Source organism: Lutra lutra, chromosome 1 (genome assembly GCF_902655055.1).
Source record: "Lutra lutra chromosome 1, mLutLut1.2, whole genome shotgun sequence".
Taxonomy (NCBI): domain Eukaryota; kingdom Metazoa; phylum Chordata; class Mammalia; order Carnivora; family Mustelidae; genus Lutra; species Lutra lutra.
Window position 1 is genome coordinate 144,409,035 of NC_062278.1, and position 144,179 is coordinate 144,553,213.

Below are 144,179 nucleotides of genomic sequence, written 5' to 3' on the forward strand. Positions count from 1 at the left end.
TGGGTTGGGTCTCTGCCTTCGGCTCGGGTCATGATCTCAGGGTCCTGGGATCGAGCCCCGCGTCGGGCTCTCTGCTCGGCGGGGAGCCTGCTTCCCCCTCTCTCTCTGCCTGCCTCTCTGTCTACTTGTGATTTCTGTCAAATAAATAAATAAAATCTTAAAAAAAAATGCCCATCTTTGCATATATCCTGTGTGAAAGAAATATGTATACTGATGTTTACTGCACAGTGTTTGAAATAACAAAAAAGAGAAAAACTTAAATATCTGTAAATAAGGGACTAGATAAAGGAATATTGAGAGGCAGTTACAAAGAATGTGGCAGATTTATTGCCAACCATGGAAAGACTTCTTTAGACACATTGTTAAGAAAACAAGCAGAAAAAAAAATACACTTCCATTTACATAAAAAGACAAAAACCAAATACATGGAAACTGATTTTGTGTGCACGTGTACATGGATGAATATAAGAATTTCTAGGAAATCTCTGGAAAAACACATGTAAACATTTTGGCAGTTACTTCTGTAAACAGGTGTAGTGTGGGGAGCACTTTTACTTTATTGTCGAGTTTGAATTTTTTAATAAAAATGGTTTTAACAATTTAAACATTTAAAATCAGTAAATAATTTTGATTTTGAGAGACTACCCAATATGTACTCTCATAATAAAGAATATGGGCTTTAGTGGTTAGACTTCATTATATTTGTTTTAGCTCTTCTGAGGCCCTCTCTGGCTTACTTACAGATTTCTAGTTGTTGCTACAGTTGTGTTGATCTCAGAGCAAGTCTTTAGCAAATTAGAGGAGAAAGGTCTGAACTTCTGAGTCTGTATTTACTTGTGGTGTTGCAGTGACAGGGAATGGCAATGAAATACTGCTGGCTCCTCTTAGCCTCTCAGTTTCAAAATACATACAAGGTCACTATGATCGAATGAGACACTGAAGTCATTGACATTCATTAGACACTACAAAGGTGACCATTATTAGCTTAGGTCCATTCTAAATCTTTTATTAGAAATAAAGCACTGTTTTGGTCCCTACAAAGATGTGACTGTAATACAGGCTAAGTGGGGTAAAACCAATCATGACTTGTGTTGCTTTATTCTTGTTCTTTTTCCCCCAGGAGTGTTTAAGGAAGGAATGCCACCTGAGTCAGTTACTAGCTTAGAAGAGTGTATTCACTTGGACTATAAAATCAACATACAATTTATTGTTACAGAGGAAAAAAAGTCTTTTAAAAATTATTACACAAACACCAAAGCAACCACATCTAGACAATCCATCATAAAAGTACAATAAATTTGTTCTCCAGGAAAGTTTACCTATAGGTAGAAAAATCACTGATTCTAGTATCAATTTTAACACCTCAACTTGAACATTCCTGTAGAAGTATCTATATTCATGAAACACTCACTAAAACAGCAACTCCTTGTTTAGACAGGTCATTTAACTTCTCTGGGTTTGAGTTTCCTCAGTGAAAAGTGAGGATTCCGGGTGAAATGATCACCAACAACGCTTCCAAAAGTCCATGATAAATGGTTCTCTAACCGTCCTTCAACATGAGGCACTTTTCCTTGCAAACTGATAAAATTCACAATTTTATCAGTTGTAGCTTCTTGTTCATCTTGAGAATGTGAATTCCAGCACAAGTACTTTTTTAAACCACCCTCTACCCAAACTCACTGTAACAGAAAGCAGGCTGTAAAACTACCATGATGGGACCGGAACTGAAGCCAGAGTAAACAGCCTTTTTAAACAATGAGCAATGGCAGTAGAAAGCTCCTCAACCAGACAGAGCCTGTTTCCAGAAGGTGGTGCAGTTAAGCCCGCCCTGCCCTGGCAGTCACTCTCAGCACAGCACACCACGTACGCCTCTAAGCGAGAGGATCCTAAAGGACGGCTACATAAACTGTGCTCTGATACTAGTGTCGGTCTGAGGCGGGCTCTCCTATCAGCCCTTCCTTGCCTATTCCTTTGGCCTTACCAGTTTACCAGCACTTAGCTTTATACGTTACGGAGAATTGCTTTGCTCCGTGATTTCTGTACTACTGCCAACATTTTCTGTGTAATAAAAAAATCTATTATTATGTATTGGGTACCCTTGGGGTTGAGACTCTCATGGAATACACTTAAGAAAAGCGTGCAACCACTTTTCCTTTTCAACATTTCACGTCTATAAAAATAAGACATTTGAACTCTAATCATTTTTCTGCTTACTGCCACAGTAAAAATTAGAATGTACTCTTTTCACAGATGAGGTACATTCAGTTGAGATTGACATTTTTCTTACATCTTTATGCTTGCCAATCTCTAGGTTTTCTCATGAGGTTAGGAAGGTTGGGCCACCTGCTCAATCATAATACTCCTGTGCCAATACCAGACACCTCAAGACAGGTAGAGTCAAGGCTCTCCAATTTTATGTATTTGGCCACTATATGAAGCTATGATTAGCGCAGGAGAATTCCAGAAACCTTTTTAATATTAAGACGCATACCTTTAGATGCAGGAAAATTTTTTTGAAATGTAACTTTTTAGCAAGAAACTGATCGACAGTTTGATTACAATTAAAAAGCAAATATAAGAATTTTGTTCAGCATCTTAGTGCATCTTTTTTTTTTTTTTTTTAAATGCACATGAATATCCTATGGAGTTGCACAGGGTAAGAATCTCTGAGAACGTACTTTTTTTGTATGAAGAGTTAAGAACTCACTTTGTAGAACCTCACAAAGAGTGAGAGTACAGAACTGTGTCCTTCTAACCTTTGCCTCCTTTGGTGCTATCACAATGCTTGAACACAAATACTTAAATGTTCACTAAATTCAACTGGGGAGGTTATATGGACACACCAAAAACTCTTGATTAGCATATACTACAGAATCTAGTTACATAGTTTCAAAGACAGGAACAGATCTTTATTCAGTGAGGTAGATAGAAATACTCAAAAGTAAACTCAAAAGTAAAGCATATTCTGAAATGTCCACACATGGATTTATAATGTATTTCTGAATATACACAGTCAATGTTAAATGTTTTCCTAACATTCGTCTATTCCAACAGTCTTCAATATTTAGCATACCTTTATTAAAGATTCTTATTTAGCCAAAGTAAACACTAAAATGATATAAGGCAAAATAATTCATTTTATTTCTTAAATACCTATGTATGTACAATCATAAAAATGTTCATGCATTATAACTCATGAGATACTATACTTTCACATTTATTAAAAATTAAAAATCTTTGGAAATCTAATTACTTATGAAGAAATTAATAGCTGATCAAAAAACATATTACTATTATTAGCTTAAGATTATATCATAATCAAGAATAGCATTTCATCATGAATACCTTCATTTTACTTTTAAAATTATACTTACAGTTTTAGATTAAAATCTCATATTGAGGCAGTAAGACTTTACTTCAAATTACAGTCACATATGGAAGGGAGCTTTTGATTCAAGGTTTCATTATGGTCCATAGTATAAAGATATATTTTCATGAGGGGTACATGATGGATAGCCAGCAAAAGAAATATGCTAGCAGAGGGTAGTAAATTGCCAACTAAGCATGCACTGAACCAACAGACTACTTTAGAACATGGTAAGTCCTTGATTATTGCCAGCTTTTCTATAATGTTCAGGTTCTCAAAGGTCACTGAATTTTATAATTATCTCCAAACAATTTTCTTCATGGTCATTTAAGCTTTGTCTAAACAGCTGGGTATGTTGCCAAGCAACAACACCATCTCCTCTGCTTAATTCTGCTTCCAAAATAACTTCAGTGGCACCAGAAAAATCATGATAGGAGCGAAGAGTTTTGTCTGTGGGAGGAAAAAAAATAATTAACACTTCGCTTTTAGTAACTTAAAGAATATAAAGAGATAGTTTTGGAATACGTATTTTATACCTAACCTGTAGGTAAAATCAACTCTTAAAAAAATAAATACAAATTATTCCTTACAGAGGAAATATGTCTTTTGAAACAAAGAAATGACTTTTCTTCATCCATTTGTGTTTCACAATAAAAACAAACAGTTCTATTAGAATGAGGTTATAGAGATTTTAATTTTAATTTTTTTTTCTGCAGTTATATGAATGACTCTTGGGTATGAAAGGCTCAAATAAGTACCATTATTCTTCAGAGTATTAAATATACTCATCATGATTAATTCTCCATTCAAATGCTTACCGCCTGACAGTTCTACTTGGGCTGCTTCAGATCGCAATTTCCACTGTATTGTTCCAGTCTGAAAGGTTTGACTACTTGTTCTAATGGAAATGCTATCTACTTTTAGGCCAACTGACCCACACTCCAACTTCCAGGAAATATAAGCATAAGATGATCCTTCCCTTCGGGCTAAATACACCTACAAAGGAGGAGGAGAACAAAGAACTGTCATGAAGAATAAAATAGTGTAGAAAACACATATAGTCAGTCCTACTGTCATGATTATTAAAAACCTAATTTCTTCCCCACTGAGGAGATTTTCACTGTTAACATTTTGCATTTTATCAGCAATTTTCCCTACAGTGTATTTTGCTCTGGAAGAAAGATACTTGGGATACAGGTGCTCCGATAAGTATAGCCCTAAGGGGTAGATGTTAACCAAATTTTAGTAAATCTTATTTTCTTTTCAATTAGATAAGTCCAGCTATTAGATATGAACTTGATGATGAGCCCTGCTGAAAATGAAGAATCCTTTTAAATGCAATTATTCTTTATCTTCTTTTCTAAGTCTGGATTTTCAGATAAGCTTTCCCAGAGCGGGATGGGCTATCCAAGTCAAGAAGGCAACTGAGTCATTCTTAGGTAATGGCTTAAAATGTAGTATTCATGCTGCCTCTCTACAAAGTATGCTCCCATTCCTTCACTATCAGAGACCCTTATCACTTTAAATGTATACTGTTTAAGGCATCCAAGTTTATTGGCTGCTTCCGGCTCATCTTCGCTCATAGTTTCATCCACATTCTAGAAAATGTGCACGTGAACACTGACATCACAGCCTTGGTCTTGCACAGGTAACTTCATTCACCCAGGCTCAAACCCCTAAGAATCTGACTCTTTATTCACTTATCCCTCATGCTCAAACTCACACAGTAACTCATGCATTTCTTTGAAGTAAGTCTCAAAAAAGACCTGTCCTCATTTATACCATACTTACCACTATAGTCATGACTTAATGCTCATCTCTCTCCAACTGCCTAATTAACATTTTTAAAAACCCACTTCCTTCCTACATTTGCATAGTTTAGAATGTACAGTAAGCAACTGGCTCCAGCTTTAAATCCAAACTCTCAGCTTTCAGTCCTTCACAGAATTTCACCCCACTGTGAACTGCCAATAATTCTCCACCCAAATGTAACTTATATCAGATGAACTTAGTATGATCTTAACCAAATCACACATTTTCTGGGGGCACAGGCTCGGGATTCGTATGGATTTAATAAATAGTATTTAAGTATTAAAAGTCTGCATACACAACCTATTCTTTTAGAAACCTCTAACTTAAATCTCAGGACAAACACAAGTACCATATGACACATCTGCCATGGAAATGTCCTACTACCTGTTTTTAGTCATCAAGTAAAAAAAATCAATCACTGCTAGTATTCTACTGATATTCTATTCCACTTCACAACCTATTGTTCTTCTTCCAGGTTAAATATGTCAGCTAATTTAATTGGAAAGTTTTTAGAATCAGTGAGCCAGAGGTTATCAACAATTAAAAACAATCACTCCCCAAGGAAAATGATTTAAACTCTTTAGATTGTACGGGATGGCACACCTAGATGTATGGAAGTGTCGACTGCTCCACTCAAGTTCAGGGCAACCTCACTGTAACCTCCTCTAATGTCCATACATTCCTATTGCAGTGCTCCTCCTACACCTGTCTGTGAGGAGAACCTGGGGCTATTGACCAGTGCTCCTTGGGAGTCACTGGTTCCATCTATCCTAAACTACTGGCCATCTATGGATTACCTATAATTACTACTTCAAAGGTGTGGATAGTAAAAGGGATTAACTGTAAAAGATGAGCCAAATAGTAGGGTTATTGGAAGAAAGGTGGTTGAAAAAAACAAAGACTGGGGAAAAGAAATCTTAAGACAATTACACTTAGATTTATGTCTCAGTATATGCTTTTTTATGTCTTGTGTCTTTTTTAAGAGCTCAGTGGTTTCAAATGATCCCCTCCCCCACAAAAGTGGGCGTATAAAATACGACAGATTCAAGTCAGGTTAATTCAAATTCCTAGCTTACCCTCAGAATTGTCTTAGTTATACCACATGGGTCTAGGCCACAACTGTGGTTTTAACTGTCATAACAAGGTTTATAATAGCTGTTGAACATGTCTGAGAGAGTTGCTTATTCTAAAACATACATTTTTCAGTCATAAAGGCATCAGCTTTTAAGACACTAAAAAACTAAAGGATAGGATAGAATTCACCACAGAATTCTTAAATGCTTAAATAAACATTCAAACACATTGCGAGCAAATAAAAGGCCTCTCAGGCTAAAGAAACAGTATATGGAAATAAAACAGACTCTACTGATACTGAAAATTCCTGTCATCTTTTTCTTACAATATTTATTCCGTCTGTACCATTTTAACCAACTAATTTTAACCTAGCATTTTTAGAGGTGGAAGTTATCAAGAACATGTATACTCAGTCTGGTAACTCAAATGTACCCAAACAGTAAGATTTTTATAAACACCAATTATAGTCCTATGTGTAATAGCAACAGAACCGGTAATTATAATTCATTTAGGAGAAAAAATATTTTACAAGCTTTTAAATATTCAATTGTTTGGTCTTGAGAAAAAAAAAAACTTTTTTTTTTACTATTAGGTGTTCCTCATTTTCTTGAGTTATCTTAGACAAATTTTTGCCTGTCAGCTTTTTAATTCATTGGTATCATTTACTGTGTGCAGCTCTACATGTTTGGTTTTTCAGTTCTGGGGACTACCAAGAGCTACCTTACTTTAGCAGCAGGAAGAGTAAAATCAGAAGTCATGGACTTTACCCCTACAGACCTAAAATCTATACGGTATGCCACCCCCTCCCTCTAGTGACCCATCCTTGCCCGTTTTTTGGCAAGTGTAAGGCATACAGTACAGGCAGATCACAACGTGTGGGTGAGAATAAGACCAGTCTGTGTACGGCTTAAGGTCTCAGCTATGCCACTAACAAGGGACACAACAGAAACTTATCCTTTGTGTTATGGCTGTGACCACTATTTTCAAAACTGAGAACAATTTGCATGTGAGCTTCTTTATGCTCTATGTTTTTCACAGTCTATAGAAGATCCTCACTTAAAGATTTTCTGATCACTCTATGCCAGGCTCTTCTGTCCACTGCTATGGTTTTCTGGAAGTTTGGTTTGTACTGCACTGTTGAAGCTGTTCTTTGCTCTGCTCTTAAAATGACTTTTCTGCTTAGCCTGTTAAGATTAACTCTAGTTAAAAAACAAAAAAAAAATTAGCTTAATTAAGTTTACTGTGCAGCAGACACTCTGCACATATTCCTACACATATCTAATGAAACAAGTTGCATTTCAATTGATTTTAATTTAATGCTGGTAAACTGGTATTGCTCATGATTCTTATTTTTGGTTATTCCATTTTATCACTGCAATCAAACATTACTCACTGTCCCCACTGTATTTACATCTTCCTGTACTATGCATATTTTTTCTATCTGCAGCCTCTGTAATTATCTCTGGATCATTAGTGTGAGCATGTCCTTCTCTTGCCTGAAATCTTTCATGGTTTCCTGTTACATAACTGCAAGGTAATCAAAGTCCTTGGGACCTGACCACTGTTCACCTCTCTAGTCTCACTTCCCATTCTTCTTCCCCATATTCCTTACAACTTACTCTTCCCTGAATATACTAGGTGTTTCTCACCCCAGTGCTTTTGCACATGCTACATCTCCTGCTCCCTTTTTCTATATTCTGTCTTTACACTGAGAAACTCTGCCTTTGCCTCCTTCTCCAAAAGCCTACTCAGGTATTACTTCCTCTGCAAGGTCATCATCTCTGACTCAAGAAGGCACAGTGGCTCTTCCTTCTGTCTTCTTTCCCTTAGAGTCACAAACAAACCCATATTCTTCTAGGACTTATCTCACTAATCTAAACAACGGGCCCACATGTCTTTCTCCTTCACTAGTCTATGCTCACCTTGAGGCCTGACTCCTAATTTATCATTACAATCTAAGTGCCAAACACAATGTCTGACAATGCACGTTTACTGAATGACTAAATGAATCGATTCTTGACATAATGCCATGCACCAAAAAGTGCTAAAGTGACTCTAGTGACAAAGATGATACTTTACAAAAATGCAAAGTACTTAAGAACATGCCAAGGGATCGTCTGAATGAAGACAGAGCATCTTTGACAGTCTACACAGTCTTACACAGTCTGAGGGTGGTGTAGAATTTATGCCATATGCATTCAAACATTTTTCTTACATTTAGTAATCTTTACTAAACATTTATCAGGCACTATGCTAGATATATGCATAGTGAAAGTACAAGTGAGTAGAAAAAGACAAAGCCTTTTCTTTGAGAATGTTTACAATTCTGGAAGGACAGAGACAAATAATCTATTCTTACACAAATTTGTTAAATAAATGTCATGAAGGAGAGGTACATGAACAGTGGATAAATAAAGGGGGAAATGGATCCAGTTAGCTGGGACTAGAGGGAGTGAGGCTTACACTCAGTTCCAAACAAAGGAATAAGTGAATCTAACACAAAGGAAAGTAAAAGGGGCTCTGTGCAGAAGGCAGAAGGGCAGTCCAACTGCAACGTAGAGCAAGCGGATAGCATGGTGCAAGGCAAGGCCAGAGAAGAAAGCAGAGGCCAGACTCAGAAGAGACTTGAGCTCTTTCTTACTCTATGAGCACTTAGTAATGACTGGGGTTTGGGAAATGCTTTTCTGGCTTAACAGCATGGAAAAAAAACTGTGAGATCCAGGAAGACTAATTAGGAAGCTATTAACACTTTTATCAAGGTGTTATCATTTGCCTCCTAAAAGATATAGTGGTCTTTTTGATTCAGCTTTTTATACTCCTTCCAAACTAGACGTCACTGAACTGTGTATCTGCCAAATAGTAACACTTAGTAAGTCTCCACAATCCTGGAAGGCTAACTCTGAGACAGTAAGAATCTGTTCTTTTTTTTTTTTTTTTTTAAAGATTTTATTTATTTATTTGACAGACAGAGATCACAAGTAGGCAGAGAGGCAGGCAGAGAGAGAGAGGGAAGAGGCTCCCTGCTGAGCAGAGAGCCCGATGCGGGACTCGATCCCAGGACCCTGAGATCATGACCTGAGCCGAAGGCAGAGGCTTAACCCACTGAGCCACCCAGGCGCCCTAGAATCTGTTCTAAATATCTGAGGGTAGGGGCACCTGGGTGGCTCAGTGGGTTGGGCTGCTGCCTTCGGCTCAGGTCATGATCTCGGGGTCCTGGGATCGAGTCCCACATCGGGCTCTCTGCTCAGCAAGAAGCCTGCTTCCCTCTCTCTCTCTCTCTGCCTGCCTCTCCGTCTACTTGTGATCTCTCTCTGTCAAATAAATAAATAAAATCTTTAAAAAAAAATAAATATCTGAGGGTAAGCTGCATGATATCTGTCAGGATTCCACGCTGGAGGTTACTGAGGAAAGGTGTGGTGGGAAATAGGCTTCTTCTATTTAGTGGAGCTAGAGAATCTCTAATTGGGAACATGCTAATATAAAACTAAAAATACTGACCTAGGTAGAAAATTCAATGTTTCAATGGCAATATATTACTTCTAAGTTATCAGACTCTGGAAGTGTAATGAAGATTCTCATATTTTCTTCATATTATAACTTGAAACAGATTCACTCAAATTTTAAAAGTGATGTCCTCTGTATAGGTACATCAAGGCATAAGCTTTAATTGAGTGGGAGTCTGTTTTTTATTTAATGGCCTCCGCATCTCATTTACAATATTTAAATCTTACTTATAAATACACCCTCTGGCTACAATGGTCTATTTAGAGAACTCCAAAACATGCCATGTACTCCATGCCTTTCCTCTGCTGTTCTCTTGCTCCATGAACACCTACTCATCCTTCAGCGTCCAGCTCAAATGTCGCTTGCTCTGTGGAGCTTTCCCCAACTCCCACAGCCAGAGCTAATTACTCCCTCCTCAGTGTTTCCATAGCAATGTGCTGATATCCTTATTATAGCACTCTGCATCATGGGTAAGATGGCTGTTTATGCTTCGGCTTCCCCTGTTAGACTGTGAGGGTAGACACTGTATCTTTATCTTTTTATCCATGTAGCTGAAACAATGCCTGATATTAACAGACATTCAATAAATGTTTGCTGATGAACAAATGAGTAAGACAGAGAAGAAATATTACATAGAATCGACCTGTTTCTCATCACACCAAATTTTCTGCAGAAAGTCATTATTTTCTCCATTAACTTTCTCCATTAACACTGCTGGTGAGGGAGAAGGGCATACTTTTTCATTAGTTTCAGAAGGGTAGCTTTGTCCTTGGATACATGGCTATGCTATCCTGCTTTCTGTTCAGAACAATCTTTGGGATAAGGATAGTCTTCCTGAGAAGTTCGTCCGCTCTCATCAACTATATTGTCAATTACAGATACAGACATCTTAAAATTTTCAATTTGATCTTCTTCTATTTTTTATGTTCTTCAACTCAAGAAGAAAAGTCCTAAACCTACAATTATAATAATGTTGTAAACCATTCTTAGTTTAATACAAAAAGATCACCAAAATAAGCACCAAGGTAAATTGTAGAACAAAAACATGACTGGAAAAAAAAGCAGGGATCCTGTCTCTGTATGTCTTCTGTATTCAATGCCTAGAACAGTGATAAGCATAAACACTAACAGCTGTTAACCCATGACTCACTTTTTAAATCTAGCAAATGTGTCTTACAAATGAGAAACTTCCCTTCCTACTCAAAAATCTTGGGAAGTCAACTTTAAAAGCTCCCTATAAGTTAATGAACTCCTATGAAAATCTATCAATAATATGGTTCGATGTACTGAGGTCATGTGCATAATTTTGTGTTCATTTTTGGTGTGTATCTAAGGGGAGGGCAGTTTAAAGGCAAAGCTTCTACTTGTAACAGATAGCCTGTGACGACAATGCAGGTTGATATAAGTAAACTACTAGTCCTAACATCTGTATCTTTATTCTTTAGGGCATGGAGAAGAAATAACCAATGTTGCTGCTCAATCATCTGCATTCTTATTAAATGAAAGTGTGTTAAATAGTTAACTCTTGGGACTTCAGATTAAATGTTAGAGTCCCCAGTAGCCTGCTTTAGTAGGTAATCAATAAGTACCTATCAAGGAATTAAATAACACTATATTTTATACACTCATGCAAAAATTAGTCATGAGTTGGCCATACATTTATTTTTCCCCACGAATGAATTAATTTCAGCCTCTTTAATGAAAATGGATGCTTCCTTGATACAAATGCACAAATTTCTTAGGGACTTTTGATTAAACGTTGGGAGGATTTTCTTTTACAGGTTTGAGTATTAGTAAAATTTTGATAGATCAGTTTTCACTTTACAGACATAGTTTTTTTGATAGATCAGTTTTCACTTTACACACACAGTTTTCACTGAAACAATCTACATTTGTTTAAACAATGACAAAGTTTTTAAATAGTCTCATGCATGAAATTACCATGTTCCAGTCTGTTTCAACTTTTCTGAATATGGATTCCATTTTCCACACACCATTCTCCCATCCAGAAATGGTTTGATTATTATTTGAAACTCGGACATAACAATCTTTCACAATATTATAACAAAGGTGGAGTTGTTTCGAAATCTTCTCATTTTCAGAGGGAATGAACAGAGTTTCTTTTCTCTTAAAAAAAGAAAGCAGAATTACTTTTCAAAATAATGGAAGACTCCACATAGTAATGAAAGTGATTTCCTAGAAATTGGGGTAAATTAGATATGTCACCTTCTTGCTTAACTCACTCCAACAACTTCTACTGTACTTAAACTCCAAACCTTTATACTAGTACTCTAAATGCTCTATTCCCTACTTACTCCTCCAATCAATCTCAAGTTACTCTTCCATTAGCTCCTCAAAAAGGTCCATCCAGGTACTTCCAGCTCAGGTCCCTGACACATACTCTTCTTTCTACTTTCCATATACTTGGTTCTTTCTCATCCTTCTGGCCTCAACTTAAAGCAACATTGGGTGCTAGGTATTAAACAATAAGAAAACTTCAAATGTACAAGAATCAATAAGCAGAATATCAAACATCTTAGAAACAAAAGAAGTGTGTGTGTGTGTGTATACATCACTGTCAGCATTATTAAAATAGTAACATTAAATGTATGAAAAAGATAATTCCCCAGTGGAAACTGTGATATTACTTGATATTACTGTCAAACAGGTAAAGAAAAAAAGCAGCTTATTTTTAGAAAATGGTTTATAATCATGAATGACCAAGTGTGTAACAAAACTTCCCAGTTCTTTTCCTCTTTATCAAATATATTCTAGGGTACTGGGGCACCTGGGTGGCTCAGTCAGTTGGATGGCTGCCTTCGGCTCAGGTCATGATCCCAATGTGGGATCAAGTCCCGCATCGGGCTCCCTTCTTGGTGGAGAGCCTGCTTCTCCCTCTCCCTCTGCCTGCCACTCCGCCTACTCGTGCTATCTTTCTGTCAGGTAAATAAATAAAACCTTAATAAATGTATTTTACGGTATCGACATAAACCAAATGGAAATAAAATTTAAAAGTAGCATTATCTACTCAATAAAAAGGATAACTAGTTACCAAAGGGAAAAGATAGATATTTATGCTACTGAACATAATCATATATGCAACTGAATAATCTGGAGTAAGAACAACATTAATATTTCGCAAAATCTTCTGTTTTTTTAAAGATTTTATTTTTTTATTTTTTATTTTTTTTTAAAGATTTTGTTTATTTATTTGACAGAGATCACAAGTAGGCAGAGAGGCAGGCAGAGAGAGAGGAGGAAGCAGGCTCCCTGCTGAGCAGAGAGCCTGATGTGGGGCTCGATCCCAGGACCCTGGGATCATGATCTGAGCCAAAGGCAGAGGCTTTAACCCACTGAGCCACCCAGGCGCCCCGATTTTATTTTTTTATTAGAGAGAGCAAGTAGGTGGTGGGAGGAGCAGAGGGAGAGGGACAAACAAACTCTGCACTGAGGCAGAGCCTGATGTGGAGCTTGATCTCACAACCCTGAGTTCATGGCCTGAACAGAAATCAAGAGTTGGATGCTCAACTGACACAGCCAGCCAGGTAGCCCTCATAAAATCTTTTAAATCTAAGATTAAGATAAAACTTTTCTCTCCAGAAATAATATCACCGTTTCCCTCTTTTTCCAAATGATTTCAAGGTACAGTTTCATCATTTTTTAAGACTAAAATTTTTTATTATTCAATTTACTCTTAAAGTGTTGGTGGTATAGTGGTGAGCATAGCTGTCTTTCAATTTACTTTTAAAATAAATATCTACTTCTAAAGAGGAAAATGATTTTTTAAATCCATGTCTGTAATGGTCTCCAGTAACTGGGAAATTTAAAAAGAAATTTCAAAAGGGAAGACAATCTGGGCATATGACCCAATTCATATTTTTAAAGTTTAATCAACTTACATGCCATACAAGAGGAAGCATATCCGTCCATAAAAAGAAAAAAGAATGAAGACCTAATATCGATGTTTTATTTAAACTGAACACAGCTGTGAATTAAATTAGCTCTTTTAAACTGGCTTCATTTAGATTTAAACTTGTAACTTGCACTGCATCAGCAGTGATTTGAATTATCTGTTGAATTTAGATCTTGTAATTCTGTGGCTGAACCAACTCTTTCAACTGTCTCTTAAAGATGATGAAATAAATTAAAAAGCAAACATAAAGTTTACTGGGGATAATTCACCCATTTTGGACATATTCTTTTATTGGAGAAATGAGCGGCAATAATGGCAAATTTAGAAAAAGTAGATATAAAACTCTAATTTATTTGGAATTCTGATATGATACAGTGATGGGTCTTCCATCTAAGCATTTTTCATTACATATCTTCTTAGACATTTATATAAAATACTCAGTAGTGATCGACTTTGAATTCCCTAAGGGCAAGGGACAGGTCTACTGTACTTCCTTAATATCCATTACAGAGCACATTGTTTTTCACCTAGCCCCTAATAAAGGCATATTTCCTCTGTTCATTATTTAATTTTGGGTCATTAATCAAGACATAATGTCTTAATATAAATTTGACAATAGTAATCACACCAGAGATGATAATTTCTAGCTAATATGAGATGTATATAATAAGTATATAAGAAATAAACACTTTCATCCACTAAATTACCCAGAGTCTATTATTTTTCTCACGGTACTGTGTGTGTGTGTGTGTGTGTGTGTGTGTGTGTGTGTGTATATATATATATATATATATATATATATATATATATATATGAAAACAGGTAAGCAAGTTCCTCTAAAACGTATAAAATCTTATTTTGAAAAACTTGAACAGGCATTTCCCAAAAGAGGATATCCAAAATTTAAGGAACAGACATTCAACTTCATTAGTCATCACCAAAATGCAAAGTAAAATCATAATGTAATACTACTACATACATAATGTAATACTACTACTACATACTACCAACTGCTAAAATGAAAAAGACAATACCAACTACAGGTAAAGATGTGGAAAATTCTCATAAACTGCTGGTGAGAGTGTAAACTGGCAAAACCACTGGGGAAAGCTGCTTGGCAGTATTCACCAAGGCTGAACACACTCCTAGCTCCTACTCGACCACCTAGCAATTCCACTCCTAGGTATATACCTAACTCAAACGGATAAATACATTCACCTAAAATGTGTATAAATTGTCTACAGCAGTATGATTTTTAACAGTCAAAACCCAGAAACAGCCCAAATATCCACCAAAGGTGGCATGGATAAATTACATTTATACAATGGAATATTATAGAGCAATGAGAATAAACATGCCATAAAAAAGCAGTAACAAAAAAAACAAAACAAAACTGCAGCATCAATTTTGAATTTCATAAAATAATGTTGAGAAAAAAGTATTCACATGAGTATGTATGGTACAATTCCAGTTACATAAAGCACAATAACAGGCAATACTAATCTATGATGTTAGAAGCCACAATAATGGTTATTCTTAGTGGTGGCAGAAGTGACTGTAAGGGAACGGATGGTTATTCCTTGGATTCTGGTGGCCTATTCCTCAGGCTGGTTGGTGGTTATGTGGGTGCTCAATATGGAAATCTGGTAAGCTCTACATTTATAATTTGTGAATTTTTCTGTACGTACTTCAGTAACAGTTACACTCTACTGAAAACATAGAAAAATGTTATTTTAAAATGCCTTGCTAACTACTGCATGTGGATATACTATGCCAATCAATTACTGGTTCTTTCAAATGTTTGTGTTTTTCAATAATTACTCTAAAAAGTTCATTGGAAGGTCATGGCCTGGGGCACCTGGGTGGCTCAGCAGCTTAAGTGTCTGCCTTTGGCTCAGGTCATGATCCCAGGGTCCTAGGATAGAGCCCTGCCTTAGGTTCCCTGCTCAGCAGAGAGCCTGCTTCTCCCTCTCCCTCTGCCTGCAGCTCCCCTTGCTTGTGCTCTACAAAATGAATAAATAAAATCTTTAAAAAAAAAAAAAAAAAGGTCATGCCCAATGCATTTTTCTATAAGCAAAGAGCACAGTACTGGAAGCAATAGAGAAGATTAGAATTAAATACCTCTAGACCCATTTCACCGCGGGCTACTCTCCAAGCCACTGACCCAGATATTCTTCCACCAAGTTCTCCAGGTTTAGGGGTTTTGGGAGATATAAATTCAACAAGCTCCACAATAATCCTCTGGAGAAGTTCTTTTCTTCTGTTTTCTGACAGAGATATTTGCCTCTGTAATTCATATTTTAAAAGAAGTCATTAAGATTAGGGAAATGTAGAGGTCCGCCTCTAAGAAAGAATATACATAAAACATTTGTATTTTAATGGGATCTTGAAAGACATAACCAACTTTTTGTTCACATGTAGTTATTTGGAATGTAAGACAATGTGGAAAACTTAAAATAATTTTACAAATTTTGTGTAAAGAAATAGTTTGACATCCATAGCCAACTCTTTATGACCTTTATTGTCCTAGATTTTAAAATGGAGGTAGCAACTTCTGCTTCCAGCTATGATAGACTAGCTGTGTCAGACCAACTATCCTACCAAAGAAAGGTAGCAAAAGCTGGGCAAAACATTATATGCAGGCACACATGTACAAACACCTGTTTAAATACAACAGAAAGCTACCAAGGTAACCAGAGCTAAACAAGCTAAGATCCCAAAGAAAGAAATGAATTGTGGTCAACTGAACATACTCCACTTCCTTCCCTTCCAGGCATTTGCCAATTATTAACTGGTCTGAGCCAAAGAGGGTGAGAAAGAAACCATGAAATGATATTTTACGTGCTGAAAAACACAGCAAAATTTTTACATTATCACAGTACGGCGGACTAAATCAGCTGGAGTTCAAAGCCTCTCAAGGTGAGAGGCTCAAGGGCCGTATATTAGAAGGTGAAATTCCAAACAGACCCAAAGACACTTCACCTTGAAACTCAATCACTGGGTTAAGGGGATCTGCCCTATCCTAACTGCTTGCCAGAAGCAAAATTAGTGGTTTGGCTTTTAAATCATAAAAAACTCCACACATGTATAATAGTAAAAAATTTCAATACTACCAAAGGGATATTAAATAAAAACCGAATCTTCCTTTTTGAACCTCTAGTGCCTTTTTCCAGAAGAGTCACTATTAACAATTTCCTGTGCCTTATTTCAAAAATTTCCATTCTTGGAGAAATGTTATAATTATATTCAAGACACAATTTCTTTGAAAAATAAAAACATACTTTTTATGTCTAGTATTACATACACTGAAATTTTGTTTCACTAAACTTTGGAAAGAGATGTTACGATAACTGAATACACAAAAAAGCCATGGTATTTAAAATAAGACCTCAAAGTTTTCAATGAACAAAAAACCATTTAACATATTAGAATAATTTTGCTTGCAAAATAATGCTGCTACTCTCAGAGTTTCAATGGGTTAAAAACTGGCCATTCCTGATTCTATAAAAACTTTAAATGTCCTCTCAAAAATGCCAAGTGCTCATACCTGTTTATTAAGTCCATTAATAGTTTCTCGAAGTAATTCTTCTTTAACCTCAGTTCTTCGGGAGATTACCTCATCATGTTTACAAGAATATCGCCAAGTGACATCAACCACCTCAAATTACAGAATACAGCATTTAACAAGAATACAACCATCAACCTTAATTTGCTAACTACCTAGAATGTATATAATTCTTAAATAGTTTTTTTAAATGCTATCCTTTGTTTAAATTTTAAAACCTATTAAAAAAAAGAATATGCTTTTTATTTATTTTCCTAAGAGGTACACTTTCAGGAAAGCCTGTGATAAAATGAGATTTCCAGAACATTTAGTTTTTTAAAACTTATTTACAAAGTTGATTTCATAAAATTAAACAAATAAAACCTTGTTCCATTTTTATTGTATTAAATTTACATTAAAGAACTAATTTGTGACAAAGGTACAAAGACAATTTAATGGAAAAAAGAGAACATTTTCAACAAATGATGCTAGGGCAACTTGTTATTCTAAAGGAAAACAATGAACTTTAACCCACACAGTGGACTATATACAAAAATTAACTCAAAATGGATGACAGACCCAAATGTAAAACCGAAAATATAAAACTTTCAAAAGAAAACACAGGATAAAATCATTGTGGCTTGGGCTACGCAAAAATTTCTTAGATACGTCAAAAAGCACAACCCATCATTTCACCATCTATACGAATACTGAATCATTATGTTGTACACATGCAACTATATGTCTGTTATACCCCATTTAAAAAAGAAAAAAAGCACAATCCCTGAAAGAACAAATTAACTGAACATTATCAATTATGTCTCTTCAATAGTCACTGACAGAATGAAAAGACACACCAACAACAAGGAGAAAATCTTTGCAAAGCATCTATCTGGAAAATGACTTGTATGCAGAATATATGAAGAATTCTCAAAATTCAACAATAAGGAAATGAACAATCCAATTTTTAAAAAATGGGCAAAGAAGACTATGCATGGCAAATTAGCACATAAGAAGATACTCAGTAATATGTCATTAGGGAAATGCAAATGAAAACCACAATGAGATATCACCTCACATCTACTAAGAAGGCTAAAATTAAAACAACAACAACAACAAAAGCGACAACAACAACAAAAAACAAAACCAGATGACCATACTAAGGATATAGAAGTTAGCAAGCATATAGAGAAACTGGGAACTCTCACATACTGCTGGTGAGAATATGAAATGGCATATGACTTTGGAAAAGAGTTTAGCAGTTTCTTTTTCCTTCTTTCTTTCTTTTTTTTTAAGTTTAGCAGTTTCTTAAAAAGTTAAACATACACCTACCATATGATCCAGTCATTCTACTTCTAGGCATTTACCAAAGAGAAAAGACAGCATATGGTGCTATAAAGACTTGTGCATAAATATTTACAGTAACTTTATTTGAAATAGAAATAATAAAAAACTGGAAATTACCCAAATGCCCATCAACAGGTGAATGGATAAACAAACTATGGTATATGCATACAATGGAATATTCAGTATTAAAAACAATTTTTTTTATGACTTTAAAAATTTATTTTGAAAGACAGGGAGTGGAGGGAGCAAGAGAGAACATGAGTTAGGGAGGTGAAGGGGAGTGAGAAGGGGAGAAGCAGGCTCCCCACTGAGCAGGGAGCTGGACACGGGGCTCCAACCCTGGACCCTCAGATTATGACTTGACTCAAAAGCAGATGCTTAACTGACTGAACCACCCAGGTGCCCCCAAATAATTATTGATACATAAGAATAACATGGATGAATCTCAAAATTATTATGCCGAGTAAAAGAAACCAGACCACGCTCACCAAAAAGAACATACACTGTATGATTTCATTTTATATAAAACTCTGGATATGCAGATTCATATATGTGAAAGAAAGCAGATGCATGGTTGCCTAGAGAGGGGTAAGGAGGGATAACAAAGGAGATAAGAAAACTTACAGGGATAGTGAGCAAGTTCACTATCTTTTTTTTTTTTTTTTTAAGATTTTATTTATTTGACACCGAGAGAGAGATCACAAGTAAGCAGAGAGGCAGGCAGAGAGAGAGGGGGAAGCAGGTTCCCCGCCAAGCAGGGAGCTGATGCGGGGCTAGATCCCAGGACCCTGAGATCATGACCTGAGCTGAAGGCAGAGGCCTAACCCGCTGAGCCACCCAGGCGCCCCGTAAGTTCACTATCTTGACTATAAAGGTAATTTCATGGGTGTACACAAATGACAAAATTTATTAAATTATTTATTTTCAATATAAGCTGGTTCTTATATGTCAATTATACCTTCAAAAGCTGTCTGAAAGAAATATTTCATTCTCAGAATATAACTTTTGCACTTATGCCTTACCTCATCCTTAGAAAATGCAATGACATAGGAAAGCTTCTTGCCCCACCCAATTTCATAAAGGAGTGGCTTATCACAGACATCTTCACAGGCGTCACAGTGCAGCCACCGCTGCTGAGAAGGAGAATAGACTTCTGTCCAGACATGGTCTACTCAAGACACAAGAGAGCAACAGAAAGAAAGGAAATAAAAGTTAAGTTTATAAAAACAGAATTATTTCCAACAACTATCCACAAACTCTAAAGATAAGGATCACAGAAGAATTTGTAAGGGTCTAAATTTTAGTTAATAGGTCAGAGCATTTTGTGGCACACAAGACTCTTAGCATACTTGTTTAAATTTTTTTTGTCTCTTTGAAATCCTTAAAAATGTTTTTGGACTATGTCCTTTAATGCGGTCAGTTTTAAGCTTAATTAAAAATAATGTGAGCTCTAACTCTAAAAAGGTGAATATATTGAACAACGGCATCAAAAATATCAGGCTGTCTTTGCTAATATGAAGGAGCTAATGACACTTTTGAAACTGCAGTCTCTTTTGCCCTGTAAGACCCAAACCAGTAGGAGGTCTAACAAAGGATCTCTGGTTACTGATGTTCTATATTTGATTGTAAGAGAACAGTAATTCTTAAGTGAAGGTTTCATTTTATCTTAAAAAACAATAGAAACACAAGTAAAATTCTGACAAGGGAAACAACTTTTAAATATGTAGATGAGAAGAGTCATTTCTTTTTTTTTTTTTTTAAGATTTTTTTTTTTTTTTTAAATTTGTCAGAGAGAGAGGGAGAGAGAGTGAGCGCAGGCAGACAGAATGGCAGGCAGAGGCAGAGGGAGAAGCTGGCTCCCTGCCGAGCAAGGAGCCCGATGCGGGACTCGATCCCAGGACGCTGGGATCATGACCTGAGCCGAAGGCAGCTGCTTAACCAACTGAGCCACCCAGGTGTCCCGAGAAGAGTCATTTCTAAATAAGGACAATAAAAATTTCACATGGTTTTTATTACCCTTTTTGTATACTGAGATTTAAGCTTACTACACCTTTTACGCTATCAAAACAAAGATTTCTAGAGCATATTACATGTTATTATTCATACAGAAAAAGCATCATTTAAAGTGTCATGGTAAACTGTTTATAAAAGAATGTTTATATTGTCATGTTTAAAGTGCCCAGCAAAATGTAAGTGTACTACAAAAATCTAGAGATTTCCCATAAAAAACTCGAGGTTGATATTCTTATTTTACAGAAGGCAAATGGAAACTCAGAATGACAAGGCCAGAGAGTAACAGACAGAAAATGATGAGCCCAGACTGTAAACCCAATATTAAAGTCTGCACAGCCCTATTGCTCTGATCACACCATGTTCTGTACCTGTGTAATCCCAAACATAGCGAGCTTCAAACCCTAAGGCTCGGCAGCACAGTGTAAAACAATTGGCCCACTCGCCACACCGTCCACATCTTGTTTCCAAAAGTTTCTCAGGGTTATTATATCTGTTTTAAAATAATCATAAAAAAGCTTTGATTCATTAACAAAATAAAGAATTTTAAACATTTTTTATTACCTCTGTGCTAAACAGTAATATTTCTTATTTTATATTTTTAAAAATTATTTTAAATTGAAATATATTTGACATACAATATTATATTAGCTTCATTTCACATTCTTAGACAGTGATTATAGAGCCAAGAATATATTATTATTAACAGAAGCTTTTTGGTTACTTTTGTTAATTTTTTGTTACTTTTGTTAATTATGTTAATTTAATTAATATTGTTAATAGAAGCTTTAATGAAAATGATTAAACAGTGGTACAGCCTTCAAGGAGTTTACAGGCCTTAGAGGAAGAAGAAATTAACACAAAAACTAATACATGGCAGAATGTGACAAAACCATACATTAGGTCAGATTGAGAGTGGTTGGGAGGACAGCTTGTATTTAAACTGGGCCTTGAAGGGCAGATTAGATTTGGATAGGAAGAGATTCTCTAGAAAATCTGCTTAAAGCATTGATATTATTCTAATAAGTGGTATAATTAGCTCATGCATCTAAAAGGTAAACAACTTAATAAAAATTTTAAAAACTAAGTTGAACTCAATTCTACTTAAAATACTACTTTTCTGTCTAATGATTTTTTTTTTAAGACTTTGTCAGAGAGAGAGAAAGCAAGCGAGTGAGCACACAAGCAGAGGGAGCAGCAGGCAGAGGGAGAAGCAGGCTCCCTGCTAGGGAAGGAGCCCAGTTCAGGATGTGATCCCAGGACTCTGGGATCATGACTTGAGCCAAAGGCAGACACTTAAACCAACTGAGCCACCTAGGCATCCTTCTAATGATATTTTTGATTGATTTTTTTTTCCCTTCTTAACTCCTTAAAGGTGCTTGCTAATTTGGAAGTTGTTTTTTGAAAGATGTTTGCAACAATGTTTTAAAAAGGTACTCCAATTATCAAATTATCATAAATTGGAGAACACCAAACTTTGCATACTGTGTTGAGGAGGATCTTGGTTGATAAAGCTAAACAAGAAATGGGCCCTAGCTGAGTAGAGATGCTGGCTGTGAGCTTGTGGAAGGAAGCCATTACGTGAATAAACTGGCTCGACAATGACAAGTTTGTCTTAAGTAGACGCTGTTGTTTAAACTAGCTAAATTAAATGAATTTAAAATTAAGTAGTTAAGTAATTGAAAAAAGATGTAAATTTATATGAAGTAATAACCACAGAATTAGAGCATCCTATGCCTCTTCTATATACTATTTGTATCAGTTGAATGATCAACTTAGCCTATAATTAATAGTGTTCATCATCCCAACTCTATACATAGTTAAACAAGTTAACATTAACAAATTAACAGTTAACAAGCAAACAAGTAGAAAGGAAAACAGTAAATATCTTTGTTAGCCTGTGCCCCCTCCACACTGCATTATCAGTTTATATCTAATGGCCTAGAAAGTTTATGAGGAAAGATATTTAATTATTATTTTTTACCTTCCAATCTTTGCAAAGTGCCTGTGGCAAATGTATGCTGACTGAAGAAATAACCTGAATTAATTCTATGTCATTCATAGATACAAGATTCTGTATATTCCACAGGGCTGGTTCCTAGTTAGGACACAACTGAGTCCTTTTTTTTTTTTTTTAAAAGATTTTATTTATTTATTTGACAGAGAGAAATCACAAGTAAGCAGAGAGGCAGGCAGAGAGAGAGGAGGAAGCAGGCTCCCTGGTGAGCAGAGAACCCGATGTGGGGCTCGTACCCAGGACCTGGGATCATGACCTGAGCCGAAGGCAGCGGCTTAACCCACTGAGCCACCCAGGCGCCCCACAACTGAGTCCTTAAGCTCCAAAAATTAGGGATTTCAAATACTTGGTATCTTTTCCTGGCCAGTGATACAATCAACATTTGTAAGTATTGTCAATTTAAAAAAATACTGGTAAGAGGCTTGTGAATTAAAGGATGAAAAAAGTTAACTGAAAAGTTCAAACTTTTTTAGTTTAAAATTTAGGTAATGAGGATATGTTAGGTTGAGCAGGGGAGGCACCTGATTAAAACAAAATTCTGTTGTTAAAAAGAAAACAGCAAGATGGTATTATACTTCTACCTTCCATATTACCATCTGATGATTATTTTAAGTACAGCATTGTCTTTAGTGACACAATTTATCAGTATTATTATTAATGTTGCTAGTGTTATTTTTATGTGCTATCAATCATTATTAAAGTTATCAGAAAGTTAAAGTTATATAAATAAAGATTAATACAAAAGTTACATTAAAAGTGCTAAGACTATACTCAATTTATATTCCAGAGCAAGAATAAACATATGTTTCCTATAAAAAGGCAGTAATTACTTTAGACTTTGCAGGCCATATGGCCTCTGCTGCCAGTATTCAACCCTGCCACTGGAATGTAAAGAGTTATAGATCATAAATACATAAATCAGCATAAATGTGTTCCAATAAAACTTTATTTACAAAAATAGGATGTAGGCTGGGTTTAGCCTGTCAGCCACAGCTTGCTGACCTCTGTCCTAGAGGAATGTATTTCTAATAATTGAAGAGTTCATCCAACAAAAATTCTTTTCTAACCATTCCATTAAGGAATAATGGAATCTAACTTTACTGTCCCGTGGACACCCACCTTGGGAATCGATTGCTGAACTGGCATGCACTGCAGTAATGATCTTCTACTCTGTTTGCACCCCACTTCATCTCATCATCATTGGGGAATAGTGATTCACCTCTAGACTTAGTCTGGCCTCCACATTTGCTGCACAAAATGTCATTCACCCATTGAAAAAATTCTTCCTTAAACCAGTGTAAAAGCTCCAGCAGAAGAAAATCCTCATCACTTACATTAGTACCTGAGAAGTTAAAACAGAGCCAAGTAAGATCTAAAGCTGATGAAAACTAAAAATACACATACATACTTTATTCTCGAATATGGAGCCAAAATAAATGAAAATATAAGATCTAAAAGGTTTTCTCAAATCTGATGCAAGAAAAGAACTGTCAGCATATTGTGAACCAAATACACTGTACATTTACAGGGGCAGGACATTTACCACTCTGTAACCTCTAATCAACATCATCCACTAACAAGTGAACTGAACACAGCAACCTCTCAGGGAACTGTGGTCAATATGTAGTTGATCTTGAAACACAGGGAGGTTAAGAAATCAGTTTAATTTTAAGACATTTAAAAAGGACTACATTCAACTTTTTATCAGGTATATATACAAGTAAACAAGAAACAATAACAAAATCACTAGCAGAAAGCACAGAATTCCAAACACTTTAAAAATTCAACCTATCAGCTTCTCTATCAGTGTTTCAACTATACAGTATAATCCATCTGTGAATACTTACCATAAATCACCAGAAACACAACAATGTCCACACAGTATACAACAACCCTGGCAAGTAAGTATAGCCTATATTATATAAAATTGTACCTATTTGTCAAAATAAAAAGATGTCTCTTAACCATATTCAAGACTGTGGTATCTTGGGTAAGAAGAGAAGGAGAGGAGAAAAGAATATATAGGAGACACATACAGGAGTTCTCATCTCTTTCAAGTTTTATTATTAAGAAGTGATCATAAAACATACATATGAAGGTACTATATGGCATAATGTGAACATCTAGTAAAGTTTAATGCTGGTCACAGGTGTTTGATACATTATACTCTATTTCTATAGCTATACTCCATTTGATATTGTTCAAAATGAGAAAACTGTATTAGGAAAAAAACTAGAGAATATAATTCTTTGCAATTCTTTTTTTTTTTTTTTAAGATTTTATTTATTTATTTGACAGACAGAGATCACAAGTAGGCAGAGAGGCAGGCAGAGGGAGAGGGGGAAGCAGGCTCCCCGCTGAACAGAGAGCCCAATGCGGGGCTCAATCCTAGGACCCTAAGACCATGACCTCAGCCGAAAGCAGAGGCTTAACCCACTGAACCACCCATGCACCCCATACTTTGCAGTTCTTAATCTTCTCTTCTTCTCAGAGCTATGAGGGAATCTTTTCTTCACCAAGAAAACCTGGTAGGAATGTTGGAAGGAAAACCCACAAAAGTGTAAGGAACCCCTCCTAAGATTGTGTTTCTTACTAAAGCTTGTCCATATTCAGACTCCAGCAGTTTGTCAAAATTATCATTTAAGTATTTCTACCAATTAATGGCTCCAGTGGCTTCTGTTCCGTATAGTAGATGGCTGGTTGTGATTCCATGTATTTGGCTGAGATTCTCTGTATTTGTCTGTCTCTCCAGATTTTAGGGTGACAGTTTGCCCTGTGAACTCTAAGGAGCTCAAGAAAAGTCATTGATTTTGGTTTGTTCAGTTTTTTGTTGTCGTAATGATGGGAATGACAACTCTAAGCTCTTTACATGTCAGAGCTAAAACCGGAAGTCTCTCTGAGGGATTAACTATGAGTCTCTTTTCCATTTTTTAATCATTTAATCACTCCTCACATATCTTATTTAGGTATTTTGCTGCCTATTGTATTTTGGTAGTTTTGTTTTTATTATATTATACTATGTCATTTTCTTGTATTTGAAAACCATTCTGGGCCTGAGACTTAATTCAGCAACATTGTTGTGAGACCTTGAGACAATTCTTCATATTCTTGAATTAACAGTTTTTTTTATAATTTATGAAGTAAGAATGCTTATTAATATGTGATCACAAAGACCCTGTCCACATTAAAGTACTGTGCTCCTTTAGATAATCCCTGACATAAATGCCTATTTAACAGGTACTTACCAGAGCATGGTTTATGTGTGACTCATTTGGCTGAGCCCCACAGAGGAGACACAACAGTGTCCCTCTCAACATTTGCCTGCATTTTTTCCCTGTAATTATAAAGATAATACATGGCTTTGTTGTAGAAAATTTAGAAAATGGGGGTAAGATAAGCCATCTATAATTTCACATCAGAGTGTGACTTATGAGATTTGTCTATATATTCTTTCACACTTAAAATTTAAGAGCACTATAATGGAGCTTTAAGTAGGAAAGAAAGAATATATCAGGTTGGTAGAATGGTATTGTGAAAATCAGTAGAAGATTGAGTTTTGGGTTTTTTTTTTAAAGTTATAAAGGATAAGTTGGAATAATAACCTGAGATGCCACAGGAATTACTAAGGCAGAGATCAGGGGTATTGTTCCAAATGTAGTGAACAGTATGTATGGAGGCAGAAAAGTTATATTCTATGTGGGGAACAATGAGTAATAAAATCTGGCTATGTGTAGTGTAAGGAGTGGGTAAAAGAGTAGTGAGAGATCAGGTAGGCTGAGATCATATTTTGGTTGACATTGAATTTCAGGCAGAGAAATATATACTGAATTTATCTTACATTTTTAATCTTTCCTAAAAGAACCAGAGATAAAATGGAACAAAGAATACTTTCGACAAAGTTTTGAAACAGAAAATAAGGACCAAAGAAATAAGGAGGATGTACATGTCTTAGTGGTAAAGCTAACATTACAATGTTAGTATGATTGAACATGAAGCAAAAAGGTTATGTAGTCTGTTCATTAGCAAGGAGGAAATAAAGCCATTGCTCAGGGAAGTCAAGTATTCTTGATTACTTAATTCAGCTGCATTAACCATCGAAGCTTTAAGCATGTGAGTGACCTCAGAGGTGTGCTTAATTGATCTAGCTATAACTTGTAAGATGAACAAGAATAACAGAGTGCAAGGAGAGAAGAGTGGAAACACAGTAGTCATAGAATTTCCAAAAGAGGAATTAGGGTGAACAGGGTATTGTGACAGCAGGGGAGAAAATGGGTGTGAGTTACTGGGGTGATAGAATACATTGTTGTTTGCAGTTGCTGAGTACATTTGATGTGACAAGGCATTGTGTAAGCTTAAGAAAAATGTCAAGGAGGACTGTCCAGTTTTGAATTCAGGCAACCGGAAGATTAGAGGAGTCAATAGGAACAGTCTTTGAAGGGAAATGCTTTAAAGTACCTGCTGGCCATTATCTGGACCAGGTGAAAATGTAGGCCTGGAGTACACCTTCGGGTGATAGGTAAATCTCTGCAAGTAAAGGAGATTTCCCAGAATGAAAAGACAAGGGGGAAAGGAGCGATTGCAAAGATTCTAGAAAACAGGGCAGTACTAGCCACATAGAGGTATTTATATTTAAATTAAGCTTTAAAAAATCAAAAGTCCAGTTCTTTAGCTATAGTCAACACATTTTTTTTAAAAGATTTTATTTATTTGACAGAGATCACAAGTAGGCAGAGAGGCAGGCAGAGAGAGAGGAGGAAGCAAGCTCCCCGCTGAGCAGAGAGCCCGACGCGGGGCTCAATCCCAGGACCCTGAGATCATGACCTGAGCCGAAGGCAGAGGCTTTAACCCACTGAGCCACCCAGGCGCCCCGGTATAGTCAACACATTTTAAGTACACATTAACCACAAGTGACTATTGGCCTTCATTTTTAAAAAGATTACTCTGCTTTAGGCACTTGATGGAGAAGAAGGGTGGCAGTGCTGTATTTCTAAAGTTCATTTGTAATCTAATACAAACTTTCATATTATATGAGAAAAGCTAAACTCTCCCTGCCAGTCAGTCCTACACCTCTTCTGTAGGTAACAAGTATTACCGTGTGATATGTTCCTTTTCATACCTTCTCCTATGTATTTACACGCATAGTTACCTGCAAAAATAGTTTCAGTTGTGTGGGTTTACATAAAATTTATCATCCCATGTATCTTCAGTTTCTTGGTGTTTTTCATTTATTAACTTGTCTTAGAAACCTTCTGAACCCTCCATAGCGTTCTATAGTATGGATATACTAATGTTTATACAGTTCCCTGTTGCTAGATATTGAGACTGTTTACCATTTTTCTCTATTTTGAATGCTCCTGCAGTGAGAATTCTTGTAAAGCATGCCTTGTGGTGTATATGTACAAGTGTTTCTCTGAGATAAATATAAAAGTATCAGGGGTATGTGACTTAACACTGTAAAGGATCCTGTCAAACAAATTATCTTTCAGTTTACATCAGAAGTACCGAGAGTACTTATTTCTACCTAATGAAATTATTGGACTTCTTTTATAGACTTTGAACTTTTCTAATGGGTTTGCTAATATTCTTACCAATTTATAGAAGTTCTTTATATATTCTGGATACTTTGTTAGATATATTACATTTTTTTTCTCCCAGTGTTGTTTTCTGTTGTTTTTTTTTTTTTAAGATTTTATTTATTTATTTGACAGAGAGACACAACGAGAGAGGGAACACAAGCAGGGGGCAGTGGCAGAGGGAGAAGCAGGCTCCCTGCTGAGCAGAGAGCCTGATGCTGAGCTTGATCCCAGGACTCTGGGATCATGACCTGAGCTGAAGGTAGATGCCCCTTTACCAATGTTCTTTAATTTCATTTAGTGTATCTTTTGAAATTCATAAGCTATAACTTTTAATTTAAGAAAGCTTATTCTTGGGGCGCCTGGGTGGCTCAGTGGGTTAAGCCGCTGCCTTCGGCTCAGGTCATGATCTCAGGGTCCTGGGATCGAGCCCCGCATCGGGCTCTCTGCTCAGCGGGGAGCCTGCTTCCTCCTCTCTCTCTGCCTGCCTCTCTGCCTGCTTGTGATCTCTCTCTGTCAAATAAATGAATAAAATCTTAAAAAAAAAAAAAAAAAAGACAACCTATTCTTTCCCATTACTGATTTCACAGTCTACATCTTGCTTAAGAAGGCCCTTCCCTACCACAGTCATTAACATATTCTGTGACTTCTGTTACATTTATAGTATTCCTTCTCTCAATATAGAATTTATATATTGTCCCCAAATCATTTATTGAACAGTCCATCTTCTTAGAACTACTTTGAAAGGCTAACTTTATTAGATATCATGTATCACTTAGAAATCTTTTAGGAATCAGGGCATCTCCGTGACTCAGTGGGTTAAGCCTCTGCCTTCGGCTGAGGTCATGTTCTCAGGGTCCTGGTATCAAGACCTGCATCAGGCTCTCTGCTTAGCAGGGAGCCTGCTTCCCCCTCTCTCTCTGCCTGCCTCTCTGTCTACTTGTCATCTCTGTCTGTCAAATAAATAAATAAAATCTTAAAAAAAAAAAAAAAAAAAAGAATTGCAAAGTATGCCCAGAGCCTTCTTTACAATTAAGACTTACTCTTCTGGGAAAAAGATTTTACTAGAGCCTTTGCTGAAGTGGGGAAAGGGAACTTCCCTGACCCTAGCCACCTCTAGCCTTCCTATCTCATCTATGGGAGGAAAAAGTTAAGAAAGACTTGGCAAGGTCACAGGTCTGAGGATACAGGCCCACTAAAGCACTGAGATTTAAATCATCAGATTACAGAGGGCTTCTACTCCCCCTTACCTTACCACTACACCAAAAAGGCTCTGGTGTAACAACAATGGAATCTACTAAAAGATGCAGACTATATCTAAGGAGGAGTCTTTTAGAAACAACAGGGGAGACAAGAATACCAGAGGAAGTCCGAAGTTTTTGACACCTACTGCTAACATTAAACATAACCCACTCCTTGATGTAAGACCTTATATAAAGGGCTTATTCATCTCAGCTCCTACTACCCAATACATCATGTCTAACTTACAACAAACAAATACAAGATGTATTAAAAAGCAAGAAAAATCAGTCTAAAGTGATAAAGCAAGTATCAGAACCACCCAGATTTTGGAATTAACAAACAAAGAATTTAAAATAACTATATATTAGGTGTTCTCACGAAAAAAGTAAACAACATGTAGGAATAGATGGATAATGTAAATAGATTTTTTTTTTTTTGGTCTGTTTAGAAACTTCAAAAATATTTAGAGGAAATGCTAGAAATCAAAAACACTGTAACAGAATGCCTTTCGTGGGCTCGTCAGTAGATGGGACACAGCCAAGGACAGAGTCAGTGAGCTTGAAGGTAGGTTAACAGAAACTTCCCAAACTGAAAATCAAAGACCAAAAAAAAAAAAAAATGGACCAGAACATCTAAGAACTGTGGGAAACTGAGGCAGAGACAGATAAAAGTAAAATAGGATACCTTCATTTTGGAATACCAGAAGGAAAAGAGAGAAAGAAACAAAAGAAATATTTGAAGCAATAATGGCCACGAATTTTCCAAAATTAGTAAGATTCCAAACCACAGACCTCGGATGCTTAGAAAACACCAACCAAGAAACTACACCTAGACACGTCATATTCAAACTGTAGAAAACCAAAGATAGAGAAAATCTTGAATAAAGCTGGGGATGGGAGTGAGCTGGGGGAAATGGGGAAAACCTTACCTAGACACGAATAAGGACGAGGATTATAACAGACTTCTTGTCATAAACAATGGAGGCAAGAGGACCGGAGGGTAAAACATTTAAAGTATTGTTGAAAGAAAACCTCACCAAACTAGAATTCTATATCCCAGTGATATTTCCTTCAAAAGTGAAGAAAAAATTAAGGGTTTCTCAGGCAATGAAAAATTGAGGAAATTCATCTCTAGCAGATCTGCTCTGAAAGAAATATTAAAAGAAATTCTTTAGGAAGAGGGAAAATGATATAGATCAGAAATTTGGATCTATGAAAAAGAAGTGTCAGAAAAGGAATATATGAAGGTAAAAGAGAATCTTTTATTTTCTTATTCTTGGCCTAAAAAGTAACTTCTTTAAATCATAACAAGAGCAATGTATTGGGTAATTACAGCATATGATTGCAATATTATAAGGATGGGAGGGAAGAACTGGGATGATTCTGTTAAAAGGTATCTGCATTATACATGAAGTAGAATAGTGTTTTTGAAGGTAGACACAGTTAAAACATTTACTGGAAACTAAGGTAACCCCCAGAGAAATTATATAATCCCCTAGAAAATATAGTATTAAGAAATGACTTAGATAAAAGCTAATCACATAAAAACTCAAAGTAAAAATGCTAACACTGGAAAAACCTAACAACTAAAATCTTAAGACTATTAATGATAACACACAAATATTATTGGTTGATGAATGTGGCAGGTATCATTCTGAGGCATTTACATGTACTAATTTATTTATTTAAAAAAATCATCCTATTTTCAAATGAAGAAACTGAGGCATAGAGATCAAATTACTTGCTCAGTGATGCACAGTAAAGTGGCAGAGCTGAATTTATTCCCAGGCAGCAGACAGCAGTGGGTGAGAAGAACCATATCATATACCTGTAAATACTCTCTCTTTATTAGCCGAAATGAATCAATGGTCTAATCATATGGATTAATCTTCAATGTGGCTTCTAATTCACATTAAAGTTCACTAATAATACTATCATATGTTCCACAGACTTAAATTATATTATACCTAAAGAAATTAATATACCAATGATTAAGCTGCAAACATATGCTGAGGTTTAAAAAAAAAAGATGTGTTAATGATGTGTCTATGAGGTACACACAGTAATACTTTACCACTGTTATACATCTTAAAAATCAGAATAGAAATAGGTTAGAATTTTATGATGTACACAGCAAAAGGCAGCATTTCAGTGTTTCTCTTTAGCAACAGATGTATATTTAGCAATGAATGGTTATATAAAGCCACTACCTTTATCCAATTTTCTAGCTCTAGATAACTTTTCTTGAGATCTCCTTTTTAGTTCTTGGACTGGAATACAAGCCAGTGCTTTCTCCTGGAGAGCAAGGTTCTCATAGACCAGCACATGCTGAGTGTTGGACCGGAGAACTTTTAGAATGACTGAATCAGTAGTAACCTAATAGAAAAAAAAAATACTGGTTAGCTTTTCTTTGTATGCTACAAAAATAACATATAATCAAAAATGGTGGTTCTATGATTTCATAGGTAAAGATGAATTATGGATTTACTAAAATATAATACTCAAAGCCTATATAATATTAGTTTTAGGAGATACCCTAGAAGTATATCTTTAGGAGCTATCTTTGTCACAGTCGAAGATATATCTATTCTTTTTCTTGGAATATATTATTGAGGATATATTTAAACAGAGGTATGCTAGATTCTTGATTACAAGTTTGGATCAAGATAGTGCTCTGAGGGGTGCCTGGGTGGCCCAGTCAGTTAAGTGGCCAACTCCTGATTTTGGCTCAGGTCATTTCTTGGCTCAGGTAATGGTCATAGAGTCCTGGGATTGAGCCCTGAGTCAGGATCCATGCTCAACAGGGAGTCTGCATGAGGCTTTTCTCTCCCTCCCCTGCAGCCCCTGCCCCCACTCACGTGCACCTGTGTGTTCTCTCTCTAAATAAATCTTAAAAAAAAAAAAAAAAGTGCTCTGAGCAATGCATCTGACAGCCCTTCCACTTCAAATCCCTGCAAGTAACATAATTTAAAAAAACAACAACAAAAAAACCCCCTCCATATGGCATTAGTAAAGGAGGAGTACCTTCAAGGATCAGGAATTTTGAAAAATTCCTAAAAGAGGAATAACAGATACAAATGGACTAAAGGAAAAAAACATGGCAATACGACTCCCCAAAAGAGTGGTTATACAAACTAAAAAAAAAGTTTTCAAAACAATCCCAAGGACAGAGGAGCCACAGGATCCAAAGCAGAAAAGGACCTTGGAACAAACGTTAGTGACTCTGGCTGGGCTCTGCAGGAGGAATAGCTAGACATCTCCCGCCTGTCCCTACCCCATCATTCCTTCTCAACAAAGAACCATGCTTCTGAGAAGTGAGAGAGGCTGCTTAGTCCCAAAAGGAAAGGGAAACATCCAAGCTCAGAACAGCGGCTTCTGGTACAGCCCATCTTGTAGCATGTCCTACCCCTCCCCATGGTTGCTAGAAGCAGATGCCACATTGACAGGCTAGCAGGAGCTCTCAGACTCACTGGATCTGCAACAGTCCGCACTGTTGTGAAGATACACTAGAATCAACATCAGAAGAACTAACCCTGTGGCCATAGCAGCAAGTCTATCTTCAGAGATTTGACAGTATACTGTATTCAGAGAAAGACAACTATGGATCTTGGAAATTAAAAATTTAAACACTGAAATAAGACAGTACACATCGTGTCAAACAGTAGAATAAACATAGTTAAAAAGTAATCAATTAGAAGACTGAGCCAAGACATTTTCTGAGAATGTGGCACAAAAAAAACCAAATAGACACCGAAGATAAATCCAAGTTTCCAAATCCAGTTAACAGAAGTCTAGAAAGTAGAGCAGAAACAGAAGAAAAGAGAAACTTCTCAAAGAAACAATGGAAACCAATTTCTGAGAGCTGAAGAGCCAGTATGAATGGAAGAATAAAACAAAGCATATAATAGTGACATTTCATAACAGTTAAGTAGAAAAACAAAATCCCAAAGCCTTTTATGAATCAGATAACGTCATTGGAAACAATGAAGCAAATTCTTTGAAAATCTGAGGGAAAATGACTGGGAATATAGGATTCCTACCCAGTCAAGCTAATCACACAGGAGGGCAGAATATATACGTTTTCTGATATGTAGCAGTACAGAAAGTGTACCACTCACAAATCTTATCTAAGAGAATTCTTAGAGAAATTACTGTCCCCTCAAAATACAATATAATCAAAGTAAATAAACAGCTCACCTAGGAGTAGAAATTGATATAAATAAAAGCGGGAGGAGTGAGTTAAAAAAATAAACTAGTAAAACCTAAGTTCTGATTATAAATAATAACTGAAAAGCAAAATCTCAATTTTTCTCATAAAGAAGGTATCAGGGAAGGGAATAGAAAGAGTTAAAGCTTTCTGAGGTTCCTGTCTTGTTATATTATTAAAAAAATATAAAAGTTGGAGCGCCTGGGTGGGTTGAGCCTCTGCCTTCAGCTCAGGTCATGATCTCAGGGTCCTGGGATTGAGCCCTGCATTGGGCTCTCTGCCTGGTGGGGACCCTGCTTCCCCCTCTCTCTCTGCCTGCCTCTCTGCCTACTTGTGATCTCTCTCTCTCTGGTAAATAAATAAAAAAATTAAAAAAAAAAAAGTAAATATTTGTATTAAAAATTTAAGGGCAATAGGGGTGCCTGGGTGGCTCAGTGGGTTAAAGCCTCTGCCTTCGGCTTAGGTCATGATCTCAGGGTCCTGGGATCGAGTTCCACATCGGGCTCTCTGCTCAGTGGGGAGCCTGCTTCCCTTCCTCTCTCTCTCTGCCTGTCTCTCTGCCTCCTTGTGATTTCTGTCAAATAAATAAATAAAATCTTTAAAATAAAAAATTTAAGGGCAATAATAGAGGACTAAAAAAAGAAGATATTTAACTTTCTAACTTCTAAACAGAAAATAGTGGAAGAAAACTGCTCTCAATATAAAACAAAGATAGAAAAAAGGAAAAAACAAAAGCAAGGACACAGGTAACACAAAATAAGAGGTCAGAAATAAATTCAAACATATTAACAATTATGGTAAATATGAACGGATTAAATATGTATATTAAAATGCAGAGACAGATTAATTTAAAAAATAAAAACCATTATCAAATACTCCCTGACATTATCCAGGACTTTTTTTTTTAAAAGTTTTAAATTTTTTTTATAAACATATAATGTATTATTAGCCCCAGGGGTACGGGTCTGTGAATCGCCAGGTTTACACACTTCACAGCAATCACCATAGCATATACCCTCCCCAATGTCCATAACCCCACCACCCTCTCCTTATCCCCCTCCCCCCGGCCCCCCTCAGTTTGTTTTGTGACATTAAGAGTCTCTTATTATCCAGGGCTTTTTAAAGCATTGGGGATGGGTGCCTAAGACAGATATCACTTTATTGTCTAAAGAGAGAGGAAAGGTATTAAATAATGACAAAACCACCATATTAAGTCAACAAATATTTGTGTATAAATGTGTGTATATGTTACATATTGGAAAAATAATGGAGACCAAAACAGTCAAGGATATTATCCTCACGAAGCAGTCTATCGATACAGAAACTAATACTGGTACAACAATGTTCATTTACTCAAATATTTAATGCACCTTTATTATTTGCTAGGTACTAGGGATATAATGGTAAGTTAGTCAATTTAAAATAGGTGTAAGAAGAGTAAGCAAATACAGAATATAGTGACACTGTACAACAGGGTTCTGAACCTAGAACTCCCTGAAAAAATGGTATTGCTCGTATTTGTGGTTAAGTACTAAGGATAAGAAGCTAATAGGAAAGGGAAAAGGTGAATCCTATTGGAAGGAACAGCATATAGGTAGCTGGGGAGTGTTTGTGGGGATATGTTCAGGAAATTATGTAGGATCAGAGACAATTCAGGGTGTTGAGAGCATGGAAAACCAAGGGGGAATGGTGGAGAATGTTGAGGATGAAGCGGAGTTAATAAGCAGCTATCTTTCTGGTCTACCTCCATTGTAATGGGAACCTATTAAAGACTTTTAAGCAAGGGAGTAAAACCATCAGATTTACATCTTCAGAATATCACTCTAGCTCAATCTTGAGAAAGGAGGTTACAGATGATCCGAGAGGGTCCTACTGCAGAACTCTGAAAGAGCTGGTGGCTTTAGTAGGAGTAAAGTGAATAAAAAGAACTTAGGAAACAGGATCAGCAAGTCTTGGTGACTGAACTGTGGAGTCAGGGGGCAGCTGGAAAAGTAGGAAAATATATTAGTAATGATCTGTGGATTTTGAGTGAGCAACTAACTAGGTCAGTGGCTGAACCAATTATGATAGAAGAAAAACCAAGAAATGATTGAGCTAAAGATGATGAACGGTTAAGTAGAAATGAACTGAAAAAAAGTACATTAAATTTGGCAGCATGGAGGTTTTTGATGATCTTAGGAAGACTTCTGATAGTGTTAGTAAAAAACAAATTGTAAAAAATTTAGTTGTGTAACTGTGTCCCAAAATGGCCTAAAAGTACCTAAAGGAGCAGCACAAAATGGTCTATGGGAAAGTGTACAGAAATTATTAGAACTCCTATTTTTTTTTTTTTTGCAAAAAAAAAAAAAATAAAGCAATTAGGCTATAAGAACACTTAGTATTGAGTGATTAGTGGCTAGCAAGCTGGCCTGAGGAAAGAAAGGACCACAAAGTACAGGGAAAGTTAGCAACTGGCATGTTCACGTTTAATACTAATTACCATATTACAAGGTTTGGCAATTCATATGTACCTGGCTAAATGAATTTACAAATTATGTTATACAGTTTTCACTAACAAATGCTCAACTGTAAAAGATTACAAAGACTGGGAGCACTTGGCTGGCTCAGTTGGTGGAGCATGCAGGTCTTGATCTTGGGGCTGTGAATTCAAGTCCTGAGTTGGGTGTGGAGATTATTTAAAAATAAAATATTAAAAAAAAACATTGGAGCGCCTGGGTGGCTCAATGGGTTAAAGCCTCTGCCTTCGGCTCAGGTCATGATCCCAGGGTCCTGAGATGGAGCCCCACATTGGGCTCTCTGTTCAGCAGGGAGCCTGCTTCCTCCTCTCTCTCTGCCTGGCCTCTCTGCCTACTTGTGATCTCTGTCTATCAAATGAATAAATAACATCTTTAAAAAAAAATCTACTCATCAACCTAAATTATGTTCTGAAGGTCTTTTGAGTGTAAGACTGTGATTATCTTTACTTTAAAATTTTATTTATTTGAAAGAACACAAGCGGGAGGAGAGGCAGAGGGAGAACGTGAGAAGCTGACTCCCTGCTGAGCAGGGAACCTGATGCAGCTCAATTCCAGAGCCCTGGGATCATGATCTGAGCCAAATGCAGACACTTAACCAACTGAGCTACCCAGGCACCCCTCACGTCAATGATATTATTAACACATTTTTAAGAATTAAAAATATTTACTCACTAGCTTCTGTTGACATTGTTTCCTGATACAGTATAATGGCAGAACAGTACATGTATATAATTTATAAACAAAAATTTATAAGGCTATGCTCAAACATTTTACTGATAGTGTACATAATTAAAGAAGGGAAAGCTTGCTAAACATGTATGTGAGAAGTAAAGATACAGTGATGAATACAGGGAGCTCTTTCGGAAGCTTTCTGTAAAGAAATGAGACCCAGAGGACATGTAGTACCCAGGGATATATGTATGTTGGCTTGTTTCTCAGATAGAAGAGTTTACAGGAAAGCTTCCTAAACATTAATCTGCTTGTGAAAAACACAGATTCCCTAATTCCACCCCCATCCCTTTCCAATTTAGTCAGTCTAGGGTTACATCTAGGAACCTGAATGTCCAGCTCATCCTGATGCCAACAACCTAACGTTAGATGAAAACTGCCCTAAAGCAAGGTTTAAATGCCAATGAAAAGAATCCTCAAGATAAGATGAGGTTCAAGACTGCACATAGTCCACATGAAATTCCACACTGAACAGAGGAGAAGGGATGCAGTGACAGAGAAGGAACTGCCTTTTATTAAGAGCAGACACGGTTCCCCATTCACAGAAGGGATGAGTGCAACAGATGATTAAAGAAACTTACTGAAGATCTTGTGATGAGAAATCCAGGGTATTCCCAAGAGGGAGGAGTATGTTCTTTTACCAGAACTGATACAGAAACACACAAAATAGGTCTCCATTTTTAAAGAACTCTTACAAAAAGGAGGCACAGCTATATTTTTGCTGTAGTTTTTACATGTAGTTTTTCATTTACCGAGAGAGGGTAAGAACTCATCTAGAGAATTTTTATTTTCAATTTGATACTTCCAATCTGGAAACCACCTCACTCTTTGTGGTTTTTATGGCACTCAAACAATCCTGAATGAGTGTTTATTTTCTTGCCTGATTTCTTTACATATTCTTTGGCACAACTCCATACACACTAAGAGATAAAAGCAAAGACTGCTGGTTGCATGGTGACTACAGCAGTGGGGCAACCACATAGACAGGTAGCAGGTAATTGCCTGAGAGAGGTGAAGTTATTTAGCATACAAACAGAAGTTCAAAATGTGCAATCTGTCTGGTTTTAGGTCAAAACGATGGTTTGCTTCACTGATCAACACTTGGATTTCAATTATTTTGGTTTCTAATTGAAATATATTCAAGACTCTTCATTAATTAAAAAAATTTTATATTTTGTCAAATGATGTGATATAATCCGTACAAGCTGGATTAGCAAATTTACTTCTTTAGTAAAGGACCAGGGGTTCTCAAGCCCACCAGTCTTCCCTCTGCCTTTATGTAGCCTTTTGCTTTTATGACTTTTAAATTTAGAATCTGCCTTTTTAAGCATAGAAGTGCTGTTTAATAATTTCACATTAGTTTTAAACAGCTTGTGACTTTAATCACCTTATTTCTTACAACCCCTCTTTTTTTTCTATTTATAAAGTAAATGTTGTTGTAATAAATTGTCAGGAAATACCGAGTGGTATAAATAATATGGAATCACCTATAATTTCACCCCTAAGATAAAATTATGGCTAAGATACCTGTGTATAGCTTTCCAGACCTTTTGAAAATGAAAGTATTTGTGTATGTGCATTTTTAATAAGAAAATTGAAATATATACATATACACGACATATGTTGTTTAATTTTGGAATTCTCAGTTTATCACTTTTTCCCCATATAACAACTCTCTTAATGCCGAAAAGACCATATCATCATTTTTAATGGATGCTAAGAATCCTGGTATATGGACATGTTGTAATATAAGTGAGCCCCTATTGAAGGTTATGCAGTATAGTTTACCTTGAAGAATGGTGGATTCACAACAAGAAACTGGAAATTTAATCTAATGTCCAAATAGAAGACTTCTTATCTAATAAAGATCAGATAGAGATCCAGACTAAAACGTTTCCTATGAGATTAAGTTTAAACCAACTAAAAAAAAAAATAAGCCAACTCATTTTATCATTGTCTAACAATACAATATTACAACACATAATTTCAAGTAATTTCAGATGATAATTCTTTTTTTTTTTTAAGATTTTATTTATTTATTTGACAGAGAGAAATCACAAGTAGGCAGAGAGGCAGGCAGAGAGAGAGGAGGAAGCAGGCTCCCTGCTGAGCAGAAAGCCCGATGTGGGGCTCGAACCCAGGACCTGGGATCATGACCTGAGCCGAAGGCAGCAGCTTAACCCACTGAGCCACCCAGGTGCCCCGGGATGATAATTCTTTTAAATAAATAAATGCATACCCATATACACAATGGGCAATAATTTCTAGAGTGATTAGAGTTGATGAAAAGTCCTTAACAATTCTATACAAATGCTAAAAGTAGGCATGTGCCAAATAAAAGTATGCAGCTAAACTAGTTCTGTAATAACAGAGGCTTATTTTAAGCAAATCATACTTCAGAATCACATATTTTCAACCTAGATAAAGTTGCAAAATTGGAAATATAATGCCTTTAACATTCCAAGGTCTATGTCTTTGAAAAACTATCTCTGCTGTTTCAAAACTGCTTTTCGAGGACAAAGGGTATAAAAATATATAAAGGTTTATTGGGAAATTATATCCTTTAGGAACACTAAACACTCAGCATGTATAACCAGTAAAAATTTAAAAGTCAATTGAGTCATTAGGGAAATGCAAATTAAAGCCACAATGAGATACTACCTAACATCCACTAAAATTGCCATAATAAAAAAAAACAATAACAAGTGTCAGGGAGGATATTGAGAAACATTCACGCACTGCTGGTGAGAATGTAAAATGGTGCAACAACTTTGGAAAACAGCTTGGCAATTTCTTAAACCATTAAACATAAACTTACCATACAACATAGTGGTTCCACTCCTAGGAATCTACCCAAGAGAAATGAAAACACAAAGCCTTGTATGTGAATATTCATAGCAGCCCTATTCATAATTGGCAAAGATGGGAAATAACCCAAATGTCTATCATGGAATACTACCCAGCAGCAAAAAGGAATAAAATACTGATACATCCTACAATATGAATAAACTTCAAAAACAGACAAAGAAGCCAAAAGCAAAAAACTACATATTGTGTAATTCCATTTACATAAAATATCCAGAGAAAGCAGCAAAATAAGTTTCTAACAACATCAACTCTTATTGAGTACCAGGATATTCCAGGACTTTACATCCTAAAGGAAAAGCTTACTGGCAAACTTCAACATCACTATCACTTTGATTTGTATTTCAAAATTTTACTTGATGCAGTTTTAACCAAAGAAATATTATAATAGTTATGAGCACATCCGTGCTCAGGATTTATCTAGTTTATACACATTCAGTACTTTTAAATTTTTATTTATTTATTTTTAAAGATTTTTATTTATTATTTGACCGAGAGATCACAAGTAGGCAGAGAGGCAGGCAGAGAGAGAGAGGGAGAGGGAGGAGGGAGCAGGCTCCCTGCGGAGCAGAGAGCCTAATGCAGGACTCGATCCCAGGACCCTGAGATCATGACCTGAGCCAAAGGGAGAGGCTTAACCCACTGAGCCACCTGGGCACCCCATTTAGTACTTTTTAAATCTTTCTCTTGCTGCTTGCCTTTGGTCTATTTTAATTACCAATTAAGTACACCCACTCAAAACAGGCAAGGCAGGGGAATATAGATGTCAAATTCTATAGCATAACAAATAGTGGTGATGAATGTTTAAAAAACAAAATACTTTTTTAAACTATGCATTCCAGTGATCCATGGATAAACAAGACTTGGTGATAAAAAATAAGATTCATTCTAATTTCTCTTAAGGAACTCAGAAAAAGATACTGTGTCCTGAGGACTAGAGAAATAAGAATTGGTAACAGACTGCCTACTAAAAGCATATGTCTTTGGGGAAGTTTATTTTCCTCTAAAATCTATATTTGTTTTGTCAATAAAATGACATTTTGTTTTTAGTTTAGAATACAGAGGATTTCTAGTGATTACAGAGTTTTAAAGGCCTCAAATTATATATGAATTACAAGGTTAAGAATAAAACAAAAGGGGTGCCTGGGTAAATCTCAGATTTACTTTTCATTTCACTTTTTAAAAAAGTTGTTGTATAAGTGTGTAACATATTAGAAGTATATAATTTATAAGGAAATAGATGCTGGGTTATATACTCAACATTTTACTACTGTTAAGATGTGTAACCAAAAACCACTCTTCCAAGGAATGGATGGACTAGGGTCACTATTATGTCACACTGGAGTTAAGTAGTTACATTTTTCTCTTACTCTGTGAATGAAGCAGCTCAGATACATTACGAAAAGAATTATTATTACCAAGAGCAAACCTTTATAATTTACAAAGTCCTTTATAGTTTACAATGTTTTCACATATGCTATCTCATGGAATACCCACAGCCACTTAGTATCATTTCTAGTTGATCAGACATATTCAGTAATAGTTTCTAGAAGACATTTGTAAACACTAGTTGTGAAGCTAATTAGAGGAGAAAATATTTTCAAGACTTAAAAGTTAATCTAAGTAAATTGAAGCACAAAGAAATATGTTTTAGAGGAATTAATTCTCCATTTAAAAAAAAGTCTGGAAACCACTCAACAAGAATTATATAAAAGGACAGTTAACACTGTCTCTTCCCCTAATAGCCTTTACCACCTTTATTCTTTATTTTTTAAAGACAAGCTTAGGGTCTTCTTAGCATAAACAAAGAAATGACCCCCAGGGAAGTGAGGCTAAGGACTCTGGAAATACTCAACTGGAGAAAATTAAGGGCAGATTTAATAACTGACTCTCTATATAAGGCCTGCTTTACGGAGGACACTGACAAAAATGTTTTATGAAAATTAAAATAAGAGGATACGAGTTGAAGCTGGTTAGTGATAAAATTACTATAGGAAAAAAACAAAACGCGAAATCTTTCTGAGTGAAAATTCAGAGGAAAACTTAAGGACCGCTATCAAAAGGAATTTTTGTAAATAGGACAGTTTCCTATTAAATAAGATCAGTTCAGTGTATCAAGGATGCCTGTAAGAGAAGGAAGTTTGATTGCAGTTCTTCAGAAGCATGTATCTGTGTATGCCACTAACTGAACTTCATTAACCTGGTGGCACCCCCTCAATAAATTAATGCATTATTGTTTACCTTAAATAGGCTGATTTCTTTTACCAAACTGAGGGGTTAATAATGGTTAGACTATTGGAATTAATAATGTTCATAATGAATGGGAGCAGCTAAAATTTAGATCGGAAGTACCAGTGCAGTACAGGTTTGATTGCCATTGTCCAGCAAGTCTGTTACTCTGGTTTTAGGTTAAAGACATATATATGCTAATTTATGTTACTGATTTATGTACCAAGGCAATGGGTACATTTATGAATGATAAAATGATGAAATGCCCAAGAAGCAATGAACCAAAAGTTAAGATTTAAAAGTATAAAACAAGATAACCATTTTCCCTACTTTGTTACAAATTTGACAATTTTTTAAAGACTTAAGGAAATGTGGATGTATTACAATTCTAAGAACCAAGAATAACAAGAGCAAAAATTCAGGAATAAATCACAACATATCTCAAAGCTTTTGCCGTTTCAATACTTTCAACGGTTAAGAAAAGTTTAATTCTGGGCGCCTGGGTGGCTCAGTGGGTTAAGCCGCTGCCTTCGGCTCAGGTCATGATCTCGGAGTCCTGGGATCGAGTCCCGCATCGGGCTCTCTGCTCAGCAGGGAGCCTGCTTCCTCCTCTCTCTCTGCCTGCCTCTCTGCCTGCTTGTGATTTCTCTCTGTCAAATAAATAAGTAAAAAATCTTTAAAAAAAAAAAAAAAAAAAAAAAAAAAGAAAAGTTTAATTCTAACATTACCGTTGGAGCAGATGGTGGATTTGATGACTGTCCTTCACTGTTCCCTGCGTGCTGGGTTAACCCACTAGGATTTGAAGGCTGTGTTACAGGAAGCTGGGTACTGGATGCAGGCTGCTGAGGTAATTCAACTTTGCAACTCTTATTTGATCCATCCAATCTGCTACTTCTCTCTATGGCAATCAGGTCACGAATTTTTTGCAGCTGCTCCACCGAAGCTTTTTTGGGAAAGATAAGATGTGTTTCTCCCTGGAATTTATAAAATTGGTAAAAATTTTAACCTTCACTTTATACTGATAGTCATTCATATATATATTTATATATATCTATAAAATGTATACATGTATAAATGTGTAAAATGTATAAAATGTATAAATGCATAAAATTCTATAGAATACATCATAATTTTAACAATCATTCTCATTTCCTACCATTATGGTATTTTTTTTTAAATAGTCAAAGGTAAAAAGTATCTATATATGAACCAGGAAGTTAAAAAATTGGTCTCCTCCTTTGCATATAATGCTTAGCTTATCTGATTGGTTTAAAGGCCATTAGAAAAATACTTTCTTTTAGGAATAATAAGTTACAAAGTTTCATAAGAATTATAAAAATGCACATTCTTATCTTCTCTGCAGTAGTATATGATACTACTATTTTCTGTGAAATTCCCTATGAAATAATAGTAACTACTAGAGATGTAGCCATACAAAATGATCTAGGGTCAAGAAGTTTGACTCTCCAAACCCAAGACTTTGAAGAACAGCTACGTGATTAGAAGTCTGGATATGGGGCGGGGGGTCCACTAATATTTCCTAGAAAACAAAAAGTACAACCTGGTGGTCAAGCCAAAACTATGGACTGTTAACAGTAATAAAAAGGTGGTCCAAACAAAACAATCAAGCAATAAAAATCCCACTCCTCAAGTAGTGATTCATTTAATGAATACCCATAATATAATCAGAGTGCTTTAAGACACAATAAACATTACAACAAAGTCACAATGTGAAACAAATTACAAAACAAAAAAAAAGTTAGATGAAATATCTTCAATCAAGTTTCAAGGCTGTGAGAAACAACAGTGTTAAAATAGTAATTCCACCAAATGGATATGGGATAAAATATTGTTAATGTGCAGGAGACAGACTTGTACATTTTAAGCACTTAAGTTAGGCTCCACAACTGAGAATGATCTATTTCCCTGGTGATGGCAAACCTTTCAGAATAAACTGACCATTACATTTCTCATTAATGACATGAAAATTAGTTTCATATGAATCCCTTTTAAAAGGCTTTCAAAAGAGGCCATTAAGCTCTATATATTCATTACCTATAAAAGCTATAAAAACAAAACTATCATTTACTGTATTTATGTGTTCTAGGTGCTATGATAAACTTTTATGTATGTTATCTCAAGTAATTCACACAACCATCCTGAAATGTAGGTATTAGGTTTATCCCTATTCTTTATATGAAAATATGAAAGCTCAGAAAAGTAAAATTATCTGCCTGAAGCTACAGACTAATTCTTGGAGTAAACCTTGATCGTTAAGCTATAATTGACTACATCTTAGACTGAACAGGGACCAAAAACCATAAGCTTGTACTAATAGTTGGAAGTGTTGAGCAAAAAGTGAATATTTCTACAGCTGTGATGACATACATGATCAGCAAAAATTGGATCACAATGATTTCCCAACATTAGAAAGGAACCACCCCACATCTCTGATAAGGTTTCTCTTCAGAAATCAGGTATCTAGGCTGAAACCAAATATGGAGGTTTCCCATCTCATACTGTTAGTGCAGCAGCACTGAGAGAGGCAGAAGACACCACGGGCTGAGGTAGAAATCCAGCATAACAGGTACCGGGATCTATGTTCAGTCCATACCTCAGAGAAGGCCCTGATAAGACAGAGATGCTACTTGTGCCTTGCTCCCTTCCCTTCTAGCTTTACAGGACCAGTTTTAAAAAAGAATGTATGATTATGGCTAAAGGGTCTGTACCAAAAAGTTTTATCAACCACACTGTCTTTTCACAAAAGGACAAAATTACAGGCTTAATGCACTAGATTTAATAACAGTTTAAAAAATTAATGAGAATTCCAGTATTGAACAAAATCCGTATTTCTCAACATATTTTTGTGAAGACAATTTTCACTATCAGATACTAAGCCAACCTGGCTCTGCCCACTAAGTGCTGGTAATATCTTCCAGTCACCAAGACAACTAACCCCCCGCCCCCTGCCATGGGACCTGGTGAGAATCACTTTACTCAGCAAGCTGGCTGAGTCACATATATATGTGGATCCCAGCCTTTCTCAACCTCCTCAAAATCTTCACAAAGAATGTAGCCTCAGAGGCAAGTAGGCCCAAAAGTGCTCAAGATTTTAATATTTAATAATCGTTTAAAAACAACGAACATTTTGGGACGGGTCTGAGATTCCTAGTTCATTTTAAGCTTACTAAGTTTCTTTCTAATGGTAGAGTTCAGTTGCAGTTCCATTGGTTCCTTCTGCAACTTAGCGACACTGATAAAACATTTACTGCAGATGGGTCCTGAGGTGTGAAGTCTAAAGACAATCAGGACCTTGAAGTATAAATTAGCCTGATCAAAACATGTTAATCTTTTCTGAAACTTGCTCCATTTGTGTCAAATACTACTCCAACTCTCAATGTGGCTTGTTACCTGGCAATGGTGTGACCAACCTTTGGGTCTGGCTGAATGGGTTTTTTAGAATGTGGGATTTTGAGTCCTAAACTGAGCACAGCCCCAGGCAAACTGGGATGGTTGTCATCACATGTGGCACTCAAATATTTGTTGAATGAAAAGACAAACAGGATTCCACAGAATATGTGACACTTCAAAACTGAGAAATCAGTACAATTTCCAGTTGTCATTTACTAAAATTTTCTGTCATTTAACTCAAAAATCTGTATTTCCTTTAATGAAATCAGCAATGCTCTCAATTTTACCAAGTTCTTTATGTTCAGAAGTCTGTAACTAATAAGCAGATCACAACATAACTTCTATCTCTAGGCTGACCTTTCACTTTGAGTTATGGACTCACATATTCAACTGCCTACTTGTTATCTCTACTTGAATGTTTAACAGTATATAGGTTATAATTATCCAAAAGAGAAGTAGTGATTTCTCCTGACATCTGCTACACACTCCAAGATGTCTCAATCTGAATTAATGGCACATGCATCCATTTAGATGCTCAAACCAAAACCTAGTAGTATCCCTGATTCCTTCCTTTCCCTTGTACCCCACATTCATCAGCAAGTCCTGCAGGCTCTTCTTCCAAAAAAAATTCTAGATGTCTCTACTTTTCCCCCATCTCCACTGCTATTAGTCTTTAATTCAACAAATGTTTACTGAGTGCCTCAATGTGTTCTAGGAGCTAGCAACAGAGGGGACAAAAAGACAAAAGGCTCTGCCCTCAGGGAACTTATACAAACCATTTTTGTTTCTCCTAAAGCTTTCTAACTGGTCTCCCTGCTTCATCCCTTGCCCTCATCCCAGAACATCCAGAACATTCTCTATACAGCCGCTAATGTAATCTTTTAAATATTCTTCCCTGCCTAAAACCTTCCTATGGTTTCCCATCTCACTTATAATGAAGTCCAAGTCTTTATCCCCACACCCTAGATTCTGCTGGCCTGTGTAGCTACTCTCTGTGCCAAAGCTAATCCTACTAGAAGTCTGTTGCACATCTGAATGCTTCTGTTTGAAGTACTCTTACCTGAGGGCTTCTTTTCATTTAGTTCCCAGCTCAAATATTATCTCCTGAGAGGCCTTCCCTGACCACTCATTCTTACATAGCTGCCTACCTCTACAGTTGCTTTTTCGTGTATTAGCATGCCTTATTTTCTTTTTTGCACCATCTTTGCTTTCACGTCTCCTGTTGTCTAACCTATTAGAATCAGGCTTCATGTGAGATGGGATCATTTTCTCTAGTTCACTACTATACCCTTCAGGGCCTGAAACAGAATCTAGGGAGAAAAGCAGAGAGGCAGGAAGGAAAATACTTCTTTTTTTTTTTTTTTTTTTTTTAAGATTTTATTTATTTATTTGACAGACAGAGATCACAAGTAGGCAGAGAGGCAGGCAGAGAGAGAGGAAGGGAAGCAGGCTCCCCGCTGAGCAGAGAGCCCGATGCGAGACTCGATCCCAGGACCCCGAGATCATGACCTGAGCCGAAGGCAGCGGCTTAACCCACTGAGCCACCCAGGCGCCCCAGGAAAATACTTCTTATGGCAACTCAGCATATCTCTTTTTAACAATTTCTATAGCCTTGCATTTCTGACTGCTATGGACTGCTGTGCATCCACAACCTGGCTCAACGTCTTTCAATAGTCCATAAACTAGAAATGGTTAAGCATATATACATAAAGAAAACTGACAATATTGATAACTTTCATTGTGTCATAAAATTAAGCTATGCCACAAGACTTGAGAAGAACAAACAAATACTGACATTCTTCTCTTCTGTCACAGAAGAAATCCCTTACATGTGTCAACTCAGCTTTTCTGCATTTACTCTTTTCATTTCTTACTGGAGACAGGTGGTTAGACCATGCTAGTATTTATGTATACTTACAAATCAGATTTTTGCCATTTGGTCTTTGGGTTGTACGTCTGAACTTCCTGTTCTAAAGAATTAAAACTTGAAAGAATTTTCCCTGTGGGAGAGTTGTTATACTTTACTGTGATTTCAAAATTATTTACTGTGACTTTTAAATATCTAATAGGTGAAGAAGTAAGTAGTTCCACAGATTTTCAAAATAATATATTAATTTAAAAATATTATCTTATTTAGATATTTATCCATCAACATTATAATAAATTCTTTATATGTGAACCAGGGAAAAGAAACCCTTTAACTTACCTCTTCAAAGCCCATTTCAAATAAACACTCAACGGCTCCTCTAACAGGTAAGAGTCTAGTAGAAAAAGCTGTGTTTCCAATCCGGATAGATCTATATTTTTCATCATTAGGGTTTCTGATTTAAATAAAAAAAAGTATGATTATATACAACAATTTACACATTCCAAAGTGTTTTTGCACTCCTTCTTACATTTTATACTGGCAATACTGGCTACGAGGTAGTGAGGTTCCCAACCTTAAAGAAAAAGGAAGCACAGTCCAGAAAAATAGCCGGATTTTGTGATTCTTACCTCAATATACAGTTACTACCACCTTACTGTTTAATTTCATAGCTAATGATATTAATGCTTCCATAAGGAAAATCTATGCGACATTTTAATTCTATGCTGTTAAAGCCACATACCTTTATGAGTTTTTAGGTTGCTAAGAAAAAAAATCTAGGTAAGCTCCAGACATAGGTGCAAGTTTGCCTATTTTGTTCTGATTGATCAATCAAGAATGGTGCCTGATGCATACAGATGGCGGTTAATAAATACTTGTGAAATGAATGAATGAATAAAAGAAACTAAGAAGCTTTACAAAAAAGGATCACAGTTCCTCAAAGACTTTACCTCTGACAAATACAAATCCAGGTATACCTTAGAGTCAGTTGATTTTCTTTCTTCCCTAGACCAATGATTGTTTTTATACTAAGTTCTGCTTCAGCTCAAGATATATTTTTGTCAGAGCCCCAAATTTTTTTTACCATGATTAAGATTTTGAATATCATACATGGGATGAAACCAGCACATGAAAAACTTTGATATTTTTAATAACCTTGAGAAATCAGAAAGGCTGTATTAAAAAAAAAAACAGAAAAAAAAATACAGGGTTAAGATAACCACAGTATTGGGGCGCCTGGGTGGGACAATCAGTTAAGCGTCTGTCTTTGGCTCAGGTCATGATCCTGAGGTCCTGGGATCGAGTCCTGAATTGGGCTCTCTGCTCAGTGGGGAGTCTGCTTCTCCCTTTCCCTGTGCCCTTCCACCCCGCTCATGTTCTCTCAAATAAATAAATAAATAAAATTAAAAAAATAATAATGACACTATTATACTTTTATTACACAAAGGAACTTCAGAACATAATTTAGGATGATGAAATTTTTAAAAATTTTATTTATTTATCTGTCAGAGAGAGGGAGAGAGAGAGAGACAGCATGCTCTCAAGGACAAGCAGGGGGAATGGCAGGCAGAGGGAGAACCAGACTCCCTGCTGAGCAAGGAGTCAGATGCTGGACTTGATCACAAGACCCTGGGATCATGACCTGAGCCAAAGGCAGACACTTAGCTGAATGAGCCACCCAAGAATCCCGATGAGCAAATTTCATATCTGATACAAACTCCCTTGCAATAGTAGTGGCTTCCATTAGCACTATTCTAAGAAGGATTCTGAGGCCGTGTCAGGGGTCCATAGGAAGGAGTGCTGAGGCCATCTGCCTGGGGTATGGAATGGATGATGGACAAATGTTAGCAACTGCTAGCAACCATTAAGCATTTTTGTCCGAATTTGTAGAAATTTCAACATATTTCACATTTGTTTTCTATCAAGCAACTCTCTATTGCCAAACTGTCATATATACATAAATATTTTTTAAACTTTTCTTTAATTTCAAAAACTGTACAAGTTTATTAGAATACTCAGAGATAAAGCTCTAAAATAGTATTATTCAAAAGGTCCACAGACTGGTGCCCACCTGTAAACTCCTTGTTAGTCATTCATGAGAAGTATAGAAATTGAGACTACTCAGCAATTTTATAACAATTTGCCATGAAATTTTTATTGTATTTACAAAGTTACAGATCCACAAAAAATTGGAAATTAAAAATGAAAACACTATTCTTCAACATGGATGGTTAAAAAACACAAAGAAAAATATATCTGCCACTCTTTTATTCTTTGTTTTAAATGAGAGTTTCTCAACCTCGGCATTATTGACATTTGAGGTCTTTGTTGTAGGGACTGCCCTGAACACAGCACGATACTTAGCATCCCTGGCTTTTATGCCACATTATATCATAAGTGTGCCTCCTTTTCTTACCACTTAAAAAACATTAAACTATACAATATTCTTACTTTATCAAGGCCAGTTATAGATAAATGAAGCATCTTTTCATGATATTCAACACATTTTACAGGGTCATAACCGTCAGTACCACCAGGATGATATAATGTACTGGTGCAAAAACTGCCTGATTTTTTTTTTTTAACCTATTTTCCCCCCAATAGCTTCCAGATTTTTACATGATCAGTCTTTCTCTGGCTTTAATTTTATATTTTTTTCCTCCCTCTTTCATGACTGTTTAAAAATTCTTATAAAACATAGACTAGTTGATCTGATACAACTTATTATTTTGATACATGTTTCAAAATAACTCTTGATACAGCTTTTCTGCTCTAGTCTAGTCAGCAATTTTCTGTCTTTTAACATTATGGGCCTCACAATACCATTTAACTGTTTTTCTCACTAAAAAAAATAATGCAAACAAGAGCAAACCAAAAAGACCAACAGTAATGTCTGGCTACCCAAATTCTATCTTCCTGTTTTTAAATATGCTGAGCACACCAGCCATAGCACAACACACAACACACACAACACACTGAACACACAACAGTGCCAAAAGTTTGTCCTGAAGCCCTCAAAGGCAGAGGGAATTTGGCCATAAAGCCATCAGAGCTCAAATCCAACAGATCCCATTCCCTACCCCTGGAAAAGTACCAAACAAACACTCTCTAAATCTCTAGCTTCACAGCATATCCCCAAGTATCCACCATTCTTGAACTCATTACTATTTACTATTCTCCTTATCTGGCAGTGGCTAAAGTAGCCCTAAGGATCACGTTTATTTTTGCTTCATTTTCTTCTTTCATTAACTTAATTTCCTCTGTAGATTTTTCTCAAGTATTTTTTGCTGTAATACTTCGATGTGTTTTTTTCTACCTCTGCTGACCCTGAACTATTTCTGCAATTTGTAACATTTATCTTGCTTGTTTGCAATAATTTTTACTTTTTTTTTTTTTTTTTTTGGTGTGTTTGTTGGACGATGTTAAAAGAATGGGATCTTGGGGCGCCTGGGTGGCTCGGTGGGTTAAGCCGCTGCCTTCGGCTCAGGTCATGATCCCAGGTCCTGGGTTCGAGCCCCACATCGGGCTTTCTGCTCAGCAGGGAGCCTGCTTCCTCCTCTCTCTCTGCCTGCCTCTCTACTTACTTGTGATTTCTCTCTGTCAAATAAATAAATAAAATCTTTAAAAAAAAAAAAAAAAAAAAAAAAAAGAATGGGATCTTGAAAGGGCAGCAAAATGTCCTTACTAAGTAGTACCTTACTACCACTTTGCATACATTTTGCTGTCTTCCTAGTTGTCTTACCCCCTACTTGTCTTTGTTTTTATTACTGAATGGTTAAAAAAAAAAAAAAAAAATCCATGCTTTTTACCTTCAAAGTCAGAACTGACCATATATTTAAGATCTTAAGACACACTAGGGGACCTGGGTGGCTCAGTCAGTTGAGGGTCAGGTTCTTAGTTTCGGCTCAGGTCATGATCTCAGGATCATGGGATCAAACCCCCATGTCAGGCTCTGTGCTCAGCATGGGGTCTGCTTGTGATTCTTTCCTTGTTCCTCTCACTTCTAAATCCCACTCCCCCACCCCCTTCTCTCTAAAATAAACAAAAAAATAAAATCTTTTAAAAAAAGATTTGTTTTTAAAAGACTTTATTTGAGAGAGAGTGAGAGCATATGCACGTGACTGCACATAAGCAGGCTTCCCGCTGGATAGGGAGTCCAGATGAAGGGCTTGATGAAGGGCTCGATCCCCCGACCCTGGGCTCATGACCTTAGCCAAAGGCAGACACTTAACTGCCCGAGCCACCCAGGCACCCAAAAAAGATCCTAAGACATGTTAACAGTAGGTTTCCCAGAGGTCACAGATTCAGAAAAAAGAAAACCTTCAATGTTTCTATTTTAGAATTTCAGAAATGCTGGTAATTAAATATATTTAGCCATTTACTAGCCCTCTACCTCTTTAGAATTCATAATCTTAGAAAGGGTTTACATAAATAGAAATCTAGTACACAAGAGATCCTATAATCTTGTATTTATTACTAATCACAAAAGTTGATTTGCAGGCCATTTAGAAAATAGAAAATATTTCTAGTCCTTCTGAAAATCTATTCTTCTGTGACACATGTAAATTTTTCAAAAACATCTTTAGAACCATCTGGGAACCATCTCTGACTCTAGCTCTACCACTCTATGTAGCTGACAAAAAGGGAACCACACACATAATCTAGCTTGTTCAACATGAAAAAACTGAATAATCTCTTTTGCAACAATCCTATAATGCAGGCACTTTTCTTTCCTCTTAAAATTGAGGAAACTGAAAAAAAAAATTGACGAAACTGAAACCCAGAGACTTTACATAAACTGCCTAGAGCCACACTCTTAAGAAATGGTTGACTGGGATTCAAACCACTGGTCTGATTACAAAGCTTACATACTCTCCACCATACAATATATTAACAAACTCACCAATCCTCAATTAACTTCCCTCTCTCAATTTCTCTAGTTGTCAACAGTCACCTAAATTAGAAAGCTGAAGTTATTTGAATTATTTTGTCTCCTCTACTCATTGCATTCTGTCATCAAGAACTGCCAATCCCTGCCTCTGACTGTTCTTTCTACATTCTATCCCCATTCATGCTTATGATTACTGTAACAGCTTCACAAATGAAACCCATGCTTGTGCCTTACATCACTATTCTACATGAAACTCCTTCATGTATCTCTTTGACTCTAGAAAGTACAATTATTTTCTCTTGCCTCTTATATCAAACATAGGTTCTCTACTATTCCTTGAACCCATCCCATCTTACCAAACCTCCATTCTCAAAACTCTTCCACACTAGGTCCCTCTGCTATCTCCAGACATAAACATGTAACTGCTTGAACACTGTCTTCCAATTGTTCTCTAAATTTAATGCTGTGGCTACTTTCCATACTTATGTTCTTCTCCTAAACATAACTTTTTTCTTGGAAGAAACCACTTTCCATTCTTGGCCCTTCCCAACTCTACGCAGTGCAGTTTGTAACCAATAACTGCGTGCAGTTTGCAAAGGAAATCAACCATCTTTTTTAAAGAATGAAAGGAGCAAATTATCTATGGAACACATGCTAGTCAAACTATTATTATTACTGAGACAGCTCAACTTTATCTAGAAGTTAGTGAACTAAAAAAAAAAGGTAGAAAGTTTCAAATCCATAGCATATTGTACATGCGAATTAGCTTACATTTTATTCTAGAATTTCATTAGCTTTATGACTCTTAGTTGGGGAATAAGTAAACATCACCTGAAGCAGAAATCTGAAATGTAATCAAAGGTATTATCTTCACTTGAGTGCAGTGACAAGTAATGCTGTTAAAAAAACAAGGGGTGCCTGGGTGGGTTGGGTCATGATCTCAGGGTCCTGGGATTAAGCCCTGTATTAGGGTCTCTGTTTGGCGGGAAGCCTTCTTTTCCCTCTCCCTCTGCTGCTCCTCCTGCTTGTGCCCTCTCTCTGACAAACAAATAAAATCTTAAAAAACAACAACAACAACAACCCCAAAACACCTACTAATGAAATTCTTATTTCAGCACTAATTTCATAGATACTATGTCAAACCCTGAGGCAGGAACAAGATATATCAAGACAACATCCCTGACATAATCCCTTATCTTTAACACCGATCAATTTCCCAAAACAGCAAAAGCAACAGAACTCTTGGTTTTCTCTACTCTTAAAAAAAGTCAGAGTAATGGATCTATAAGGTAGTGTAGTTAGAATCAAAAAGAGATCAGAGGCTTTTCTGTTTAAAGGTTAACAAGTCACTGGACTTAGAAGTGGAAGAAAGAGTGTTTTCTAACTTCCTGAAGCCTAAAGGAATTTAAACTCTAATTTAAGAGCAGGGACTAATACTACTGTAAGCATAGCTCTGAGGTATTATAGTTTTGAGTCTAGACCACTATAATAAAGTGAACATTACACTAAAGTCAAACGAATTTTTAAAATTTCCCACTCCATAAAAAAGTTATGTTTATACTATTCGGTAGTCTATTAAGTGTTTAATAGCATTCTATTTTAAAAAATTGTACATACCTTAATTAAACATATTTTAATGCTAAAAAATGCTAACTACCATATGAATTTTCAGTGAATTGTAATCTTTTTCCTGGTGGAGGGTTTGCCTCAATGTTGATGGTTGCTAAAGGCTGGTGTCGGTGGGGCAATTTCCTAAAATAAGACAATGAAGTTTGCTGTATCAATTGACCCTTCCTTTCATGAACAATTTCTCTGTAACATGCAACGCTGTTTGATAGAACATCTTCCAAAATTGGAGTCAGTCCCCTCAAACCCTGTTGCTGCTTTATCAACAAAGTATGTTATAGTCTAAATTCTTTGTTGTCATATCAACAATCTTCACAGCATCTTCACCAGCAGATTCCATCTCAGGACACCACTTCCTTTGCTAATCCATAAGAAGCAACTCTTCATCCATGAAAGTTTTATCAAGAGATTGCAGCAATTTAGCTGTATCTATAGGCTCCACTTCTTTTTTTTAAAGATTTTATTTATTTGACAGATATAGATCACAAGTAGGCAGAGAAGCAGGCAGAGAGAGAGAGAGAGAGGGGTAGGGAAGCAGGGTCCCCGCTGAGCAGAGAGTCCAATGTGGGGCTTGATCCCAGGACCCTGGGATCATGACCTGAGCCGAAGGCAGAGGCTTAACACACAGAGCCACCCAGGCGCCCCTGTAGGCTCCACTTCTAATTCAAGTTCTCTTGCTGTTTCCACCACATTTGTAGTTCCCTCCTCCACTGAAGTCTTTCCTCAAAGTCATCCATGAGGGTTGGAATCTATTTCTTCCAAATGCCTGATAAGGTTGATATTTTGACCCCCTTCCATGAATCACAAATGTTAATGGTATCTAGAATGAGGAATCCTTTCTAAAAGTTTGTCAACTTACTTTGTCCCGATCCATCAGAGGAATTATTATCTATGGCAGCTATAGCCCTACAAAATGTAACTGTTAAAGACTTGAAAGTCCAAATGACTCCTTGATCCATGGGTTGCAGAATGGGTGTTGCAGAATGGATGTTAGCAGGCATGAAAACAACATTATGTCACTGTACATTTCCATCAGAGCTCTTAGGTGACCAGGTGCATTGTCAATGAGCAGTATTTTGAATGGAATCTTTTTTCCTGAGCAGGTCTCAACAGTGGCAGTCAGTAAATTGCATAGCAAACAGATGTGCTGTCATCCAGGCTTTGTTTTTTCCATTTATAGAGTATAGGCCAAATAGATTTGGCATAATTCTTAAGGGCCCTAGGATTTTCAGCATGGTTAATAAGACTGACTTCAACTTAAAGTCACCAGCTATATTAACCCCTAACATAAGAGTCAGCCTTTTGAAGTCAGACACTGACTTCTCTTTTCTAGCTATGAGATTTTAGATGGCATCTTCTTCCAATAAAAGGCTATGTGGTCTACACTGAAAATGTGTTGTAGTGTAGCCACCTTCATGAATCACCTTAGCTAGGTCTTCTGGATAACTTGCAGCTTCTCATCAGCACTTGCTACTTCACCTTGCTTTTTTGTGTTATGGAGACAACTTCTTTCCTAACACCTCATGGACCAACCTCTACTAACCTGCAACTTTTCTTCTTTAGTTTTCTCACCTCTCTCAACCTTCAGAGAACTGAAGAGGTAGGGCCTTGCTCAGGATTAGGCTTTGGTTTTAGGAAAATGTTGTGGCTGGCTTCATCCTCTATCTAGACCACTAAAACTTCTTCCATTAGTAGCAATAAGGCTGTTTTGCCTTCTCATCATTTGTGTGTTCATTGGAGTAGCATTTTTAACCTCCTTAAAGCACTTCTCTTAAAAAACAAAAAACAGGGGCGCCTGGGTGGCTCAGTGGGTTAAGCCGCTGCCTTCGGCTCAGGTCATGATCTCAGGGTCCTGGGATCGAGTCCCGCATTGGGCTCTCTGCTCAGCAGGGAGCCTGCTTCCCCCCCACTCTCTCTCTGCCTGCCTCTCCGTCTACTTGTGAGCTCTCTCTGTCAAATAAATAAATAAAATCTTAAAAAAAACAAAACAAAAACAAACAAACAAACAAAAAACAAAACAAGAACTTCTCTTTTGCATTTGCAACTTGGCTGTTTGGGACAACAGGCCTACCTATCATGGATTTTGACATGCCCTCACTAAGCTGGGTTTAAACTGAGAGACGTGCAGCCCTTCCTTTCACTGCAACACTTGGCCACTGCAGGGTTATTGATGGGCCTAATTTCAATAATTATTGTGTGTCAGGACACAGGGAGGCCTAAGGAAGAGAGAGGGACAGGAGAAGGGCCAATGGGTGGAGCAGTCAAAACACACACAGCATTTATAGATTAAGTCTACCATCTTATGTGGGTGCAGTTGGTACATCCCAAAACAATATTAACATCAAAGATAACTGATCACAGAAGAAAGAAGATGTGGTATACATAATCACAATGGAATATTACTCAGCCATAAAAAAGAATGAGATCTTGTCATCTGCAACAACATGGATGGACCTAGATAGATGGCATTATGATAAGAGAAGTAAGTCAAAAAGAGAAAGACAAATACCACATAATTTCACCTCTATGCAGATAAAAAAAACAAAATAAACAAAAATTAGACTCAAACACATAAAAACAGAGTACAAAAGATGGTTGTGGGGGTGGAGGGGAAAATGTGGGATGGGCAAAATGGGTGAAGGGGAGTGGGAGATGTAGGCTTCCAGTTACAAAATAAGTAAGTCACGGGTGTGGGGGTGGGGCACCTGGCTGGCTCAGTCAGTAGAGCATGTGATTCTTCATCTTGGGGTCATGAGTTCAAGCCCCACACTGGACACAGAGCTCAGTAAAAAAAAAAAAAAAAAAAAAAAAAAAAAAAAGTCATGGAGATAAAAGATACATATAAGGAATATAGTTAATGGTGTTATAATAGAACTGTATGCGATGGATGGCAACTACACTTGTAAGCACTGCATAATGTATAGACTTGTGGAATCACTATGTTGTACTAGTGAAACTAATGTAACATTGTGTGTAAACTATATTTCAATTAAATGAAAGGGCTCACTGATCACAGACCACGAAAACAAATATAACAATGAAAAAGTCTGAATATCACAAGAATTACCAAAATGTGACACAGAGATATAAAGTGAGCTGTTGGAAAAAATGGAACCAATAGGCTCACTCAATACCACAAACCTTCAATTTGTAAAAAAACAAAACAAAACAAACAAACAAAAAGTCAGTATTTGCAAAGCACAATAAAGTGAAGAGCAATAAAACAAGGTATACCTGTACTTAAACTAACAAGGGTAGCTTTTCATACCATCTTCAATTATGAGTTCCAGATTCCTAATTCAATACCCTTTGAATCAGAAACAGAAATCACATCAGAAACACAAGCCATAGGAAAGACTGTAAAATGAACTGACAGCATGCCAAGCTTCTTCTATGAGTTTGATAAATATTCATAATGGTAATTATGATGCCAAGTCATTATTTGCATGCAAAGTTTTCCTTCCTCAAAACACCTTGATCTTAGCATTTTGGGTTTCACTAGATTAAAAGTAGAAGTGAATCCTATTACAAGGCCACTTCCCTTTTCTGAATAATGGGATTTAAATGGCTTGGTTGCTTTCCAGTTTGGAGGTCCCAGCTCATAAGACCTAGAGGACTCAGCTTATGAGTTCATTCATGCAGCGTCTATTGGCATCCCTGTGCTTTGAAGAGCTGTTAGACCTCACAAGGTAGAGGTGAGTTGAGAAGGTGTCATAGAGTAGAAAGGCAGTCTCCACATAGGTCACAATTGTGTAGCTGTGTACACTACACATGCTGCACATCCCTTAGGGCATTTGGCATATAATAAAGGCTCATTTTCCCTTCAATTTACTTTTAAAATCCTTAATGCTACCTCTATGAACAATATATTGCCATGAACAATGAAATACCATGGGTTAAAACACTACATTTGTAACCACTGTCTCTAAAATTGGGTCACATCAAATCTATAACCTTGAAACTAAGAATTTCCTTTTAGACTTCATGCCAATACATCCACCACTTAGAAGAAAAAGTGCACCAAGGGGTGCGGTGGGCGAGAGAACCTAGATAACAATCATGGTGACCTGATGAATGAGGTAACCCCACAAGTACCTGGCAGCTGGAGCTCTTTACCCTCGGTTCCATTTCTTCCCTCCCCCACACAAGCCACTACATGATTTGATCTAAGAACTGAAGCAGATAATAATTCAAAATGAATAATCAAACTTGCATCCCAATTCCCCAAACCTGTAAGGTCCCTTAAGGATCTACAAGTGTACTTCTGCTCACAAGAGAATGAAACAAATTACTCTCAGCCAAGGTAACCTTTATCAATTCTTATTTAAAAGGTCATGTTGAAAAGCAGAATACAGGTATCAATATGAAAATTATAACTTTAATATGGTTAATAATATTTTAACCAACAAAAGTGGGCAGGAAAAGACCATAAAAATGTAACCCCCCCCCCCCCCACCACCACTTCAGTAGTAGTATGTTTTAATATTAAGGTAGTCACAAGACGTTAGGGCGAGGATTTTGTCGAGACTAACTTCTCATAAGCCTGTGGCTAAGGCACTCTGTTCGGTAAAATCCACGCATTGGGAATGAAACACTGTTACCGTTTCTGAACTGACATTAAGACAGTTAACCCGAAAGGAGGCAAATGTTTAGGGCACGCCTTCTCACCTTCCTCCACCCTGCGCCATCCCTGCGACCTCCAGTTCACCCTAGAGCACCCCGACATTAGGTGCCAAGTCACAAGTGCAAAGAAACTTACTCTTCCCGGGAGAGAGTAGCCCGACCGGGTCTCGAGGCCCCTGGCCCGCGGGCTCCGATACTGAGCCAAAGCCGGCTCAGACCCCAGTTCCATTTGGCCTCGCCACCCTTCGGGGGCCGAGCGGGCACCCCTAAACCCAGGCCAACCAGGCGCCCCCTCACCGTCCGCCGTGGCACCCTCCCTCCCCTCCGCGCGACTCCTCAGCCCCGCACCTGAGGATGTTGTCCGCATAGGTGAGCAACAGCTTGGAGGCCTCCAGAAAGGTCTCCGGGGTGTTCTGGCACAGCTCGGCCACTGCCGGGGACGCGGAACCCGACGAGCTGCCCAGCGCCGCTGCCGCCATGCTTGAGCGCCCGCGGCCGTCGCCGCCCCTCGCGCGCCGCGTCCCGCACTGAGCAGGCGCTACAGCGCGCTACCTCCTCTGCGGCGAGCTGGGAGGGGCGGGGCACTCGACCGGGAGGTCGGGGGCTCGGCGGGGAGGGGTGGGGGCGGGGGCGGGGGTGGCCTCAGCCGGGCGGGCTGGGGGCGTCTCTGGGACGGTCGGGGTTTGGACCTGGAGTCCAAACCTGGCATCATCGCCAGGGCCTCGGGCTTCGATCAGAAAGAAGGGGCGGGGTGCTTGGTTGTCAGGGCCCGGGGGCTTCAGCTGGGTGGGGCAGGGAGATGCTGGCCCACGCTGTCCAGTTTGTCCCAGAAACTCGCCTCCTTCGGCGCCCAAGTGTGGTCTTCCATTGATCCAGCCAAGAAGGTGGGAAAACCCCGTAGTACAACCACCCCTTTCCCCCCAGACAAAACAATCTTACAGCTTCCTCCTCGAAGACTGCTCGGTGTTCCTAGATAAGTGTGGATGAAAGACCCCAGAAGGACCGAGCAACAAATGCTTAAAACCATGTTTAAAACAAATGTTTAAAATGGGTGTCTGTAAACTTTACTGGGTTTCTGGTATATAGCTTCTTTTTAGAATTAGGTGAATGATGGAAAGATCTTTTTCATAAGTGCCAGTTCAAATAGCATGACGTCTCTGTAAAGAATTAGTTTTTGTGTGTGTGTGTGTGTGTGTTTTAAGATTTTTATTTATTTATTTGACAGGGATCACAAGTAGGCAGGGAGGCAGGCAGAGAGAGAGGGGGAAGCAGGCTCCCTGCTGGCTGGATGCGGGGCTTGATCTCAGGACCCTGGGATCTTGACCTGAGTTAAAGGTACAGGCTTTAACCCACTGAGCCACCCAGGCGCCCCAATAATTAGTTTTCAAACCCAGGTTGCGACGTAGTGGGTTGTGGACTCAATTTACCGTGCGGTGACCAACATAAAGCATATATACCATAAGGACAAAATAGAATAGAATAAAATGGGAGGGGGGGTTGGCAGTAAAAATATGCATCTCACATGGTAAGCGCAGGTGTTATTTTGTGATTTTGCTTCATAGGTAGATCATGTCATTAATGTCCTTTATTCTTTTAGAAGATGAATCCTAACTTCTTTAATCCATTCTCTGCCTCACCATGTCCTTGAAAATGTGCTTTACCAATGGCTTCCTTCTTTGCAGACATATCTTTCAAACTTCAACAAATATTCTCTTGACCTTGTGTTTTTAAGGTAAGTTATTTGCGTAAGTTGCTTATTTAAATGTTCTTGATTATTTATCTTCTGTTTGCTTCTTAAATTTGAAGTTTTCTTCCAGTATCTCAGAGCAAGACCTTGAACCAAGCCATGTGCTTCAATTACCATTCATCTGCTAGATATGAGGGAAAAGTTTTTAATATGTAGCTTTTTGGAACAGCTTCCAAGACCAGTGTGTTTAACCAATAGTATGTAACTAGCTGCTGTAATTAAAATTTTTAGTGACTTAACACAAGAGAAATTTCTTGTTCACATAGCAGTTTAAAAAGCAAGTGTCATTAATCAGTGGGCTGCTTTCCTCCATGTAATGATCCAGGCTCCCAGGCTGCTTCCATCCTGTAGAATAGAGGTCAACAAACATTTTTTGTAAAGGGCCAGATTGTAATGTTTAAGGCTTTGTGGCCATAGGGTCTCTGTTTCAACTCTTTAATTCTGCCTCTGCACTTGTAGTTCTGTAGATAGTACTTTAATATGAATGGTCATGGCTGCATTCCCATGACACTTTACAAAAATGGGCAGCCTGCTGGAATTGACCTGTAGTTTGCTAACTCCTGCCATAAGGCCCCAGAGACTTCTGCATTTAGTTAGTGATTGGGCAAAAAGGAGGCATACCTGCTTCTTAACCACATGGGCCCAAAATGACATACAGCATTTTCTCTACCATATAATTGGAGAAAATGAAGCCCCATCTAGAGAAAAGAAGGAAGGCTGGGAAATGTCCCTAGCTGTACATGTACTACCCACAACTCTAAAGGATGGAAAGGTGCGGGGAACGGGGCCTAGAATTATAGCTAGGTGTCTCTAACCACAAACTATATGACCTTAGGGGGCACCTGGGTGGATCAGTTGTTAAGTGTCTGCCTTCGGCTCAGGTTATGATCCCAGGGTCCTGGGATCGAGCCCATCATCCGGCTCCCTCCTTGGCCGGGAAGCCTGCTTCTCCCTCTCCCACCACCCCTGCTTGTGTTCCCTCTCACTGTGTCTCTCTCCATAAAACAAAACAAAACAAAACAAAACATTACATTCACCTTAATTTGAATTTCTTTTTTCACATTTGTTTATCCTTATAATAGCTTAAAGTTATTATATACTATATAGTATTTTGACTTTTTTTTTTTTTTTAAGTAACACCACTTTTTGTTCTCTTTCAAATAAATTCTTAGGAGGAAACCCAGTACATAGAAAGCACCAAAGTGGATATGCTGTAGAATTTAAGCTGGCGGGGTGGCGGGGGGGGGGGGGGGGACAGAATGCTATCAGTTTAGCCTGTGCCTTAACAGAGGTAATGGTCACCAGGTATCTTTATGGGAAACATGCAAACACAGGGTGAAAACCAATGCCATAAAGTTCATGCTGTGATAATGCAATCCAAGGAATCATAGAAATAATCATTTTGAGGGTAATTCAGTAAGTTATTATTTTAAGTCACCTGAAATTTAAAGCATTCCAAATTACTATTTACCAATACTCCCATTGAAGTTCTTAAGTACAGTCTCTCTTGGATATCACCATTTATGCAGCTGGTTAAGAGAGTTTATTATAAGTGACTTTGACTCATTGTTTTCCCTGTCTGCTTCTTCTACTAAGTTGAAAATAATTTTGATTTTTCAGTTCCTTTAGAAGAGTTGAAGATAGTAGGCTACTCTTAATCTCTTTATATTTTTTAACATTGTGTCAACTCAAGGGTGTTCTAGTTTTAAATTAGCATTGAACTTTCCATTCCTTTACTTGATTTTTTTTCCTCCAAAATAATAATTAAAAAAATATATATATTTTTTAAGATTCCAGCTTTATTAAGCACACCATTGTTAGAGTTGACACATGGGGGCACTATTCTTAAATGGAATAGAAAAAAGAAATAACCCATTAAATTTCCCCGGGATTGAAATCTGTAACAGGGAGAGGAGGTGAAGCCTTTGAGGAATTGGTATGGTGATTCACTATTGTGTGAGTGCATTAACTGACTAACCAACATTTATTGAGCACCTGTTTATACAAAGTAGTCCAATGGAGGACATAAGAGATTGTTAAAGAAGTAAGAAAGACAAAACTGATGATCATACCTTACACAGACAGCCCTAGAACTGATGAAACAAAAAAGTTACTGTGAAAAGAAAAAAAAAAAGTCATTTGGTAAAAAAAAACACACACAAAGCATTGCATATATATTAACCAATAAAGTGTATGTGTTTATTCATTCATTTCATAATTCAGTCATTCACCAAATATTTATGGAGTGACTACCAAATGCCTGGCACTGTGCTGGGTACTGTGAAGCAGTGAAGTAGATAAGCACAGGCCTTGCTTTCATGGATGTTACAGTGAGTTTACAGCCGTGGTTATATCAGCATCAGCATCACCAGCAAGAAATACAGTACTAAATCATTTTGTGGCTATTGGAGTATCATAGACATTCTTACCCCTTTCCAAAACAAAGGAAAGGAGATCAGAAGTAGAAATAAAAATGAAATGACTTTTTGGTGGTTTTACTTTTCTACAAGATTTTAACTGATTTGTCACTTCTTATCCAAGATATTCTTGTGCTATTACAAAAGAGAAAAAACAGCACATTAAAACTGTATGTTTCATAGGAGGTTGGGTTCAAAAAATATATTGTAGATCTTTTCACATTGTAATTTCAACATATTCCATAAGAATGAAAAGGGACAGCAAGTTTGGATATTTCTCTCAAGTTTTAGTTATTTTATAACAACATGTGTTTGTTTAATTCCTCTTAAATTAACTCTCTAGTTAATGAATAAAGTCATGCTAAGAAGTAACTGAATAGGTCTTGGATCAAGACTCAAGGTCATACTGGGCTTTCCTAAATTATTCTACGCAAAGTATATTTCAAAACTCGTTTAAGTCCAGTACTAACCAGGAAAAGATAAACTTAACCAAAATTCTCTAGAACTGAGAATGAAGGCCGAGCACTCAGAAACAATCATTTCAAGACACACTGTTCAGAAAGAAACAAATATGGCTGGGAGGATCAGATGCAGATTATATCGTCAATCCTTTATCTAAAAAAGAAAAAAGGACACAAACCTCACACCTGGGATAGCATGTAAGCAACAGAGGTCATCTAAATAAGTATCTTGCTGCTTTCTTTCTTTCTTTTTAATATTTCATGTTATATTTTCCTTTATAGATATACAGCTCTAAACAAATGAAGTTACTGTATTTTTAGACACTTAGCAATAAATGTCTACAATTTCTATTTTTGTCTCCATTGTTGTTAGACATTACACATGGCATTTGGAGCCCTGCCCCAGAACCAGTAATTTTTAAAAAGTAAAAACGCTTTATTTTACAAAAGTATTATTTATTATAGACGAGATAGTAAATAAGACTAAGCAAAAATGGGGGAACTTCACAATCATTGTACATCCTTGCAGATCTTAAAAAATACACACACACACACACACATATTTTAAGTTATATATACTATTTTGTAACCTGTATCTCCTAACATGGTTTCAACACCTTTCCATATAATATTCACTTACAAAATTATTTTAAATGGCTGCACAGCCTTTAGGTGTACTACAACAACCCATTTCCAGATGTCGGGCACTTTGGTTAGTTCTACTTTGCTATTATAAACAATTTCGGGAGGTAGAGTAATAACTTTGAGGTTACAACAATTTCCTTAATTCTTTCCAAGGATTTCAGTAGACTATCACTGCGTCCCTTTTCCCAGCAGATAGAAATATTTGGACATCATCATTACTCCCCTCCCCTCGCCAAAATCCTTTTCTGATGGGCAAAAAATCTGTCTCATCACGTCCTAGGAACGTTCTTGGTTATCATCCAGTCACTGAGATCGCCAGAGGGGCGTTTCCACCCCCGCAACCGGAGCTTTGCCGCCTGCGGTCTGACCTCCACCAAGGTGACGCGGAAGAACGGCCCCCGGCCGCACCCAGCTCAGACACAGCGCGTGCGCGCGCATGAGCGGACGGGCGTGTGCAGACAGCGGCTGCGCGGCCGGCGTGAGGCCTCGTGAAGGTATCAGCTGCTGGCTACGCTTTTCCTTCTGCTCCTCCACCGCCACATCGGGTGTGGGTTGAATCGGGAGGGGGAGTGTGATGGCCTGGGCCTGGTTTCCTTTCCTCTGGGCGTGCTTTCTTCGGGGGGCATGTGTGGTGGTGCTTGAGAGGCGGTGTGGGGAGTTGGCCACGCCCCCTCACTCCCAAACCCCGCCCTGGCTTAAAGCCCTAGTTTTCACCATGCTTTTGAAGACGAATAAAGTTCACCTACCCCTGCCTCAAGAGGATAGGCCCTGGTGTTTTTTGTGTCATCGACACCAGAAATACTACTTGGAATAAGGCCTCAGCAATCCTAATAAAGGATGCTTTCTGCAGTCCATAAAAGGCTGGGACTGCCTGTTTTTCATGGTGTAGTTCTGTTGTGGATTGAATGAATCATTTCGCCTCTTTGTCTTAGAATGTCTGAGGGTACTTAACAGTCTAAAAAGGGAACTCCAAACGGTTTGATGATAAGTCTAAATTAAAGTGATGTTAACGTTGTTTTCCCTGTCTTCATTAACAGCTCATACCGAGCGCCAGAAGGAAATCGGCTATCGTTTGTTAGGCCTATAAAGTATTTAAACAACAGTGATTATTACCTCCAGGACGTGTTGTGATCTGTTACAGGAATGTGTTTCTGATCGAATCTCAATCATGTTGTCAAACTGCTTGCAAAATTTCTTAAAAATGACAAGCCCTCATGTATATCCAAGATTATGCCAGCGACTAATAGGAAGTAAAAGGAGGTTTTCCGGAACTGTGCCAACGTTCAGATTTCGTAGGCGGGTTGTCATTACAGGCATTGGCTTAGTGACTCCTCTGGGTGTTGGAACTCAGCTGGTATGGGATCGTCTCATCCGAGGAGAGAGTGGAATTATTTCATTGGTCGGTGAGGAGTATAAGAATATCCCTTGCAGTGTTGCTGCTTATGTGCCAAGAGGTGGTGATGAAGGTCAGTTCAATGAACAAAACTTTGTGTCCAAATCCGATATCAAGTCCATGTCTTCTCCAACCGTTATGGCCATTGGGGCTGCAGAGTTAGCCATGAAAGATTCTGGCTGGCACCCTCAATCAGAAGCTGATCAAGTGACTACTGGAGTTGCAATTGGCATGGGAATGGTTCCTCTTGAAGTTGTTTCTGAAACTGCTTTGATGTTTCAGACAAAAGGTTATAGTAAAGTCAGCCCATTCTTTGTCCCTAAGATTCTGGTCAATATGGCAGCAGGCCAGGTCAGCATTCGATATAAACTCAAGGGCCCCAATCATGCAGTGTCTACAGCCTGTACCACAGGAGCTCATGCTGTGGGAGACTCCTTTAGATTTATAGCCCATGGTGATGCTGATGTGATGGTGGCTGGAGGTACGGATTCTTGCATTAGTCCTTTATCTCTTGCTGGGTTTTCCAGAGCCCGTGCTCTGAGCACAAACCCTGATCCTAAGTTGGCATGTCGACCATTTCACCCCAAAAGAGATGGTTTTGTAATGGGAGAAGGTGCAGCTGTGCTGGTGCTGGAAGAATATGATCATGCCATTGAACGAGGGGCACGGATCTACGCAGAAATTTTGGGCTATGGACTCTCAGGTGATGCTGGTCACATAACTGCGCCTGACCCTGAAGGAGAAGGTGCCTTAAGGTAAAGACTTGTTTTGGTTTTTTAATTTAAAGATGTATTTACCTATTTGAGCAAGCGCACAGGGGTGGGGGTGGGAAGGGCAGAGGGAGAGGGAGAGAATCCCAAGCAGACTCCACACTGATGCAAGGATCCCAGGATCCTAGGACCCCAAGATCACAACTTGAGCTGAAACCAAGAGTGGGCTGCTCAACCCACCGTACCACCCAGGTGCCCCAAGACTAGTTTTATTTAAAATATTTCTTCAAAAAAGACATTTTATTAGACTTTCAAATTAGGGAGTCCAGTATTGTAGTATCTGCCCGTGGTGTACACTGTCTTTGATGTTTTTCCATTTTAGACTAAACAAAACGGTTTTGAATTTTTTGCTTTAACATATTTGAAATATTTGAAAGCATTTGAACATCCTTAACAGAAACTGGATTTTAGTTAAGGCATGTAAAGTTGTGAAGAGGGCCGTGTGTGTCTTTGCCAATCTTTCATACTTCCAGTTGTGTTTAACAGCTGTCAGAGTGCTCCCTCCAACAGTCCTCCTCTTTGGCCCTTCATCATCTCAGAGAGCAAAGTCAACCCTTTCTTCTAGTTGTGTCTGGTCTCTGTGCCATTTCAACCGGGTTCTGCTGTTACTAAATCAGTACTTTCTAACTTTTCACCACCCAGGGATACCAGGGATATTAAAATGCAGACTCTGACTCTAGGCCTGGGGTGGTGCTAGAGATTCTGCCTTTCTCACAAGCTCAGTGGACACTGATGCTGCTGGTCTGAGAACCACAATTTGAAAAGCAAGTTGATATCGCAGAAGAGATAGTTAAGTTAAAAAAAAATCCCTGTTAATGTGTTAGCTAATGGGTTAGCCTGCTTAGATCATATTATGTTTTAACCAGTTTACTTGGCCAGGGGTTGGCAGACCTTTACTGTAAAGGCACAAATAGTACTTTCAGCTTTGTGGGCCATAGGGTCTCTGTCACAATTATTCAGATCTGTCTTCTAGTGTGAAAGCAGCCATAGACAATATATAAATGAATGGACGTGCTCCAGTGAAGCTACAGTTGACCTTTGAACAATGCAGGGGTCAGGGGCACTGGCCCGCTGTGCAACCAAAAATTCCATGTATAACTTTTGACTCCTCCCAAACTTTATTCATAGGCTACTGTTGACAAAAAGCTTTACTGATAACATAAACAGTCAATGAACACGTATATTGTTTTCTTACAATAAGGTAAGCTGGAGAAAAGAGAAAGTTATTTAGAAAATCATAAGGAGGAAAAAATACATTTACAGTACAGTAGTATAAAAAATCCACATTTAAGTGGACCCACACTCTTCAAAGCCATATTATTCAAAGGTCAACAGGCATCTGCCCAAGGCCATAGTTTACTGGCCCCTGAATTATGCTTTTGAGTTTTAGCAAATAGTTGTTGGTGCTAGAAGTGTCAAACAGTAGCCAGCTAGATGAAGAACTAGTTATATTTAGGTGAAACCCTTCATCACACTTAAGAGCTACCTCTTAAGGAAATATATGCAGTCCAGAGATCAGGAACTGAAACAGAAGGTGTTGACGTTGATGATGTTTTCAAAGATCCTTCTTGAGAAATGTTTTATTTTCTGATTTGTTTGTTTGTTTGTTTTTGCTTGGTGTTATACTTCATTTATTTAGCATCCTTACAGCCTAAATAGAATTTTGAAAAGTTATTTGAAGCACCAAAGTAATGGTGCAGCCATTTTTAGATTATTGAGAAATATGCCAAGTTTTACATTTAAATGTGCGAGAAAAAATTAAAACACAGTTATAAAATTTTTTACCACATTTGGAATCACTACATACACACATACATACACACATACACCCCCCCCCCCGTTGATAAAAAATTCCTAGAAGAAAAACTATTCTAGGCTTGAGTCAACATGGTTTTTCCTCCAGAGAAAAATACCAATTCAAATAAATGGAAATATATTTTGTTAGAGATTATAAAACCTATAGGCCTGTGTGTTTATCTCATGGTGTTGAATCAGTCCAGGGTATTGGGAGTTACTCCTTATTCCCATGCAGGTGGCATTCTAATTCATATGGTAATCCAAGTTGGGGTTCTGTTATTAGAGGAAAGGATTCTCTTCACCCAGCATATATGTTTATTTTTTTCTTATAAGCCATATAAAGACTCCTGTGTTCAAATTAAACTTAGTTCTGATGAACTTCTTTCCTTATTTTATTAGATGTATGGCTGCAGCTGTAAAAGATGCAGGTGTACAACCTGAAGAGATATCCTATGTCAACGCGCATGCTACTTCCACCCCATTGGGAGATGCTGCTGAAAACAAAGCTATCAAACATCTTTTCAAAGACCATGCACCTGCCCTTGCAGTTTCTTCAACTAAGGGAGCCACGGGACATCTGTTGGGAGCTGCAGGGGCAGTTGAGGCAGCTTTTACTGCTTTGGCTTGTTATTATCAAAAACTACCACCTACTTTAAACCTGGATTGTACAGAACCAGAATTTGATCTCAATTATGTTCCACTAAAGGCACAGGAATGGAAAATTGAGAAAAGATGTATTGGACTCACCAATTCCTTTGGTTTTGGTGGTACTAATGCAACACTTTGTATTGCTGGCATGTAGGACAAATAATTTGTAATTAAATATGGTTTTTTAAAAAAATATGAACTATATTAAATGGAGAAATAAATGTTTACATAAATATATCAATATGTATCTATATATTGATCTGTATCAATACCCAGATACCCTTCATCTGTGTCAGGGTTTTTCAACGCTGCCACTATCGATATTGTGGACAGGATAATTATCCGTTGGGGTAAGGGGAAGCTGTCCTGTATATTACAGGATGCTGGGCAGCATCCTCACCTTTACCCACTAGATTTCAGAGGCGCCATCTTTGCTAGTTGTGACAACCAAAAATGTCTCTAGATGTTGCTAGGTGTTTTCTGGGTGGCAAAATGGTCCCCATATGAGAACCACTGATCTCTATTTTCCTAATACTCTAGGTCAAACAATTCTTTGATGTTTCACCTGCTCTTGTATCTTCCAATAACATTTGGTGAGTAGCTGTTCTGTGCTAGGCTAGGTTGTTGCATTGCACAACTCTAGACTTACCATTCCCATACAACATAAGGAGAAGGAAGACACATATAACTGGGAGTTTGCCTCATTGATCAACATTCTTTGAATAAAGCAGTCAGCTGGCAGCAAGCTAGTTACCCCTTCTATCCAGCTAGCTCTTTTCTTCGTATTATCTATACAGAGATGCAATAAATTAGTGGAATTTCCCTGAATGTCCAAGTAATGAGTTCTCTGAAAGAAGGAAGTAAAATTGGTCTGGTGTTTCTTATTCCTTTTGTAATTATGGTGGCATCTAGTGATTAATGGAGATAAAGGTTCTTGGGAAGTAGAGCAGAACTTGTTGGTGACTTAAGCCACATTACCTCAACCCACCTTTATTATAGCTATGGTAGATAATTTTTGTGTCTGCTTCTGATGTCCCCCACAAGTGCTGGTGGTGTCTCTAATTTTCCACGCTGGGGCTTTTTCTAAAGATCTTTTGGGATCTCATTCATCCCCATCTGGCTGGAAGTATTGGGAAAGGGATAGGGACAAGCTCCCTAGAGCAGCAGTCAAAACCAAAAAGGATGGGATTAGTGGTTAAGTGTGTCAGCCTCCTCCCAGAGGGATATCTAATGTTCTCCCCAGTTCCTCAGAGGGTTTCTGGTCAAATAAAACTTCACCGCTCAGGGCATTAACCAGTTCAATAACTTCTTTCCTGGCTTTTCCCCTTTCCCTTTTTTCCCTTTCTGATTTTTAATCCTACTCCCAGGAATCACCTCCCAAACAAACAACCTGGTGTTAGGCTCTGCTTTGTGGGAGACTCAAACTGAGCAAGAAGTGGGTGTTAAAATGGGGGTTCATAGAGCAAAGGGGTAGAGTGAATAAGTGGATAAGTGGATAAATGGAACATGTATATTTCTGCCAAACTGAATTGTGTTCCACATGTTTTAATAGGCTGGATATATTATCTACCCACTGATCTTAACTATAACACTTAATCCCCTGTATTCCCAAGACTGCAGCCATATTCATTCAGTTATAATCAGTTCTAATTGTCATTGGCATGTATTAATTTACTCAACCAAAATTTGTTGGTTGCTAACTATGGAGGTTTTGTACTGGCTGCCAAGAATAAAGTGATACGTCAGGGAAGGTTTCCTGTTTTTTTCTTTTTAAGGTTTTATTTATTTGACAGAAAGACACACAGCAAGAGAGGGAACACAAGCAGGAAGAGGAGGATAGGGAGAAGCAGGCTTCCTGCTGACCAGGGAGCCCGATGTGGGGCTCAATCCCAGGATCCTAGGATCATGACCTGAGCTGAAAGCAGCTGCTTAATGACTGAGCCACCCAGGTGCCCCGCAGGGAAAGTTTCCAAAAATAAGCTGAGCCAGAGGCGCCTGGGTGACTCAGTGGGTTGAGCCTCTGCCTTCGGCTCAGGTCATGGTCTCGGAGTCCTGGGATCGAGCCCTGCATCTGGCTCTCTGCTCAGCGGGGAGCCTGCTTTCCCCTTCCCCTGCCTGCCTCTCTACCTATTTGTGATCACTCTCTCTGTGTCAAATAAATAAATAAAATCTTTAAAAAGAAAAAAAAAAAAAAAGCTGAACCCATAGGTTCAGGGTGAATAGGTCTCGGCCAGATTAGGGGAAGAGAGATGGAATGAAAAGTCTTCCAGCAACAAGGAATAGTGTGGAAAGGTTAGAAAAGTCAGAACATTTGTACTATACATAAATACATATAGCCTGATATTGCGGGGGTGGTAGGGAGGAAGAGGAGATAAAGCAGGAAATATGGTGGAAGTCAGGTCACAAGGAACCTTAACAAGTTTTGTTAAGGGCATAAAAGTAATGGGAGGTCATTTAAGGTAAGGTCATGATGGTTTTGTAAGATGTCAGCTTGGCTAGGCTCACCTACATTACCCAGAATTCTCTTTATGTTTTTGGTTAGTGCTGGCCATAAGAGATTCTTGTGGGAGATTGGGAGGGTGGATGTGAAGCAGCAGCCATTTCATAGCAGATACGTGATCCTCGATGAGGAGGCAGCGGCTGAGCCTGAAACTGCTTCTCCTTCTGCTGGATCTTCCTTCAGTTTCCCTGACTCCTGGACCAGGTGTGTGTCTAGCTCCATGATAATGAAGGGCCCAGGTTTGCCCCACACCACCCAAATCAGAAGGAGCAAGTTCTGAGTGGTTTCAGTTCATTTTTGTGGTTATGGGTTCCAGCTTGTTATTGAAACTTTACATCCATCTTCCCTTTCCAACTGCCTGCCCTGTGCACTTCAGATACCAGCATCAGAGGATAACAGGTGAACATAACAGCCTTACAGAGACAGCTTAACCACTTCTCCTAGAAGAGGAAGCTTAGTGGGACAAATAGTAGCTCTTAATGCTGCGGTAGGTTTCAGGTTGACACTGGTCCTCCTCCTCCCCCTAATCCACTATTCATCCTAAATTCCCCCTTGCACTCAGCTGTAGTTATCTTGGCAGGCCTTGCGGACTCCCCTGGTGGTGTGACCCAAACCTTCATTCCCCACAGCCTGGGCCCTAAGCAATCATGCCACGCCTTTTCCAGAGAGCAGTTGCTGTTTGTGTCTAGACCATTGGCATCGGGAGGAAAGGAAATACCAGAAGGTGCCCAAGTATACCACCCAGATTCCACACATACTCTCCCCGTCCTTGTAAAGCAGCGCCATCTTCTTCAGCTGATTAGGGTCAAATACCACAGCCAGTATGTTGACTTTCCAGGCTCAGGGCACAAGGAGTCCAAGTGTCCTAGTGGTAACTACACTTTGGTGTTTAATGAGACACTTTCTGTGTTTCCTGGCAAGAGTATGTGCACCCTTTGGAGACCAGAACTTCTAACACTGTAGAGCCCGGGGTTACAAGAATGGGAAGCACAAAATTCCCTATTGTGATTGAATCACTGGGAGTGATGGTAATCGGGATCACTCCTCTTCCCCACACCCATTGTGTTCTACTTAGTGGGGACTTGGCCCTGTACCGAAGTCTTTGATTTCAGCAAATACTGCATCCTGAGGCTGGCACCACGTTCAGGATATTGCTTGTGAGCTGCTGATTCAGGTTTGCCGTTAGAGGGCTGTTTTGGCATTCTCTGAGGCTGGCTGCTTCTGGATGGTATGACATGGGATACAACTCATGGATCCCATGTCACTGGCATGCTCCTAGGGTCCATCTCGTTTGCTCGTTTGTTCTGCAGGAAGCCCCCTGCTCAGTATTGGAGGAGTCCTCAAGAGGTTGTGTGCCAAGGAAATAACCAAATTTCCATGTTAATCACATTGTTAACGAACCCTTACCAAATCTTTAACCATAGCTATTTTTAAGTCTTTTGTCATTTACAGTTACTGTTGTACTCCCATGCCCTTGCAAAAGTGTTCCTGCACATTGCTTTATCTTCTAGGAGACTCATGGAAAGGACTGACATGTACAGGTGTCTGATACCTAAGATCATACTATAGAACTAAATAAGAATTTACAGAACTCTAATGGAAAAACTGATGTCTATAATTTTTATGGCTTTTTATCGGAAACATTGATTTTTTTGGTCTTGTTTTTCCAGATTTAAGAAAACCTTTTGCTCTTTTTCCTTAAGCTATCAGCAGTTTGCCAACATCTACCTTTATAAACAAAGTTGAAACACTTATCTTTTCTTCCCTACCTGATCCTTCCAGAATTTGGAAACTCTTACTGTGTATTCTTTTTTTTTTTTAATTTTTTTATTTTTTCAGCATAACAATATTCATTATTTTTGCACCACACCCAGTGCTCCATGCAATCCGTGCCCTCTACAATACCCACCACCTGGTGACCCCAACCTCCCACCCCCCACCCCTTCAAAATTCTCAGATCGTTTTTCAGAGTCCATAGTCTCTCATGGTTCACCTCCCCTTCCAATTTCCCTCAACTCCCTTCTCCTCTCCATCTCCCCTTGTCCTCCATGCTATTTGTTATGCTCCACAAATAAGTGAAACCATATGATAATTGACTCTCTCTGCTTATTTCACTCAGCATAATCTCTTCCAGTCCCGTCCATGTTGCTACAAAACTTGGGTATTCATCCTTTCTTTTTTTTTTTTTTTTTTTTTTGCAGCTTTATAAACATATATTTTTATCCCCAGGGGTACAGGTCTGCGAATTGCCAGGTTTACACACTTCACAACACTCACCATAGCACATACCCTCCCCAATATCCCTTACTGTGTATTCTTATTTTCATGTCCATATAGCTTTTTTTTAGACTTTTTTTTTCCTTTTTAAAAAGATTTTACTTATTTATTTGACAGGCAGAGATCACAAGTAGGCAGAGAGGCAGGCAGAGAGAGAGAGAGAGGAGGAAGCAGGCTCCCTGCCGAGCAGAGATCCCAATGTGTTGTGGGGCTCAATCCCAGGACCCTGACCATGACCCGAGCTGAAGGCAGAGGCTTTAACCCACTGAGCCACCCAGGCGCCCCCCATATAGCTTTTTGTATAAGTTCAGTAAGAATCTGTTCTCCTTGCAACAGGAAAGAGCTATAGCAGCTAGTGAGTTGAACTCAGAGCAGTTTGGCTGGTGATCACTCATAAGTCCTGGCCGTTAACCCTTTATACTGACAGTTGGGCTATTCAAAAGGGCTATTCAAAAGGTCCCATGGTTTGGACCAGTGGGAAGCTGAGAGATGGATGTTCATGAATAAGCCCCTGTGAGGTCAGGATATGTGGAAGGACATTTGGGTTCACCTGCAAGGGCCTGAGACATTTCTCACTGCCTTCTACATCCTGGCTCATAAGGCAGGACACCTCCTGGCAATCAGGAAGTTAATGCTATTGCTCTGTACAAGCCCTCGTACTGACCCCTCAGTAGGTGCCACACTACTGCCCAGGTGGAATGGCATATTGCCAAATTGCCCTTGAAATACATAGACTTGGTTAATGCAGTAACAACTTGTCTTGTGCATTCTAAACAATGCCCAAGGCAATTGCCAAAAGACCCTAGGGCTGTTCACTGGAGTTGCCAATGGATGACAGATTGGCAGGTTGATGATGTTGGTCCCCTCCCTCCAACTGAGGGTTCTTAATATGCCTTGATTTGTGTCGACACTGTGTCTGGCCTAACCCAAGTATTCCTGTCACCATAGGGGATTAGCGAAGCTAAGTACCATGTAGATACCCTCATCAAATAGATGTTGATCAGGGGTCACATTGCAAATGTCATGATGTACAAAACTGGGCAAAAGAGTATGACATTGAATGGAGGTTCCATCTTCCCTATAAACTGCAAGCAATAGATTAAATTACTCAAGGGTAAAACTACCTTGCCTGGGTAGACTAAGGTACTATCCCATGTTTTAATACATTTGAATGATCATCCAGTAGCACCTGTTGCTCCATATGCCAGACTGAGGACCCAGCTGAGATACCCAATATCACAAATGTATGGCAATTATGGGAACCAGAGCCCTCCCCACCAACGGTCAACGTGGATCAAAGTGCTGTGCTGTTGAGTATACGAAGTCCCATGATGCCTGGGAAAGTTGTTACCTACTGGGATTTGCAATGGAATGTCCCACCAGAATGGATGTATAATTACTTTGCACCCCTTGATGAGGAGGAACTATTTAATCTCCACTGGGATCCAGTTGTCCTGCTGCAAGCTGGACCTCTGAAATGTACTATACCTGGAATGAAACATGCACCATTTTAAACAGGAAGAAAGTAGAGGTCTTGGTCTGACATATTCTGCTCCCAGTTCATCTCCTCCTGCTTGAGAGTGCTGCCTTCCCCAGGAAACATGCACAGTATTACAACCAGGTCAAATCCTAAAGCCACCAACCTCACTCTCCTCTAGGCCAGACGGATACATTCTGTTTTCCACTGGTACAATCATTTGGCCATTGTCTTTCCCCCCACCATCATCTTGGAGGATGTTATCACTCACATAGAAGACCTTACAAAATTCACTTAGGAAGCCTTAAATGATAGCCAACATAGCCTCTCCTTACCGAACACTGAAATATCTCTAAAGAAAAAAACTATCCTCCAAAAAAGGATGGCCTTGAATGTTATTACTGCCTTGCAAGGAGGCACCTAGGCTGTTATGCAAGAGAATGCGGTGTGTTCATACCTGCTAATGCTAATACATTAGCAGAGTCACATGAGGATACAAGTGAATGTTCTGAATGACACCCTTCTTCGGTAACTTAACGATTTGGTAGTTTGGATCATGGGGTCTTTGGTGGAAAAAAATGTTCTTTATCTTGGGAATCGTTACCTCAATCTGTGTTCTCTTGCATGTGTCTGTATTGTGGTATCTGCCTCCAACGCAGCCAGGTAGCTGTCCAATGAATCACCTCCATCCCGGTGAAACTCCTTGCTGCCTGTTCAGGGTAATTAGCAGAAGAGGCCGGGGCCTGGGCAGGGGGGCTTGTAAGGTTGTAAAGGCAGATCAGGAGGGGTAAATTGTTGCAGGAGGTCACCCAGCTGACAGAAACATCAGTTGACCCTCGGGCTAGACCCAGGCAATTAGAAGTTCCTGACCCCATCCTGGGTCCTGAAAATCTACACTCAGCCCTTAGTTTCTACAGAGGGAGGCAATTTCAAGGACACAGCCTTGAGCAAGCAATGTGTTATTGAAACTATCTGGGCAGTTACACGACTGAACCTCATTAAGGCCTCTCTACAAACTTTAAAGATTTCTCGCAGCTGATGCAGAGATCCACGGGGAACGAGCCTCATAAGGTTTCCTTACTTGTTAGCCAGCCACTCACCAACCAGGAGTGGCTAGCCTCTTTCTTCAGGCTTTGCTTGCCCTCCCGTGTGAAGGGCCCATTCAGATCTCTTCAGGGAAGCTGACAAGAAGCACTACTCAGATGTTGTGTTGTGTGGGGTTCCATGCTTGTGGAGCCCCTGAAATAGGAATCTAATCCTATGACCACGAAACACAGATGCTTCTTTCTGAGCCATGTTGGACGTTCGGGGGTAACGCTACAGTGGTTTCCCCCTTACCTGCAGTTTGGTTTTCCAAAGCCTTGATTCCCTGCCCTCAGCCAAGCCCAGAAGCCGGTCATCCTGATGGGTGGTCAGAAGGTCAGTAAGAGCACAATGTTCTGCCACAGCACCCATGACATTCCGCTCACATCCTCATCATCTCCTCATGTAGGCATATGCTATCTGCCATCAGCAAAAGAAGGGTGAGTTCAGTGCCATAAGGTATTTTGAGAGCACATTTACATAACTTTTATTATAGCATAATTCTATTTTATTGTCAATCTCTCACTGTGCCTAATTTATAAATTAAGCTCTATCATAGGTATGTATGTATAGGAAAAAACAGAATTTATAGGGTTGTGTACTATCTGTGGTTTCAGGCCTCCACCGGGGTGGGGGCAGGGGGGGTCTTAGAAGGTATCCCTGGCAGACAAGGAGGCGCAGCTGTAGCTAAATTGTTTACTTAGTAAATGGAGGCAGCAGTAGCTGGATCCATCTGGTAAGTGGGAGTCCACATTGGTGGGCCCATATGTAGCCTCCATTCCTGCCTCTGTGACTACTTTATTCATGTGTCTTTCATGCCAGTTCTGAGGTGTTCAGTGACAAGGCTGATGTCAGTTGGCAGAGTCCTTTTGTCCACTTGGTTGTTCAGTTCCTCTGCAGTGGTGGATGTCTTCTGGGGGGTATAAATGTGTGATACAGAAGTCTTTATTCGAATAAGTGTCTGTATGTCCGTCTGCACAGTCTCGCCCCAGGTAATCTTACCTCTGATCTTTCCGTCTTTTTCTTTCCAGATGCCTGACTGAAGGTGAGACTTTTGGCTATTCCCTAGGAATCTCTATATTGTCTCACTTCTTGGGCTTCTTTTGGACAGAGTAGATGGCCGGTTGGGCTGTTTGCAGCTCTGCCCATTAGGAAGATTTCCCCTCCCCAAGGTCTTTCAAGTCTACTCTGTTAAAAGATAAAATGAGGCATGCTAAATATTTTCAGAGTTATCGGAAAATTCATTGATTCAAATTGGCCAGTACCAAATGAGAAACGGTTAGGAGCCTTCCACCAGCAAGAGTTCAGGCAGAGATTTTGTAGAGAACAGGTGGAAGCAAAGCAAGGCAATTACTGATTGACTATAGCTTACATACTAGTTGGCTGTTTGTGATTGGTTGTCCTTAGCTTTCTATTTAATAACCTTGAGGCATATACAGGCTTGATTTTGGTTTATTTACATCAGCTGCCACAGTATTTGAGCCACCTTAGTCTAAGAGCCTCCTTGTTTAATTAATTTAACAAGGTGAATGTGGCTTTAAAGCAGCTGCCATCTTTTTCAATTTGAACTATAAGAAATATTTGGGAGACAGAATCAGCAGGATCTGGTAAATGATTCCCCCCATCTTCCTCCCCAGATTCTTTGCTTCTCCCTTAATCTTCTGTATTCTCTGTTCCCTCCTAGAATATAAATTTTACCAGAGTGGGAATTTTTACTGCTTATTTTACTGCTAGAGTTCCTGGTGCCTAGAATAGTACCTGGCACAAAGTAGGTCCTCAGTAAACATTTGCTGAGTGAAAAAATGAATGAATCTCAAAAATTGCTCTACCGATTACCTGGTTGCTTCGACCACAAGACTAGTAAGAATCATCCTCGATTCCCCAGATTTTGCTTTCCCATTTCCAATCCTTCAGCCATTTTAGTGGATTATATACCCAGTATATGCCCTAAGCAGTCACTGATCTTCACACCCAACCATTGCTATCACCTCTCCCCTGAACTAGTACTATTATGGAATGTGGGCTGGATCCTGGCCAAAAAAACTAAGTGGCACTGGGAGACCGTGGAGGATCGGAGATTTATTTCACACTGGTGGGCCCAGAGGAGAGTATTCCCTCAAGGTCTGAGACCCTAGCACAGACAAATGGGGTAGTTTATACACTTTTACTTCTGTTTCTGTGCCACTCTTGTGGCTGTGGCTGGTGGGGCTAGGGGAAAGCCTGGAATGGCCCTGGGCCCGGGGTGGATTGGTCATCCACCTCAGAACACAGATTTTCCTTATCAGTACAAGGGGCAACTTTGTGGTCTCCCTGCTTCAGCTTCTCCAATGCTTCCCAAACACCGTTCATGCTTGTCATAGTCGCCAAATTGATCTTTGTATGATATAAATCAGATCATGTCATTTCTCTGCTGAAAAGCTTCCTATGGCTTCCCATTTGATGAAGGATGCAATTCAAACACCTGACCAAGGCCAGGGGCTCTATGTGATTTGGCCCTGACCTCCCTCTCCGATCTCATGTCATACTATTCGCATTCAAGTGTTCTTTCTCTTCCTCAAATACACCATACTCATTTCTGCTTTTTGTTTGCTCTTCCCTTGTCCTGGAACATGATTTTTTCTTTAACTTCTGTCCAAAATTGCTTCCTCTTGTTATTCAGGTTTCAGCATGAATGCCTCTTCTTGGGAGAGGTCTTCTTTGGTCACCCAATCTAAAGTAGCCCCGTTGGATGCCTGGGTGGCTCAGTTGGTTAAGAGCCTGCCTTTCACTCAGGTCATGATCCCAGGGTTCGAGTTCCATACTGGGCTCCTTGGTCAGCGGGAGCCTGCATTTCCCCCTGCCTGCCATTCTCCCTGCTTGTGCATGCTCTTTCTCTGACAAATTCTTAAAAATAAAAAAAAGTAGCCCCCTTTTTTCCTTTACTAATCCCTTTCCATCCCTGAGCCCCATGGTATTTTTTTTTTTAATCTCTTGTTACTATCAGAAATTACCGCCTATTAGGGGTGCCTGAGCGGCACAGTCAACTAGGTGTCTGCCTTCAGCTTAGATCATGATCTCAGGGTCTTAGGATTGTGTCCCCTGTCTGGATCCCTGCTTGGCAGGCAGTCTGCTTCTACCTTTCCTTCTACCCCTACCCCAGCTCATGCTCACTTGTGCTCTCTCTGTCAAATATAATTTTAAAAAAATTGTCCCCTTTTCCTGGGTTTTTAAAAACATCTCTCTGTTAAAACATAAGTTTCATGGAAAAAAATCTTACTGATCCTTGGAAAAAAAATTGCATTCCCAGAATCCAGCAAATTGTGTGGCACACACAGACGTTACATGCAAGTATATACATGAACACATACACCAACGCAAACAACTATTTTAGTCTCAACAATGACTAAAAATATCTTTGTTCCAGGAAGGTAGTAAGCCCCATGGTCTTAGAAAACCAAAAGAGTTGTTATCAAGGTAAGAGTTGCCCACTCAGGGCCTTAAGTACAGGGAATGGACCTCCTGATCATAATTAGTAGAAGCTGCCATGCTTTTTCTCTGGTTACTTGAGACTCAGCTTTGCTGGTTGGGATCAAATAAGAAAGCTCATGGTTATCTTGAGCAAAAATGCCTTTAACTCAGAGTTCAGCCCATTTTTTTGGTAAAGGGCCAGATAGCAAATGTTTTTGGCTTAGTGCATTATATGGTTTCAGTTACATCTTCTCAACCTTCCCTTTATAGTTCAAAAGCAGCAATAGACCATGCATAAATGAATGCTTAGGTCTAGCAGGATTTGGCAGGGAAAGGGGCAGATTCGGTCAATGGGTTATATTTTCACAGTTCCTACCCTAACTCTTCAAAGAAGCACATTGTTTGAAATTCTCTGAAATGTTTAGCCATCTAATCTTTGTGCATCAGTGAAGTGTCCAGAAACTTTGCAGTATAACCTTAGAAAGCTGGATTTTAGTACCGGAGTAGTAATAACAATTACAAGAACAATAGCTAATGCTTATATGCCACACATTGTTTCAAGTGCCTTTCTTGATCCTTCTCCTTTAATCCTCATAACAGTTATGTAATTCCAATAATATTGTTGTCCTCATTTTAGGGATAAGGAACCTGAAATTCAGTGAAATTAAAAAGCTGGTCCAAAGTTTCCAAAGTCAGAAAGTGGCAGAGCAGGGACTCAAGGGTATCTTCTGACCCCAAAGAGCATCTTCTTAAACTTAAGAATATACCATCTGCTCAAAAAGCAAGAGTTGACGCTTCCTACTAAGAGAAATCCTATAGAACAGGGTGAAGATAACTCTTTTGGATGCTCTTTTGAGTTGGGTGAAGGAATGGTGGAAAGTTTATTGAATGTCTCCTTTTGTCTATTTGGAAAAGAATGAATATGTGACCTATTTGGTTTTGCAGGTATTGAGAGATTATATTAGAACATTTAAAGTCTGATAAACCTCCACTTGAAAATCAAAATGATCCTTCTCTAGGTGTAAATATTCTGCTCTTCCAGGTACAGTATTTGTATATCTTTAGAATTTTAAAATACTTAGAATTTTAAAATTCATCGTTGTATCTTAAGGGAAGGACCTATTTATAGGTCAAAACACCGATGGGGGCGCCTGGGTGGCTCAGTGGGTTAAAGCCTCTGCCTTCAGCTCAGGTCATGATCCCAGGGTCCTGGGATCAAGTCCCACATCGGGCTCTCTGCTCGGCGGGGAGCCTGCTTCCCCCTCTCTCTCTGCCTGTCTCTCTGCCTATTTGTGATCTCTGTCTGTCAAATAAATAAAATCTTAAAAAACAAAATAAAACAAAACACAAAAAACACTGATGGTATATTTTTCATTACCACAGATAATATAGGGCATATGCTCATCTTTTTAAGAGATTTTATTTTTTTGTTTGACAGAGAGTGAGCGTGCACAAGAAATGGGGAGTGGCAGGCAGAGGGAGAGGGAGAAGCAGGCACTGAGCAGGGAGGCCCATGCAGGGCTCAATTCCAGGACCCTGGGATCATGACCTGAGCAGGAGATGGATGTTTAACTGACTGAGCCACCCAGGCGTCCTATATTTTATTTATTTATTTATTTATTTTTTAAAGAGAAAGTGCAGCAAGTGAGCACAGGGCAGGAGAGGGGCAGAGGGAGAGAGAGCATCTTGAGCAGACTTCACACCCAGCAAAGAGCCTGATGTGGGGCTCCATCTCATAACCCTGAGATCATGATCTGAGCCAAAATCAAGTCAGACGCTTAACTGATTGAGCTACCTGGGTGCCCCAATATATGATCAGTTTTACAAATTAAAGCAGTGTGGACAAATACAAGTCAACCCATTCTCCACATGACTTATCTGGCTAATGACATGTTATAACCTCTAAGTAACTGATATATATGTTGCCATTTTGGTCTGGCCTGATTTCAGAAAATAGCATATGAGAATTTCCTTTTTCCTTTCACTGCTGAATTCCACCCTAGCCAAGCTCTGTTAACCATGACCTGATGACGAACAACCCACCTGAAGATTTCCTTGCTTTCCTAGGGTGGTATGGGGGGCAGAGACGGTGAGTTGGACTCAGTAGACCTAGATTGAAATCACTGTTGCTGGGCCTTGGTTTTCTCTTCTGTAGATGGAGTCAGTAATAATACTTGTGCAATAATGATTTTGAACCTCCAACAGGTTGATCGATAATATACTGAGTGGGATCATCTGTGTAAAAAGTGGCTATTGTATTAAGGATGAGTATGGTCTTTTTCATATTAATGAATTCTCCAGGAGCTTTGTTGCTAGATCCAGAAAATTCAATTGCCTTTGGATTTTATCATTTTTATATTTTATATCTATATTTATTATTACTGTTCTAGTATCATCCTTGATACCTATGACTAAATGGAGAAAAGCTTTGTCAAGCTAAAAAGTACCATATCCAGACTTTAGGAATTTCCCCCAAAATAAGTGTTTTGAAGCATAGAAATGTTAACAAGCTTATGAAATTCCTGGTGAAGGGATGAAAGGTTGCCTCTCTTGGCTGGCTCAGGCCCACCCCTTCCTAGCAGCAGGGAGATGACCTCTCAAGGTTCCTGTAGCCTGGGTTTTGTTTTTTTTGATGTCTATTTAAAGATTATGCTAATACTGCTGATGTGAAATCCTCTGTACACACAATGATGGTTGAAAATACTGGCTCCTGACCTGAATCTCTGCCTGCTTGGTTAAAATTGTATACTTGAGATTAGCAGGACTCAAATATTCATGTTTTCTACAAGCCACTGGGTCTTTTTTCTCAAGAAGATTTTTCTCATTGTTGTATTTTGGATGAAAGCAAGAGGGAGAAGTTTGATAAAAAATGCATTCAGATACAGAAGGATTTAGATTATTTTAATAACTAAGCTTAGTTATATTGCAGTTCAGAAAGATGAATGAATAATAATGTATAATGCAAAGATCCAGGAGGTAATCCTCCCAGACTAGACATTACTGGAGCAGCATACTAACTAGAGAAGAGTCATAGTTAGCAGAGAACAGAGAGAATTCTACAAATCCATAAGCATCTTCTACCAAATAAGTAATTTGTACAGTGTCTTAGGAGACTTGCCTCTGGAGCCAACCTACCTGGGTTAGATAGTGGTTCTGAGCTTTTATGAGCTCTGTGACTTTGGCTATTTAATTTTTTTTGTATCTCTGTTCCTCATCTGTAAAATGGGGACAATAATAGTACCTACTTCTTAAGGTGGTTTTGAAGATTAAATGAGTTAGTACATTAAAAGTGGTTAGCACTGTTCCTGGAATTTAATGTGTTCGATAATAGTGATTAATTAAAAATCTTAAGTATTGTTTTATTTTGTTTGCTTTTTGTTTTGCTTCTTTCTTACTGTTTTTTTACCTTTATGATGAGAAATAGCAAATATTTAAAAATATAGAACAAAGTATAATAAATCTTCATGCACTCATTGGCGGTTATCTGTTTATGGGCAGTCTTCTACCTAATGCCCATTCACTTCCCCTACTTGATTATTTTGAAACAGATTTCATACATCATATTACTTCATGTATAAATATTCCAATATGTATCTCTAATATAGAGGTAGCAAATTACAGCCCAATGTCTGTTTTAATTGGAACATAGTGGAGGGGTGCAGAATATTCCATATGGCATAAAAATAATTTTAAGCTGAAGTCATTTGAGGATAGGTTTTTCTCCTACCAACTCTCTTATGTGCCTAAGAGCAGGGTCTCCCAAAAGAACTCAATTATCATAAATCTCCTCCTTGGGAATTTCAACATTATGAAAGATTGATTCTTATCATAAACAAGTTAGAACCACATCTAAACAGACATTGTCACGAAACTATCATATCTGTCATCTATTTTTCTAAGGGCCCATTTATCCTTCCTAGAACTCATTTGGTTTCCCATAAGTGTCCTTTGTCCACCCCCCCTCCATTAAGGTGATATGTAAGTCCCAAATTCTAACTACCTCCTAGGTGTGTGTACTCTTATGTATGTGAATAAAAATCTTTCCTAATCTGCTTTTCTTTTTTTCTTTCTTTCTTTTTTAAAATTTTCTTCAAAGATCTTATTTATTTGACAGAGAGATCACAAGTAGGCAGAGAGGCAGGCAGAGAGAGGGAGGGGGGAAGCAGGCTCCACGCCGAGCAGAGAGCCCAATGCGGGGCTCGATGCCAGGACCCTGAGATCATGACCTGAGCTGAAGGCAGAGGCTTAACCTACTGAGCCACCAGGTGCCCCCCTAATCTGTTTTTCATTCAGTTTAATTCACAAGCTTCCAACAAGTGAATCTAAGAGTATAGAGGAAAAGATTTTCTTTCTCAACAACAGTAATACTTATTCATTTACTTATTGTGGATGGTTACTTTTGTACTATAATGGTGGAGTTGAGTAGTTGGGACAGAATGTTTGCTCCACAAGCTTAAAATATTTCCTGTCTGACCTTTTTTAGAAATTGTTTGTCAACTCTTATTCTAAAAGAGAGGGATACTCTCTTTTCCTTTTAAAAACATAACCAAGATCCATTTTCACACCTCACAGCATTTACAATAATGTGTTAATATTATCAAATATGAAATTGTGTTAAAATTTGCCCAAATATCTCATAAATTTTTAAAAATATGGATTTATTGAAAAACAGGACCTAAATAAGGTTAAAACATTTGGAAGAGGTGGCTCTTAAATCATTTTCAATCTAAAGGAGTAAGTCTTTCTTCTCTTTTTCCCTTGCAATTTATCTGTGAAAGAAACAGATCGTTTGTTTTATAGAATTTTACACATTTGTATGTTGCTGGTTGCAAGTATGTGGTATTGTTTAACATGTTCATGTATCTTCTAGATTGCCTAGAAATTAGTGGTTAGAACTGGGGCTTGACTTGATCCAAGTTCACAAGAACACACACTGTTCCTGAGTCAGCACATAATGGCTATCTTTTTGTGATGTTAGTAGACAGGCCAAGGTCTATAAATTGCTAATTTTGAATAAAAATCAGGGGTGGAGGCCATGGTTCTTTGAACAGGGCAAGGCCCACCTAGTATAATTTTATGGAATTATTTGTATTTATCTTTACTGATTGGGCACTGTGTCGTCTGGAAGTAAGTGGAGATAAGTGGACCTTCACTGGGGCAAACCTCTGACTTCTACCCATTCTAATCACCTTAAAATATATCTGGAATCCAATCATTTCTTGCCATTTCCCAGGCCCCTGGTGCCCTGGTCCATGTCACCATCATCTCCTGTTTATATCACTCTAATAGATTCTTCGTAGATGTGCCTGTTTGTGCACTTGTTTCCCTATGATATGTTCTCAATTCAGCAGCCAGAACAACCCTTTTATTTTTTTTTTTATTTTTTTTTATTTTTATTTTTTTTTAAAGATTTTTTATTTATTTATTTGACAGAGAGAGATCACAAGCAGGCAGAGAGGCAGGCAGAGAGAGAGGAGGAAGCAGGGTCTCCGCCGAGCAGAGAGCCCGATGCGGGGCTCGATCCCAGGACCCTGAGATCATGACCCGAGCCGAAGGCAGCGGCCTAACCCGCTGAGCCACCCAGGTGCCCCAGAACAACCCTTTTAAAACCCAGGCCATGTCAAATATTGAAGTCCTTAGAATGGCTTACCAGCTTCTAAATAATCCGCACCCACTTCCATTCACTCTACTCCAGCCCTGATTATCTCTTTACAGACCCATAAAGGCACCTGTCCTATCCCTCCACGGGGCCTTTGCACTGGCTGTTCCCTTTTGCCTTCACTGCTCGTCTTCCAGATACCTACATGACCAAATCTCTCACCACCTTCAAGTCTTACCTCAAATGTCACCTTCTCAAGAATCACCCTATTTAAATACTACATTATGCTCCTACCTCCCACTGCTGATCACACTTACCCTGCTCTACTTTTAATTTTCCAAAGCATTAGTCACCGTCTAACATAACTTATAATTTACTTATTTATTTCATCTGTTGCTTATATATTTGTTTCTGCCAGAAGTTCTTTGTTTTGTTCACTAAAGCATCCCCTGTGCCTAAATCAACGTCTGGCACATAGAAAGTCCCTAAAAGGAATTTGCCGAATGAATGAATGAATTGGTGTCACTTATGCCTGTAAAGAGAACACAGATGGAATCCATAAACCGAAGGACCTCTGTCTCACTTGACTACTCCTGCAGTACTCCTAGCTTCTCTTCCTCCCAGCAGTTGGTCTGCATGCCAAGCCTGTGTTAAATGTTTTCCATGTATTATCTCATTTAATCCTTCAAACAGCCCTGAACAAGCAGATGCTATTATTATTTTCATTTCCAGATGATGAAACTCAGGCCTAGGGGTTTAGCTCTTGCCCAAGCTCACATAGTTTATAAGATGCAGAGCCAGAAATGGAACTCAAATCTGTCAGACCCCTAAATCACTGCTTTAAACCACTAGGGCCAATTACTTCCCTGGTGGGTAGAATTGTGAGTTTGGCTATTTATGGCAATTTCTCCATTCATTCATTCAGAGAATATTTACTGAATACCAGCTACGTGTCATGTCCTTAGGATATATTAGTAAACCAAACAAAAATCCTTGCCCTTGTTTTATTACATGTCCCTCTTTTTAAGAGCTATGGTTCAGGGCCAGTTTAAAGGGGGAATCAGGTAGGCTCCTAGGCAGCATGATATTATGGTCATAGACCAAGCTCCCTCAACTGAAATCCCTCTCCTTCATTCCAATTTGTCAGAGTGTTCTATCTGAAGTATCTGGATTAACCGTACTTTTGGTGAGATTTGAAAAACCTGCCTTAAAGTACATTCTTTTTCTCCATAGATTCATTTCTACTTTATAGATGAGAAAGTCAAGGCTTAAGATGATCATAAGACCTCCTCCTCCTCCTTCTTTTCTTCTTCTTCTTTTAACAGAGAGAGTGTGCGTGTAAGTTGGGGGAGGGCAGAAGGAAAGAGAAACTTTTTTTTAAAGATTTTGTTTATTTCTTTGAGAGAGTGAGAGGGAGAGAAAGAGAACACAAGCAGGCAGAGGGGCAGAGGAAGAGGGAGAAGCAGACTTCCTGCTGAGCACAGAGTCTGATGTAGGGCCTGATCCTAGGACCCTTAGATCATGATCTGAGCTGAAAGCAGATGTGTAACTGACTGAGTTACCCAGGTGTCCCCAATATTTTTTCTTTAAATATTTGTTTGGGAGTGAGAGATTCTTAAGCATGCTCCACTTTCAATGCTGAGCCCAATCTGGGCTCAATCTCACTAACTCAAGACCATGAACTGAAACCAAGGGCTGGATGCTCAACTGACTGAGCCACAGTCAGGTGCCCCAATTATGAGACTTTCTTAAAGTCCATTAATAAATGACAAAGCTGGGATTTCTGGCTCCAGATTTCATGCTCATGATATTATAGCAAACATAAAACGTTCCATGGAGAGGAACATGTTGAGCTAAGTGGGTTGTGGGGAGTGTTCTGGGTAGTGAGATAGATGAGGAAAATTAGAAGGTTAAGGGTCCCTGGAAGCCCCAATCAGCCCACATGTTTTCCTGGAGCTGGGTAACAGGGTCATCTTTGTAGAACAAGAGGTAGGAGGGCAGGTCAGTGTGTTCATAGGGTGGTTGACCAAAGACAGGACTAGGGAAGGGCTGGAGCTGAGGCCCTACTGGTGGATGCTATATGTGAAAATACCAGGATACCTTGCTTCAAATTGATTTCCAGAGGGCACAGCCTTGGGAGAATCAGGGAAGGACCTAGAGAAAGTCTGGCCCTTGGTCTATGGCAGTCCACCCTACCTTGCATGAGGACAGCTGGACCCCACTGAACGCAGGCTGCACCAGGTAACTTTGCCTTGGTTTAGATCAAAAGTGTCAAAAGAGCAAGGATTCTGTTAGTTTACATTCTGTTCTTCGTGTCTACAGTGGAGAAGGAGTGAGCTACTAGAATGTACTATGTGTCCTAGACAGGCTTTGGATTCAGAAAGTTTCTTTGAATTCTGGCTCTGTCCTGTGCCACACAAGTCATTTAAATTCTTTAAGTTCCATTGTTCTTATCTGTAAGAAGGAATATTCATTAAGTATTCATTAGCTTCTATTATATATAAAGAACTACACATAATAGGGTTAGGGGATAAAATAATATATATAAAGTTCCTGGCACATAGTAGATATGTAATAAGCGGTAGCTATTATGATTATTAGTGTGCATATATAAATCAGCAGTGAGTCTTTTGGAATGGTAATAAGAAATATTACATCAATTAGTCGTCCAACTAACTAACTAGAGCCTTACACCCTTGTGAAGCTTTATCTGCTGGGGGAAATGATTATTTTCCTCTCCAACGGGAAGTACCACATCTTTCTGCAATGGCTGTGTGACTTCTGACAACGCTGGTCAACTGTATTGCAAAAAGAAATTAGGCTGGTTCCGCTGAGTATCATTCTTTTTCAAGATGGATGGTTGATACGGATTTGCTAATAGTTTTGATCTGGTAAAGAGTCAGTCAGTAGAAAATTAGAATTTTTAATGAAGATTCCCATTAGCTGTTCCTCACAAATAATGGAGCTATAATCTAACTTAAGATTCTTGGCAAAGCAATTCTCATTTCAATTCTCACAAGTAATTATTATTTAGTGTTTACATCGCTTTGTATTTCTTGAGTGTTTTGAATTATTTTTTTCCATTATGCTTAAAAAAAAAACAACAACAGAAAACAATCCTTTGAAGCATCTTAGCATGTTAATCTCCATTTCACAGATGGGAGAAGGTGGTTTAGTTCTTGAGCAGACACCAGTGTAACCTGTTATACTTACAAAAATAATGCAAAGTTCTCACCTAATGAGTGGCCATGACCAGCACCGGCTATTAAACAAGAAATATGTTTATACACACACACAGTGTAGAAAAGACGTTCTTGGACCGGTGATTGTAATGCTCAGTAAAGAAAAAATACCCTTTTGGGGCACCTGGGTGGCTCAGTGGGTTAAAGCCTCTGCCTTCAGCTCAGGTCGTGATCTCGGGGTCCTGGAATCGAGCCCCGCATTGGGCTCTCTGCTTGGCAGGGAGCCTGCTTCCTCCTCTCTCTCACTCTCTCTCTCTCCTTGCCTCTCTGCCTACTTGCAATCTCTGTCAAATGAATAAAATCTTAAAAAAAAAGAAAAAAGAAAAAATACCCTTTCTGTGGGATTTCTCTCCAGAAAATTCATGTGTTGTACAAACCCAGATTGAAGATAGTAATTCCATCACCTCTTTGCTGGTTTCCTGCCTTCAGAATTTCCAGTCTCCTCCTTGCCTTTTGTTTTACTCTTTTAATTCAGTTTATCAATAATTCAATATTTGCTGTTTAGCAGCCACACAATTTCAATTGCATATAACTGTAAGCATTTGTTTGTGGGTCACACCCCTGTGGATTGTCTGGGCTGACTCACGCCATGCTAAAGAGGCAGTGTCTACTCAGGGTATGTTTTTCTTCTGGCCCAGGCCTCAATGCAATAATACAGGCAATGTATAAACACATTTTTATTTATTTTTTCAAAAGCTTTATTTGAAAGAGAGAGAGCATGTGCACTGGAGGAGGAGTAGAGGAAGAGAGAGAAAATCTTGAAGCAGCTCCCCACTTAGCATGGAGCTTGACTCGGGGTTCCCTCCTAAGACCCTGAGATCATGACCTGAACTGAAATCAAGAGGTGACTGCTCATTGGACTGAGCCACCCAGATGCCCCAAACACATTTTAAATCTTTGCTTGTGGCATATGTCATTGGCCAAAGCAAGGCACATGGGTCTCCCAAAGTCAAGGGGTGGGAAAGCTTACTCCCTCCAACCAAGAAGCCACAGCAAGTGCTTTGGATGTACCAGTCGAGCTGAGAGATCATGAAGTCTTACAGGCACAGGTAGCATTGTCCTCTTTTCCTCTGTCGCTGTCTCTTCTCTGACCTGTCCTTTGGGGTGTAACAGCGTTTGCAAGAGGAGGCCACAGTAAGAGAAAATCTCAGCATGAACGTGATCCCGAAGAGTAGAAGTAGAAGCCAGGTAGAAGTGTACTACCCAAGGAGGCTGTCCAGGGGTTTCCTAGGAATGTTAGACTTGTGGCTAAAACACTTTAACAATGTTCTACCCCTTTATGTTAGCCCTTTGCATTGTGGTTTTAAAAATCTCATCAAGATGTAGAATCCTATTTCCTGCACCTTGAATCTGGGCTGAGTGGTGACTTGCTCTGGCTAAGAGCCTGTTGTGGTCCAGACGGGATGCCCTTTCCAAGCTGAATCATTAAAGACTTTTGCATGCTTCTCTTCTCTCCTTGCTGCTGCCTTGAGAATAAGCCCAGACTAGCTTGCTGAAAGGTGAGACCACAGGCAGGAGAGTTGAGACCTCCCAATTGTCCTGCTCGAGCCACTGCGGAAGCAAGAGCAGCCTGCCAGGTGACTGAGGACACAGAAGTGGGTCGTATGAACTAGCTGCCTGGGGACCTGTAGATGTATGAGGAATGATGCATGGCTGCTGTTTTGAGCCACTAAATTTTAGGTGGCTGGTCAGGCAGAAGTAGTAACTTCAACACCCTGACCTTCTTCATCCCGGGTTCCTAGTACCATAGTGTCACTTTCCCAAAGCTTTCATATTCTTGGGGTAGGCTAGAGGTGATAAAATATTCGCTGAAGCCTTCTCCTATTCCCCCAAACGGTGTCTCCAACCAACATCATGAGATTCTTGTGCCTGAGGGATACACAAACCCAGGTACTTTTCCACAGTAAGCAGGTATAGTGGTGGGCTATTTCTTTAGGAAGATTATAGGATAATAATTGATTCTGGAGACTGTATTACTGATGCAATAAAAAGGAAAGCAAAGCACACAAAATTTTCTGTTCAAACCGACAGATGCATTCTGATTTCTGTAACAACGGTAATTAATTTTAGCTGGGTAGAAAATCCATTTTCTGTGAGGAACCAGTGAACTATTGAGAAATTTGTCAGTAGCCATTGTTTGGAATTTTAGTCTGCATGTAGGAGGCACAATAATTTTACAATGACAGCTAACACACAGGGAAACCACCTCAAGATAGAAAAAGCTATTTGGCACTATTGCTTATTTCTGGAAATATGTGATAATGAGATTGAAATCAAATCAGAAGGTAAGAGCCATGATATCAGAGCACTACTTTTTTCTCCCGTTTTATTTTATCAGCACTAATATGTAACATAAAAAAATGTAAAGAGAGTAGTGTGGTGACTTACAGTTGAAATTTTCACAGTTATCAACCATATAGAAGGGCATGATCTTTGGGGTTGGAGGAAAACATCCTTTTATGAAAGTGTCTGGGAGATGCTCTATTTCTGCAGTTAATCTATAATTCCACTGTCAATTTTCTATGGTTTAGTGTTACCAATATTCTTCTGCTCCCAACTGAACTCTGATAGACTTACTTTCACATTTCCAGGCATGTATCCCATCCTCGTTTCTGTGGTGCACTATTGTTGAACTATGGTGGTCGTTCAAATTAGTCTATAAAAACAATGGGGAATAGGTCACAGGTGAAATCTGTATGGACTAAGAGCTACAACAGAATGTTCCATATTGTTTTTATGTGCACTGATAAACCTATTCATCTACTTGGGAAAAGTTTCTCAGATGTGGTGGTGGATTTGCACTCGTCAAGGAAATGCACCTCCTGTCTCTGCTGGAGGGCAGAGATGTTCTTTTTTGTTGTGATATCAGAGTTCAGTGTGTAGAAACATTGAGTAAGTGCCTTAGTCATTCTGAGGTTATCAGGGGTTAGCTTCCAGCAAGCCTCTTTGTACAAGCAATGAGGAAGTGAAGAAGGATCCAGGTCTTCTTTGCCTACAGACCCTTACTTGTAAATCTTCCCAGTATAGAGGCTTTGCTTTCAAGTATTTCAAGTGATACTTTGGAATTCTTCCTGAACCTTCGGGCTGCACAGGGAGTTGATCATAAAGGGACTCAAGTTGCATGATGACTTCTTTCTAAATGACTCACTATGGGGAGAAAATAAAAATTTCTACTAAGAATGTGAGGCAGAAACTTTTGTGTTTTGTTCTTTGCTATATCACCAGCTTTGGGAATAATAGTACCTGACACTATCGAGTAGAGGCTCAATAAATAAATGAAAAGAAATTTGCAGAGGGTAGAGACCAAGTGGTCTAGGTGAATTCTCACACTAGTTGAAGAAACCCTGGGGGCAGGGGTAGGGGTGGGAACAACCTTTGACTAGTTTATCTCTAGTTTATATGCCCTGCCGGGAGACTGTTGCCTTGGGGGAGAAAAGGGTTACATTATCAGTTTTGAAGACAAATGGGCTTTGTGCTTCCTGTCACTTTTTAGTTAGATGAATCCTGGCCCTCCCCATCCTTTTTAGGCTTATGTCAAATTGAACTCCAATTCCAAAGTATTCTTTCATGATTACTCCTCTCATGAGCTTCCCTTTATCTAAACACATGGGATCAGATATGCCTGTGGGACCAGAGTAAGTTTGATATGCCTCTTGTGTCTGGGAATCTTGTTAAAATGCAGATTCTGATTCAGAAAGTCTGGGGTGCTGCCCAAGGTTCTGAATTTCCATCAAGCTCTGAGATGTTGGTGATGCTACTGGCCTATGGAAAATGAAGAAGGTAGATAGTTGATATTTAAGGAACAACAATCAAATAATAGGCAAAGGAGAAAAAAACTGTAAAGAAATTGTTGAAAGCTGGAAAAAGAAGAAATCAGAAAGTTACTGGTGTCATAGAGTCAAGTGAGGAAAGATTTTCATGACAGAGGACATGCTTAACTTGGTCAAATATTACCGAGGAACAATAACACATAGAGTGAGTGGGCTGTGTTGGATTTTCCGGGAGGAGGCATCTTGAGGCACTTTTAATAGAGTAAGGAAGGTAGACTGCTACAAAGGGATGCAGAGAAAGTGAGCAGTAGCAATAATTGGATGTGTATAATTTCAATGCAGTAGAAGTTTGAACTTTAGATGCTGAAGAGAGGAAGCAGAGAAGAAAGGTTGGATATGCAAGGGATGGTGTGATTGATTGAGAAAAGCCTAACAGTGGCGAGAGGTGACTGCAATTGGATTTAGACAAGAGGCCAAAAAGGATAAATAAAGGTTGAAGTCTGGAGTTTGAAGGAGGAAACAGGCATAGGGAAATGGGGTTCATATGTGAGGCTTCCATTTCTCTATGAGGAAAGATTGGAGTTGCCCAGGGAGGAATGATGGAAGAAGGTGGTAGGCAAAGGCAGTGGACTGAAGAAAATGGTGAAGGTATGAAATTTTTGAGGACAATGGCATAGGGAATTGATTAGGGGTAGGTTATTTGGGGGTAATATTGAGTTTCAAGTTGAGATCTGAAGCCTTGAATTTGTAAATGAGACCAATGCTCAGAGTTATAGGATTTTTCTCCAAGAGAGAGCTCAACAACCTGGGTGCAGAGTAGATGACTCATAGTTGTGTGTTCACTGGGGAGGTGTAATGGTCCACAAGATGGGTCTCCGGTTCTTGACACACATGCCTGGGTGCACCCACACCCACACGTAATCTTGGAATTTGCCTTTAATATCAAAGATGGGATTTTTATTTATCATAATGGTAAATGAGTCTTCTTGGGTTAGGGAAAATCACCCTGATGCCCAACTCAAAGAGTAACAGGAAGCTGCTACCCAAACTTAAAAAACAGGATATCTTATTCTCTAGACCTTTGATGTTTAATATAGTAGCCACTAGTCACATGTGGCTATTGAGCACTTAAAATATGGTTAGGGCCACCTGGGTGGCACAGTTGGTTGAGCGTCTGACTCTTGATATCTGCTCAGGTCATGATTTCAGGGTCATGGGATCAAGCCTCACATTGGGCTCTGTGCTCAGCACTCAGCATGGGACTCTCTTGTCTTCTCCATTTACCCCTCCCCCCCCCAAATAAATAAATCTTAAAAAAAAAAAAGAATATGGCTAGTCTGAATTGAGATGAGCTATAAATATAGACACACATGGGATTTCAAGCCTTCCTACTAAAAAGGGAAAGAATATCTCACTAATAATTTAAAAATATTATATGTTAAAATGATAAGATTTTGGCTATATTAGGTTAAATAAAATATATTGTTGAAATTATTTTCACCTTTTATTTTACTTTCTAAAGTGCAGCTACTACTGGAGAATTTAAAATTACATTTGGCTCACTGGATATTTCTATTAGATGGTGCTGCTCTAGAGTCTTGTTTGGATCAATTAATCTTTATTCTCAATTACTCTTTGTTTCTGCTTGTTACATTAACCAGTGTTCTAACGATATAGATAATCTAAGTCTTTCCTGAATTCTGTGTTCTGATGATAGCTGATTTTACTGCCCAATTTTTGCTTGCTACCATGCGGAGGAAAAATTAAGTCATATCCTTGGGTAAACCAGCAAGTATTTGCCAGAAGTCATTTGAATGGGCGTTGAGGAGGGCACCTGATGTGGTGAGCACTGGGTGTTCTAGGCAACTGACAAATTATTGAAACCTACATCTAAAACTAAAGATGTACTCTATGTTGGCTAATTGAATTAAAAAAAAAAAAGTCATTTGAATGGGCAACCTGCCAGTTATGCAGAAGCTAAAAGCCTTACCCAAACAATGAGCTAGTTATTTTTATGTGTTGAGCTGGTTATCTCTTACCGAGATGGAGTTTTCCTAACATTCATACAGTAAGCTCAGAGCAGGGTTCTGATTGGCCCTAAATGGGTCACATGCACATTCCTGAGCCAATCCCTGGGGTCAGGAGGGTGTGGCATTTAAGTGATTTTGTTTGCATCACATGCCCAAGCCTGTAACAAACGGGGAAAGTTTGTTACCAGAAGAAACGAGTAAGGAAAGTGCGTATGCTGAGCGGATAAAATAGTAGTTACTACAATGTGCTGTGATCAGCAAGAAGTCAGGCCTAACCCTCTCACTTCGGGCAGGCGGTGACTGTGATGGTTTGACTTGAAGCTGGCTGGAGTTCACTCCCACAAATGTGTGCAATGAAGAATAACAAAGCATCCCCGATCATAGACCAGGCAACCTGAAAGTAAAACACATGCTTTCCCGGATCCATGTACCCGTCTGAAGTCTATCCTTTAGTATTTGTCTGGTTTCATTTGGCAAAGGCATAGAATGTACTTAGCTGTGAATGCTGAGTGATTAGACGCTGCTGTGACTGAACCCTTACAGTTTACAGTGTGCAACCTGTCGTAGAAAAACAGCCTTGGGCTTGATCCTGTAATTAGTCCATATTTACTATAATTATGTTCCAGAAAAATGTCTCTTGGCCCACTTTAAACATATTTGAAGAAAAATAAAATCTATATCGTTGAAAATCATGGTATAGTGCTTTATGAAAGAAATTCTTGGAGTTGGTCTAATGAGGTTCTGGAGTTCTCTTTGCTAGGAAGATAAGATAGAGACATAAGGAATTTAATTGCTTCTCTTTGTCAGCAGATTTTGATTTTGTTTTTATAGTGTGCTTTTCTTTACCTGTTGATTTTTGAGATCTGAGGACATGATCTGTGGACAATCATTGAAAAATATGAGAATATCTTTAGTTTCAACTTACAATTAAATTGATTTTTTATAGCTGTTTACTGTTCTCTGTGTTCCTCCCTTCATTATACCATCCTTGTCAGGAAAGTCATGATAGAGAAATGAAGAATCAGACATGAAGAAAGTATTCTAAGGTCCTATTGTTAGTAAGTGCCAGAGCTGGGACTTAAACCTATGCTTTGTACATCAAATGTGATATTTTTGGCTTATTATGATAGGCTACCTAGCTAACAGTAGTGTAAACAAAAAAGACATTTAATAATCTCACATTAAAAGAAGATTGGAAAATGGTTCTAGTTTAGTTCAGGGAGCTGGACTGATTTCTCTGATTGTCTTGACCTTTCCCTCAAAGCCATAAGATGATTTCAGTAGCTCCAAACATCACATCTTCACATTACAGAATCAATCTAAAGCAGAAATAGAAATATAGGGACCTCTTTTTCTCTGTAAATCTCTCCTTTTCTTTTTTCTCTCCCTTCCTTCTTCCCTATTTTTCTCATTCTCTATTTCTCTCTCTTCCCTCCCCCTTTCTTCCTTGATTTTTGTCTACTTTTCTGTCTTTTCATCTCTCCCATTCTTTCCTTCTTCCTCTCTTTAGTTAGGAGATGCATCTTTCCAAGAAATAATTCTCCGAATATTTATCTACATATCTCATTGGTTAGAATTGGTTATATTTTTATCCCTACAGTAACAAGGAAGGTGTAAAAAATAAAGACCTAGCATTTTTAGTCTGTCAGTGGAGTCAGAATTTACTGTAAAAGATGATAGTATTGCAAAGTAAATGTGTGGTTTGGTAGCCAACAGTGTCTACATCTCTGTACTCAAAAGTCTCGTGCTCTTTTAACTTTATCTCATCAGATTTCTTTTTATTGCTTGGAAATGGAAATAGAGCTAGAATTTATTCATTTATTTAGAAACCATTTATTGAGAATCTACTCTTTACCAGACAATGTGGTAGGGGTCCTGGGCCTTCAATGATTAATAGATACTGTTCTTGTCTTTAAGGAATATATTATCAATGAAGGAAGGCAGGACCTGAATGAAAATGTTTTAAATGTAGGTCAACATCTAAATGCAATTGTACTGAAAAACTGAACTATAGGATTTTAGAGTGAAGCAGCAATTACTGCCTTCAATTGGTATTCGATTTTAAAAAACTAAAATGCGTGTATCACTAGTTCAGTATCTACTAGGAAACCTGCCCTCAATAGTTTGGTAACGATGCAATGTTCTTGCAGTGTGTATTAACATACAGGCAGCTGGAATCCCTATATTTGGTGGAATGTGGAGGACAATGTGTTGGAAATGTGGCAGCTGAATTTGTGTGCATGGTCATATTAAGCTCAGATCGAGTTACATACATTAGATTCTTTTGATAACAAACTATATTCAGGAACTTTAAGGCATCCTGGTGAATAGTCCTCTTGGGATATTGGCCAATTTTGGATCACCATATTAGGCTTACTACTTAACATTACTCTGTTCTTTTTCTTTAGTATATATTCTTTTTTGTGCCCTGTAGCCAGAATGCTTGTAATTGGGGGCATGAAGTTGCTCATTGACCCCGAGTGATTATATTTTAGAGGAGTCTAACAAATTATTAAAATTAGTCTCAAATTTGAGGGGCACCTGGGTGGCTCAGTGGGTTAAGCCTCTGCCTTTGGCTCAGGTCATGATCCCAGGGTCCTGGGATAGAGCCCCGTATCGGGCTCCCTGCTCAGCAGGGAGCCTGCTTCCCCCCACCCCTACCCCCTCCTCCCTCTTTGCCCACTTGTGATCTTTGTCTGTCAAATAAATAAAATCTTAAAAAAAAAAGTCTCAAATTTGAACATCTTTTTAGACATCAAGACTCAGGCTAATAAAAGATTGCATTTGTAATACAAATACATGGAGTAGTAAAACAGGTTTGGCTTAAGAATTTTTCAAAATATTTAATATGAATAAGACACAAAAGAGTATAAAGCATAGTATAACAAATATCCTTGTACTTTCCACCCAGTTAATTAAAAAGTTAACCGTTTATTTCTAAGGATTTTATTTACTTGTTGTAGACAGAGAGGGACAGATAGCTCGAGCTGAAGGGAGGAACAGAGGGCGAGGGAGAGAATCTCAAACAGACTCCCCTGTTATGTTGTGGCAGTATTTACTCCACTGTTACGTATGGCAGTATTTGCTGCTTTACTCCACTGTTGTGTTCCACTGGGTGTGGAGCCCGACAAGGGGCTCAATCATGGGATTCTAAGATCATGACTGGAGTTGAAACCAAGAGTCAGATGCATAACTGAGCCACCCAAGTGCCCCCCAAAGTTTGTTTTTAAATGCATATTTACTCTTTTTTGTGGATAAAAACTAGGACTTCCAATCTAAATCTTGACAATGAATCAGGAATAAAATTAAGAAGAAAGGTCTATTTCCCCCCCTCTATTTAATCTTAAAGAGGAGTTACTTATTTTTTGAGTACTGTATGGCTTTTGTAAAATATTTGTGCGTTATAAAAAAAATCAAATAATACAGAGAAAGAAATAAGCATCTGAAACTCTACAATCAGAGAAAAGTATAGTTGAAATCAAGAGATTTCTTAGGCGTATAACATGTGGGAATATGTATGCATTTTACATAAATGCGTTCATATTATTCATTCTACTCCGTAAGTTATTTCTCCCCTGCATCTCCTTCCTGTCTACTACATGTAGTAGACCTCTTTCCATTTAATCTTGTTTTTTGTCTTTTTTTTGAGGGGGGAGAGGGTGAGAGTGGAGGGAGAGGCAGAGTGGGGGGGGGAGAGAGCGAGAGAGAGAGAGAGCACGTGAGAGTGAGAGAGAGAGAATTCTGAGCAAACTCCATGCTCAGTGAAGAGCCTGATATGGGGCTCAGTCTCACAACTCTGAAATCATGACCTGAGCCTAAATTAAGAGTTTGATGGTCAACCGACTGAGCCAGCCAGGTGCCCTGGACATCTTTCCATTTAAAAAAGAAAAGGATTGAGTGCCTGGATGGCTCATTCAGTTAAACCTCTGACTCTTGATTTCAGCTCAGCTCATGATCTCATGGTTCATGACCTCAAGCTCCCTGATGGGCTCTACACTCAGCAGGGAATCTGCTTGAAGATCTCTCCCTTGGCTGCTCCCTGGCTTGTGGGTGCACTTTCTCTCTCTCTCAAATAAATAAATCTATCTTTTAAAAAGATGAAAAAAAGAATCTACATCAATTTTAATAGAAATATAAATGATTATTTTCTTATATCATGATGGCTTAACAAGGCCCCCATCCATGGATATTTACATTTCCAATTTTTCCATATTGTAATCAGTATGTTAATGAATGAGTCCTATGCATAGTTTTGTTTTTTATCCTTTTAAAATATTTCCTTGGGTATATTCTGAACAATGGGCATGGGAGATTGCCAGTGGCTGTATTTTTTCCCCTCATTGTATCTGTGCCCTTTGTCAGGTTCCTTTTCAGCACTCTTCCACCATGAGCAGGATGAAATGTCCCAGCTTTGGGCTCAGAGGTCTTGCTTTGGCCAATGGGATTTTAGGAATATGGTGCAAGCAGAGTCTTGAAGTGTTTTTGCAACTGAGTTTCTGCCATTGCCATGAGAAGGACATTTCTAGCTAATCTGTTTCCAGAAGAGTGAAAACAAAACTAGCCCAGTTAACTGGATTCAGTAAAGCTCTGCTAAACCAGAGCCACCTATCCAACTCACAGACACTTGAGAGAGCTCGGTGAGATCAGCAGAACCGCATAGCCAATCCACAGTGATGAGAGTACTGAACGATTGTCTGTGTATGCCAATCAGGATTTGTGGGTGCTAGTTACAAAACATTAAAGCGACAATAGATAATTGATATAGTAGGGTTTGGTTATTTACTTTTTTATTGGTACATGTATTGTTAAAATTTTTTTTCTGGACTTTTTTCAAGGTGATGAATGCAATTTAGCAGAAGTGATTTTGTACATTGATAAAAGTAAAAGAACCAAACAAACAAGCAAAAACTACCGTGGTGGTTTACAGACCTCATTCCTATGCTTTTCATTTATCTTGGCTATTTATTTTTCATGTATATGAAAATCACTTTAATTGTAAAAAGGAAGATGAGGGATTATTCAATTATAGAAAGAAAATAGAAATGTTAAATTACTAGGAAAAAGGAAAAAATCACCAAGTTGATAAACCAAATTTATTTTTAAAGTTGGCTTAAAAGATCATTAATATACATATATTTGTATCTGTGTAGTTAACTCTTACAAGTGGTATAGCATTTTGATCTGACCATTATTCTAAATAAATTTAAGGCCATACTCTGGCCGCATTTTTCTAGCCCTGTACCCAGAGCTCCATATTAATATTTATGTTGAACTAATAGAAAGTTTTGTCCATTCTCACTTTAGACTTTAAAATGAGATCATTAGTTCCTATCAGTTAAGCAGAATTGAATTTCATTGCATATTCAGTCCAATTATCCTTGAAATCCACCAATAATCCCCAAACCTCATCTGAGTGATTAGTATCCATATATTCTATACCAAGCCTTCCACTCAGAATTATAATTAAGAAATAAGATAGACATTTTACATTTTCATGTCTTTTTCTTTTTAAATATTTTATTTATTTATTTGACAGAGATCACAAGTAGGCAGAGAAGTAGGCAGAGAGAGGGTGGGAGGCAGGCTCCCTGCTGAGCAGAGAGCGCAATGTGGGATTTGATCCCAGGACCCTGGGATCATGACTAGAGCCGAAGACAGAGGCTTTAACCACTGAGCCACCCAGGCGCCCCACATCTTCACCTTTTTGTCCCTTCTCACCACTTTGTCTTGATTCGTTTAGACCATTCATTGTGCCTGGCTTCTGTAGCTTTCCCATTCAATAAGAGGGATCTCAGTATGATCTAGCACTTCAACGACAACCTCAAATCACCACATTCCCTCATCTGTTTATCCTTCCTCCGCAGCTCTCCTGCCAGCCCTTCCACCTAGGGCAACCCAGCTTGGCTCCAGATGTTCTTCTTCCTATCTACCATCTACAATGCCATTGGTTATTTTTCCAAAATGCGATCACATTCCTCCCCTGATTAAAAACATCCATTGAATCTCTTCTGCCTACAAATTCTGAGCATGGCATCCCAGCCCTTTCACAATCTGTTGGCCACCTGTTTTCTGGGTTCATTTTCTGCTTCTGGCTGTGGGGAACAGAAGGAGCTAAAGGGGCAGCTGGGGTAGAACTGGTGGTCAGTCAAAGCTGGGTGAGTGTGACCGTTTGTGACATTCCAGACTGGTACCACATTCTAGGGGATTGCACTCTGGAGGAATAAGGGCACAGTTAGAAAGTGTAGGGCGGTGTCTTAAACTGGATTTCCCCTAATTTTCCCTCAAGTTCCTGCAGAACTTGAGATATGTTTGTGTGAGGTCAGTTTATTAGGAAATATGGTCTCAGGGAGCAGGGATAGAGCGTGGAGGAATGAAACTGGAAGGGAGGAGAAGCCAATACAAGGACGTGTTGTTGAGTTGAATGAGTGCTAGAGGCATCTTGTGTTGGATCCAGTGGGACTTCCCGAGGAGCCTCATGAAATGCATCTAAGGACTGTTTTCTTGGTGGTGATGCAAGAGGGAAGGATTACTCCTTGACTTCTGATCACCACGGTCATGAATGACTTTGCTGATGTTAACTTTCTTGTACATCTGGATTAAGAATTCCAAGTGACTTGGAAGACATCTTGGCTTAGCCTCAAAAGAATCCCTGGGCCGAAAGAAAGTGGTATGCAGGGGGGCTTAAGGGAGGGTGTGCTCTAGCTGCTCTGGGACAAAGGAGATCAAAGAACTAGTAACCATAGAGAATGAGTAGTGCAGCAGCTGCTAAAGGAAGAGGCAGGATTAAGAAGACTGTGAAATGTGCACAAGAAGCCTATGATTCTGGGGGTAATATGCTGAGCTGGAGTCATTGAGGGAAACCCAGCTAGAACAATGAGAAGTCAAGTTGGACACGAGCAAGACCTCTGCTCAGATCTTTGCTAGTTGCTCATGACTGAAGTCCTTATACTTTCCCACAAGGACCTGACATGATCTGTTGTCTCCTTTACCCGTCTGACCTCATTTCCATCTTCTCTTCCATCGCTTACTCCTTTCTGCCAACACCGGTCTCCTTGCTGAGGTTCTAACATGTTCCTGCTTTAGGACATTTGCCTAGGGCTCTGCATGAGGCGGCACTCTCCATGATAAATGTCAGAATCTATCTGACATTTATCTGACATCTGGAGGTCTACCTCTTTCTTCCTTAATGTCTTTGTTCACATGCCACTCTTCCAAGGAGTCTTAGCCTGATCACCTATTAGAAACGGCACCCTTCCTTACTCTCCTCATGCTCCTTACTTTTCCCATTTCCCATAGCATTTCATCACCTCTTAACATACTATAAAGTTTACTTCCTTCTTAAGTTTATTATTATTTTTTCTCCCTCCCTATACAGAAGGCAAGCTCCACAAGGACTGTCATTTTTGACTGGTTTGTTGGTAAATGCATCCCAAGTACCCAACACATAGTTGGTGCTCAACAATGTTTAATTTTTGAATAAGAAAATAAAACAGCAATACCAAAGTGAACTGTACCCTTAGGGAAGGGGCTCACAGTGTTGCCTTTTATGTATTTTTTTTTTCTTCTGAGTCCACACAGTTTGTAATCCAGTCAGTAGGAACACCAGCTGCCGGCTCCTAATTGGAGCAGGGACAGAGATGGGCTAGAATTTTAACCATGACCTTCCTTTTATTGAAATTCTAGCAGAGCAGGGGTGGAAACTAAGCAATTTGTTGTCCTAACAGATTTACGAATGACAAACCACAGCTGAGAAGCTTTGAAAGGAAGGCAAAATCTGTCCTAGAAGGGAAAACAGTCATGATTGTGATCTATGTGATCATGCTGTATTTGCACAATGCTCTAACTTGCTGTTTAGCATCTAAGCATTATAACAACCCTTTGCAGTAGGTGGAGATTAAGATCCCCACCTTAGAAGGAAATGTTTATTATATATTTGAATTTAAAGAAAACCGAGGTACAAGTCACATAATGAAAACTTAGCCATTTAAAGTGTACAATTCAGTGACATTTACTATATTCACAAATGTTGTGTAACCGTTCCCTCTGTGTAGTCCCCAAACATTTTCATCATCCCATAAAGAAACCCTATACTTATTCTGCAATCAATCTCTATTACTCTCATCCCACAGTCCCTGGCAACCACTCATTTGCTTTTTGTCTCTAGGGATTCACTTATTCTCGATTATTTCCTATAAATGGAATCATACAATATGTGAACCTTTGTATCTGGTTTCTTTTACTTAGCATAAGGGTTTCAAGGTTCATTACTCTGTGGTATGTATCACTATTTCATTCCAAGTAATGACCGAATACTATTCCAAAGTATGATATACCACATTTTGTTTATTCATTCATCATGTGATGGATATTTGGGTTATTTCCACATTTTAGCTTTTGTGAGTAGTCCTGTTATAAATATCTGTGTACAAGTTTTTGTTTGAGCACCTGGTTTCAGTTCTTTGGGGTATGTACTTAGGAGTGAAATGTACATTTATTTTTGCCCATTTTGCACTGGGAATTTATTTCCTGTGAGATATAAACATTAATCAAGGTGGTTTTAGAGACATTAGCTAAATCAAATATTAAATAATAAGAAAGGTAGAACACAGAGATGAGAAAGCAAAAATTTCAAATGAAAATATGTAAACCACAGATTCCACATGGTTGCTAGAATTAAACTGAGAATTTGACTCTGAAGCACCTGGCAGGTGTCACAGGCTTTTTAAAGTTAGAAATGAAACCCAGAAGTAAAATGTTCATACAAGTCATGAAATCTAAAAGATGGGTTTGTCTACATAAAAATGAAGAACTTCTGTACAACAAAAGAGAAAAAAGTTAAAAGGTAGCTAGGAGACTTGAGGGAACTATTAACAAATTGGTAACAAAATGTCAATACATAATATGTAAACAGTATCAACAAATCATTAAAATAATCACCCAATATATTAAAGGGTAAACAGGTAATTGAAAAGATTTTTTTTTTTTTTTGAAGAGGGCTGTCTAGTAGATTGGAAAAATGATTGAAAGGACAGATAACATTTAGAGTTGATGGGATGAGGATAAAAGGGCAATGTGAAACTGTTGGTGTGAGTATGTATTTGTAAACCTTTTTTGCAGGGCAAACTGATAGCATGCTGTTGGTTAAAGAACAGACACATAGATTGACATAAATCAGTGGAATAGAATAGGGAGCTTAGAAATAGACTGCTCAGATCTTTGACAAAAGAGCAAAGGCATGTCTACAGAGAAAGAATAATCTTTTCAGCAAATGGTGCTGGAACAATGGGAAGTCCATATGCCAAAAAATGAACCTACATACAGACCTTACACCTTTCACAAAAAGTAACCCTTTGTAGTGAAACTTCAATATACTAGGGATACAAAGAAAATCCTAAAGGCTACCAGTAATTAAAACACAAAACAAACAACAACAAAAACAAAGCAAACAGATTACCTACAAAGAAAAGAAAATCAGAATGATATCAGACTTTCCATCAGCAATACTTGATGCATTAAAAAAATGTGCAGTATAATTAGGGTCAATGGGCGAGTTCTGTGGGCAGGAGGAAATGGACTGGAATAGAACTTACACATGCATCATTTGGCTATGAGAGGAGATATTGCATTCTGTAGTTTCTAAACCCAGACTTAAACCGAGACAGAAAGCTAGAATGTAGCCAGAGCCTACGGATGGGGGGTACAATTAACTTGTAAGAAAGAGAAGCGAACGCAGGACTTGTTAAGGGGAAAATGATTAGCGCATTCAGTTGTGGCTAAGCTAATTAAGTAATGTGCATCTGGATAGCTGCAATTTTCCTCAATTGTGTATTTATTCTTTTTATACCAATCGTGGCAAAGCAGTTACCAAAGATACTCATTTAATCCCTGCGCCATACTGTACTTTCTATAGAGCCTGAACAGCTGACAGGGTTGGCTTTAGAGAAAGCCTTCTGGTCAGTGTGCTTGCTCAGAGCATGACAGCTCCTTCTGTTGTAAAACATGATTTGGGGAGAAAGGCTTTTGCTCACGAACAATGTGGTTTAGTGTCGTCAGTGATTCAAAAAAGTATAATGCTAGGAGATGCAATTTCATCATGTGGAAAACTTTTGATGTATTATCTCATCCACTCGCCAAATGCAGTCTCGTAATTAAAATCCCTCCATATACCACCAGATGGAATTTTATACAAGCACACAGAGACGTGTGCCAGGAGAGTAAGCGAACTCCTGAAGCACAGCTGCCAGCCCTACCTGACATAGGACGAAAAGAACCAAATTTATAAGTAAGCGCTTGCCAGACAGCAGACCTCTCTTGAGCCAATTATGTAAATTGAACTTGAAAAACCATTTGCATCAGGCACAGATTCGGGTGAAAGCCCCATTGTTGTAAAGCTCCATTGTTGGTCTATACTGTTCTAAAAGTTTTTTTCCCCCCTTCTTTTCCACTTTGGATTTGATTTTCCAGACTTCTGCTAAGTTGTCTCTCCTTAAGCAGTGGTGGGCATACAGAGTAAGACCTCCGTTAAATTGATAATCTTTATAAAGACATCAAATCAACAGGAACATTGGTATTTTAATCACTCAGTATGGTATGTTTTTAAGGGCAACAGGTAGGAATTTTCAAGAATTGATTAAATAAGCTTTAAAGCAAAGAATCACCATGTGCAATATTTTGTTTTTTGGTTCCTTAAAGCCAAATCAAATCCCAGAAGATGATGATCATGGGACATTCCATTAGGGCTGTAGCAAAGGCACTGTTTGTGTCCAAAAGTTATCTCTGGACCCCCATGCGTGGAAAAAGAGTAATGATTAGGACCGCATCAACCAGGCAAGCTCAGTTTTACATATTGTGTTCCTGTCCAAGTTTTCATTTGGAGAAAACTTAAAAAGTATGTGAATACTACCACTGCCTAGATGGAGAATGATTTTAGGAACATTAGCTCAGTGACCACATTGTGACTTACCTGATTTTGCAAAACAATTTCGTTTCCCAATATGTGTAATTCTTTGGTTCCCTACTCTCTTTTCCCAGGTGTTTAGCAATAAAATTCCCCTGAACTGCCATAGTATTTAACACCTTCTCTTGTGGTGGAGGGTAGAAAAGGAAATATAAAAAATAGAAGGGGTAGGTAATGAAACTGCTAGAAACAATATGAAGGTTCATTATGGAGTTCAATTATAAACTAAATGTACAAAATCAGATTTCTTATATAAAAACACATTTTCTGTAACTGTATGTAAATTTATATAGGAAATATATTTCACTCATAATGGCAACATAGAACATAAACCGTATAGAAACAAACTTAACCTGTAAAGGTTCATTTGGAAGAAACTAAAACTTCATTGTGGGGCCAAAAAAGAAGTCTTGGATAAATACATTAAGTGCTTTTTTTTTTTTTTTTTGAGGTAAGACTCTGAATATTTATCATGTTTCTGTTATTTATTTATTTTTTTTAAGATTTTATTTATTCATTTGACAGAGAGACATCACAGGTAGGCAGAGAGGCAGGCAGAGAGAGAGAGGGAAGAGGCTCCCTGCTGAGCAGAGAGCCCGATGCGGGACTCGATCCCAGGACCCTGAGATCATGACCTGAGCCGAAGGCAGCGGCTTAACCCGCTGAGCCACCCAGGCGCCCCTATTTATTTATTTTTTAAAGATTTTATTTATTTATTTGACAGAGAGAGAAATCACAAGTAGGCAGAGAGGAGGCAGGCAGAGAGAGGGGAGAAGCAGGCTCCCTTGCTGAGCAGAAACCCGATGTGGGGCTCGATCCCAGGACCCTGAGATCAAGACCTGAGCCAAAGGCAGAGGCTTAACCCACTAAACCACCCAGGCGCCCCCATGCTTCTGTTATTTAAATACAAATCATGGACATTTTCTTAAGACTATAGATGAGTTACAATAGGCTTTGATCACATCCATAGAACCTTACTGAATGGTTATACCTACCCTAACCAGTTCCTTTTTTTTTTTTCTTTTTTAAAAGATTTTAAAAATTTATTTGACAGAGAGAGAATGTGAGAAGCACAAGCAGGGAGAGTGGCAGGTAAGGGAGAAGCAGGCTCCCTGCTGAGCAATGAGCCCAATGTGGGCCTCAATCCTAGGACCCTGGGATTATGACCTGAGCCAAAGGCAGATGCTTAACCAACTGAGCCACCCAGGTGCTGGCAAGTAACCAGTTCCTAATGGTGAATGTTAAATTGTTTCCAATTTTCTGCATTGGAAACATTGTAACAAGAATTTGCTCATACTTATATTTCTATATATTCCCGTAATCATTTCTAGAAGTGAGATTGTTGGCTCAAAAATCTGCACATTTAATATTTTGGCAAATGCTGTCAAATTGTCCACCGAGAAAGGTTTACCAATATACACTCCTACCAGTGCTGCTTTACAGTGTCTTTTTTCCCATGTCCCTTTGATACTGAATGTTATCTGTCTCAACATTCTTTCTCAATCCACTAGATTCTCCCCAAATACAACTTTTTTTTTTCCCAAATGCCTGTTTATACTTTAATGTGTTAGGTTTTCTTTTTCAAAAAAATTGATTTGTAGGTGTTATTTATATATTATGGACATTGGCTTTTGTTACCTATGCTATAAATGATTCCCTCCAGTTTCCTAGTTATCTTTTAATCTTTTTTTCCTTTTGTTGTATAGAAGTTCATCATTTTTAGGTAGTCAAACCTGTCTTTTAGATTTCATGGCTTCTGTAAATATTTTACCTCTGGATTTCATTTCTAACTTGGAAAAGTCTTTGACATCTGTCAGTTGCGTAGGAGTCAAATTCTCTGTAATTGTAGCAACCCTGTAGAATCTGAGGCTACCAGTAGCTTCTTCTCCAAGTAAGCAGATATTGGCTGTAACTCAATGCATGCACTTTTCTTTCCAGATTTCAGGGTGTTATCTGCCTTGTTACCCCAGTTCTGTGATGGGTCCAAGAAAAGCCATTGATTTTCAGTTTGTTCAGCTGTTTCTTGTTGGAATTTGAGAGTGATAATTTTGAAGCTTTTTTTTTTTTTTTTAAAGATTTAACTTACTTGACAGAGAGAGAATGAAAGAAAGAGCACGTGCACAAACAGGGGAGCAGGAGAGGGAGAAGCAGGCTCCCCACTGAGCACAGAGCCTGATGTGGGACCTTATAGCAGGACCGGGGGATCATGACCTAAGCTAAAGGCAGACGCCCAATGACTGAGCCACCCAGGTGCCCCGACAATTTTTGAATATTTGTACATATTGGAGCTGAAACTGGAAGCTTTTTATTCCAAATTATTTTTAATGTAAGTGGTAAATAGGTTTATGTAAGATCCAACTTTAGCAAGACAAGAATCCTGGGTGAGAAACAGGTCTTGGGAGGGCATAGAGGACTGGGATATCAGGAGTCAGTGGTGTCTAGGTAACATTTGAAAGAGTTTTTAGACAACCAAGTGGTTGAATATATAGGTTTGAGTCAAGTAAAGAGCTAGGGCTGGAGATAAGATTTCTTTCTTTCTTCTTTCTTTCTTTCTTTCTTTCTTTCAGGAGCATGCAAGCACATGCACGCTAGTGGAGGGGGAGGGTCAGAGGGAGAGAAAATCTTAAGTAGACTCTACACCCAGTGCAGAGCCACCCCCCCCCCCCCCCGCAGGGCTCGATCTCATGACTCTGAGATCATGACCTGAGCCAAACCAAGAATTTGATGCTTAACTGACTGTGCTGCCCAGGTGCCCCCAGAGATAAAATTTCTGCATCAGTATAAATGTGATAATGAAAATCTCTGGTAGCTTCCTTTCTCCCTCAGCTAAAGTACACAGATCTGGCTCTTGGTACAACCCTGACCTCTACTTCTCGTCTTGTTAGCTGAGTTTAAGCCACACTGACCTCTCTGCTGGTTCTTAAATAAACAAGGTCTGCCCCTGCCTTTGCCCTAGCTCTTTCCTCTGCCCATAATGAATTTTCCTCCTGGTATCTTCTCTCACTTTTCCTCCAACTCCAAATCTTCTAGTCAGTGATGCCTTGCCTAAAATTGCTTACATAAAATTCAGCCACCAGTCCAGGAGCTCACGTCTCCCTTCTTGTTAAGGTGTGTCATTATCTCACATCCTTTCTGATACATGTTGTTTATGCCCTATTTCTCCCATGAGATGTAAGTGCCACTGGGAAAGTAACTTTCCCTTTTTGCTTTACTATGGCCTCAGGTTTTAGATCCACATTTGTAGGAGTAAAAAGAAACAGGTGAAAATAAGTTTAAAATATATTGTATTTAATCCAATCTACCCAAAACATCATCATTTCATGTAATGTAATCATGTAATCACTATAAAAATTAGTAATGAGGGGGCGCCTGGGTGGCTCAGTCGTTAAGTGTCTGCCTTCAGCTTGGGTCATGATACCAGGGTCCTGGAATTGAGCCCCACATTGGTCTCTCTGCTCTGTGGGAAGACTGCTTCTCCCTCTCCCACTCCCCCTGCTTGTGTTCCCTCTCTCACGGTCTCTTTCTGTCAAATAAATAAATAAATAAAAATCTAAAAAAAAAAAAATAGAAAGTTTAAAAAAAGACTGCAAAATGCATACTTAAAAAATTAGTAATGAGATAATTTATATTTTTTTACTTGTTTACATTTAATTTTATTTTAATTAAATTCAATTAATTAACATATAGTATATTATTTGTTTCAGGGGTAGAGGTCAGTGATTCATCAGTCCTATATAACACCCAGTGCTTATTACATCACATGCCCTCCTTAGCGCCCATCACCCAGTTAACCCATCCTCCCACCCCTCTCCCCTCCAGCATCCCTCAGTTTGTTCCCTATGGTTAAGAGTCTCTTATGGTTTGTCTCCCTCTCTGGTTTCGTCTTGTTTTATTTTTCTCTTCCTTCCTCTATGTTCCTCTGTTTTGTTCTTTAAGTTCCACATATGGGTGAAACCATATGATAATTGTCTTTGTCTGATTGACTTATTTCACTTAGTGTAATACCCTTTAGTTCCATCTACATCGCTGCAAATGGCATGATTCTTTTTTACGGTTTAAGTAGTCAAAGCCTAGGGTGCATTTCACACCGACAGCACACTTAATTTGCACCAGGCCTATTTCAAGGGCTCAATAACCACATGTGGGTAGAGGCAGCTGCACTGGACAGCTCGGTGAGGCCTGTGGGCCATGTTAGGATTGGGACATTTTTCTTAAGAAGTGGGATGTTATTGGGGGGTCTGGGTGGCTCCGTGGGTCAAAGCCTCTGCCTTCAGCTCAAGTCATGATCCCGAGGTCTTGGGATCCAGCCCTGCATCAGGCTCTCTGCTCAGCGGGGAGCCTGCTTCCCTCACCTCTCTCTCTGCCTGCCTCTCTGCCTACTTGTGATCTCTCTCTGTCAAATAAAAAAAGAAATAAAATCTTAAAAAAAAAAAGAAGTGGGACGTTATTGAAGGGTTTTAGGTAGAGTTTAAGAGTGACAACATCAGTTTCGTATTAACACAAATCACTGCGGCAACAGAGCAGAGAATGAATTGGAGGGAATCAAGAGTGTTTGCAGGGAGATGGGTCTAGAAGCCTGAGAGACAGATCAGCTGAGAAACAGATGTGTTACCTGGACTAGGGTGCTGGCAGTGGGAGCCACACAGAAGATCCAGGAGACATTTAGAACATTCCACAAGGCTTGACAATTACTGGGTCTAAAACAGTAAGCTAACTTGGTAAGTCAGGTAATAGCTTGAGGATAATAATCTTTTGTCCCCTGTCAGAGATCAGGTTTGACTGAAACTCTGTTTTGAAGAGTTTCCTCTTTATTTCCAGGGATTGGTTATGATTTGTGCGGAGTTGTGGGAACACACTGGTTACGTTGGCACTTACTTTAGTTTTTAATGACTAAATCTAAATGGCCACATGATGGTGCCAAAACCTTGGTAGTTAGTATGGCTTCTCAGACCAGCTTGCAAACTCCTTCTACAGAAATGCAGCCATCTTCCCTTATTTATTTTATTTTATAAAAAACAAATTCATTGAAGATAAGTGAAATTTTTTCAAAGTGATGTTTTATTCCTCATGTTCTTAGGTCAATAGGTAAAACTGGCCTTCTCTTATTTTATGCTTATAAAATTGGAGTTTTCTGACTTAGAATAGCACATTCTCAGAGAGGTGCACAAGAAAGTTAAAATTCCATATTTATTTAAGAATGAGACCAGTAGGATCTGTGTATAACACCATTCTCATTCCTTTGGAAATGCAGAAATTTCTCCAGAGTACTTTGGAAGATATACCACGCTTCAATAAGAGATATTTATAAAGCTGTGAACCCAGATACCTCAATACAACATTTGAAATGATCGGTTAGAGGAAGTAGTATACCCTGTACATGATAGATTCTCAGCTAATATTTTCTAACATGGTGACTGCACGTATGAATTAATGAATACCCATGCCACCTGTTGGCCAAGGTCTGTCACTTTTTCCAAATTAAGTAGCCAGTTTTTGTTGAATACAAAGCATGAAGTAGAGAGATAGATAGAATTTTTAGCACACCTTGAAGACTCCTGAAGAGGTCATTCATTCAATCAACCAGCATTCTCTGAGTGTTTACTATGTGCTCAGGGCTATGACTTCAGGATTGGCAAATGACCCTTAATGCCATTAGATAACTCTTCTAGAAATGTAAATCCCACTAGCCCTCACAACCACAAGAATCATCAAGCATAAAACCTCAAGTGCTATCAGGGTCTAGAAGCGTAAGTGCCACCAAGTCCCAAGAAGCCTTCCCCATGGGCTGGTATCACAAAGTACCAGAAAGCACCAAAACTGAGATTGTATGTGCCACTGAAGTATTATCAAGTGTTACAAAGTGCGAAGATACTGACATGAAGAAGTGCAAGCAAGTTCGATCAGCTTCTAGACCAGCAGTCAGCAAACTATGGCCTGCAGGCCTACCATCTGCTTTGGTAAATGAAGTTTCATTGGGACATAGCCTCACGTATTTGTTTACACTAGTCCGTGGCTGTTTCTGTGCTGTTAACAGCAGAGTGGAGGAGTTGCAACAGAGACCTTTTGCCTGGAAAGGCTAAAACCTTTACTAAATGGCTACATAAGAAAAAATTCTCCTGACACATGTTCTAGACGAACATATGCCCCCATTCCATAACCACAGGTATCCTTAATTCCTGGAACCAGATTTGCCTCAAATACTGTAGATCACAGTTGCTACCCAGTGCAATAAACACCTAGAAGCATGGTTACATCAGTGAGTAAACTTAGAGAAAACTGTCTTGGGAGGTCTGATTAAGAGCTGACAAGAAAAGTTGGTAAAGTCTATCTTTGTATTTCTTTCAGAAGAAGATTATAGAAAATAGAGATTATAGGTTTTGTCCAAATTCTGATGGCAATTATTCTTGCCTCTAATTGTGACCTTTCTTGGGGATATTGTTTTTGTGAAGGAAGAAAGAGAGAGGAAGAAGTATTACATTTATTTTTCATATGAATTCTTCTTGGATATTAATTCTCAGTTTCAGGAGTCCTGATTTCATTAACCTTGAAATATCAGAATGTGGATAAAAGATTATGAATATAAATGAACTCAGAGTTAGAACTTGTTGACCTCTCCTTTAAAGCAATCTGAATGTTGTCAGAAAGGAAACTGCTGTGGCAAGTTTAGTGACCAGGCCGATCGGAGGGCCTGAAGGCAGAAACATTATGGTGTGGATATGCTCATCTGTTGCTTGTTTAATTTAGGAAATAAAAAGGTAAAAGGTATTGCCTCTGGGTTTGGGTAGCAGGTTAGAGATGGACCAGTGGGGTCCAAGAATCTGGAAGGAACAGATTGGCTGATATCTGGGACTTAGAAGTCAGACTGCAAATGAAATGCCCTGGAGAGTGAGCAAGAAATCAAAACTATTTATATACCCGAGTCCCAGGAGATCCTCGGGTGCCATCAAAAGGAAACGGCACATTTGCAAGGATGTGGATGGAACTAGAGAGTATCATGCTAAGTGAAATAAGTCAATCAGAGAAAGACGATTATCATATGATCTCTCTGATATGAGAATTTGAGAGGCAGGGCAGGGGGTCGTGGGGGAAGGGGGGGAAAAAATGAAACAAGATGGGACCAGGGAGGTAGACAAACCATAAGAGACTCTTCATCTCAGGAAACAAACTGAGGTTGCTGGAGGGGAGGGGGGTGGGAGTGATGGGATGGCTGGGTGGTGGACATTGGGGAGGAGAGGCTATGTGCTGTGGTAAGTGCTGTGAATTGTGTAAGACTGATGCACCACAGACCTGTAGCCCTGAAACAAATAATACAGTATATGTTAATACAAAGCCTGGCAGGGACAAAAAACAAACCAAAAAAAGGAAAAGAGAAAAAAAAAGGCATAAATTTGAGTCTGAAGTGCTCTTTACCAAGTATGTGGCTTTAGGCAAGACACTGGACTCTGAACATCTGTTCTCCCCAGATAAACTGGAGCTCAGCTTCACTGTCCTAACACCCTCATCACCACTGTTACCAATCCCATCATCAGCATCTCACAGCATCTGCACTGGTGTTTGGCAGTTGCTTATTGTGGTTCAACTTTACATATATTTTCTCTTTTCATTCTCGCAGAAGACATAGATTATGTTCCTCTTTTGACAGGTGGCATGATTCAAGCTTTAAGTAGAAGTGCCTTCCCAAGGTCACACCAGAGTCTGTGACAGAGCTCGGCTACTCCATGGCCCATTGTTTTAACCCCTCCTAATGAAAACTGCTTTGGTATAAGTTTTTTGAAAAGAATGCCCAAAGCATATTAATAATCAAGTTAATGTTACTTTATCTGGTGTTACTGTTCTTTATCTGGTAATCTCCTTTCTGGGACTATCAAGGAAATATTCCTATAAAAGTAAAGTGAGTGAAGATATTCATTGCAGCATTCATTATTTATTATGGTAAACAACTGGAAAGTTCCTCAATGTCCAACAAAGAAAGGATTAAATAAATAATGGCATATTACACAGAAGCTTAAATATTCACCATGAGGCTTATTTAGGAATATGCTGTAATGCATAGATCCACTATGGAAAGAACTGGAATATACCATTTTATGTGCATTATATTTTATCTACCAATTCAGTAAAAAAGAATAGAGAAGTATAAAAAAGGGTCAAATATTTTTTCCTGAGGTGGTGATATTTTGGGCAAATTTTTCTTCTGCTGTTCTTATAACCTGTACAAAAAGTGAACAAATTTGAAATGCAGTATACACATAGACCTGCTCTGTGTGTCCAATAGGATCATCGTGAAGAGCCAACAAGAGAATATGAGTAACTGGGTAAACTTGAACTGTAAGACAGTTCAAATACTACCATTAGAAAGCCAGACCTGTGAGTTGGGAGATCTCTTGTATTCAAATTGGAAGGAGCTCTGGGATAGCAGGACAAGCAGGATTGGCCACTCCTCTTATCTGCCCTCACCATCTAGATCAGAAATCAGCAAACTATGGCTCTTGGGTCAAATCCTGCCCTCCACCTGTTTTTGTATGGCCCTGGAGCTAAGAATGCTTTTTGCATTTTTAAATGGTCCCCCCCATCCCCTCCCCCACTGCCCGGCAAAATACAGGAGTATTGTTTCATGACACAGAATTATATGAAATCCAACTTTCAGCGTCCATAACTAAAGTTTTACTGGAACAGAGTAACACCTATGTATTTACCTATTGTCTCTAGCTGCTTTCCTGCTACAACAGCGGAGTTGGGTTGTTGCCATAGAGACTGTATGGCCCACAAAGTTCAAAATATTTACTATCTGGCCTTTTACCAAAAGAATTTATTTATCTCTGACAGAGGTCAACTCAGTTCTCTAAATCTTGTCCAGGCCGCATGAGATTTTATTCTAAAGATTTTTCTCAATTGCCCTTACATAGTTATAAATGCTATCTTTTCTTAATATTTAGATTTTTAAACGTGTTTTCCAAACGTTAGGGATGAAGGTCCGTGGGAGGCTATGACACTGACCAGGGTTATATGGCAATGTTTGCTAACCTACAAATATATGTTCTGATAAGCGCTCATTGGAAGGTTAAGACCCATATTGGCATCAGGAGATACAACGTTGATCTGTTCAAAGTTTGACCCACCTGGGCTTCTTTTCCTCCAACTGTAATAACAGAGTTGACTGGATGATTTCTGAGGCCCCTTCCAGCTCTTCCTCTCTGCAAGGACTTGGGTCATTTTAATACTTGGTGGTTCTTGGCATTGAGTGTTTTGCTCTTTTTATTATCTTCTTGACTCTGGGACAAGTATCCAATCAAGTCTAAGGCCAGGAATCAAGACTAGCCTGGCCTAGACAGTTCAAGTAAATGAGAGAACCCACCTGAGGTAATAAAGAGATTGTGTCAAGCATGGTGGCAAGCTACAGAGTAAAGGGAATGGCCGTGCCTAGGCTCCAGCAGACTATTATGTTTTGCTAGAGTTCTTCTATTTTTAAGAGCTAATACAATATATGGGTTTTAATATGAATTCTTCTAATGTTTGAATGCATAAAAATACAATGGAGCCCCCCACCCCCAGTCCTTAAATACAGAATGGGTCTGTGGGTCACCATTTTAAGAATTCTTACCTCTCTCTGTGTAGGAAATTCTTACATAGCTTCCCACTGAGACAGCACAGCAACGTTTCTTCGGGAACCCTGTCAATCACGGTACCCTATCTTTAGGGTGTGACATCAAGCTGAGGTAGCTGAGTTTCTAATGTAGACTTGGGTGTTATAGTCACTTAGAACTTGAAGGATTTAAAAAGGCTTTTAGTTTTTATGGCTCTGATTCGCTAACGATACGGTTTCCAACATTTTCAGGCCAGTAATTCTGCCCAGACCCTCCTACCACCCCCACCTGTGTACCCACTTTGAAGATGATCTTGTCTTTGTTTGGTTTCATGCAGTTAGCTAGACAGATTGTTTAGCTCAGGTAGAACAGAAGCAGAGAGCCTGGGCCTGCCATGTAAAGCACTTCTAAACACACTGTCCTTTTATTTCTTATTTTCTGGGTTGTGGGCATATGCAGTGGGTTTATTTATTCAACAGATGTCTATTGAGTGTCTGCTGTGAATAATAGGAACTGCTGCAGGTACTGGGGACATGACATTGAAATAAAGTCTTAGTCTCATCGGATTTACATTCTGGAGGGAGAGATAGGCAATGGGTAATTACATATAATGTTAGATACTGACAAGTGTTAGGAAGAAAAAATGAGGTCAAATAAGGGGATGGTACACAGTATTTTCAATGATAAGGTCCTGGAGGGCCTCTCTGAGGCAGTGACATTTGAGCAGGGACCCAAAGGAAGTGAGTAAGCCATTAGACTATTTCTAAGCAGAGGAACAGCAAGTACAAGGCCCTGATATAGGTTTCTTGTTGTGTTTGAGGCATGTCAAGTGTGCAAGTGTAGATGGAGAGCAGTGAGTCAGGGGAAGAGGTATAGGAAATGAAATTGAATAGGTAGCCAGATACCAGATCATATCAGTTCCTAGAGATATGGCAAAGACTTTTATTTTAAGGATGTACGAAAGTATTAGAGGAGTGATATCATCTGATTTCCCTTTTAAGAGGCTCTCTCTGGATGCTGTAGGGGCCTGAGTATATAGCCGGGAGACCCGTTAGGAGACTCCTGTGGTGACCCAGGTAAGGGGATGATGGATGTAGCCAGTAGAGGTGGGTTTGTGGAGAAGGAGTTGGATTTGGATATATTCACAGTAGGTGAAGTAACTTCTGTTCATTGTTTAGGATAACTCAAAGGCCATTTTCTCTGAGAAAACTTCTTGTACTGTTCTTCCATGCTAGTCTAGGTTTCCCTCCTCTGGGATTTCTCCAAACAGCCCATGCACACCTCTATTAGACACATGATATTGTATTGAAGTGCTCTGTGTGTGTTTATATCTGTCCATAAGTTCTGTAGTTTGAGATCCAGGACCAGGCTTTATTTCCTTCTAATGCCTGGATTGCCTCTGACCTTCTCGTTGTATGAGAAAAGTAACCTCTACTTGGTTTTCTATTATTATTTCTACTGTGCTTGCACATAATTGGTGTTTCGGGAAAGTCTGTTGAATAGATATGTAAATCAATAAATTAAGAGGAAACATTGTTGGGAATAAGGAAATTTATAGGGAGATAGCTGAATTGAATGTTATACTGCCAGTGCCTGGCAATTTTGGTGGAAAACATTCGTGAACCTCAGTGAGCCTGGATTTGCTTCATGGATCAGGCTTTTTTTGGTGGCCTTCTTCCATCCCAATCGAACAACTAATTGAAAACTTCCCTTTGGGTAAATAGAATCTCAAGACCCCATCTGTGTCCAGGACTTTATGATATAACAAATTACCAAAATATACAACTTCTGAAGTTTCATAAAAAATACTATTTTCCTCACTTTTGAGAGCAGATAGTAATTTGAAGCATATTGATGGTGCAGGCATAATTATAGGCATGCCATTTATCTCTCAGCTCCCCTGAAACTGTACAATTTTAAGTAATATGCTATATGTTTATACAGCCCCAGCCCATGTGTCAGATTTTCCTCCTTTTTGTATACGAGACAGAAGAAAAAAGTGTCAAAAATGATCTTACTAGAGAAATGCTTTGCTTGTTGTTCACTTTCATCTGGCAATACTGTAAAAGCAATAACATGAATCTAGTTTTGAAATGAAAAAGGGGAGAATAAAGGGAGTAGACTTGAGGCAAGGAGTGGGCAGTCAGGGACCAGACTACTTTTCAGGGCTCTATTCCTTATTACTGGCTGCATTTCTGGATTTGACCAGGGAATGTTCGGTCACATCATAGTAAGAATGGTCTTTTATTTATTTATTTATTTGTTTATTTATTTATTTGACAGACAGAGATCACAAGTAGGCAGAGAGGCAGGCAGAGAGAGAGAGAGAGGGGGAAGCAGGCTCCCGGCTGAGCAGAGAGCCCGGCGAGGGGCTCGATCCCAGGACCCTGACCTGAGCTGAAGACAGAGGCTTTTTTTTTTTTTTTTAAATATTTTATTTATTTATTTGACAGAGATCACAAATAGGCAGAGAGGCAGGCAGGGGGCAGGGGAAGCAGGCTCCCTGCTGAGCAGAGAGCCCAATGCGGGGCTCAATCCCAGAACCCTGGAATCATGATCTGAGCTGAAGATGGAGGCTTAACCCACTGAGCCACCCAGGTGCCCCGAGAATGGTCTTTCATTCCTCCATTTAGTCCATCAATTAAATTAACAAACAATGGCTGAGGCACCGAATTTGCATCAGGCATAGTGAGTACCATCTGGGGGATTCTCTCAATGAGGGTTGATGTTCCACTGCACATAATAGAAAACCAAGTAGGGGTTACTTTCCTTACACAAGGAGAAGGTCAGGGTTAGGCAATCCAGGACAGTCATGACTGCTCCATGAAGGCTCTTTCTGGCTCTCTTCTGCCATCCCTTGGCTCCTTGCTCTCGTTTTCATGCTTCTAAGATGGCTGCTTCACCTCCAGTCCTGATATTTTTCAGGTATACTTTACCAAGCACTGTGCGCAGCTCAGGGCACGCACTCAAATATTTATTAAATAAATGACTAAATGGGGATCCAGTGAAAATATCTGAAGCACAAAAGTGCATAAAAGCAAAAGCTAAGCACTCTAATTTATTTAATAGCCTATCATTTTCAGATGATCGGAGCAATTTATTTTCTCATTGTTGCAGGCTATGTTCTCTGGAAGTAGATACAGACATGTAGTTTGGGATGCAAGATATTTATCAGGGATTAGTACTTTGAAATGAAGAGGGTTGGAAGCAGTGTTAACCGGGGGACAAAGGTGACATGCACTGGTGGCCCAGCAAAGCTCCAGGGCAAGCTTTTCTTGTTACAGTTGCCTGGCATTGGGTTGAGGGGGCTGGGTCTCCGTATTCCTACCCACTCACTCCGGACCCTGCAGGTCTGCTGCTCCGAGAAGAGCATGGGCGTGAGCGAGGTGGTTCTTTGTAGCTGAGATTGTGAAGGAGCTGACAGCTGCCCTCTGATGACTGCGGTCTTCATAGCTGGGCAGCCAGTCTTTTCCTGAAGAATAATCTGGGTGGCATATCTCCCTATCTGCTATTGCATGACATTTCACTTCACTTGTCATAACACAAAAATAAAATAACGAGATCCAAGAAATAAAAAGAAAGAAGAAAAAGGCGGGAGGCAGAGAGCTCAGTTCCCTAGCAGAAAGCTCAGCTTGAGGAAAGAAAGTGATGGCTGTGGCTGCTGCAAGGCAGAAGTGACTTTGCCTGTATAGACGCAACATCAGTAATGAGGGGTCCTCAGTGGACAGAACTCTATAGTTGCCTAAAGTCTTTGGTTGGTAGCAAGTCCTATGTAAACCTGAATTGACTGGGGGAGCATGGTCTATGGATGGGGTTTCTCTACTGCAACCTTCCCACTGTTTCAGGTCTAAACATGCAGTCTGAGTTTGCAGATTCTAAGGAGAGCCCCGCCTTGTGGTGAGAACAGGAAGTGGCTCATTTCAGCAAGTGAGTGGTTTGCTTTCTGTGCTTCAGACAATGGGATCCAGGGGATGCTTCCTTGATCTTAAAAGGGCACTGGTTACTTTTCTCTGGAACTTGATGATTATATCCATTATCTGTATATGGATACCTAGCCATGCTTGCTTCCATGATCCTTTCACTTTGCCTTTTGCTCACTGTATGGCTTCCCATATGTATGTCCTTCCTATACAGTCCCCTCACCTTGTATGTTTGTCTTGCTTACTTACTCACAGCTAAACAAGGATTGAGCTGAATTTGGCTCAGAGAATATTTGCTTTCAGGTAATGATTTATTCTTGGTAAATGCCTATAGGACCCCAGGAAATTACTCAATAATGGTGTATTTTGGCCCCTTTGGCATAAGGTGGCAGAAATACTTGGGAAGGGGAGCAGAACAGGAAGAGAGGGGCCAGACTTGCTTAAACCTAACTCAGTTTCACAGAGGGCAAACTCATAGTCACCAACGGGGAGATGAGTGGGGAGATGAGTCAGATAGGCAATGGAGATTAAAGAGTATACTTACCATGGTGAAAAAAATAAAATAATTTTTAAAAGCCCCTAATTCAACTTATACTGTCTCTATGAAATAAAAAATACAGTACCTTTTAAAATTAATTACCTGCATATAGTATGTTTTGTTTCATTTTTGAATATTTTACTTTTTTAAAGATTTTATTTACGACGGACAGCAAGAGAGGAATCACAAGCACAGGGGAGCTGGAAAGGGAGAAGAAGGCTCCCTGCTGAGCAGGGAGCACGATGAGGGGCTAGATCCAAGGACACTGGGATCATGACCTAAGCCAAAGGCAGACACTTAATGACTGAGCCACCCAGGTGCCCCCTGTTTTTGAATATTTTAAATAATATGTTCCCTCTTCTACCAGTCATGTTCCTCAACCATGGGAACGCTCTCAGAGCTATCTACACTGGTCATGAAAGCATTATCAGAGGAAAATGAAGTCACTTTGACACTGGCATTCTCCAATCAAAGCTATTATTACAAAAAATAAAGTCCTTCCAATGAGACCCTGGACATTTTCAACAGTAATCCCTTGTTATTAATGAGATGACCTTGTATTTGATCCTTTTTTATTGTATGTTTATTCTGTTTCTATTATTTGCATTATTGCCTTTGAGGATTCTGAATAATGTCTTAATTTTTTTGGTAGGAATTCATCATCAAAAGCGAATTGCTCTTACTAGAAATGTACGGTTGTGTTTTGCTCTGGGAAAGAATGTTTAAAAAGGCTCCACAAATTTATAGATAGGACAGTTACTTACAGCCACTCAGGATGAGCTGCTGTCTTTGTGACCTCCTCCAGTGGGATCAAAACCTGTTTGAGTCCATTCTACACATAGACTAGGTGAGCAGAAATTATGCCTTCTCTTTGGAAAATTTGCATTTTTTATTTTACAGTCATCATTTTCTGATTATAAAAAATAATGCAACTTAATTTATGATGGAAGCTGTGATAAAGAGAGAATAACAACTATACGTACAGGGTGAAAATCTCCCATAACCCTATGCAGAAGGAGCTATTGTTAATATTTTGGTGTGTATCTGATGAGAACTTTAAATTATTTCTATTATGTGTTATATATAATATATAATGCTTGTACATCTGAAATTGTATACATAAGTAAACATAATCTCATAATTTACCCTTTTCATTTAATTAGAGCATTTCTATTTGTTAGAACGTACTTTCTGGTGGTTGCAAAGAGTTATGACATGGATGGATCAACTTTAAGCAGTTGTTATTCTTGGCTGGCAGGTGTTTTCAGTTTTCCCTGATACTTGGGTATAAACACATTACTGTTTATAGTCTTTGAGATCTTATTTTTGTCTTAGAATACATTCCTAGAAGTGCAAGTGTTAGGTCAAAAGGTAGACAGATGTTCAAATTTTTGATGCTATTGACTAACCTTGTTCCAGAAAATGCATACCATTTATACATTCACTTGCAATATTAAGAAAGCACACTTCACCATATTGTCCACAAACCCTGGTTATTGTTACTAAAAAAAGAAAGAGAAAACTTACAGCTCGATAGACAAATCCTAGAATTACTAATAAAGATGGACATTTTTTCATAAGTTCTCTGCCCTTTTGCTATATAGAGGCATTTAATGTTTTCTTATTGTATGGCCTCTTTAGCTATTAAGAATAGTAACTGTCATAAATGTTACACATGATTTCCAATTTAACCTTATTTTTGGTATTACTTGCCTAAAAGGAACTTTTAATTTTTCTGTAATGTGATATATCTTGTTTTTCCCCTTCATTATTTCTTCTTTGCTTTTAGGTTTGAATATTTTCATTTTACTCGACACCAAAGTTTTTCTCTTGGAAATTTCAGGCCCTAGTAAGCGAACAGGGCAGTATTTTGGGGGTACACATGTAGGTGGGTAGACAAAAAAATTTTTTTTGGTGTCATACTCTGGTTCCAAATGGATTATTGTTTCATCTTTGGACTTCTATGTAGTATTTACAAAAAACCCAGCACCTCATGGCTTTTTACAAGGCTATTTTATATGCTCTAGTGTTTTTGCTAAGAATTTCATGCCAAATCTTGAACACGTGGGGTAATTATGTTGTGGGGAGAACATAGGCTTTGACTCAGACATACCTGACCTGGAATCCTGGTTCTACTTACTAACTGGTGGTCTTGGGTAGTTTATGGGATCTTGAGTCCAGTTTCCTCATCTGAAAAAAGATTGATAATCCCTGCCTCCTGAAGTATGTATGACATGGTCGGGGAGATTTCCCTTCCTCCCTCTCTGTCTTTCTCATTCCCTTCCTTCTCTTCTTCCTCTCCCTTCCCTCTTACCAATTTTCTCTTACCACCTTTCTTTCCTTGTATATTTCTGTTGCATGAGCGAATGAGTAAATAATACTTGAGACTAAAAGTTACTCAGTAAATAAAAAGTCTCCTTTCATCTTTTAGGTCATGGGAATATCTCAGGTCTTTATCTGTTTGAAATTCTCTTCAGTGCATCCAAGATTATGCTTCTTTGATTTCTTATAACTAATGGATTTAGATCATTTGTATTTACTTTGCCCTGATTTTATTACTTTTCCCTTACACACACTGAAGTTTATCTGTTGATATTCTATTCCTGTCACCTTGGCTTACTTATATTCCAGAGAATATTTGTCCAGATGCAAATGTGAATTGTTTGTTCGTTCTTTCTTCCTTCCTTCCTTTCTTCCTCCCTCCCTCCCTCTCTTTCTTTTTTCTTTCTATCTTCCTTTCTTCTTTCTCTCTCTTTCTTTCTTCCTCCGTCCCTCCATCCCTCCCTTCCTTCCCTTTCTGAGCACTCACTCTTTACATAATTTAGAAAAGTATTAAGTGTAGAAACTATCATGTAACCTGGGGAGATGCTTTTTAGACATTGTCATTTATTCAGGGCAGGAATTATTTTCTCTAAATGAATAAATGGAATAAAATGAAATAAAAGTATCAGAACTACTTTCTGGGGTATATTCTCAACTCACAAATGGCTCCTTAACTTCCTCCTTGACCCACAAAGATGGGTCTGTGCAGCCATGCTTCGACTATGTCATTGCTGCCCAATATCACTGCTGGTTGCTCCCAAGAGGGCCAATCATACAGTGTCTCTTGAAGCTAAAGACCTGGAACTAAGGGACTCTAGCATTTTCAGAAAGTAAACTCAGGGTTGTGAAGTGCCCCTCATACACAGTTGTGTGACCTGAGAAATAGCAAAATGGGAATGCCAGAGAGAGAGAGAGAGATTGACAGAGGCAAACATACAGAGGGAAGGCATAAAGGTTTTTAAGGTTGGGTCTCAGCCCCTTCTGGAGGCCAGACAGCATTTTGTACTTGGAGTTCATGAGTTTGTCATCATTATGACAAATTCTCATTTTTCTTTTTTTTTTTTTTAAAGATTTTATTTATTTATTTGACAGGCCGACAGTAGGCAGAGAGGCAGGCAGAGAGAGAGGAGGAAGCAGGCTCCCTGCTGAGCAGAGAGCCCGATGTGGGGCTCGATCCCAGGACCTGGGATCATGACCTGAGCTGAAGGCAGAGGCTTTAACCCACTGAGCCACCCAGGTGCCCCCAATTCTCATTTTTCTTAATCTAGCTCTAATTAGCTTCCCTCATATGCAGCTTAAGAGACCTTTTATCTTTTTTCTCCTTTAGCTCAACCATGGACTCTTCGGTTAGGCTTTAGCTAAGTCTTCTGTTACCTTTCCATATCTTGATTCCAGAAAGTACTCCCAAATGGACTTTCTCTTTCTCCCATTCCATATAAACTGCTTTCTTTAATGATGATTCTCTAAAACCAAATAGAATCATTTGCACACAAGAAGAACATGTCCAACTTGGATTTGCCTCCCATGAATATCGATCTTAATGACATCCTACCTGGATAAAGTTGAACTGAAGTATCCATGTGTTTATTTTACAAAGAGACTATAGGAGGGATGACAACAATCTTGAAGCCTGATTACATCTAGTTCTCTCTGTGCATATCCCTGTTCATATCTCCTAGGGTCTTGCTTTACATACTTATGCTTTTCATAATTTTAGAACCTGCATTTAGATATATTGTTTGATGACTGCTAAGTCCATGTTCTGTTTTCTGAGAATTGTTAGGCCCATCTTGTAGCACTCTGTGACTTTGTCCCTCTGATCATGGCTTTTTAGACCAATGGTCTCTTGACTCAAGTTTGGCATTTAGATTTTCTCTCCTAAGACTCGAAATGGTAACTCAGGGACATAAGTGAGTGAGTTGGAACTGAGTATCGAAATGGAATGGTCATATCAAATTGGAACACCATAGCTGGGACAACTGTGATCAATAAGAATCTGAGCCAGGAATGCCTATGTGCTGAGAAAAAATATTCAAAAAGACTGCACAGAGAGAATCTGAGATGAGCTATGTTGTGTGATAAAGAATTTGGTCTTTGTTCTAGGTTCTGGGCACAGAGATTCTTGAAATTTTCCAAGTCATAAAGTGCCTTTGTTATTCATGAGCCCCTTGGATCACACCTGAGTTTATGCAAATAAGATGTCTCAAGGTTAGCCTCTAAAATAGCTTCAGGATGGGGGCTGGCCAGCAGAAAGACCAACTATATGATTAGGAGGTTAGGACTTTGAGCAGTCTGACCTCTAGGAAGAAATGAAGGGCTAGAAATGGAGTTCAGTCATGTGGTTGATGATTTAATCAATCCTGCCTATATAATGAAACCCCAGGAAACACTGCACACTGAAGCTCAGTGGAGCTTCCTGGATAGATAAGTACATCGATGTACCAGGAGGCTGACATGTCCTGATCCCATGGGAAGAGGGCATGGATGTTCTGTGTTTAGGAACTCCCCAGACCTTGGCCTTCGCGTCTCTTCATTTGACTAGTCCTGATCTGTATCCTTTATAACAGAATCGTAATAATAAGCATAGCACTTTTCTGAGTTCTGTGGGTTAGTCTAGCAAATTAGCAAGCCGGAGGGGTTTGTGGGAACCCCTGAATTTATAGTCAGTCAGTCAGAAGTGCAGGTGGCCCGGGGACCCCTGATGTCTGGCTGGCATTAAAATGACGGTAGTCTTATGGAGGACTCAGTGCTTAACTTGTGGGCTCTGTGCTGATTCCAGATAGTGGCACAATTAATTTTCAGTATATCTGATGTTATGTTTAAGCACCTTCTGAGGCTTGGTTATACTTCTTTCTATTGAATTCTATGTGATCTGGTGGTAGTTTTCTAACAGACTACAGGTTTTTGCTTGAGATGGCTGGAGTTGGCAACTATTTCCACCATCTCTTACAAAGAGAAAATAGAACTTTGAAGGAATGGGGCATGATGTATGTGAGGCTGTAATTTACTAATTCTTCTTCAGCTTCATGTATCGAATTTCAAATATTGTAATTCACATTTTCCTTCTATTTGTATTGCTAAGAAATTAGTTTCCACATTACCCCTGCTCCCCCCCCCCAATGGAGATTTTTGCAGAAAGCATGATTCTACAACCATACAACCTTGAACTACTACTGCAGTTAAGTTTTACGGGCCTCAGAACTTTCTCCAATTTGGTATTTTGACTTTGAAGTTTTAGTTGCTCCTTGTCTATGTCCAGATTGTCATAAACTCTTAGAATGTGAATGCAGAAGTAGACCTGAGGGATCATCTTTATTATTACAAGCAATGACTCTAAAGTGTAGAAAAGTGAGACCTTGGCCTCCAGATCATATTACTTATTTCTGGGCAAGTCTGAATTTGAATGATTTCCTTATTTTCTGAGTCAACAGATTTATTCTGACTTCTCAGTGATAAACCTGTTTACTAAGAATTTAATTATTACTTCAGTGTTATGTGTGAACATGAATATTTCTGTTATAAGTTATTGAAAAATGGCTAAGGCTGTGTATTAACACCAGATCTCACCAGGGAAGCTGCTTCCCATGGGAGGCTGCCACATCCATGTCTGCTTTTGGGGACTAGTGTTCACATAAGTCTTAACTTAAAACATCTGTGAACCCTTAGGATTTGAATCTACTTTTTTCCATTGCTTCGTTTGTTTGAGTTTATTGCTTAGTGAGTCTTGGCACAAATTCTTATTCTTTAAGTGAAAATGCCTGTTTTGTTCTGTTTTCTGTCTGTGGAGACCTTAGAAGAGACTGATTTTTTTTTTTTTCAAATGTCAGACCCTGAGGTATAATTTACATACAGTATGATTCTCCAGTTTAGGTGCACAGTTCGGTGAGTTTTGACAAAACAGTTTTGTAACCCCACAAGAACGGAGTTATAAAATATTTTCATCACTGCCCCCCGCAAATCCCTCATGCTTTTTGTAGTTGATACCCTGTTCTGACCCTCATTTTCAGAGAAACAAAACCAGAGTTTACTACCAACATTACTGAAGGAATGTCTGAAGACATAGTTCAGAAATCAAGAAATAGCTGAGATACTCATTATTCTTTCTATTTTTAATTTCTTTAATAATTTACAGCACAGAGTTTACAAACATTTTTAGGTTGTAAAGTTTTCCATTATTTTTGTATGCTCTCTCTCTTTCTGCCTCATGGTTGTTCATTTCCTTATGTGACTTGCAATTTTTGATTGCGAGTTTATCTTTAACTTGATTTTATCATGCTGTCAAAGTCTGAGTTGCAGTGAGTTGAAACATCACTTCAGTGATTCATGTTTCATCACATCTAGATCAACTTTCTTGTGTTAATTTCTTTGCTTGAAATTCCTGCAATGTGGGGGAATCCCTGTAATTCCAGGTACTGACTCCACTACCATATAACAAGCTGCCCCAGAAGCTATGGATGAAAATAACAATTTATTATCACTCACATGGTATTCTCTTGACTTCCCCTGCATGTAGGGCAAGATTGGGTTTTAAAATTTTTTTTAGGAGACTTTCTTTTTTTCCCCAAGTTTCTAGAACACTTTGCCTTCCATGGGGACAGTCTAGTTTCTATTTCATGGACTGGATGCCTGGGTCTGGTTTCTGGTTCTCTGTAGGGGTCCTGGTTCCTGGTCCCTGACTTCATGAAATGCAGTTATCTCCTAGAGCCTACAGTTGTGTCTAATATGACATGGGGCAGCTGGAGTGACAGAAAGAGCTATCTTCACCCATGTCTTGAATTTTTGTAGTGTGTAATGGGAAGGGGGCCCATCTTAGCCCAATCTACCCTGTGTCTAGTGATGTCCCTGATAACTGTTCTTCAGTGGGTCTTCCTTTCTAAAGGGCTTTGTCCAATTTTTCAGACATCCTACTTCTTCTTTCATATTTATTTGATTATCAGTATGAAACAACCTGCTGTTTTCCCTTGGTTGGAACTGAAGTACAGTTGACACACCATTTTTCAGGTGTACCTCCATAAGATATGCTGTGCACACAGCATGTATAGCTACTATCTGTTATCAGACAATACTGTTGAAATACCACTGGCTATATTCCTTGTGCTGTAACTTTCATTTCCATGACTTTTACATTCCATAACTAGAAGCCTTTATCTCTCTTTCCTCTTCACCCATATTGCCCATTTCCCCTCCCCTTCCCTCTGGTAACCACCACTTTGTTCTCTGTCTTTATGGGTCTGTTTCTGTTTTTTTGTTTGTTTAGATTTCACATATAAGTGAAATCATGTGTTATTTCTCTTTCTGATTCATTTCACTTAGCATAATACCCTCTAGGTCCTTCCATGTAGTTGCAAATGGCAAGATCTCATTCTTTTATTAAGGCTAAATAATATTCCATTGTATTTATATACACCACATCTTTATCCATTCACCTGTCAATGATACTTGGATTGCTTCCGGATCTTGGCTATTGTAAACAATGCTGCAATAGACATAAGAGTGCATATATATTTTCAGATTAGTGTTTCTATATATTTGGGAGGGGGTATATTCCCAGTAGTGGAATTATTTGATCATATGGTATTTCTATTTTTAATTTTTTTATTCTATTTTTAATTTTTTTGAGGCATCTCTGTACTTTTTTCCATAGCTGTTGAACCAAATTACATTCCCACCAACAGTGCACAAGGGTGTCCTTATCTGTATGTCCTCACCATACATACTTGTTATTTCTTGTCTTTATGATAATAGCCATTCTGACAGGTGTGAAGTGCTATCCTATTGTGTTTTTGATTTGCATTTCCCTGATGATTAGTGATATTGACCATCTTTTCATGTGTCTGTTGGATATCTGTATGTCTTCTTTGGAAAAATATCTATGTAGGTCCTCTGCTCATTTTAAAATCGGTTTGTTTATTTATGGTGTTGAGTTGTATAAGTATATAAGTATATATATATATATAAGTATATATATTTATATATTATTGATATTTATTTATATATATATTTAAAGATTTGATTTATTTATTTGGCAGAGAGAAAGAGAGAGAGAGCACAAGCAGGGGAAGAGGCAGGGAGAGGGAGAGGGAAAAGCAGGCTCCCACTGAGCAGGGAGCCTATGTGGGACTTGATCCCAGGACCCTGGGATCATGACCTGAGCCCAAGGCATACACTTGACTAATAGAGCCACCCAGGCACCCTCTTTATATTTTGGATATTAACCCCTTATCAGACATCATTTGTGAATGTCTTCTCCTATTTAGTAGGTTGCCTTTTCACTTTGTTAATTTTTTCCTTCCCTGTACAAAAGCATTTTATTTTGGTAGAGTACCGAATAGTTTATTTTTGCTTTTGTTTCATTTACTTAAGGAGATATATCTAGAAAAATTCACTAAGGCTAATGCCCATGAGATTACTCCCTATGTTTTCTTTAAGGAGTTTTATAGTTTCCCACTCTTTATAGGTCTCACTTTTTTTTTCTTTGTTTTTAGAGAGGGGAAGGTGGGGTGAGGGGCAGAGGGAGAGAGAGAATCTGAAGCAGGCTCCATACTAGGCACGGAGCTCAATCCCATGACCCTGAGATCATGACCTGAGCTGAGATCAAGAGTCAGATGCTTAACCAACTGAACTACCCAGGTGCTCTTCATTTAGGTCTTTAACTCATTTAGAGTTTATTTTTGTGTCTGGTGTGAGACAGTGGTCCAGTTTCATGCTTTTGCATGTAGCTGTCCAATTTTCCCAGCACGGTTTACTGAAGATGCTGTCTTTTCCCCATTGCATAATCTTGCCTCCTTTGTCATAAATTAAGATGGGATTATTTCTGGACTCTATTCTGTTCCATTGATCTATATGTCTATTCTGTGTCAGTATCATACTGTTTTGATTATTATATATTTGTAATATATCTTGAAATCTGGAATTGTGGTACCTCTAGCTTTCTTTTCTCTCAAGATTGTTTTGTTGATTCAGGGTCTTTAGTGGTTCCAAACAAATTTTATAATTATTTGCTCCAGTTTTGTGAAAAATGGTATAGGTATTTGGATAAGGATTGTATTGACTCTGTAGATTATTTTGGATAGCATGGACATTTTAACAGTATTAATTCTTCCAATCTATGGATGGGGAATATCTTTCCATTTGTTTATATCATCTTTAATTTCTTTCATCAGTGTTTTATCGTTTTCAGAGTAGAGTTATCTCACCTCCTTGGGTAAGTTTCTGCCTAGGTATTTTATTACTTTTGGAGCAATTGTAAATGGGATTGTCTTCTTAGTTTCTCTTTCTGTTATTTCATTATTAGTGTGTAGGTATGCCACAGGTTTCTGTATATTAGTTTCATATCCTTCAACTTTACTGAATGAATTTTTTTAGTTCTAATAGTTTTTTGGTGACGTCTTTAGGGTTTTCTAGATATAGCATCATGTCATCTACAAATGGTGACAGTTTTAATTTTTCTCTTCCAGTTTGGATGGATTTTACTTCTTTTTCTTGTCAGATTGTTGCAGCTAGAACTTCCAGTGCTGTCGAAAAAAAGTGGTGAGAGTGGGCATCCTTGCACTACAAGCATGGGACACCTTGGCAGGGCACTCGGAGCAAGTGGCAGGTGTGGTCTAGGGAGTCCTGGGGTGTTTGGGATGGGGTGCCTTCCCTTGTTTTTTTTTTTTTTTTTTTTTTTTTTAACCTGTCCCTGTGGGTTGATATGCAATTCTAGCTGATTAATCATCACTTACAGATAACTTTAATTTCTTCACACTTTTATTTAGATTAAAAGAAGTTGGGTCACATATAGTGTTCTTTTACCTTACATTTCAAAAATTATATATACTTGCTAGAGATTCTGTTTTGATCTTTGTTTTTGTTTCTTTCCCTCCTGCCTGCCTGGGCTAAGATTGATATTACCCCAGTAAAACACATTCCCCAAGGATTACTGCTAATGTTACTTTGTGCATTGTCATTAGTTAATCTTCAGCATGGTCTGTGTGCTCTCTGATTTACAACACTCTGTATTCTATTGTTGCATCTTATGTGATGCCTGCGAATGTTTTTATGATTCCATTATATGAAAGATTGCAGACTAATTTTTAATTTACCTTTTAGTGTTCCCCTAAGATTGTCATACTAAAGAATGAAACTCAATTCTTTGTTTAATTCCAGCTGTCAGCCGGGGACCGGGCAAACAACACAATACTGAAAGAGAATTAGAACCATCTGCCTGGAGTTCCTTAGTAAATGGATAAGTCACCAAGACCAAGTTTTTTAAGAAGTTGTAATTACAAGTTGCATTGCAGGCCATTTATACGTCCATCCTGTGTTCATGTAAAATATGAAGCAATATTGGCAAGAATTTATATCCATGCTAATGGTCTATATTTGTGAAAAAGCCCATCAACTAACCTTTTTTAAAAAAAAATTATTTTTTATTATGTTATGTTAGTCACCATATAGTACATCATTAGTTTTGAGGTAGTGTTCCAAGATTCATTGTTTGTATATAACATCCAGTGCTCCATGCAATACGTACTCTCCTTAATACCCATCACTGAGCTAAACCATCCCTATCCCACCCCACCCCACCCCAAAACCCTCGGTTAGTTTCTTGGAGTCCACAGTGTCTCATGTCAACCAACTTTCAAAAAAAATTTTATTTACTTATTTTTTTTTATTAACATACAATGTATTATTTGCCCCAGGGGTACAGGTCTATGAATCATCAGTCTTACACACTTTACAGCACTCACCATAGCACATACCCTCCCCAATGTCCATAACCCAATCACCCTCTCCCCCCAGCAACCCTCAGTTTGTTTCATGAGATTAAGAGTCTCTTATGGTTTGTCTCCCTCCCGATCTCATCTTACATGTCAACCAACTTTTAAGAGACTATTAGTCTAGGGCTACTTATCCTTTCTAAACAAAGGATGATGGCTTTCCAGATAAAACTCAGGATACAGTGACTGGTAGAATTGTAGTTTCAAAACCAAGGAGAAAACACTATCAAAAAAATTCCTGGGCATGTGGTCATTATACCTTTTAAAATGACATGTCACATTCTTTCCACTTCTTATTCTCTTTTAGTGCATAGTGCTGCTACTATTTGAGCTAAATGCTTGCCTTTTTCCCCACTAAGGCTAGATATTTCCCAGATAGTGAAGATGTGAGTTAAACAAAAGTAGGAGCAGGTCATTTAAGAAAAAATATAGCTTTTTTGAAAGCTAAAGCGCAGAGAAAACTGCTGTATATAAAAACAGAGATGAACTTTACATTAGAAAACCAATTCTAATGTTAGCATATCATGATGAAAACAGGATTGATTCCAACCTGTTTGATTCTAGAGTGTATAATTTGAATGTCAAGCAGCAAAATAGGGGGAGGAAGCAAACCAAACTTGACCTCTCTGAACCTTAGTTTCTTTTTTGTATAGAAGAAAGAGAATAGTACTTCATATAATAACTAGAAGGATTAAATTAAATAATGTATGGGAAAGCAATGTGTATACAAAAGACAATCTATAATTTTTCCCCCCTCTTTCTGTCTAACCCAAATTTCATGGGAGGTGATTGGCTATTTAGATTTGAAAGAACTTTGTTGTGATGGCAAAATTATAATTAAACAGATTGGATTATCAGATGTGCCCAAATGTCAATGAAGCCAATATTTAAGCAGAGCTCTGTAATGGACTGAACCGTAGTTCCCTAAGCCTTGGATAATTGAGAATGGGCTGTAAACTGAGAGTCACTTTTATGTGCTGCACTGTGTCCCCGTATTACCAGGGGCAGAGCAACTGAAGGCTTAGAGGTAAGGGAAATAGCCTGGTACCTGTAATATTTCACGAGGAAATGTAACAACATAACAAACAGCCTGGTGCTGGTATTAATTGTTTGAGAGAGGACTGATTTATCTGTCTGGAAAATTTCACCCTGTGAATGGCAATTATTGCCAGAGTACAGATTCTTTAAGGTGTTCTGTAATTGCTCAATTATCTCTAATGCTCATGCTCCGACCCGGCCTTTAATAGAGGCCGTTCCACATTCTCGATTGTTCCAGGCTCTAGCCAAATCTCATATATGTGCAGCAAGAGACATTGCAGAGACACTCTAAGCCAAACTCCCCAGAGAGTCCCCAATATCATTTTAACTTTCAGAGTCTTCCTTCACCAAACTTTTTGTTAGAATGGCAACGGCAGTGGATGGGGGGAAAACAGTGAATTTCTGAGTCTGCTACAGGCGATAATTGTAAATGCCACGTCCTGAGTATTGCTATCTATAGACAGAGGTAATTTTCAAAATCATCACTCTAACTCCAGGTACTGATTATCTGCTGCTACATAACAAACTACTCCAAATAACTATTTATTTTTTTCTCTCATGGTTTTGTGGATTGACTGGGCTCAGCTTGGGGTCTATCAAGCAATTGAAGTCACACAGAGGCTGAGGCTGCATTTATCTGGAGGTTCAGTTGGAATGTCACGTGGCTAGCATTGGTGCTAACTGCTGAGAGCTCAGGGGCCTCCCAAGTACCTACCCATGGACTTTCCACAGGGCCTATTGCTTTCTTAGGATAGCAGCAAAATTCTTGGAGGGAGCAGCCCCAGAGTGACTGGGGTAGAAGCTGCAAGGCTCCTTACAATCCTGTCCCAGAAGACCCAGAGAGTCATTCTGCCACATTCTATAGGTCAAGTAAGTCATGAAGGCCCCGCTCAAGTAGAGTAATGAGACTTAAGTTCTTGAGGGGGAAAAGCAAGATCACATGGCAGAAGAGCACATTTGATGGAACATATGGTGGCAGCCATCTTTGGAAAATAGAATCTGCCAAACTGGGTTCATCTACTCCTGTTCTAACTGCCAGTAGAACTTGCTTGTATCAGGAATGCTCCTGAGCTCCAGCTACTTTAGTGACTTTCTCCATTTACCTGTGAACATGGAATAATTCACAATTAATAAAATGCATAGAGGAAGTCAGAGGGTATTAGTGTCACAAATGCATCATGTTTGTTTCACAGATCGGACTTTTGTATTCTTGTGCTTGGTGTGCAGTGTGTTGATCAATATGCCATTCACAAGTCTTTCTGTATGTCTGCCTTGACCATTGAAACCCTGTTGTCTTCCTCACCTCTGCTTTGATCCTTTTGTGTTTCAACGTGACTTATTCCCAATCTCTAATATCCACAGGAATCTGTGTATCCACATCAATGGCTCCTGACAGACCCTTAAAACCTCTGTCTTCAATGTTTGGCTTCCAGACCTTTAGATTATACTAGACAACAGCTAGCCTAGGTTTTCTAGCTTCTGCCTTAAGGCAGAAAATACCTCAGGATGGAGGTATACTTATCCATATAATCTGAATGTTTCCTTTCAGTGAAAAACAAAGATTTCTTGCCACATGAGGTTTGGTATCAGTGCCTTAAGACTTCCTAATGCTTCCATCTTTGATGCCTCCTATATTCTTAGGCTATTATTCTCTCCAGGTATTTGATTTCCTATATTTCAATGACTCAGGAGATACATTTTCTCTAGTCTCAGTATTTAGTGGTTTTCAGCAAGGATTCAGCAAAAGCTTCTGTTACTCATATGTTAATATTGATGGAAATACTTTTAGGATTGGAGGTAGAGAAAATCCTAAGGGCTTGAATTAGTGTTTTAATGGACTGAAAATAACAGATGCAATTAGAACATAATTGGATAAATGGTCAGAATCTATAACCTGTACTGACTCTTCATGGGTCTCTAACCTTTGGATGATTGTTAAAAATCCACTGGAGACTAGATTCCCCCCACCCTTAGCAATTTTCCTTTTGGTAGTATCATATTAAATTTCCTTCTACTTGCATCATCTTAAGTCTCTATTTTACATAGCTAGAAATTATTGTATAGAATGTCTTTTCCAATTTGGGAAAACAGGAAATGTTCTGCTTTATCAGATAACAGTTTTCTTGACTTCCTTTCAACTTCTACATTAAATTTGAAAGTTTTTTATTGATCATCTATCATGTCTTAGTCCACTGTGGGAGTCTGTGAAAATGTAGGTGAGGGACATCATTAAGACAAATAATCCTTGTCCTCGATGGCTTACAAGGCAATAGAGCAGATAATGTTATCTAGACCCAAATAGTCAAGATACAAGCACTGTGTTGAAGTTTGTTATTGAGAAATATAATTTTTGTTAGGTATTATTTGAAATGTGCTTTGAGAAATAGGCTGTAATTTGCCAGGGGCAATTGGGGAGTAAAAAGGGCATTCCAAGTGGAGAGAACAGCTTGAAGAAAAGTAGAGAGGCAGGTCCATGCAGGTTCTTTTAGAAAAATGGTAACTAGATGAGTTTTGACAGGGTAAAATATATATTTAGGGAAGTAATGGGCTGTAAGACTAGAAAGGTAGGTTTGAACCATTTGGGAATGGCTTTGAATGACTTGAGAGTATCTATATTATTCTGTAGGCTATAATGGCTTGATGCCATTATAGTTGTCCAATTAACAGATGTCCAATTAACTCAAATTGGGAAGCATGTTCACAGTACACTTGCGGTGGGGAGCTTCAGGAGTTCCAGAGAGTAGTGACAGAATTGGCTTGCTGGAATCTTGCAGTGTTATAACATGTATGGTTTGGCCTTTGTGGCACTGAAGGAAGCTAGGAGCTTGGGCAAGTAGCAAAGGATGGGAAGTGAGGAAGCTGAAGTTTAGGTGAACTAGTGTGGAAATAGACTTGGCCTTAAGAGAAGGGTCCACAGCTGACTATCAGAGGCCAAAGGGAAGTGGTCAATGAATAGTCTTGGTCTAAGAAAGCCTTACTGAGTTCATGTAGCAGGAAGACTGGGTCTGTTGGGAGCCACCACCTTGTTCCTGGTAGGTTAATCCATTTTGAAATAAGACCCCAGGCAGAGGTGAAGATACAGACAGACTCAGTCTCCAACGGGAGGTGGAAGGTTCTAGCAAGGATTAGGTCATTAGGTTAGAACCGATAGGGTAGAGTTCAGGGACATATAGCATGGTGGTTAAGTGATAGGATTTTGCAGTCAGGTGATATGGATTCAAATCTTTTTTTTTTTTTTTTTTTTAAGATTTTTATTTATTTGACAGAGAGACACACACTGATAGAGGGAACACAAGCAATGGGAATGGGAGAGGGAGAAGCAGGCTTCCCGCTGAGCAGGGAGCCCAATGCGGGGCTCCATCCCAGGATCCTGGAATCATCACCCGAGCTGAAGGCAGACACTTAACGACTGAGCCACCCAGGTGCCCCTAGATTCAAATCTTAATTGAGCCCTTTTTAAGCTGTGTAACCTTGGGCATATTCCTTCACCTTCCTGAGCTTTGTTTCTCTTTCTGTTAATGGGGAAAGTCTCTATGTCATAGATTTATTGTGAGGATTAGATGATATAATTTAGCACAGTGCCTGGCACAGTCCAAGCGTTCAGTAAATGTTTAGTGTGCTGGCTTGTCTGCTGTCGAATCAGCGTCAGTACCACCCCCTTGAAAGTGCTCTGCTCACTGTAGAAGCTGGGGATTGCCCCAGACCCTCCTTCTCTCTAGATCTCAGGGTGTTTCCAAGAGAAATGCTTGGGTGAGATTTGGAAGATAAGAAAAGGAAGCCTTTGGGAGGCAGTGCAGAGATTTCCAGAACTTTCCAGAGAGCCTTAAAGAATCAGCCATATCAGTGCTGCAGTCCAAGGTGGGTGGTGAGACCCTTCCTGACCCTCTCTCCCCAGGCTCTTCCAACAGATGTGTAAACTTCTAAATCCCTGTATTAAAATATACATGTACAGAATAGCTTCTGTTTTTCATATTCAACCTTGACAGATGTAAGTAGCCAATATTATTATTAATTTTGCAAGGCAGGGCTTTTACTCCAGAAAGGAAAAGTGGAGTGGAAACCAGAGTGGAAGATTAGCACATGTCAGAGGCTAGAGTGATGGGCCCAATTTTTGGTGGACAGGGAGGTCCTCAATACTTCCTTCTGGCCCAGGTGCTGCATGAACTGTAACCCTGCCTTAGGGTACTTGCTGAGTGACTAGAGCCTGGGAAGGATGGCAGCATGGTTGTCCCAATGCTGGGAGGCAAGAGAGGGAAGATCACTTAAGACAATGGGAAGCAGGGCACCTGGATGGCTCAGTGGGTTAAAGCCTCTGCCTTCCGCTCAGGTCATGATCCCAGGGTCCTGGGGTCGAGTCCCGCATTGGGCTCTCTGCTCAGCAGGGAGCCTGCTTCCTCCTCTCTCTCTCTCTCTGCCTGCCTCTCTGCCTACTTGTGGTCTCTGTCTGTTAAATAAATAAAATCTTAAAAAAAAAAATAAAAAGACAATGGGAAGCATTTGAAACAGGACCAGGCTATGAGAAAAGAGCAAGAACTGGAACAGGGGGAAGGGGTCAAATCCTGGAGGGGCCTTCAAGTGTCAATATTGGGGGTAAAGAATCAGAAACATCAGAGTGGGAATAAGAAAATTGGAAGCTTTTGTGCTTAGGAAAGTAGGTCTAGAAAATAGCCAACTGTGCCACCAGCATGTTTGTGATGCTCCTTCTCATGGAGCAGGTGGGGCTGTGATGTGTATATGGAACAGCTAAACTTGCAGGACCAAGTGTGGAGTAGATTGGAAAGCCAGATTGTTTATGGCAGTAAGATGAAACTCAAAGCCCACCGAATCATGTGTCTTAGACTGTTAATGCCCCGGAAGTCATGGTTAGAACTGACTCAGGGCTGGACAGGGCTCAAAGGACCCCTGGACCTGGATGGGACGCGTTAAGGCAAGGACCTGCACACAGCAGATGTGATGCCACAGGCTCTGTGATGCCAGTAAGATGTTCCTTCTGTGGCTCCACAGACGTTAGAAACTTGGAGAAGAGTGATATCTACTGAGGAAATAGAAAATCAAACTTGAAATGATGTAGGATACTTGTCACTTTTCATAGATAGTTCTACCATTTACTGATTATGTTTCTAAGAAAATAGTATCTCATTTTATGCTTCTTCTCAGTGTTTTCTAGTTTAATGCTCAGAGAATCATCCATAGATGTTTTTCACTGAACACAGACTCTGAATTTATTATAAAATGTCACTCATTTTTATTTTCAAGATGACACTTGCCCAGAAGCTCTAACAGTTTTTATTGCTACTATTTGTGAATTTAAGAGTTTTGTTTTCTTTCAACCGACTTCCAGTCAATTAGCCTTCTTGGGGAGTTTCCTGATAAAAATGATTGAAAATATTTTTATTAGAAAATACTCAAATACATTTATAAGTACATAAAAAAGAGACCTGTATAAACAACCCAACTCCAGTATCTTCTACATGTACTTTAGTGCTTTTCTTTTAGAAATAGGTGTTGGGAGCCTGGGTGGCTCAGTTGGTTAAGAGTCTGCCTTCAGTTCAGGTCATGATCCCAGGGTCCTGGGATCAAATCCTACGTGGGGCTCCTTGCTCAGTAGGGAGTCTCTTGTCCCTCTCCCTCTGCTTGCTGTTCTCTCTACTTATGCTCACTCTCTCTCTCAAAACAAACAAACAAACAAACCAAAAACCTTAAGAAAAAAAAGCAAGGTGTGTTGTACCTCCTTAATGCCATTACTCTTTCCCCACTCTCCAGAGATATACACTTTGCTCAAGTTTGTCATTAGCTTTTCTGCAGCTTTCATTAAAATGATACATATCTGTAGAAAATACTATTTTTTTCTGTTTTGAAACATATTAGATCAAACTGTATGTATAATTCTACAACAAGATATTTTCCTCTCCACTTTGTTTTCCAGATTTACATATTATACCTTTAGCTCCCAGTCATTCATTTGTATTTCTCTCTAATATTCTGTATTACTAAATAATGACTTATTTGTTCATTTTCCAATTATGGACATTTAGATGGTTTCTGCCTTACATTTTTTTATATCATTATGAGTCCTATTGCAATGATAGGCCACATACCTATGTATGGAACAGCTGAACTTCAGGGAGTAAGTATGTAGTGGGTGGGGAAGTACATGCACACACGTGCACACAGGTGCACACACATACACCTGTCTTTCTCTTCTTGTGCATATGTATGAGAGTTTTGATGCATTTATCTAGGGAATTGCTTGATAAGAGAAATCATATCTGCAGTTCTATTAGATGTTGCCAAATTAGTTTTCAAGTCATTACACCATCTTCTCTACTACCAGCAGTGTGTATGAGAATTCCTGTTTTTCCTCCCGTTCTCCAACACCTGATATTTTCAGACTTGTTACTTCTGCTACTTTGATGGGTGTGAAATGGTTTCCTGTTGATGTATTCACTTGAATTGCCTTCACTACTAGTGAGGCTGAGCATCCTTTCAAATATGTGGTTCTCTGTAAATTGTTCATTTCCTTTGCTGCCAGGTGGTTTGTCTCTTACTGATTTAGAGGACTTGATCTGATATTCTGGATACTGATCTTTTCTTGGTTATATGGTTTCTTCTCCCAGTCTAGGACTCATGTTTTAACTTTTCTGAAAGATGCTGTTTGAGACACAGGCCTTTAAATTTTAACATGGTGTATTTCTTTTTCTTTTTTTTTTTTTAAAGATTTTATTTATTTATTTAACAGACAGAGATCATAAGTAGGCAGAGAGAGAGGGGGAAGCAGGCTCCCTGCGGAGCAGAGAGCCCGATGTTGGGCTCGATTCCAGGACCCTGGGATTATGACCTGAGCCGAAGGCAGAGGCTTAACCCACTGAGCCACCCAGGTACCCCAATGAATTTTTTAAAATCAATTTTATCCCTAATGATATGTACTCTGTCCAATACCATAAAAGTATTTTCCTGTTTTCTGAAAGTTTTAACTTTCAGAGAACTACTTTGTTTTTGTTTTGTTTTGTGGGTTTTTTTTTTTTTTTTTTGAGAGAGAGAGAGAGGAAAAGGGAGAAAGAGAGGCGGGTGGGTAGGGGGAGAGGTAGAGGGAAAGGGAGAGAGAATCTTAAGCAGAGTCCAAGGTGGGGCTTAACCTCAACAGCCTGAGATCACAACCTGAGTTGAAACCATTAGTCAGATGCTTAAGTGACTGTGCCACCCAGGTACCCCTGAGATAGCTAGTTGTTTCCATGGTTATTATCCTCGAACATTTATTAATTAGCCATTTCCAGTTTATAGGGCCATCTCTGTTATACACCAAGTTTCAATATGCAGATATGTCTATTTCTAAGTTTCCTTTTCGGGCTCATTGGTACTTCTTTTCATTCCTGCATGAGTTCCACACTATTTTAATTACCAAAGCTTAGTAATAATCTTTATATTAACTTACCATTTTATAACAAAGAAGTTATCTGTTCCTTAAAGATGGGGTAAATGTGCCTATAAAATTATGGGGGATTTGGATCCTCGTTTCGTAAAGATTTTAAAATATTAATTCAATTTCTTCAATGGCTGTTTACTTAGGAATTCCATTTTTTTGAGCCAATTTTGATGTTTTCATGCTGTTCTAGAAAATTATCCATGTTATCTAACTTAAATTTATTGGCATAATCTTGTTAGTATTTTTATCAATTCTGGAACATCTGAGCAGTTCTCTTTGAGAATATTACTTCTCCACAGTACCCTTTATTCTATTCTTATGGCAACACTACTGTGTATTTGTTTGAACCTCTCTCTGTCTCCATGTTTCCCTTGCTCCTTTTCTCTATTCACATAGATGGAGGTATCCTTAAAACCACTTTGTCATTCTGTCCTGCATTCAGAGTTAATTCTTTAGACTGCCTTCCAGCTTGCTATTTCCTTTTTTTCTTTGTGTCCAACTAGGGTGTTATCTTGTCTGTTCATTTTGTTTTAGTGTTTACAATTTCACTTGTACTAATTTTTATTTACCATCATCTGTTCTTTTATTTATGTATTCAACTTTATTTTATCTTATTTTATTTTTTATTATTTTTAAAGATTTTATTTATTTATTTGACAGACAGAGATCTCAAGTAGGCAGAGAGGCAGGCAGAAAGAGAGAGGAGGAAGCAGGCTCCCCGCTGAGCAGAGAGCCCGATGCGGAGCTCCATCCCAGGACCTGAGCCCAAGACAGAGGCTTAACCCGCTGAGCCACCCAGGGGCTCCACCATCATCTGTTCTTATTTTATTACTAACTGCTTTGGATTTAGGATTTCTTGCTTATTTTTATGAGTGTTGTTACTTTATCTCTTTAAGCATGTCAAACAATTTGTTGGTCATGAATCCATGTTCTGATTTATGGACTGTCTTTCTTTGCTATAGTTTTATTTATGTATTTTGGTCTTAAGGGTTTGCAGGCTCACCATGTATTGAAGGCCATCTCTTGCTCTGTGCTCTGTGTCCCCTGGTTAGCAGTTTTGAGGTTACACCTCCCTGCTTCCCACTTGACTATTTCCAGGTCTCTGACTCAGAACCATGTCTCATATTGGTGGTTCCCAACACTTTTCCCTCAGTGATGATGGAGCTCCTGCAGAACCTGTCACCGAGTCATGGGTAGTTTGGCTCAGCATCTTGTTACAAGTGGTATGTAAACTCATCTGCCTCTTTAGGCATGAGGCTCATTCAGGTAGCAGAATCTAGTCTCCTTCTTTTTTCTTTTTAAGATTTTATTTATTTATTTGACAGACAGAGATCACAAGTAAGCAGAGAGGCCGGCAGAGTGAGAGAGAGGAGGAAGCAGGCTCCCCGCTGAGCAGAGAGTCTGATACGGGGCTCGATCCCAGAACCCTGAGATCATGACCTGAGCCGAAGGCAGAGGCTTTAACCCACTGAGCCACCCAGGTGCCCCTAGTCTCCTTCTTTTTAAGAGTGCAGGGATCCAATAGGATCTTATTCCCCAAACCTGTTCCTCAACAGAAGCTAAATTCCAAGACTCTTCTGCCTACTTATATATGCAGAGAACCTCATGTCCTGCTCATTATTGAATGTTTCTGTGCAATTTGCTCCTTGGAGTTGCTTAGCTCAGTTCATATTATTCACATTTTCAAATACTTTTAAATACTTTAAAAATAGTTTTACTTATCAGTGTTGTATGTTTGAAAGACACAAAGTCCTCAAAGCATAAATACAAGGAGACAAGGAGAGCAAACTAATTTTAAAAACTAAAATCATTTTAAAAATAGTTGAAGATTAACTCAGTTTTTCAGCCTTTTCTTCTCTTTTGTCTTTCTGTGGTGATTAAGGGATTGACTAGTCTTACAGTTACTTACTCATTCTTATCTTTGTGTTTGAATTTCATTTCCCCACATTTTATAATTTTGCTTAGTGTTTCAAACAAGTAATTTAGGCTCAAGAATTGTTTGAGCATTCTACTTCTAGTCTTGAGGGATTTTTTGCTGGTTTTATCAAGAAAAAAATTGTGAGGTTTCTTTGGTAAATTTAAAGTAGTTCTCAGTTCATTCTTAAAGCTACTACTATTTGCATTATTTTTGTCTTAGATTGTATAATGGAAAATTTGAATATTCAGCTTACAGCCCACAAAACAACATATTAATGAGGATTAAATGAGGAAATGTATGTTAAAACACTTTGTAAATTTTAAAGCCCTATGCAAGTGTGAGTTAATTATCAGTTTCATGCAAATTATTCTCTTTTTCCTTTTATGCACAAGCAGTGTTTTAATAGATTTTGTTCCATAGCCGATTTATGCATGAAGGCTGTCTTAATAGATTTTGTTCTGTAGAACAAAAGTTCTGTTTCCAAGTCATAGAAAAGTATATGAATTACCCTGGTTTGCATTTTAATACTATCATTAAAGCTTAATTGACAATTGCTAATGTCTTCCTAAGCAGTCAATCATAAACTCAAGACTGTGAATACTCATAGTCCCCAAATTAACAGTCTTTAGATCGAAGAGCTGGGTATTTCAGCAATTTTTGCAATAATAGAATTAAAATATGCTAGAACTATGAGGATCTTGGAGGTTGAGCATTGATCAGATTAATCAGTTTTGTTTTGATCAGGCCAATCACCAGTGGTTATTCCCATTAAAATCTAAGTTGCTAAAACATAGCCAAAGAAATTGTGACCTTAGTCTTAGCACTGTGGTTTTTTAGGCTTGGCACAGCTCATGTAGTGTTTTGTATACCGTACTTTATTTATCCATTTGTTTTTTGTTTGTTTTTTGTTTTTCTAAGATTTTATTTATTTTATTAACAGAGAAAGAGCACAAGTAGGCGGAGCAGCAGGCAGAGGGAGAGGGAGTTGCAGGCTCCCCACTGAGCAAGGAGTCCATTGTGGGGCTCAATCCCAGGATCCTGGGATCATGACCTGAGCCGAAGGCAGACACTTAACTGACTGAACCACCCAGGTGCTCCTGTCCATTTGTCTGTTGAAAGAAACTTGGGTCGTGTCTGCCTTTTGGCTATTGTGAATAATACTGCACTGACCATTGTTGAACATGATCTGTTTGAGTCTCTGTTTTCAATTTGGATATAGACTTGAAGTGGCATTGCTGGATCATATGTTAATTCCATGCTTAATTCTTGAGGAGCTCCAAACTGGTTTCCACAGCGGTTGCACTATTTCACATTCACACTAGCAATGCACAAGGGCTCAATTTCTTTACATCCTTGACAATGCTGGTTATTTTCCTAATGGGTGTGAAGTGGTATCTCATTGCGTTTTAATTCATTTCCCTAATAACTAATGAAGCTAAGTATCTCTTCATGAGCTTTTTGGCCATTTCTATATTTTCTTTGAGAAATAGGTCCCTTTCCCAATTTTCAAATTTTAAAAATTTTAATTATTAATTTGATTTAGATTGTATGTTAGGGTCTTTTTATTTGTAGGATTATCTTATTGACTAAATGATACATGTAGAAATAATGTTCTTATACTAATATTTAATTTCCTACCTGAAATTTGGAAAAAATGCTATTTATTTTTTGGTTCTGATCAAAGGCTTGATTATCAAATATGTTTCTGTCTTGTTGATAATTGTTTTGAGACCATCAGCTTGGACACCATCACTGTTTGGTACAACAGATATGTCCCCAGATAATTGTATATTACTTTTTCTTCTAGAATAATACCTTTTTTTTTTAATTTTATTTTTTATAAACATATATTTTTATCCCCAGGGGTACAGGTCTGTGAATCGCCAGGTTTACACACTTCACAGCACTCACCATAGCACATACCCTCCCCAATATCCATAACCCCACCCTCCTCTCCCAACCCCCCTCCTCCCATCAACCCTCAGTTTGTTTTGTGAGATTAAGAGTCACTTATGGTTTGTCTCCCTCCCAATCCCATCTTGTTACATTTATTCTTCTCCTACCCCCTTAACCCCCCATGTTGCATCTCCTCTCCCTCATATCAGGGAGATCATATGATAGTTGTCTTTCTCCGATTGACTTATTTCGCTAAGCATGATACCCTCTAGTTCCATCCACGTCATCGCAAATGGCAAGATTTCATTTCTTTTGATGGCTGCATAGTATTCCATTGTGTATATATACCACATCTTCTTTATCCATTCGTCTGTTGATGGACATCTAGGTTCTTTCCATAGTTTGGCTATTGTAGACATTGCTGCTATAAACATTCGGGTGCACGTGCCCCTTCGGATCACTACATTTGTATCTTTAGGGTAAATACCCAGCAGTGCAATTGCTGGGTCATAGGGTAGTTCTATTTTCAACATTTTGAGGAACCTCCATGCTGTTTTCCAGAGTGGTTGCACGAGCTTGCATTCCCACCAACAGTGTAGGAGGGTTCCCCTTTCTCCACATCCTCGCCAGCATCTGTCATTTCCCGACTTGTTAATTTTAGCCATTCTGACTGGTGTGAGGTGATATCTCATGGTGGTTTTGATTTGTATTTCCCTGATGCCGAGTGATATGGAGCACTTTTTCATGTGTCTGTTGGCCATCTGGATGTCTTCTTTGCAGAAATGTCTGTTCATGTCCTCTGCCCATTTCTTGATTGGATTATTTGTTCTTTGGGTGTTGAGTTTGCTAAGTTCTTTATAGATTTTGGACACTAGCCCTTTATCTGATATGTCATTTGCAAATATCTTCTCCCATTCTGTCAGTTGTCTTTTGGTTTTGTTGACTGTTTCCTTTGTTGTGCAAAAGCTTTTGATCTTGATAAAATCCCAAAAGTTCATTTTTGCCCTTGCTTCCCTTGCCTTTGGTGATGTTCCTAGGAAGATGTTGCTGCGGCTGAGCTCGAAGAGGTTGCTGCCTGTGTTCTCCTCAAGGATTTTGATGGATTCCTTTCTCACATTGAGATCCTTCATCCATTTTGAGTCTATTTTCATGTGTGGTGTAAGGAAATGATCCAATTTCATTTTTCTGCATGTGGCTGTCCAATTTTCCTAACACCATTTATTGAAGAGGCTATCTTTTTTCCATTGGACATTCTTTCCTGCTTTGTCAAAGATGAGTTGACCATAGAGTTGAGGGTCTATTTCTGGGCTCTCTATTCTGTTCCATTGATCCATGTGTCTGTTTTTGTGCCACTACCATGCTGTCTTGATGATGACAGCTTTGTAATAGAGCTTGAAGTCCGGAATTGTGATGCCACCAACTTTGGCTTTCTTTTTCAATATTCCTTTGGTTATTCAAGGTTTTTTCTGGTTCCATATAAATTTTAGGATTATTTGTTCCATTTCTTTGAAAAAAATGGATGGTACTTTGATAGGAATTGCATTAAATGTGTAGATTGCTTTAGGTAGCATAGACATTTTCACAATATTTATTCTTCCAATCTAGGAGCATGGAACATTTTTCCATTTCTTTGTGTCTTCCTCAATTTCTTTCATGAGTACTTTATAGTTTTCTGTGTATAGATTCTTAGTCTCTTTGGTTAGGTTTATTCCTAGGTATCTTATAGTTTTGGGTGCAATTGTAAATGGGATGGACTCCTTAATTTCTCTTTCTTCTGTCTTGTTGGTGTAGAGAAATGCAACTGATTTCTGTGCATTGATTTTATATCCTGACACTTTACTGAATTCCTGTACAAGTTCTAGCAGTTTTGGAGTGGAGTCTTTTGGGTTTTCCACATAGAGTATCATATCATCTGCAAAGAGTGATAGTTTGACTTCTTCTTTGCCGATTTGGATGCCTTTAATTTCCTTTTGTTGTCTGATTGCTGAGGTTAGGACTTCTAGTACTATGTTGAATAGCAGTGGTGATAACGGACATCCCTGCCGTGTTTCTGACCTTAGCGGAAAAGCTTTCAGTTTTTCTCCATTGAGAATGATATTTGCGGTGAGTTTTTCATAGATGGCTTTGATAATATTGAGGTATGTGCCGTCTA

At 38.8% G+C, this 144,179-nt stretch overlaps 2 protein-coding genes across 5 annotated transcripts; one reads left to right on the forward strand and one right to left on the reverse strand.

The window, feature by feature from the left end:
- Nucleotides 1-304: 304 nt before the first annotated feature.
- NGLY1 (N-glycanase 1) lies at nucleotides 305-58,966 on the reverse strand. 4 transcript variants are annotated; one of them, XM_047738384.1, is made up of 13 exons: nucleotides 58,715-58,852; nucleotides 56,978-57,050; nucleotides 47,566-47,680; nucleotides 42,677-42,922; nucleotides 31,613-31,778; nucleotides 23,708-23,930; nucleotides 20,943-21,064; nucleotides 19,584-19,729; nucleotides 17,218-17,328; nucleotides 15,792-15,956; nucleotides 11,699-11,884; nucleotides 4,186-4,363; nucleotides 305-3,817 (listed from the first exon to the last, which is right to left on the reverse strand). In XM_047738384.1, exons 3-13 carry the CDS (start codon nucleotides 47,578-47,580, stop codon nucleotides 3,642-3,644), a joined length of 1,734 nt encoding a protein of 577 aa, XP_047594340.1. In that variant the 5' UTR covers nucleotides 47,581-47,680; nucleotides 56,978-57,050; nucleotides 58,715-58,852; the 3' UTR covers nucleotides 305-3,641. The 4 variants fall into 4 exon arrangements, with proteins under 4 accessions (XP_047594340.1, XP_047594349.1, XP_047594335.1 ...); XM_047738393.1 differs by lacking the exon at nucleotides 56,978-57,050 and adding an exon at nucleotides 53,735-53,869 and having other exon boundaries at nucleotides 58,715-58,849; XM_047738379.1 differs by lacking the exon at nucleotides 56,978-57,050 and having other exon boundaries at nucleotides 58,715-58,960.
- Nucleotides 58,967-59,076: 110 nt separating this feature from the next.
- OXSM (3-oxoacyl-ACP synthase, mitochondrial) lies at nucleotides 59,077-68,427 on the forward strand. Its single transcript, XM_047738414.1, has 5 exons — nucleotides 59,077-59,250; nucleotides 59,967-60,098; nucleotides 63,917-64,130; nucleotides 64,674-65,784; nucleotides 67,996-68,427. The coding sequence occupies exons 4-5, from the start codon at nucleotides 64,805-64,807 to the stop codon at nucleotides 68,396-68,398; spliced, it is 1,383 nt and encodes a 460-aa protein (XP_047594370.1). The 5' UTR covers nucleotides 59,077-59,250; nucleotides 59,967-60,098; nucleotides 63,917-64,130; nucleotides 64,674-64,804; the 3' UTR covers nucleotides 68,399-68,427.
- Nucleotides 68,428-144,179: the final 75,752 nt, after the last annotated feature.

Bases quoted from the DNA above. Each gene is read 5' to 3' on its own strand.
- NGLY1 (XM_047738379.1), bottom strand. From the start codon at position 58,845: ATGGCGGCAGCGGCGCTGGGCAGCTCGTCGGGTTCCGCGTCCCCGGCA. The intron at 19,730-20,942 runs GTACAGAACATG...TGTCTTGAGTAG, and splicing joins CTATGTTTGGGATTACACAG to ACCATGTCTGGACAGAAGTC. The intron at 3,818-4,185 runs GTAAGCATTTGA...TTCCTCCCACAG, and splicing joins CCAAGTAGAACTGTCAGGCG to ACAAAACTCTTCGCTCCTAT.
- OXSM (XM_047738414.1), top strand. From the start codon at position 64,805: ATGTTGTCAAACTGCTTGCAAAATTTCTTAAAAATGACAAGCCCTCAT. The intron at 65,785-67,995 runs GTAAAGACTTGT...TTATTTTATTAG, and splicing joins GAAGGAGAAGGTGCCTTAAG to ATGTATGGCTGCAGCTGTAA.